We start from the raw sequence: 144,179 nt of genomic DNA, 5'->3' as shown, positions 1-144,179 counted from the left end.
TTGCACAGCATGCTTACCAACGTATACACCATCGATGTGTCTCACACCTAAGAGGACTCACATGTGGCAGCCTCACGCCCCTGTTCAAACACATCCCGACATGACGTTATGAAAACACATGTGCAACCTGCACACTACTGGCACACCACCACACACACAACGTCCAATCAGTATGTATGTACACTTACCGCTCGACTCCAGACGGGTCTGCCTCTCAAGGACCTGGACGTGGAGCGCTGGGCATATGTGTTCCAGGACCCTCATTTGGTGGTCGGACAGGTGACCCCGGCGCCCCTTGGCATCCGCTGCCTTCAAGAGGCGCCGGGCCTTGTTGAGGGTCCCGGACCTGAAGTCCTCCCAGCGCTTCTTGACATGTTGTAAATCGTGGACTGCCACCCCCTCCGTGTTGATGGCAGTCACAATGTCCATCCAGATTCTGGTCCGTCCTTCATTGTCGGTGCGCGAACTTCCAAAGAGGGCATCATACTGCCCCAGGACTTGCTCCACCAGGACACCAACTTCCCTGGCACTGAAGCTGGTGGCCCTCTGCCTCTCTGGCGGGGGGTTGCCAGTGGTGCCAGATGGTGTTTTACCCGACATGGCAACCCCAGAGGCAGGAGTGGGTGGGCAACTGGGTCCTGGGGCTGGGCTGTGGAGCGATTGTATCCCAGTCGGGAGTCTTCGGTTCCAGCAGGGGTGGTCACAGCAACTGCACCCCTAGCTGACGTGCAGGCAGCAAATAGCAGGGCATGTGGGCAGCAGGCAGTCACGCAGCAGCAGATGGCAGGTGGGAGTGTGCTCGCGGCTCTGGGGGGCAGTAATTCGGCCTTCTGGGCAGGAGCCTCGTCTTCCGTGCCTTGTTGCGTGGCCAGCTTAATATGGAGTGATTTGGCACATGAAAATCTTGCACGTCAGCGTGTAATTCGAGGAAAGGCCCTTCGCGTGTAAGCACGTCAGCACACGTACGCGGTTTCATTGGACCAAAGGCCCTTAGCGCGTAAGCGCTTCTGTGACGTGACTCGTGCGGGCGTTTCCCTCGTGACATGGGCATAGTGAAAAAACTGCACGTCCGCGTGTGGATGCGTGTAATATGAGGAAAGGGCCTACACGTGTAAGTGACGTGACACGCGCGGGCATTTACATCAACACGGGTGCATGTTCATCGTACACGTCCAAAAACTGCACGTCCGAGTGTCAGCTCGTGTAATTGGAGGAAAGGGCCTTAGCACGTACACGCGTAAGTGACGCTGTACGTGTGGGCCGCTTTAAAAGGTACGTGTAGGACCCCATTCCCTTGTACATTCTTTTCGTGGAGAGCGAGTGCGTGAATTCTGTACTTCTTGTCGGTTCACACGAGATTACTTCACAGCGTTTCAAGTTCGTACTCCCTGTTACCTCTGACAGCGTTCTTTATTGTTTTTGGGCCTGTTTCCTCAAACAGCGTTCACTTCTTCTTTTGTCCTGTCTCCTCAGACAGCGTACAGTTCTTCTTTTGGCAGGGTTGTTGCCTTCGCGCACACGTGCATTTTTTTCACGTTCTTTTTCCAGGCAGACGGTGAGTTGCGCACGCATTTACCAACTGTGCTGCCCCGTGTGTCGCGTACCCCTTCAGAGGTCATTGCAGGCTGTGTGTAACACACATATGCCTGTTTTTGTGTTTCTGGGTGCCACAGTGTAGTGCGGGTTCATTTTTCCACGCACGTGGTCTACGAGGGGTTGCGTGCACGTTACTTTTTGTTTTTGGGGTGCCTGTGCGTTGCGTGACCCGTCATCTTCCCCAGGGGTCACAGACAGCCTTGCTAGAACACTAGGGTATGAATTCCATCTAGTACCCTACCCCTTTCATCCCCAATTGCCCAGGACAATTGTTTACTGCAACTCCCATACAACAACATCAGTGCCATGGTTGGGAGGCAACCAAGCGGTAAGGGAGGCAAAGGTGGCTGACTTCCAAAAGGTGGGTGTGGTGGGTGCGGTAGGGGACGGGGCCATGATTTGCAGGTTGCCCGTAGACCCCCATGTGTGGAAGACCAATCAGGGACACCCATGCACCCCCCCATGGTTGAGGGAAACGTGGCTGACACCATCCCAGCTCAGCCCTTGTTAGACCAGCCCATTGTGGCACCCGAGCCGGCACAGGATGACTCCCAGGCTGACTTCCAGGTCAGCAAGTCTAAGCCACGTGTGCCAGTGCAAGTTGGTGTCAACAGGCCACATGGATCTGGGGCAGCGATGTCATCTGCTGCCCCAAGTAGGCAGGGTGGGGAGGCTGCAGGGGCAGCTGCAGCTCTATCCACCCAAGCTCTGAGTCTCCCAGCCGGGACAGTGTCGGTCCTGGTCCATCAAACTGATGTTTCCCCTGCCAACATCACACTTCAGCCAATGCCTGCACCAAGACCTATGGTCATTGTGCATTCGCACACTCCCAGTACCCAGCCACTTGCGCTTCTGCCCCTACTGACCAGAGCGGCGCAAGCCGCTCAGGCTCTGCTCCACCTTTGAAGAAGAGGAAGAAGGGTGCTCTGGCACTACAGGCTGAGACCCCAGACACAGCTACACAGTCCGGTATGTCAAGGAAGCCTAGCTTTAATGACCCCAAACTTGATGCACTTGTGACCTATGTGTCGGCACATAGCCGCAAAATGTTGGTGACTGCAGGGTGCAAGACCACACCTGGTCAACGTAGGGCACACTGGCAGACCATCGCGGACCGCATAATTGCCCTTGGATTTGTAAGGCACACAGCTGAAGATTGCTACAAGCGGTGGAATGACCTGAAACGCAGAGCAAAGAACAAACTGGCCTCAAATCATGCTGCTACTCTGGTGACTGGCGGCAGGTCTCCACAAGAGGACAACAAACTCACTGAACATGAGTCTGTTGGTGGGACCTTCGTCACAGAGGAACAGATCCAAGGTGTGGGAGATCTACCTGATTACGACGCATTGTCCGGTGAGTGCCCATACGTGTGTGTGTAATCCATGTGTATGTTGTTTGGGTGACGGGTTCTGATTGAGTGCCAGGTGAGGGTGTGTACTCCTGAGTGTTATGGGTCACCCATTTGCTTCCTCCCATAATTTCACGTGCCTTGGATTTGGGTATGACTGTATCCCTTCTGCCCACAGTTGCCAATTAGGCCCACATTAGTGCACTTTACCTTGAACTGTCATCTTGCAACTACATTGTTCAGATTTTGTAAGCGTTCATTCAGGCTGATTGTTTCCACTCTCCCATTTTTACTACGCATTTTTCTGCCCTATTGCAACATATGTGATATGCTTCGGTCATTGTTTACAGCCCACACTGGGCCACTATTTTTACCTGGTTATGTTAATGATTACACCATTCAGGTCGATGGAGTATTGGGCTGCAGACATTTTTTATTAGGGCCAGTTTGCATGTGGAACATGACAGATGTTTCCTGTAATGTTAAAGTGACCAACCATTGATCAGCCCACAATGAATGTATTATTGGACACTGGATGTGTTTCAGTGTGTGGCACATGCATATTTAGCAAGACTATTCAGCATTAATCTTCGCATCTTGTCGATATGACATGGATGTGTGACAGTACTCATTCACTGACATATTGCTGTAGTTTTGTAATTTAACGTGGCTATGCTACATGACATCTGTATGTGTCATGTATGTGTATTGGACATGCCACTCACAGGCTGATGTGTGATGCCAGTGCTACCCAACATGCTGCAAATGTGTTGCTTTTCCATCTTGCTCTCCAAAGTGTCTGGCTTTTTGACTCCACTTTCAACTCTTTGACATTGCATGCATGGCAGGGTTATAGTCATGTGGGACATGTGTAAATCATGAACTGGATCTCTGGCTTGTCACGGCCCATGTGTGTGCTATGGTGCTCATGCCTGTTTCCATTTGTTGTCTTTCATGTTTTTGCAGGTGATGACACACTTGATGCTGTTGAGGTTGAGGAGATGGTGCAGACCCAGGAGGAATCTCAGGCACGACCGGGCACCAGTGGGGGACGTGGTGCGTGGTGTGGTGGTGGGTGAAAACCCAATGTTACTGCAGACCATACTGTCCAGGGGTGTCTCTGGGTGCACCTCCCCAGACCTCTATTCAGGTGCTCAATTGGATGATGAGACTTATATGCACTTGCAGGTAACTGTTTCTGGCAGGGATTCTGTTCTGTCCAGCCCACCTACACCAGGGGTAGAACCCTCTATGGGGATGTCAGTGTTGGTAGGTCCGCCTTTGGTGGTTACGGATGCAGGGTCACACTCCACAGCATCTGATCCTGTTCCTGGGCCAGCGGATCAGAGGGGGAATGCAGTCCTGCAGCCTCAGGCAGTGCCAGCACAGCAAGGTGCAGATCGCCTTGCCCCAAACAGGTGTGGTGCCCGTCGACATGGTGGCTGTGTGCCACCAGGCAATACTGTATGGGAAAACTCCATGTACGGTATGGCAACCCAACAGACAGCATTAGTAGAAATGATAGCTCAGGCAATGGAGAGGGTGGCCACTTCCATTATCCCCCCTAAAAGGCAGATGGAGCAACAACAGCAGGCAACAGACTCCATTTGCCAATCACACAGGGAAGACATGTTGGCGTCCAACAGGGACCGACGGGCGGCACTGGAGACTCTGCGCAAATCCATATCAATAGAGTCCCAGGGCCACAGGGAAGCCCTGAGGGTAGAACTACATAACCTCAGGCAGACTCTGGTTGAACTTGAGGCTTCCAGTAATTTAAGGGCAGAACAGCAGCTGGAGCAGCTCACACGTTCGCTCTCAGCTGAGCTGCATGCAACACGTGAGGAGATACGGGCATCACGCGAGGCCATGCGTGCAGAAATGCAGGCAACCCGTTATGTGCTGCATGGGGATCTCCGCACTTTAATCCTCCATAATCAGACCTTCCAGACCTGCATGCTTGCTGCCATGGAGGACCATGCGTTGGCTCCCATAGTGCCACCACCTCCTGATACAGCAGTAGAGGATGAGCAGAGCGACAGCAGTTCTCCCACAATGGCATAGCCGTGCAGGCCATGAGCCCAAGGAGGTATATTTTTTTTCGCAACATCCATGCAGGTGGGCGTTGCTGTGCACCCTGTCCTCGAACCTCCTGGGTGGCCTCCCCCACCCCCCTATCCCCCACATGGCCATTTTTGATTTTTGATTTTTTTTTTACAGTGTGTTGCCTTGTGTGGCTCCCGTGGGCATCCACTGTATTCTGGCTGGGCACATGCAGTCTTGTCCTGAGTTTGGGTTAGATGCTTGGGTTTGTGAGACACACACCCCTCCTGCTTCCCGTTTCCATGGGCTTGCAAAGGGTGTGACCAAGGGACAGTGAATTACACAGTGACGTTGGGCTCCCATGAGCTGTGTGGGCAGTCTGTAGTCAATACTGTGTAGACATCCCTAGTGGATATTGTTGTTGTATTGCACACTGCATGGTGTATTGATATGTGCTTGCGCATCCATGTCTTCCTCCTAATTTGCAGGTTCCTTCCTCATGTCTTCACAAGGCCGTCTACTTTGCAGTTGCAGTTCATGTTGTATGCAGTACACTGAGATATTTGCGTGGCAGCAACACTCTACAGTTGGAAGGAGTCGATGTGCTGGCGTATTCAGGTTGTAAGACTACCACTTCTTGAACTTAGTACAGTCATGTTTTTGCATTTTTCCATGGTGTGTTGCAGCATTGTGTTGGTGGTAAGCATTTGGTAATGTATGCTGTTAGTTATACATTACTGGGAGCATATTGTGTGTGGGCAGTTTCCATTAGGGACAGTGTACTTTGTGACACTTGTGTCAGGCCTTGAGCATTGCTTTCTTTTCTTTCACATTGCATGACATGCCATGGTGTGTTTGGTGGTGGAGCTGGGGAGGGGTTGGGTGACATGGTGCTGTTCTCATGTTGTATTTAGCAAGGGGGTAATGAATTTAGCAGCATAGATGTATGTCTTTTGATGACACAGCATTGGTGGTGTTTGGGTAGGTAGGGATGCACACAATGTAACACTTCTGGGTGGCCAATCTCAAGCTTGTATAGTTGTGACAGTTGACTGTCCCTTATGTCATCATCATTGATTGTCAGCTGGTATGTGCCAGGGCTGTGTGTACTGCACAGGTGTGTGATTTTATGTGAAGTAATTAGCCACCAGCTGCGTACGGGCTGCCTCACCACATGCCCTTTCCCCTCCCATGTGCAGCGGGCGTGCATGTGGTTGGGGATGTGGGGGCACCACCATGTCCACCTGCAGGCCCCGGCGTGTTGCAACGTTGTGCAGAACACATGTTGCCACTATGATCCTGCACACTACTGGGGGAGCGTATAACAGCTGCCCACCATAACGGTCAAGAGAGCGAAAGCGTGACTTGAGCACTCCGAATGTGTGCTCCACTATGCCCCGGGTTGCAATATGGGCTGTGTTGTATCTTACCTCGGGTAGTGTGGTGGGGTTCCGAATTGGCGTCATCATGTGGGTGCTCAGAGGGTAGGCACTGTCCCCTGGGGAGGTGGTGATGGGTATCATTAGTGGGGTTGTGACATTACTCAGTATCTGACATGCATGCATGTGCAGTGGCATTTATACTCACCAAGCAGCCATGTATCGCCATGCCGCCCAGCTTCTAGGTCCCGGTTTAGGGTTGACATTCTGTAAATGAAACTGTCATGGGTGGACCCTGGATAGTTGGCATATGCTGAGGTGATGATTCCCTTGACATCACATACTACCTGCACGTTGATGGAATGCCAGTGCTTGTGGTTTCTAGAGATGTGCTCAGATGCCCTGGGGGGACGTAGAGCAACATGGGTGCAATCAATGGCACCTAGCACTTTTTGGAATTGTGCCACCCCGTAGAAAACCTGGACGGCAGCCTGCCTTTTTGCAGGTGTTCTGGGCAGGTATATGTGCCTGCGGACTGATGGGCGTGCAGTCATGATGGCCAACACCTGGTGTAGGCAGCGTGACTGTGTGGCCTGTGACACCCCCCCACTATAGCACCTGTCCGCTGAAATGATCCAGTGGCCAAGAAGTGCAGTACATTGAGGACCTTCTCCAGGGGGCTGAGTGCTTGGGAGCACAGGGTGGGTGATGTGAGGTCATCCTCCCACGCACTCACCAGGTCGAATATTATGTGAGGTGGAAACCTGTACCTCCCATACACCTGGTCATCAGGCATCCCAAAAAGGCTGGTTCTGGGTGTAAAAATTCTGGGCCTGACTATCCTCCTTTTCCTCCTGCGGTATCCCACGACCACTGCTGCTAGGAACGGTATGTTCATCTTGGCATCTGAGTTTGTTTGTTGTTTGCGCGCACTTTTATGCTGCGCGGGTCCAAGTATGCATGCTTCCTGCTGGCGTACGTGTTTCCGGATTAGCGCATCTTTTTTGGCGCACGCATTAGCCCCGTTCGATTCCATGAATACGTGTTGTAGACGCGCGTGTGGGCGTTCTGTGCATTTGCCTCCTGTACTTCCCCCGTGACGCCCACATTTTCACGCGTTGTTCCCCATTCCGCGTGTTACGCCCCCTGTTCCGCCTACTTTTGTTGTGTGCGCTGCGCTATGTGCGATTTCGCTGTACGCTTAGCGCATGCTGTTTGGAGATGTGTGCGCCAGCGTGCGCCAGGCAGAATTTTAGCGCACATCCTGGGATTTTCACGCGCACGGACTTCCATGAATCGTTGTGCGCGGGTTTCGCTGCGATTTTCACACTTGCGCTGCGATTCGCACACTTTCGCCTGCTTGCGCCGAAAATTTCAGCGCACATTAATTCCATGAATCTGCCTGTAAATTTCAGTTGAAGGTATGGCAACTTGTGACAGCTGTCATCACTGAAAAAGAGCTTGGAATGCTACACATAGGTATAATCAAAATTAGAACTGAAGAAGTCTGTACAACTCCTAATGATAATTAGGGCTTATGGCCTGCAATGCCTAACAGTGTTCTAAGCAGAGTAGGGGAGATGTTTTGTGATGTCAGAAATTATTTGGAGATTTCCAGATTTGATGGTGGGATTGTAAGAGAAAGGAGAGACTCTAAGCTAGAGACAAAGGCACTCAATACGCCTCTTTTGCATGGCCACCACTATGGGAATGAAAGGCAGTGCGGGATGGACAAAAGTTTGGTTTAAGCAGCATAGTACTGTTACCTATAAGCGATTACTAAGCATGGCACCTTGATACCAGTGAAACTAACTGCCCCTAAATTATCAAAGAGGTGCTACATTTGGCAATTATGAAACCAGCGTTAGCGTCTCCGATAATTGCATCTCCCTTGCACCGACTCAAAACAGGTCAATGTACGAGAATGGGTGCTAAGTACAGCTGGCGCAGAGCGCACAGCGGTGTACCTTTGATAATCTGGCCCCTGATGTCCTCTGCTGTAAAACATATGTCAATGCAGCACCTATCCAAGTACCTAAGTAGTGTTTTAAAAACTATTTCTCCATACACAGTGACTCCCTAGTACCTATAGCACTGCACAATTCCATAGTTGCTGACATGACCCATTCCAATCTGTAGATACTTATCCAGACCTGTTATTTTTAATTTCCATTCTAGACTTTGTAGTTCTGTATGTTACCAACTATGCACATCAATAATGAAAGGTACATCCATTATCAAACTACAGTACAACATATATTGGTCCTTTCTTAAAGAACATGGCATGCCTTCTGTGAGAACTGTAGCAGAGATATTACACAAACTTGTCTTTAACTTCACTTCAAACGCAAGGGGTTTTCTTTGCTACAAAACATGCTCCACTGCAGCACCCAACCCAATAGCCCATGCCATCTCCTACTAATTATACCAAGCAACAATTCCATAACTTAATTATCTACAAATAGTACAACACATATTGCCTCTTTCTTTCAATCAAGCATTGTCAGTACCAACAGTTTCGACTTTTGTGTAGGCATGGAAAAAGGCACTTGTCAAACACTGTCATAGTGGTATTTACTGGCACTTGATAGTCACAGATGCACAATGGTTCAAGTACATGGCCATCTAATATCAGTGCCTAGCAAATGACAAATACTTATATCTAAGCCAAAACTGTTGACTTTGCCACAGCAACAAAGCTTTATTTTGATACCAAGCCATAAAAGTGTATACTTTCATTTTTTTTTTAAATCAGAAACATATAAAATATTTTGCAGTTACAGTATGCACTCAGTTTTTTAAACCATCTATAACATCATATAAAAGGTTAGTTAGTAAGATGCAATTCAGCACAGTTGATTCTGCTATCTTTGCTTCACTCAATTACTCAATGACATGTTTTTCTTAGCATAAAGCCAAACAACCCACCAAAGTACCCCAAAAATCATTGTCACAATATCCATATCAACTTATTGTGCATAACAATGAATACAGAAAGAATTAGATCACAGTGTAAAACAATTAATGTTTCCAGATAGCTTGAAACGTAGGGTCAGGGTTGCATGCTAGGGGTTGCATTACCATAATTTGTGCTAACTCCAAAATGCACGATCTACTGGGGACAATTCCATTACATACAGAACGCACCCATCATGAAATCTTCCTTGTCAGGTGAACTAACTTAAAGTCAGAAAGACATGAATTCATGAGAAAAAACGAATGTCCTTCTGTCCAAAGCTTGTTTTAGAAACACCAGCAGCGATGAGCTCACCAATGGGCTCTCTGCCCAAAGTAAGTATAGCAATGCTGGATGACTTTGCACAAGCTGTCTGTCTCCTAAAACAGGCACCAGTGTCCTTGCTCTAATATCTCTACATGCTGAGCAAAAGAGCAAAAAGTTCAAGAGGTCCTCCTCTACCTCACAGCCAAAAAGACACCCCTTCCCCTCCCTGGCATTTGACCAGCGAGCTGTGGCCATAGTGTACCAAAGGAATTAGTGGAACTATGTTCCTTGCCGGCCTGGACCACTCCCCACAAACCACATTGCCACGCCCCCTCCCTCATGCAATCCAAACCCCCAAGCAAACACACCTGGTGATTAAGGGAATGTTCAGTGAAGTGACTTTTATTTTAAAAGTAAACCATTCCGGAACGGGTTCTTTTTAAAATAAAAGCATAGGAACAATAACACTTTATAAAGAAAAAAAACTAGAGGAGCACCACTCCCACCCACTTCGACCACTGTCAGCGAGACAGCGAGACAGTGTTGTTCTTAACAGGAGGCAATTAAATCTTGATTGGGTAGAAGGATTATTTATGCGGGGTTGTTTGCCCATAGTAAATAGTTTTGAATAGCATCAGACAAAATAATGCTAAAGTTTCGGTTTGGGTCCTTCTGAATTTCGCTGGATTCAAGGCTCGTGATGTACTGGGAATAATCTACAGCCCATTCTTGGGATGTCAGAAGTGGCCTGCATAAATGTATTATATTCCCTGTTAAGGTACAGTGAAAACAATACAGGGGCCATTATGCATCCCTCGCATATGCCAGACTTCACTTGAAAATATAATGTGCAATTCCCCATATTTCCACTCTTCACACAGGCAAGATGATTTCTATGCAAGAAAGTCAACAAATCAACTGTCTCTGTTGGACAGCCTTAGAACCCGAGCAAAGTCCAAAGCTTTTCCCTATTGACCTTATCAAAGGATGTCCATAAAGGCAAGTTATATTGTTTCCTGCCTTATATGAAGTGATTTGGCCACAATTAGGTAAAGATCCAAAATGTGTTAGCTGGTACCCAAGGCTGGACGGAACCCCAGCTGAACCTCCAAGAGAATACTATTAGTATTGACCCAAAGTTCAATTTTGCCCAGCAATGCTCTTCCAAATATTTTGAACAAGGAGTAAAGGAGTGATATCAGCCTGCGAGAGGCCGGGGCATCTCTTGGGGCTTTTTTATAGATTGCTGGATCACTGCATTTTTCCAGAATAAAGGAAATAGTTTTTTCACACACATAGGATTGAAGGAAGCTATAAGTATTGGTGCCTATACGTCTACATCTTCTCTGAATAAGTCAGTTGAGATGCCATCCAGGCTCGGGGAACGATCATGTTTTAGGTGCCTATTTGCCTCATGTACTTCTATGAGGGAACATTACACTGATTGCCCCTCCTGTCTGCAATAAATAACTTTAGAGACCATTGTAATTCTGTGTTACAAAATGAGAAATCTATTTGCCATTAGCGGTGTTAGATTCTAATCTGTGGCCTAATCTTTTATGCTTAGGGCCCACAAACAGTAATTCCCAGAACATCTTACTGTTATTGGTCTCGGCGGCCACCACCAAGTCCTCCCACACTTCCCTATTGAGCTCTTCCGCTTGTCAACTACGTTCTTGTGGTTTGCTCTAACTGTAAAAAAAAGTTTTTATTTGTCTCTGGCCCTTTTCAATGAAAGATTTTCTTGATTTTCTTGCCATCATTCAGTCTTCATCAAACCAGCTGACCTGCTTAGGAGATGCAATGTTAGTTGTCTCCTTCTGACATTCCGAGGAGATCCTACTACACAAAAGGGTAAAATTATTTAAAATATTAGTTTTTGCATGCAATTTAGTTAATTCCTCAATCATAACAATTAGTATAGGTGAACTATTGTTAAACATTTTCTGTAAAAGCTTTTCTTTACTGTCAGGTCACCACCTTATCATTTGCTTGGTGCCTTTGAGGACGTTTTGGTCAATGTGAGGGTTGGCCATATTCCTTTCCACCGTTTTATTAACAAATGCTAGCACTAGTGGGTGGTGGTCACTTAACACATCCTTGATTATGTGAACATCCTTAATCCTACTCCAAAAGCAAATAAACAACAATAATCAATTCTGTTACTGCCCTGAGAGCCTCTAAAGGTTGGTCTCCCAGTTCTATCACCCTTCGGTTGACCATTAGTTAATCTCAGGCCCCATTCATACAGCCAAGTTTTCAGACTAAGCCCATCTCAAAACGTTCTAGGATCTTCAACTCAGGCTTGGGGACACCAAGCAATAGATCCTCTCTATCATCCAACAGGGACATTGCCAAGTTTCACATTGAAATCACCTGCCTAGAGCGCTATGGATGCCCCCAGGTTGATGTTACAGAGGTTATGATCAAACAGTTGTTTCAATGGGCTCAAACAGTTCCCATTATTAGATATATGGGGGCTGTTGTAAAAGTTCACCAAAATAAGTTTGATGTCAGTGTTCATGATGGTCTTCACTACATATAAACACAAGGTATAATCAACAAGCTCCATAGGGCAGCATTCATTTATGGATCTCACAAAAACAACCATCCCCCTAAAGCATCTGCCCTGGGATTTCTCTTGCTCTGGGGATTGAAAGGATTGAAAACCATCAATGATGAGATTATCAGAAGCCCATGTCTTTGGAAAAGAATAAAATCAATTTGCTGCAGCAATATTTCTTATGTCTTGCTGTTCCAATGTGCTCCTTGACCCCGCTATGTTCCAGGAAAACAGCAACACCATCATTACCATCTAGAGCATTGCCCACCAGAGTTATTTTCTGCTCCAAAGGAGAGACAGTGTTAACAAAAAACCCAGCTTCCATAGGTTTATCCTACAATTCCAAAGCTGGCTCTGCCATGCCAGTAATTTAATTAGATCTGAGTCTGTATTTCCCTCAGGATGCTTAAACAATAAAAATGGTTGGTGACATGTACCAGTGGACAATGTGTCAATGAAGCCATAGGAGAGGTCATTGCCAGAGTTAACACCTCTACTCATAAATCACGAGCATCTGAAATAACATGATAACCATCTGTGCCCATTGCTTCTGATACAGCTGTGGGACCTTGGGCGCCCCATGGTTGACGTTGGGGGACATAGACCTCTGGAGGATAGAAATGTTCCAAGGCTAATGTATGCAATGAATATTTTCACATTGGTCTCAGTAAATTGGATTTCAGGTTACAACGAGCTATATTGCAGCTGAAAAATGAGACAACAATGCAATCCCTCTTAAAATGCTTCAGAGACTTCCCCACCCAAGTTCTCCTTCTTGCCATTTTAATTGACTATGGGTTTACAGCGGGTGCAGTCAAATTGGTATGTATCCAGTGAGGCACCTTATTTAGAAGAGAAACTGCTGATTCTGGATATTCTATTTGAGAACAAGGCACATTGAACATTTCCCCAACCAAGGCCAGTACAGCTAAAGGCAGATTCAACACCATCTTAGAATCATCTATCCTCACAATTACCAGAGGTGTACGTGCCTCTGCAGTGGGTACTGATTTGCCTCGGCCAGTCGGGGCATTCGACTTGCAGTGATGAGTATGTATCAAAGCTATGGCATTCTAGGGTGGGGCTATCTTCGCCTCCATAGGTCTTACTCCTTCCATCGTAGTACCAAGCTGAGGCCCTGGGAAGGAGTTTGCAGCAGGCCCTGGGTTCCTAAGCATGTTGCCATGCCAATCAGTTATGTAACTTGGAATTGTGATGTTACACATATCCTTTTTGAACGATCTAATAAGGTCATCCATTATCATCACTGAGTGCATTGGAATTAAAATTACCAATTAGGTTCATCAGTGATTGTACTGTCCCCTGTAAGCCACACATATGAGCCAAGGTCTCCTTCATAATGAAGTCCATCTTGGTGCAAAACATAAGTTCATGGGACTCACTTGAGTCATTTGGGCTATTATTAGGACATGTGGCTATAGAAACTGAAGTCTGTTCGAGATACACATTTATATTACACATTTCTTGAACTTGTGTAAGGCATCCTGTTTGAGGATTAGACGTGAGGCGGGTTAATGTTCCCAATGGAACAGGATTGGCGCTTGATTTAGCAGGGCACCCACCACAGGACCACCTTATGGATCTGATAAGGCCAGCTTCTGGCCTACTGGAACTGAAGGTGCACGGAGAGAGATGGTTTACATGCTTTGAGATTCCTGGGTATCTGTGGGAATATTGTCCATTATGGCTGAACTCGTATCAGATAGGATATGCTCCACTAATAGAATTTGCCCATCCAGTTTAACAGCAACATATTTAAAATAGCTGTCCAGTGACATCACAGCCAAAGATTTCGATGCATCTCTGGGATTATCAGACAACTTCTGGTCCACTGACTTTTTTAGTTTCTTGCCAGGTGTGTCACCTTGTACCCACTAACCGTTTGTTTGGACATACTCACTCAAAAATATAAATGACTGAGAACGGCCACCCAATGGCTGTGGCCTCACTTAAACCCCTGACAAACTGAAAGATATATGAGCTAGTAAACCATATAGGTGCCAGTTGTATATTCCACAAAGGCCCAACAACACCCTCTCAGGTATCTGCTGACTGTTGGCTGTTAGTGAGTAAAATCCACAGTTTTGCAAAGAGCATTGTCACTAGTTAGGTTTCATTACACAAAGTACCCTGTGACAATAGGGAATATGTATGTGGTTCTTTATGTATTACTTAACTTGCTCATAAGTATAGGGAAACAATCCTGGTTACCTCGCAATGTGTTAGTTTGGAAATTCAGTATATGAATGTATTCCCACGCTAAGTGCGGTTGTTTTCATTGAAATTTTTATTACAGTGAAGACTCATAGTCTTGTGGTGGTCGTCCGACACGTGTTTCGACCCAGAGGGGTCGTTATCAAGGCAAGGTTTGTGTTTCTGATGTGGGGTTGATGTGAAATGAATCCACCATTTTGCATCAGTGCCGCCGGGACTGAAACACACTCAAAGGCAATTGGAGGACCCAAGATTGGGACCTGACAGGACTACTCCAACCCCAAGGGGGCTCGAGCTGGGGCAACACCCCCACATCCGAAACACAAACCTTGCCTTGATACACGTGTTGGCTGACCACCACAAGACTATGAGTCTTCACTGTAATAAAAATGTCACTGAATACAAAGGCACTTAGCGTGGGAATCAATTTGTATACTGAATTTCCAAACTAGCACATTGCGAGTTAACCAGGACTGTCTCCCTATACCTATCAAGAGGTGTGGGTTCACCTCTACCATCCTGTGATCTTGCACACAACTTTAAGGGCTACATTACTAACAAATAGAGCTCAGCGCAGGAACGTTCAAAACTAGAGAGCTACATCATCCTATTCTGTTGCTCATGAGTAGTCCAACATTCTGGTAGCAGAGCATTGGTTACCTCACCCCTGCCCTGTGTCCCAATTCACGTATGCAAGTCTTCTAGTTGGAAGGATCTGGTATAGACTGGCCTGGTCATGACCAAATCCCACAGTGGCAGCATTCCGTTTAAGAGTTCACCCCTTTTCCGGCCCATAACCCCCTTTACTCTTCTGCAGGCTCACCTGCTCCCTCAGCGGTGGTGTTCCATGTGGCAATTTCCCCCTTTCTGTACAACGTCCCCTTTAGTCTTCAGCAGGCTCAACTGCTCCCTCATTGGCGGTGTTCCACACGGTAATCCCTCATTTCTCTTTCGTCTCTCTTTGTCGTTATTCGAGTGCCAGGCTTCATTTCCCTTTTCGAATGTCATACTGTTCCGCAGCCGTGTCAATTTTTAAAGAAAAAGACTGAACAAACCCATTAACCCAACTCTGGACCTGGTCTCACACCTGTCAGTCCTTCATTCTCGTAACTGTCTCGCACACCCTGATTAACTTCTTACTTCCCTGCATGATGCAGACTGTGTCCCCTCGGTTTTCACTGTCACTTCTTCACAGGCGTTCAGTTAGAGCTTACCTCTGCTCAACCCTGCACATGTCCACTGTACACTGTACCCTTCAATCTCTGGTAGTTGATGAAAGGTAATGACAATCCCCACACTGTGCAGCCTTGCCAGGCAAGAGTTTGTAGCAATTGTCTGCCAACAAGGACTTGAGAGATCAGGGAAAGCTACAAGACCCAGTAGCCCCCTTGCCCATCTGCCACCAGTCTCCAGTAGTTTCCATCAGGAAGAATTACATTCTAGAAATAACAAGCAAGGACAGCAAAGGATGACCAAAGGCGAATGACCAGTCAGAGAGCCTTCAGGAACTAGCGACAAGCCAGGCAACAGCAGGGCAACAGCCCGCCCACCAGCTACTCCACCGCACTACGCTGCGCTTGTGCTGCAGTTTCAGTTATCAGATGTCCAGAGCTAAGCTTTGTCAGCACTATCAGTCCTGACACGGTCAACAGCACGCCCACAGCAATTCCACTGCACAACGCTGTGCTTGGGCTGCAGGGTGGCTTATCAGATGTCCAGAGCCCAGCTTCAACAGCACTCTCAGTCCTGACACAGGCAACAGCTCGCCACCAGCAACTCCGCTGAAGGATAAAACGAGGCAACAAATGTGTTTCAGTGAATGAAACACACAGTTCTTATAAATGAAGTGTCTAAAGGTAGACTTGGTTTACAGCACCAATTAAGTCATTAACTCTCAAGAATAGGCTCTGAAAAAACAGTAGCAGCCACTTGAGACAAAACTTTGGTGGTAATGCTTGATTAAAGCAAGCTGGAAGAGTTCCCATGGGGAGGTGTTTTGGGCAGTTAGGGACAGTACGTGTGTGTGTGAATGACTGTAAGGATTAGCATGGCCATACACAGTCAATGGGTGGGCAAATAGCTAAACATCACGTAGAATCTCGGTGTCCCACTTCATATACCATTTCTCCCTATGTGTACTCTAATGCAATAGTTGTGGCTTATACGTAGCTTGGCCCAAACTAAAAGTAACCATCCTTCTGTCAAAACTATACCAAACCTTCCTATGCCACTATATTATAAATCCTCCCTTTCACATATTACACTGCCGAGCCATCACACTACTTTATTTAGTGTTTTTATAATGACTTCTGCTTCCATAATAAATGCTACTAATACCAATACACAATTATCACATGTACCAACTAACTTTCTTTTACAAAAGAAGGTTGTGGTGCAGGCATTCACTTGGTCTCAAGGCGATATTCCTGTTATATAGTTGTTTCGTCGCTTGCCTATAACTGCAACTTCTGTGTTTGCCTCAAAGTTTTAAATAATCCAAAATATGTGTAGTTATTTTATGGCAATGCACCTGTTAGACAACATTACAAATGATGTGTATGACTGGCAATATATCCACAACAAATTAGAAAAAAGATCTCTTTTGTTTTTCAAGAATGTGTTTTATCTAAATTAATTTCTTCTATGCAAATCAATACCTTTTCAATTTTTGTGAAGTTAATTGTTCTTCAAACAAACATAAATATCTTGTGGATTCAGAGTCTCCCAAAATTCTTCATGATTCAAGGAACATATTATTTTTTCTTGACATATGAAATGTTCAGTTAGCTCTTGAGTTCACCTATATGTCCTTTTTAAGTTTTGACTCTTTTTAAGTCCACCTCTAATTCCTGACATCTCTACACATGTCTCTACACATGTTTCCCCTTCCTTTGGTGGATCATCATGAGGATGTATAATCAAATGTATAAGATTATCGTTCTACATATGTTGGCATAAACAATATCAAAAAGAAAAGAAATAATACTCATATGGGATAAATGGATCACCCCTTGTTGTACTAACAAGATAATTTCTTCTCACCGCTCTTAAACATTTTCAGTGTTGGATTGTGCTGTAACTTACCCAGACTTATCCACATCCTTATTTTCAACAATGTGTGAATGGATCTATATTTGGCTTGCAATTTAGCAAAATTCCTAGAAACAAATAAACAATACAATCTAAAATGAATGTGTCTTGATAGAGTTTATCTTCATAATGATATATATCTGCTTAATTCATCAGAATAGAATATTTTACCTTGTATTCAGGAGGATGGATGCGATAGTCCACCTAATCTAGTCCCTCGCTGCAAAAACCGGCTTTTCAAGATGCCGTCTGTTATTCATATGTGCACGATGTTGTTATTGCGCATGCCATTCTGGGGGATGATGTAATGCATTTTATATTTGGTGGCCATCTTGTAAGCGTGATCATCTTTTTTTAAAGAATGTATCAAACATTCTTAAATGGACCTTTTGACCATAAGCCATTGACATGTTGTAAACAAAACATTGGGATCCAGCTAATCTTAAATGGACCCTGCTAAATAAAAGAATGATTGAGAGATTTTCCAGATATCTACATACATTTTGAAACCATATATCTAATACTACATAGAGAAAAAATGCTTGCCTATGTCAATGCATATGGCAGGATGATATTTACTGCCATATGTTTTAACTATATTTGCAGACATGTTTAGACAAGTAAGATTTTTTGATCACACAAAAAATGATATAATAGTCATGTTTTTGAAGCTCAACATATATTCATCTTACTTTTAAGATTGAAATTAATATTTTTTATCAAAACTGTTACTCCTTTTGAGCTTCACTTTGTTCTTGTGGTCACAGAAAGGACCAGTACGTGTTGTTCTGGTTCAATCCATTATGAAACGTATTCAGGAATGTAATGCTTTTTGATTCTTTGTGCCTTAGTTTGAGTTCTCTATTTTCCCCTCTCATTGGCAATTCAGCTATTGGCAAACCCATAAACCGTAAATCTTCAGTTTTGTTTCTCTGGATGTTCCTTTTGGTGGTAAATTGCCATTGGATGTTTCGGATCCCCATTTTTGATGCCTCTTATATGTTCCACTGTTTTGATTTTCCTTATTTTGCTCATGATATACCATTTTTTACAATGGTATTTGATGCTATTTACAGCAAATGTAGTGTTGCAGTTGACGAGATTGTAGATTTTTCTGTATCAATTCCACATTTTCCATCATTTGTGGACACATCTTACAAGTCCCACATTTGTGGTTACCTTTTATAAATGGACATTTCCATAATGAAAGTATAGTTCCTGATGATTGTGTCATCTCTGGTCCCAAGAAACTTGGACTTGTGAGGGTCTTGATTGTCGCTGCTCTTCTCTATGTGATCTTTGAATGGCTGCCCAAGTATTTTGATGTTCTTGTGTCCAAGTGCAAGATGTGCCAGTGTTTGCTTAACATTTTTCTGATTTGATAATGATCTGTGTTATAGGTGGTAATTAATCTTGTTTTTCTCTCTGCATTGGACAGTTCTGTTGGTTTGGCTTTGTCCAGTAAGAGTTCCACTCTGTCCTTGGATGCAGCTCTTCTTTGCACATCTCTAATTGTATGATCCCGATAGCCTCTGGCTTTGAATTTTGAAATGCTTGTGTTGAGATTTTTTTTAATGTTCTGTGTTGCTGCTGAAATTTTCTTAAATCTCAAGAATTCCCCATATAGAATGTTTTTGATTATATGTGATGGATGATTGATTTCAGCATGTAATGTGCTATTACCTGCTGTCGATTTGTTGAAAAGAGTTGTCCAAATTGTAATGTCTTCTATACAGATCTACAGGTACAGGACATTTCTCTTTTCTGTACTTTGTTGCATTGTTAATTTTATGTTGTAATCATTATTGTTTAGATAGTTGGTATACGCCATTAACACATTTAGTTCTCCATTCCAGATGATAAAAATATTGATAACATTACCCCAGTAGACAATGATAACATTTTCAGTAAATGCTGTATGTGTCCAAGCATGTTCTAATTTGAAATGACCCATAGAAATATTGGCATAGTAGGTGCATACTTAGCACCCATTGCTGTGCCTTGTTCTTGTTGGTAAATTTGATTGTTGAAACAAAATATATTATTTGTAAGTGCAAACTTCAACATTTCAACTATGATTTTTTATTCTGTTCTAGATAGGAAACTGATCTTGATTTCAAGAAGTGTTCTGTAGCATTGATTTCTGTATGCTGTTTTATGTAGGTATACGGTGCAGTCACATCCATTGTTACCAATCTGTAGTTTTCCTGCCACCTGATTGATTCTATCTGTTGTATTATGTGTTTGGTGTCTCTTATGTAAGATGCCAGATTCTGTACCAAGGACTTGAGTTGAGTATATATGTACTCCGGGATTCTTCTGTTATTGATCCACTTCCATTTATGATTTGTCTAAATGTCAGAAATCTGATGTATTTCTTATGAATTTTTGGCAAGAATTTTATTGTTGCCATTATTGGATATTGTATGTTAATATAGCGTGTTCATCGTCATTTAAAAGCCAGTTTGATGCCATTGTTTGCTTAATGTTTGCCAATCCTCTTTAATTGTGGTTATTGGATTGGAGACTAGTTTTCTGTCGCATTTTTGATTATTTAATTCTTTGTTGGCTTCTCTAATGTAGTCATCGCTTTTGATTAATACAATCTTGCTACGCTTGTCTGCAGGTTTAATAATAATTTGTTGTTTGCTCTTAGTTCTTTCAGTGTCTTTCTTCAACATTTAAATTTGGTTTCCTGCTACCTTTGATGCCATTCATATATAGGTTTCTAAGGTCTTAAGTTACTGCCTCGTTTAAACAATGGATTGGATTATCTGCTGCCAATTGTGGTGTAAATTATGATTTTGGCTTTAATTTAGTTTCTTCAATTAGAAAGGTGTCAAGGTCCTGTTAAGAAATCAATTGTTCAAAAGTGAATTCATCATCAATTCCCTCTATAATCATCAAGGCGATGTTTTTTTTCTGCCAAATCTAATGTTAATCTTGATGGTATAGATGGTGATTCTTACCTGGTTTCCATGTCTACTTGTGTCTCAAAAAACATGTTTAGTTTGAGGCATCTGCTGCATTTGTAGATATCTACATTGGTTTCTAAATAGTCATACATGTTACATTGGGCTGTATAGAATGCCTTTGTTTAAAGCAGAAACAGGTTCCCTAGAGAGTTCCATGCTTGAAAGGTTGAGAACTAGGTCTTCTTATTGTATGTCTTGTTCTTGTGTGATGTTGTCATTATGCCTGTTTGGTCTTCTGCTATGTAGTTTGGCGGCCCTTTTCCCCTTTCTGTATGTCGCGATGAAATAGAAGTATTTGCTTTTTTTTCTGATGTTCCTATTGCAGTTGTTGGGTACATCTGAAAGGTCTGTGGTCTTGTGCCTGACTTGTACCTTTTTAGTTCTTCTAAAACAGGGCAGTCTTATATATTTTCTATTGATCCATGTCCTTCATTGGATTCCATGTCACTGCTGCTGGCAGATGATTCCACTTCTAAAGATGGGCAACATAAATCTTTCTGCTGCATAGCTGATTCTGGTTTCTTCTCGGAACTCATATTTTTTTTTTGTCATATCATTTTTGAAATGTGTAGATTCTCTTATTTTTGTAATCTTGTTTGTCTCTCAAAAATGTCTTCTGTTTCTTTATTTTGATTTCTGATATAAAGTCTTTGTAGATATTAATCTTAAATTTGGCAATTTATTTAAGTGGTTTCTGGTAGATTTAATGCTTTTATTTCATATTTACAATTTTCAATTTCTACAAGTGTGCATTCTTGAATTTTAACAGTTTGTTGTATGACTCATTCAATAATGTGTTGCAGTGCGCATGTTAACATTTGTTACCATTCATTTAAAGCTTTTTTTCATCATCGTCAAACGTTGGAAACATACATATCTTCATTCCTCTAGGAATACATCCAACTTGCAAGTATATCTTTAGCGTTTTCATTCCCTCCATTTGGATAGTTCCTTGTCTGATACATATTCTAATTTTTCAAAAATATTTTCAAGGATGGAGTTTGTTTATCATGTTTAACTTCATCTTTCACTTGAGTTGGTTGTAAGAATAGTTATTCCGCTTCCAAGTCCCTTTCATCAAAATGAAGGAGGTTAACATTATAAAGTATTTTATAAATGTTAAGAATGTGAACTTAAAAAGAGGTGAACTTAAAAAAGAACATTCAAGTGAACTAAAGAGCTAATTGAACACTACATATGTCAAGAATAAATTATATTTTCTGTGAATCATGAAGAATTTTGATTTGCATAAAAGAAATTGATTTATGAATTACAAATTCTTGAAAGATAAAAGAAATCTTTTTTCTACTTGTTTGAGGATATATTGTGCGTCATCAACATATCTGCAATTTTTTTCTAATATGCGCTTTACCATAAGATAACTATACATATAATTTTCATAACTTTCTTTTACATTTACAGAAACACGAATACCAAAGAAGTCTACAGAAGAAAGAGCACTCTTCCATGTCTACAAAGTAAGTATATTAATGTTCCATGTATGTTACAAACATTATAATAACATAGCTCTACTGTGGATTATGCTAAACTATCCTTTCATACTATACTCTATCCTATTACACACTTCCCCATTCCATTCCGGCAATAACACTCTGTTCCATTACAGGATAACATTCCTCCTTATTAAAAATCTCCATCACTTCCATATTCAATAACACCACTACTCTGTAACCCATACCACTACCTCCCATTATCTACACATTCTTATTTCACATCATACTATCCAACTATAATCTATATTATTACTCCAGCGCCGCTCTTCCTCATCCCAGTATCTAACATACCTGTATCTTTACATTTACAACACTTTCCCTCATGGAACTTAACTAACACTAATGCATTCCTTCCTTCATGTCCACCTTCCTCATACCATTACTGAAATAAAATGGTCATCCATTACCCCCACATCCCTCTTCCTCATACCACTACACCAAAGGTCTACAACCTCTACAAGTATTTCACTCCACAGCTCCCATTATCTATGCATTTCTCTTCCACATCCTAATGTATACTTCTACTCTATATCATTAATCCAAAACCTCTTTTTGCATCCCAGTACCCAATATTAATCCACATCATTATCCATATACCTCTCTTCCTCATCCCTGTACAATAACACCTACAGAACCCTTCTACAACATTGTAATTGTAACTGTTTATTTGTAAAACACTTATATATAAGTGAAGTGCTTCAAAGCACCTCAGGGCGGGAATGGCACAAGGGAATACAGTAGTCATTCTTAGGCCTTGAGGTTTCCAATGATCTAACAGAAATACCTAGCATACTAGGCCTGAGGTATTTCTACTAGTGCAAGTACATGACAGGAGGGAAGGAGAGAAAGGGAGAGGAGAAGGAAAGAGCATACAATCAATAAACTACTGTACTAGGCCTAACGACTTTTCAGATAGTGCAAGGGCATGACAAAGAGTGGGGAGAGAAGGAGGGGGAGAGGTTGGGAAAAGGACAAACTGATGAATACACTACCGTGCTAGGCCTGGCAACATTCAGATTGATTGATGATTGTTCATCTCTAAGGCGCCTATGCACAAGTGTTTCAGGCACAACCAAGCTAAGGGGGGGGACAAAGGGAGGACAGGACAAGCGATCTTGCTAGGCCTAGTGCATTCAAGGTCATGCAAGCGCGCAGACAGGACATGTGAGGGAGGGGGATGGGGAACAAGTGTGCCCAATTCAGAAGGGGCCTGGGATAAGTGCAGAGAGGTTGCCCCTCTCATGGAATGTATTCTGAGTGCAGTAGTGCCAAGCCACATGGATCCAGTGGAGTGATTTCAGCTCCGGACAGATGCGGTCCCTTGGCTTGAGGACAAGGATAAGTCTCACAGTTCTGTTAGGTTCTGGATAAGTACACACTTAATGTTTTCTACCAGATAGAAAGCAATGCCTACTAAAACTCAGCTCCATTGAAAATAAATAAAAAATCAAGCAGATTAAAAGAAAGGAAAGTCATATACTCACCCTCCACTAAATAAATGTATAGAAAGCACACAAACAAGAGAACAAGTAACTGGGACTCATTACAAGTTTGCTGGTCCGGTAACAATGGTGCTGGTAAGCGAGCGGGAGCCTTTCTGCCCACCAGGTATGACCTTGCAGGCGGACGGGCACCCGCGAGCAGACTTCGACTGATGCACCGGCACCATACATGAATGAATGTGTCCCCATTGCTGGGTGCCAGTAAATTTATGACTCCGGCGACAGCCGTGCTGGTATGTACCGGCACGGCTACCACCAGGGTCATAATGGCCCCCACTGTCCTCTTGTAAAGTGCAACACTCACCGCTAACAAAACTATTGCTCCTGCTTCAAAAAAAGAAAAGTAAGCAAATATGTATTCAAATAATTATAACTCAAAATGAACCTCAAACTAATGGGGTAATTCATGGAATAATTGTGCGGCAAAATTTGTGCCACAAGCGTGAAAAAGCTAGCGCACACGTGCAAATCGCACGCGTCCAATTTATGGAAGGGCCTGCGTGTGTTTTTCCCGGGATGTGTGCCAAATCTGCGCTTACCTTACATGTCACTGCAACTTTCCAAACGTGTGCGCGACAGGAATGGGGAAAGTGCACAACTTCTCGGGCACACACCTAAAAAGGGGGTGGAACAGGGGGAATGGGGACCAACGCATGAAGATGTAGGTGTAATGTGGAAAGTACTGCTGGGAAACACACACAACGCCCACACGCTAGTGAACAACACGTATTCATGGAATTGAATAGGGAAAACCTGCACATGTCAAAACACACGCACATGCATAAATACGTCCGACACACGAAAGCAGGCGGATGCGCCCCCGCGCAGCATAAAAGTGCACAAAAAAAACAAACTAGCATATACAGCTACGATGAATGTCCCATTCCTCACAGCAGTGATCGTGGGACACTGCAGGAGGAGGAGAATAGCCAGGCCCTGCATTTTATGCCCAGAACCAGCCTTTTTGGGATGCCTGATGACGAGGTCTATGGAAGGTATAGGTTTCCACCTCATATCATCCTGGACCTGGTCACTGAGAGGGAGGATGGACTCACATCACCCACCCTGTGCTCCCAAGCATTGAGTCCCTTGGAGAAAGTGCTCAATGTCCTGCAATTTTTGGCCACTGGGTCATTTCAGCGGACAACTGCCATAGTGGGGGGCCTCTCACAGCCCACACAGTCATGTTGCCTACACCAGGTGTTGCCAATCATCACTGCGCACCCCTCCGTCCGCAGGCACATATACATGCCCAGAACACGCGCAGAAAGGCAGGCTGTGGTCCAGGACTTCTACAGGATGGCACACTTCCCTAAAGTGCTTGGTGCCATAGATTGCACCTAAGTGGCCCTACATCCACCTAGGGCCACTAAGCACATTGACCGCAACCGCAAGCACTTGCATTCCATCAACGTACAGGTTGTATGTGCTGCCAAGGGAATCATAACCTCTGTCTATGCAAACTATCCAGGGTCCCCCTGTGTGTTAAACCACACCAATCCCCTGACACCTCAAAAGCAAACCCAACATAGGATCAGCCATTGACCAGCAGAACATATCATGTACAGAGTACCCCACATCGACAATGGCAGACAGTGAGCAATCACTGATTGATTGATTGTAAATCCGTATACGGCCTACACACAAAGTGCCTCAAAGTGCCTCAAGGAGGGAGGGAACAAGGGAGAATAACAGTACATTCCTACAAGTCCTTCATACAGCCCAGAATATGAAAAATAACAAACAAATTAAAGTAGATAGTACAAGTGCTTGTAACAATACCGGAGACTCTAGGGAGGGAATGTGGGAAAACAAAACTAGGATCAACATTGCTATGCCTGACGGCAATAATTGCAGTGCAAGAGTCACATAAGGAGGGGGGGTGAGGGAAGAGGAGGGAAGAGGTCAGGAGAGTAAAAAAACAAGTGACAAACAATGGAAGGTTGATGAATAATCAAGCTAGTGCTGGGGAGGGGGAGTAGAAACACAGAAGAGAAAGTGGGAACAGACAAGCTGTAATCAGTGGTGGAGGGACTGATGTTAAAAGTAAGTGCCAAAATAAAACTCAAAAAGGTAAAGGTGGGGGGTGGATGGACGGCGGCAGAGGGGGATGTGTCTGTAAAGAACAATTGGCTATGTATCACCATGCCTGACAGCAATTGGGGTAGTGTCGGAAAAAGACAGACATAGGAGAAGAAGGAGGGCAAAGGGTGGTGGAAAGGGAGAGGGAGAAGAGAAGGGAGGAAGGGGCCAAGGTGTAAAGGCAGGAAAGGGGGGGTAAGAAAGCACGCACAGGGGGCAGCGGGAAAGAAGAGGGTGCAGAAGGGGAGGGGGTGTGACAGTGAACGGGGGAGACAGAGGGAGACTGGTAGGAGACAGAGGGAGACTGGCAGGGGGCAGGTGGAGACTGGCAGGGGAACGTGGAGACAGGGGGAGACTGGCATGAGGCAGGTGGAGACAGGGGGAGACTGGCAGGGGCAGGGGAGACAGGGGGACAATCAAGGGTCCCAGAAGGGTGAGGTACTGTGGTGAACAGGGGTAGAAATGGCCTCCGTTGTGGGCCATTGGTAGTGGTGGCTGGCTCCAGCCTCCTGGTTGTCCTGATTGTCTCAAGGGCCAAGTGCAACCAATGGGAGGGGAGAGCAGGGCCAGGCCACAAACAGGACAGTCAAGTCAAAAGAAATGCAGCCATATTTCAAATGGCACAAGAAAACACCAGGCGGGGCTGCAAGAGGGCCAAAGCAGGGGAAGCAAGGAATTGGTGGTCGAAGAACGATGTGGTCAGAAGGATAACTCAGCATGCAGCATTGATGTGGCATATCAAAATCAATGTAGGCCAAGTGTCCCAATGCAACATATCCAGCACATGGACCCCTCCCATCATCAGTGTGTGTTACACAGCCAAAGGGTGCATGGTACCGCCTACAGCAGGAAGTGCATGAAATAGACAGTCAAGTCATAAAAAAATCACAAGCAACATGATGAAATGCACAGTCAACAGAATACTCACCAAAATGAAGTGCAGACAGGCATTGGAGAAGCCATCCAGAATACCCACCGGGGGTGTACGCACAAGTAGGACTGCAGGCTGGCCACAGATATGACGGAAGCCCAATGCCCCTGTGTAAGATGCTGTCACATCAAGCCATCTTTCCGAGCCCATGGAAAGGGGAAGCAGGAGTAGCATATGTGTCAGGACCCCAAGCAAAGCACATACACAAGACTAGCCTGAATGGGACCTGCTGGAACACACAGTGGATGTCTTCAAATGCCACAAAGCACCACACTGTCACATGAATTCACAATAGACAAAAAAATGTTTTAAATAATTGCAGGAAAAAAATAAAATGACCACATATGACCCGGGGGGTGAGGGAGGCAACCAGGAGAGGGGAGGTAGAGGGCACACCTCAACACCCACATGTGTAGATGTTGAGATAAAAAAAACTCAATGGGCTCAGCGCCTGCACGGCCCGACCTACGTGGGAGATAGGTTGTCGTTGTCACCCTCTGGATGGAAATCAGGCAGCCAGTTGCCTGACCATGCATATCCGCAGCTTGCCCCTCAGTGGCAGCAAGCATGCAGGTCTGGTTAAGCCAGGTCCTGCATGGCAATGACACGTAGGTCTGCATGCATTACCTCACGTGTCACACAAGCTTCCTCCTGCAAGGACTCACGTGTAAGACGGAGTCAGAGTTCTGCATACATGGCCTCACATGGCAAACAGAGCACCTCCTAGCGTGCATGGAGTTCAGCTGAGATGGTTCTTTCAAGCCGCTCCATCCTGTCTTCTTCCCGCCTACTCTGGCCCATCATGAGCGCACCCAGAGTAGATCGGAGGGATTGGTATTCCTCCCTCAGGGCCTCGCGGTGGGCCGCTGCCTGAGCAGCAAGTGCTTGACGCAGAGCCACCATTTCAGCTCAGCGCGCCCTTTCAGAGGCCGCCATGCCCAGTCTGAGTGAGCAGCATGTGGACCGCATAGCCTGCAGCCGGAACTCCACCTGCCTTTCAGGGGGGAGGATGGAGCGGGCCACACTTTCCATACCTTGAGCCATCTTCTCAACTGCTCCCCCCTGTTGCTATGCCATGGTACAGATGGCATGCTCCCACTCATTTGACCCCGGTTGTGCACTGCCACCGGGTTGCCGGACAATACACCTGCTGGGCCCAATGAGCCGTGGTCCTTTCTGGGTTAGTGCCGCCTGCGGCTACAGGACTGCATCCCTCCATCGACCTGATGCCCCAGGAACATGGCCAACTGGTGTGGAGTGTGACCCTGCACCCATAACCACCACAGGTGGACATTCCTACCCCACCTGGCTCCCTACTGCAGGTGTCGTGGACAGAAGATCATCCAATGCAGGATAATTTACCGGCGACGACACGTCATGATGCAGATCTGGCTCAACATAGTGGTCAGAGGATCCATCAGAGCCTGACTCAGAGTCACCTCTGGACACGATGGCCTGGAGCACCAGTGGGTTCTCATGGGCTGCCACCCTACGACCACCTCTGGTGCTTGGTTGGTGATGTGATCTGACCATCGTTTCTGGGATGACATCTTCATCCTCTGCCACCAGTGCATTATCTCCTGCAACACAAACAAAAGAAACATGAACACGCAGGTCAGTAGCACATACAACACACATACAGATCACAACATTGACAGCCAACACATGAAGCAGACATGTCACACACAACTCAAACCTCAACATGCATCCAGTGGCATTGCAATGCAAGGGTATCCCGAAAGCAGAAAAGGATGTGTGCAAAATGTGAAGCCAACACATGTAGTGCATGTTGCACATCACCTGCATCGCACACAACCCCTAGCAGGGACATATCCAAGGCAGAAATGAGAGATGGCAACAAAGAGATGCCACATGGCATAAGCATGGGGGAACACACAAATAGCCACGGCTTGCAATCAAACCAAACACACCATGACACATGTAACATGCATTTCCACGTGCAGCACTCAACAACCATCGACTATGCAGAGTACATGTGTCACAGGAGGTACCTACGCTAGTGCGTTTCTATACAGTGAAAGGAGGGACATGGGTACATACATGGCAGGTCACTATCACACAGCAGCATTGTGTTGGCATGTTGAAGGGCAGAACTTGGCACAGGAGTGGGTGTGTGCGGTGCAGTGCATGTGTACCCCCTCAACTTCCAACATCAACACGTACGCAGTGATGTAAATCTCCAAACATGACGGCAGTCTAAGGGCAATTGCAGCCATCATGTGCAAATGGCATGCACTATGTAGCATGGATACCGTGAAACCCCCACTCTCTGGTGAATAGCAGGGATGCACTGCATGGCAATGAAAGGTACATCACAGAACTGTGCATTGGCAGACAGTGGGCTTCATTCCAAGTTCGGCGGTAAGGGATACTGGGCACCAGTAATGAGAATGGTGCCGGTAATCCCTTACTGCCCTACTACAAGGTCCCTTAGCGGCTCCCTCCTTTAACACCTGGTCTGACCTGGCGTTATGGACATGAGCCATTAAGGGACCAGGACGCAAATAACAGGATTGACATACGCCAGCCCGTTATTTGCACCCTCCCCATTCCCATTGAGCCCTATGGGGGCTCAAATGGGGAATGGTTTGGTGAATGGGGACTTACCGGTCCCGCCAAGGTCGGAGTAGACCGGTAAGTCCCCATTGCACCGATCCGGACATGGTACCATTATTGGTGGCAGTCATGGCGCAAATAGCGTCATGACTACCACCAAACTCGGAATGAGGGCCAGCGTTTGCATGCGTCTATTGCATCTCGTCAGTTAAATGTCACCACAGCCGATGAGAAGTGGACATGATGCTGGACAGATGAGGAACCATCAGTAGTACACCCATGCATGCAGAAGACACAACACCAGTTGAACAGAGGCAGGGGGCCTGTAACAGGGGGAGCCATGTGCACGACACAGATGTGGACACCCTAAAGTCGTGTGTGATGACACACAGACCCACAGTGAGCATGAAATGGCTGTCCAAGTAACATGAAACCTGGATCATCCTGGAGACGTACTACAATGAGCAGGCGGTCAAGGACACCTAGGGGCATACATGGAATGCACATGGACCATGATTGGGCACACATGTACATGGGGAGACACTGCCATCATCACAGTCAGAGTGCGACGCACTGCACCAAGGACAAAGGATGTATATGAAATGATATGACATCTCATCAAGATTGCCCTCATACACAAGTGGCTCAGAGTAAAAACCAAGCAAAGGGAGGGGAACAAGGGAGAAAAGAAAATGAAAACAACAATCTTACTAGGTACAGTGACATTGAGAACATGCAAGTGCAGACTCACTCTGCATTAAGCTGGCCACACGGCAACACACGGAAGACCACGCTCCTGCCCAGAAGGCCATTTTCCTGCCCCCCAGATCCCGGGGGAGCCTCCTACGAGCCATCTGCTGCTGTCTGCCTGCCTGCTGCCAACAGTGCCCTGCCATTTGGTGCCTGCACATCAGCCAACGCCAGGGGTCCAGTTGCTGTGAACACCCCTGCTGGAAAAGAAGACTCCCGACTGGTGTTCCATCGCTCCACAGCACAGCGTCAGGACCCAGTTGCCCACCCACACCTGCCTTGGGGGTTGCCATGTCCGACGCAACACCATCCGGCACCAGTGGCAACCCCCCAACAGAGAGGCAGAGGGCTGCCAGCTTCACTGCCAATGGAGTTGGCATCCTGGTGGAGCAAGTCCTGGGGCATTATGATGCCCTCAGCGTGCGCCAACAAAGAAGGATGGAGGAGGATCTGGACGGACATAGTGGGTGCCTCAACGTGGAGGGGCTGGCACACGGCGACATAAAACACGTCCCGAAGCGCTGGGAGGACTATAAATCCAGGACCCTCAAGAAGGCCCGGTGCCTCTTGGACGCCGCGGATGCAGTGGGGTGCCGGGGCCAACTTACAACTTAGCAGATGAGGGTCCTGGAGCGCATTCGCCCAGTGCTTTACCACCAGATTCTCAGGATGCAGGCCCGTCTGGAGTCGAGCGGTAAGTGCCCATGCATTCCCGTTAAAAAGAGTGCATGTTGCAGTGTGGGTAGTTTGCAACTTGGCGGTATGTGTGACATGGGTTATGTATGGATGTGTGTGTGCAGGGACATGACTGCTGCACGTGAATCCAGTCAGGCATGTCCCGCATGGATGGTGTATGTGTTGCAATGATTCATGTGCAGCAGCATGCAGAATGCACACATGTATGCATGCCTGTGTCTGTACTTGGACATGTTTGGGTTGTGAGACATGGGTGCTGCTGTCATGGACATGCATGGTGTACATATGCATGTGTCTGAGTAGTGTGTGTACAACTGGGAAACTCCATGGATGCATGACACATGTCTGTGAAGATGTGTTGATTCACTGATACAGCCTAGTCCTCCTTGAATCCACTGTGTCTGGGGGTATACGGGGCCAGATGCATGACCCTCCTGTGATGTGTGTGCATGTGATCAGCATGTCCCATGATGCATGTGAGTTTGAGCTCCCCATTGGATGTTTCTACGGTGCCTTGGACATGGATGCAAATGTATGTTGCATTTGCCATGCCTGTTCCTGCATGTGTGTGTTTGATTGCACTGACCCATGTGTTGTTGAGGGACATGATGGAAGTGACATTTGACAGTGCCAATCATGTGCTATTGCTTTGTGTCTAAGGGACTATTGTACAGTACCCTGATGCTTGTGTTCAATGTCTCCCTTTACACAGTGGCGAGTGAAGAAAAGGGCGGAGACAGCGCTGTGGAGGAAAGCAGCGGGGATGCCTCCATCGGCCGGCGACGCAAGGCCCAGTCACCCTCCCAGGTAATTCTATCATCCAGCATCGAGGGGACTGGTGCCGCGTTCGCCACTATGGTTGCAGCAGAAGGGGTGGGTGAGCCCCCACAGGGGCTGGTGATGGCCGAAGACGGTGAAGAGCCATTCATGTTGGTGGTGTGTACGGAGGATCAGGAGGCCGCCTCAAAACCGCACATGGGGCCTCGTGGCGGTGGTTCCACTGGATTAAGTGGTGCAGTCCAGGGGAAGGAGGCAGCACAGGTCGGCGCAGAGTGGCCTGTGCATGTCACTGTCCCTGACACTCTGACTGCATCACCATGCACCAGCAGGGATGCCCTGTCCCAGGCCCGTCCGCAGGCAGTGGGGAGGCCAACGTCATCAGGCACTCCTCTACCTGCGGACGTGTTGATCCATGACAGGGTTGAGCCCGTCTTGATTGGTGTTGCGTTGCGCACATGTGACATTCGTAATGACGTGCGTGCTTCCTGGGGGGACCACGCACGTCATCACAAACAGATGTGTGCCAACGTGACCCAGCTGGGAGGGCTCATGGTCAGGGGTTTCCTCCACTTGTTGCACTCTCTTGCAGCCCTCTCCTCCTCTGTGCATACTATACGCCAGTCATTCTCCGTGCTGTCTTCCGGCCCAGATGCCACCAGGGCCCCCTGTGGACCTACCCCAACCAACGCGGCCAGGCTGGTGAGATCCCATCCCTGCCACAGTCGGGAGTCAGAGCTCCAGCACAGGTGGTCACCCCAGCAACTGGACCCCTGGCACCTGCACGACGGCCCAGGGTGTTGCCATCTACCTGGAGGCGGTCGTGCTGGCGGCGGCAGGCAGCAGAAAGGCGGCAGCAGGCTCGGCGTATGAAGCATGAGGCCTCGGGGCCCTCTACATCATCGGGCAGGCTTCGGCCAATGGGGAGGAGGACCCATGTATCTGTGTGTCTTCCGTGTGGCAGCGGTTGAGCCAGCAAATAGATGCAGAGCAGTGGCAGGCAGAGAGGGCACGGCTCACGATGGTCAGGGCGGAGAACTCCATGCACCGGGCATTGAGGTGGGCTGCCTTCCTCAAGGTGACTCGCAGGGAGTTGGAGGAGACCACGGCAGCGTCCCTGCGAGCCCTCGAGGAGAGTGCCCAGGCCCGCCTCCGGGACTTCAACGTGGAGTTTGATGATGCCCTGGCGAGGGACATTAACAACGGAAGTGAGCCGTAGGACTAGCCTGCCGCCATTGTACATAGTTTCTTAATGTTAGGTTTCCTTTGTTTTATATTTTATTTTGAGTCAACGAACAATGCTCATCTTTTTAAACATAGTTCTTGTTTTTTAGGTTTTGGATAAGTTTAATTTTTTTGGGATCATGGACCCTTGACAATTCCTTGTAAATAGTTCTGAATATTGGATTTTGCATTTCTTTTTTTTTCTTTTTTTTTTACCCATGCTGCAATGTTTTTTTTTCTTTACCCTTTGGATTTTAATTTACACACTTTGGAAATGGACCACTTTTTGGATTTTTTCTTTCCGGATCTTCATTTCTCTCTTTTGGATTTGGCTTTTCAGTTCTCATTATTTAATTTATTGTTCTCGTGTTTGATATTCCTTTGTTCATTTTGTTATTTAATAATACCTTTTCATTGTGCAATTAATTTGTGTTGTGTGCTCTCATTGGTTGGCGCATGTGTCAGTCGTCATTGCCTCAGTCATGTGTCACTGCTGTGTGGCGATGTTTCGCATGTGTTTGGGAGCATTCATGTGTGCTTCCGTGATTGACATGCCATGGGGCCTGTACTGGGATGTGGGGGAAATGGATGGGTGTGGTCTTGCACTGTGGGGGGGGCAGCTTGGGGTGGCATTTTGGTGGACATTTGGTACATGTTTACATGTTGTGATGATGTGTTGGTTGTGTGCACCTGAGTCGGGGCCGGCTGGCAGGTTGCCGTCACTGGTGCGGGTGGAGGGACATGAGTCGGGACCTGCTGGCAGGTTGCCGTCACTGAGGCGGGTGGGGGGACAGGAGTTGGGGCCTGCTGGCAGGTTGCAGTCACTGGTGCGGTTGGGGGGACATGAGTCAGGACCTGCTGGCAGGTTGCCGTCACTGGTGCGGGTGGGGGGACCTGAGTCGGGGCCTGCTGGCATGTTGCCGTCACTGGTGCGGGTGGGGGGACATGAGTCGGGGCCTTCTCGCAGGTTGCCATCACTGGTGCTGGTGGGGGGACCTGAGTTGGGGCCTGCTGGCAGGTTGCCGTCACTGGTGCGGGTGAGGGACATGAGTCGGGGCCTGCTGGAAGGTTGCCGTCACTGGTGCGGGGACATGAGTCGGTGCCTGTTGCCGTCACTGGTTCGGGTGGGGGGACCTGAGTCGGGGCCTGCTGGCAGGTTGCCATCACTGGTGCAGGTGGGGGGACATGAGTCGGGGCACAATGGCTGGTTGCTGTCATTGAGGGTCTCCTTGGTGGTGAGGGCTGCCTGCTGGTATGCTCACGGGTGATGGGGGCTCCCTAGTGGTGGGGGCTGGGTGATGGGGGCTCCCTGGTGGTGAGGGCTGCCTACTGGCATGCTCACGGGTGATGGGGGCTCCCTGGTGGTGAGGGCTGCTTGCTGGCATGCTCACAGGGTTTGGGGGGCTCCCTGGTGGTGTGGGCTGCTTGTGAGGTGCGTCCGCGGGTGTTCAGAGACGTGCGTGAGAAGTTTTACACACGTTTTCGCTGCCACGAGCGGGGTATGTGTATTCCGAGGGGTGCGCAATAAGTTTACATGCGTTTTCAACTTCACAAGCTGGGTACGTGTATTCCGAGGGGTGCGCAAGGGGTTTTACATGCGTTTTCGCTGCCGCAAGCAGGGTACGTGTATTCCGAGGGGTGCGCAAGGGGTTTTACACACATTTTCGCTGGCGCAGGGGGAGGGATTTCTCTTTTTTGGGGAATTTAGGTAGTTGGGGTGGCTGTATGCTGGTCCACTGGCCTTTGCGCCATGTTGGAGATTGTGCGCTGTTATTTTTGGCACAAGGGGAGGGGTTGGGGTGTAACTGGCAGAGCTGGATGGTCGCCTCGCCACCTCTCGATATGGATGTTGTAATCCATGAATACGCGGTGCGTGGAAATGGGATTTTGCACACATGGCTGGCGCACGGTGGCGCACGCTCCCTCTCTGTGCCAGCCGCGTGTGCTACTTTTGCGCAGAAATCTATGAATTACCCCGAAAATCTAGCAATGTCAAAGAAGCCACTGTAAAACATTGGAAAAAAAATGTTTTCAAAAAATGTTCTGATGTATTTCTTAGCAATCTCATAAAAACATTTGAAAAGTCACATACCCCACTTAAAAATTATCAGGGAGGGGCAGCACTGGAGGGAGGAAAAGGGTGAGGGTGGGTGAGGGTATAAAGGTTGTGTTTTACTGCATTGAAAAACTCAATAAAACATGGTTAAAAACATGTCAAGGGAAAAATTACACTTGAAGGTCTGAGGACAGAACATTCAAACTATATAGAACATTATTTATATTACGTTTAAACAGAATTAAACAACAAAATAAATTAACAAACTGCAAAAACAACTTCTAAATATGCACACTGTGAACATATATAACATGTCTAACTTCTTTACTGGTGAAGGGTTTCAGACTAGAAGCACAGAACCATATTTCAATGAAGAAGCATATCAACAACAAACACACCTAATTGCCATAGACACTTATGGAAGAGGTTAGAAAATAATAGCAGAAACAATTATTGCAAACGAAACCTTAATAGAAAAATCTTCCCCCGACCAACTGTCAACCAACTGTTACTTATGTCTACACAAGTCACCCAGTGTACAAATGGGCGTGCTGCACAATATGCAATGTGCACCAACAGTTATTCAAATGTTTCGGACAATTCCTCAATCACTATATTAAAATAAAAGACAAAAGTTGAATGAACATTGTACAAATCATAGACTCCTGCCCAGTGAGCATCCACACTGGACTATGAGGACAATCATTAGCCTTAATTTCAAGAACTGCTTGTAAAAGCACATTCCATAAATATCACCATGTTAGCAACACATCATTCTACAATGCAAAACCTTGTGGAAAGTTTGAACAATGAAAAAAGTATTGCTCTAGAACTACAAAAACGGAATCACAATCTCCTAGATGGAACAGCCGAACAACTCCTAAGATAAAAATAACACATAGGGCCTCATTACAAGATGTGCGAAATGGGTTTAACGGCGCCGGTAATGGTGCCGGCGCCGTTACACCCACTCCGCACTATTACGAAGTTCCCTCACGGGACCCGATGTGGTATTCTGGTTTATCCAGACGTCCATAGCGGGTCCCGCGAGGGAACCAGGGAGCTAACAACGGGCCCATTATGAGTGAGCCCGTTGTTAGCTCCCTCCCCATTCCCATTGAGCCCTATGGGAGCTCAAATGGGAATGGGGAAGGAATGGGCCCGGGTTCCCTGAAGGAGGAATTACCAGGCCCTCCATAGTCAGAATGGCCCGGTAATTCCCCATTGGGAACCCGGACCCGGACACGGTTTTGGAGGCAGCCATGGCGCCACTAGCACCATGGCTACCTCCAAATTCGTAATGAAGCCCATAGAAAGTAAATACTTTGGAAATGAACTAGGATTAGAAAACACAGTTAGCTTACAAAACATAAACCAGAAGTTGCCTAACACCAACCGCCTTACAAACAAATACAGAAAAGAAATAGAAGTTTGAAAACATGTCTGCTGAAATTCCAAACAAAGTATGTGTCTGTTGTGGCAGAAGAACTGTATATAAGAAAAGTACAAAAATAGTAGATATGTCTAAAAAAAATAGAAGACAATGAGGAATAAGAATGGTTCCAATCTGCTTTACATTTAACAGCAGAACATAATACAAAATAACTGATCCCTTTATACTTTGCACATACTGCAATAATATGCTTGTTAATGACCAAATGATATCGCAAGCTATCAATAATAACTTACAAATATTTCCACTTCCAAAAGCTCTCCAACAAATTATTCTGCATGAGAGTGTCATAATTCAAACAGTACACCCATTTCAAGCTATAATATGTCTCCAACTCAAAACTGGCAAATTGTCTCCATCAGAATGACTTAAAGGCATTTGTGTCAAAGTAAAATACTTAACATTAGATAGAAAAAGTAGGTCAGGTGTGCACTCTAGTTCCCAGTCATTTAATCTATGCAAGTAATAACAGGGTGAAATCCCAACAATGTTAAAAAAATAACAGAGTTGAATCCCAGATGCAAGTAATAACAGGGTTAAGTCCCAACAATGTTAAAAAAATACCAGGGTTAAATCCCAACTGATGCAGTTCAAATGTACAATAGTTCTACTCCTCCAAGTACTTTCCTTCAGCGGCAGCATCACCAGGGTTGTTATGCCTCCACTTTGGAGAGCCATAGTCATGGTTTTCCCCCTTCCCCCAATCTTGGGTAAGAGTTGTGTGTTTGGTGGGGAGTAGGTTCCTGGTCTCCTGAATGAAAGAAACAATTGTGCCATCACTACAATAACCAGAATCCCTTAAGACTGACATTGAAAACGTAATTAGCAACACTTTAAAAGGAACACAGCCTCCCTGAGAAAGTACTTGGAGGAGTAGAACTATTGTGCATTTGAACTGCAACAGTTGGGATTTAACCCTGGTATTTTTTGAAAATTGTTGGGACTTAACCCTCTTACTACTTGCATCTGGGATTCAACCCTGTTATTTTTTTAACATTGTTGGGATTTAACCCTGTTATTACTTGCATCAAGATTAAATGACTGGGAACTAAAGTGCGTGCCTGACCTTCTTTTTCTACTTAATGTTGCAGGAGACCCAGGCTCCAGAGGCAGTAGCCCCGGGGTTATTATGCCCTCACTTTGGAGAGCCATAGTCATGGTTTTTCCCCCTCCCCCAATTCTAGGTAAGATTTGTGTTTTTGGAGGGGAGTTGGTTCCTGGTCTCCTGAATTAATCAATTGTGCCATCACTACAGTAACCAGAATCCCTTGAGACTGAAATTGAAAAGGTAATTAGCAACCCCTGAAAAGGAACACAGCCTCCCTGAAGAGAGTTTGAGACTTGAAAGTACTTGGAGGAGTAGAACTATTGTGCATTTGAACTGCAGCAGTTGGGATTCAACCCTGTTATTTTTTTAACGTTGTTGGGATTTAACCCTGTTATTACTTGCATCAGGATTAAATGACTGGGAACTAGAGTGTGCACCTGGCCTTCTTTTTCTACTTAACATTAGACCTTAATGAAAATGTAAAAACACTAGGAGTTGGATGACCAGTTTCACAATCTTTGCTTGTACTAGTTAATGGTCGGTCAATAAAAGACAAAATAATTTGGCAACAACTAGTTGAATTAAACATAGTTAAAGACACCTTACAGTATATTAAGCAACACAGTGAAAACTACAAAGATACAAACATAGAAGAAAACTTAAATGAAACAGCCCAAATGTATGAAGATGCACCACAAACTGGTCAATTTGAATGTCTTGGTCCTATCACCATGGACAACATTGTTGGCAGTGTACAATTCACCCACTACATTCCAGAGACACTATGGAAGATGCATTAGAAACAAATCAAATGTGTCAAGCCTGTAATGATCACCAGCAAAGACAACCCAAACACTCCCCATAGTGGTGCATGCTGGTGTCCAGTTAAAGTATCGATTGTAAAAGGATCAAATGCAAAAGGATCGACGCAATAGGGCCGAAAACAAAAGGATCGTACTTTTTTTTTAAATTATATATTTCTTTTGGTTTTGGTATAAGTAAAAAAAAGTGGTTTTTACCACAAAAACAGGGTTTGCGGGGGAACCCCTCCAAAAAAAAAAAAGTACATAAAAAACAAAAAACAAAATGTGATCCTTTTGTTTTCGGTCCTTTTGAATCGATCCTTTGACCATTCGATCCTTTTTAGTCGATCCTTTGAGCTATAACCGTGCATGCTTTAGTCAGAATGGGGAAGGCTGGACTGCACTAATGCGCTACTGGCACTCATTTCAAGCCAAACTATTGCTATTATGAGGTGCGCATACACTCAAAACATCAGTATTCCCAAAGAGCTATTTTCTAACAGTGTTTGCCTACAATTCTTTCACACCCAACCTCTCCCAACATTACCGACGTGTTGGCCTACAAGTCTTTTACACCCAGCATGATCCACAGTCAAACAATAAAGGACACACTCCGGTGTAGAGGGTGGGGCTGCCTATATAAACCACGCCCATGCCCTTCTTCTTTGCTTTGCGTTATTCTGCTCTTGCAGCTTAACGCTTGCCAACCTGCTCTCCGACACCACAGATTCCATATCCAGGTGCAGGTCACTCCGGCGGCAACGAACAGCATCTGCAAGGACAAAGACAATGTTAGTAAGTGCCTCCGCGATCACAGTAATCCACCGTCAGCACCTTAGATCTTCTCTGCAGTACTTATACTTAAAGCACCTCTCTTGCAGATGCCGGGTCCCATCCTAGCAGCCAGAGAACACATAGAATGATAGATGAAAGAGGAGAAATTAAGGCAAAAGCAAGAGAGAGACTGAAAGCAAGAATCAACAGGAGCAAAAGCAAGAGACTGGAAAGCAAAAAGACTACAGCACATCTGGCGAGCTACAGTTGGTCTGAGCAAGCGACTAGCTTGTGAAGTAACTAGCAACGGATGTGTTCAGGAACCAGAATTCCACGTGCAGCATCCAACAGGTGAGTTCAGCCTTCTCTGGGGGTATGCTCGGCAAAGAGACAGGGATGAGGGAAACACAACTGACACCTATGTTTTGGTACTAGGTACCAACCTTCCAGCATGACATTAGTCCATCCCTGGGGTTGCAGCACTCAACATTCTCACTCATCTCACCTTAAAGCCGGAAGTGTTTTGTAATACAATACAATACACCGTTTGGTGTATTGTATTACACACTACTCACCGGGTGGTGAGTAGTGTGGAACACTCATCAGAGGATCCAGGTGCTCCCGCATAGTACTAAGGTAAGCATTACATGCCATAGGGTCTCTAATGAGCATATGGGAAAAACGTTTAGAGGCACCTTGTTTTTCACTATTTTCCAAAAGGAAAAGTAGGAAGCCACGATGAAAGACCAATACAAATCAGTGCATTAGAATATTATTCTCTACAAATGTATTCTGCAGATCCAAGATACTGGGCAAATGTTGAATACATTTTCCATCTCTTGTTTGAAAGTGAACTGGTAACTCTATGTTATCGAGGTGTGCACACGCTAAAAACATGCAACCTTTTTCTAAACATGTTAGCTATTGAACTTCAAAAGATAAAAGATGAAGATGGAGTGTTGCATTCAAATATCACAAATCTCTTGGCAAATATACATGGTACAAAGCGATGCTGATTCTGACATCATGCAGATGTACATTGTATGTTAAGGAACCTAAGTCCCCACCCATGTTTTGATACTTTAAGTCATGCAGAATAAGCAAGGGATGGTTTGCATCACTTTCTAAGCACAGCAAACCAAGGAAAGAAGAAATAGACATAAAAGGTTCATGTGAACTCTGTTCTATTGATCCTGTCAATGTTCCAAGATACTTTCACCATCGTTTCATTGACATGCTACTCTTAATCTGTAGGAAAAAAAACTGTCCTCCGCTCTGAGAAATAAAACATTTCTTTCGGAGGAAAGAATATCAATCCAAAGTGGCACCACACAACGAGAGGAATCCTACAGACTCCTCACTACACGCCTGCTTTAAGTCTCCTCCCTGGTGGCCAGGGAAAGGCAGAAGCTTCCTCATCCTGACCTTGGGGGTGGTGTTCTGTGGGAGGATCACCTGGGAGGAAAAGAGGCCCAGGCAAGTGAGAGGACTCCATGGGATGAGATGCAGTATTTGTCTAACTATAGGAAGAATGTCTCCTTAATGCCAACATGTATAATAGCTTGTTGTAATAATCATCCCTTTGTTCCACAAGACATATATATACATAGGAGTGAACACATTCACAAACCCCTAAGCCTTGGAAGTAATAAAAAGCTGTCTAAAATCCTAGAGACTTCTAAAGCTAACACCCAAAGTTATAGTGAAAGGAAATCTATGAATAATAATGGGCAAAAAGAACTGCCTTCCCTTTTTTAATCAGACCTGGTAATTAATCCTTATGATATTCCTTTCAAGTATAGTGTAAAGAACAGACTCTTGCTTAAAAGTAAAAATCTTACTCAACTTTGTCATTAGGGACTTCAAGTCTCATAATTTCCTCAGTACTGGAATGAGGAAGAGAGCTAAAAGGTACAATTTGGCAGGTGAGCAGAACATATCACAAGGGCAACGCGCTGGTCTTGTAAACAAAACCACACAGAGCAACAGATGTTCAAATCCCGGATCCGCGCTTAGAAACCAAACTCAGGTATGGTATTAGGCACGTTATAAAAAAACAATTAAATACATTAAATACAATGTTCAGATCATCAATTCAAATGACCCACACCTAAGGGAGACAGAGAAGCTTAAAAGGACCCCTCCAGTGCAGGCCATTTAGAAGCAGAGTATCAGAGAAAGCAAGCAGCAGAAGCAGCGTGGTTCATGCAGGCAGCCCAGACAGAAGCTAGAAGAGAAGAAGGTCCTGGGACAACTGTGCGGCAGAAAGCGACTGCCAGTCCTGAGATGGTCCTTGTCTCTCAAATCCTGAATTGCAGAGGGTGCACAGTGGGAAGTGAAGACGAGGGGTGCTTTTTTCCAGGAGGCTGTCTCAGGTTGATGGCATGCACCCGCAAGCCTTGAGTCTGTCTCTGGTGGCTGGTGTGCATCCGAGAGCTGCAGGAACAAACAGAGCTCCAGATGCAGGTGGTTGTAACGCTCACCTGGCTCCCACGAGGCGCTGACCTGGTCTGGATTGCTGTGACCTCTTCAAGCGTGATGCGCAGGATTCAAAACACCGACTGAACTGGACCCCCAAATCTGGCTTGTCTGGCCCGCAGAAAAATCTTTCTGTAGGTGGAGAAAGGGGATTAACTGTCTGCAGAGTATTGTGATTGCTTCCCACCTCCCCTTTGCTCTTCTCTGACCACCTCCGAAATCCCCAATCAATGCTCACCTTAATGTTTGAATGGATGAGCTCCCCATCCTGCTTCTGGTGCAGGGGCGCGTATTTGACCAGTTACTTCACTGGTTTCGGAAGGCGAAATGCCGTAAGTATGCAGTTTAAAAAGTTCCAGAGTAGAGTCTTCTCTTTGTTTGCTTTTCTTAACCTGCGATCTGTCCTTATTTTCAGGTGCAGAGTGGAAGTGATGCTTCGAGGGATATTGCCGGAGATAAACTCAGGTGAGTTGGTGATAAAATGATCCCTTTAAATGTCTTTGAATCCCTCTAGTAATGTCTTTCTTTTTTCCCCTTAGGGGCCGGGGTGCGGTACCAGGCCAAGAAGTGGCGCTGACCCGAAATGAGGAGTGGTTCCGTCAAATATGGCCAGGTAAGTCTTGTGACGGAAAATCAGGCTTTCCTCATTTGTTCCTCCTGCTCACCTTTTGTCTCTTCTTCTCCCCTGCAGGTGCAGAGATGTGGCGGAATGCCCAGAAGGTCGCGGTGGATAGTGAAGAGCCCACGAGGCAGGTGAGTGATGCGCGGCGCTGCAACAAGTAGCGCTATGCTTTTTAAAGAATGTCTATCTTCAGGATCGCTGGCGTGATGGTTCCGGACACAGGTAGGAAGTTAGATTAAGTTCTTGGTTTTCACCCTTTTCTCTTCCCTTCCTTCCTTTCAGGTATCCCAAGATCAAGGCGGGCGTGGCTGGAGGCAAGATGCAGGAGCAGGCACGGTGAGCGTTCAGCTGCTAGATGCAGAGCAACGCTAAGCACGTGTGGCAGTCCGGGCGTGGTTTAAATAGCCTTGGAAGAAGTTCCAGGTAAGTATTCTTCCACGGTCCCCACCCAAGTAAAATAGTTCCTTTGATAAAATAGTCCCTCCTAAACCTCATTTGGCTTGAGGCTTCATGCAGCATGGTCTGCGTCAGGTAAGTGCACCAAACACCTTCTTTTATGAGCCTGGCGCTATGGCGCCAGGACTGATGTCCAACAAGAGCCCCTATTAGGGGCCGCTGGGCTTTTACCCGAGGGCATGATGCCTGCTCCCGGGGGTGCTGGGCCTGTCCTGGTGCTCCGGCGGTAGGCATCATGACAGTGGTGTGGGCAAAGGCAGACTACACAAAGCAGTTTGCTGGGTTGCGAGGAGCTGCAGAAGCCAAAGTTGTGTGAACCGCTCTGGGACCGGAGGTGCATGTCTTACCCTGTGAATTCACATGCTGGTAGTGTACTCGGAGCGCTCTGCAACCATTTGCATGTCCAAGGAAGGCATTCTGCAAGAGAGCAACACTTGTGGGTGAGTGAAAGCAGCTCTGAAAGTAATTTTGTATGCTGAAATATTGGAAAGCCGTGAAGAAAGCACTCGCGTTTCAGTGAAAGTGGGTTTCAAAGCAATTTTGAATACCGTACGATTAGGCCACAGCGAAAGTCATATATAACAAAACCGAATGACTGTAACTTTAAACGTGTGGATTTATGGGAACATCAACAACCTGATGTGGTGAAAGTGTTGAGAATGAATACCTACAATTATTATCTCAACCAAAAGCAACCAGAAGCAAGGCAAACAGAATCTAACAGATCACATGTAACTACATCATGTGATTCTGGGAAAATCATAATATCTGGAAAAAATAAGAGTACCTAAAAGTGATTTAATGCACCGGTTCACTATATAAAAAACATAATCAAGACAAAATTTAGAGGGTATGAAACAATGTTGATGCATGCTACCCTGGTAAGGTAGGGGGTTACCTATTATAAACAAAATTAATCAAATCTGAGATGATGATGAAGTGAAGATGGTAATATGTTACAAATGATTGTATTGTGAAAACATCTTTCTGGAAGGACAACTGCATGAGTGTATAAACAAAATGAATCTTCTAAAATTAAAAATAGAGGAAGAACTGAATCTCAGGGGGCTAATTAAGGAAGAAGAGATAAGAGAAGCAAGGAAGTAGCAAACAAGTGGTAAGTCCTGGGAACAGATGGCATGTATTGGTAAATCTAACACTACAAAATAACTCAATAACCCTTAAATTAATTACATATTCAATCAAGTAACATACCATGAAGACAAGTATATGTCACATAAACCAGCAAACATCATATAACATTAACTCTGACAAGAGTGAAGGACCCACAGCTATGCAAAACAAACAGATCAACCTCACTGATCAATGCAGATTACACCCTATTTACTAAACTGTTAGAAGGGTGATTGTGTGAGCATGTGAACTTGTTAATTTGATGAGATCAACAGGTGTTCATATCTAATAGGCACCTCACAACACTATACCATATGATTGGTTTTGACAATGTACCTGCAGTGGAAGACACATTACCATTATCAATGATTTGATGCTGATAAAGAATTTGAAAGCAGATGCTTGAAGTCTGTTCTACAAAACGTGTCTACTGCTGGAATTGGGGACAGATTCATGCAGCATAGCAATGTAAGAGATGATGGTCAAAGGGCATAAGTGGTTGTACATGGCAACATGCCAAAAGTGTTTGCTATAGAAAGTGGAAAAGGACAGGGACGCCCACTATCTCTCCTGCTTTTGGCCATGATAATTGAACCACATGTGTCAGTAATAAGACAAGATTACCCCAACAGGTGAACATAAATGCAGGCAGATCAAAGTGTGGTTACATGAAGATAAGTATATTCTAAACTCTTCATCAGAACTCTTACAAAGTGCACCCACATTTTGTCTGCCTGTAATAGCAACCCTAAATGCAGGATACATTCTGAGAAATCAAACATAACACAGTGGCACTTAGAGGTGAACCGCATGTCGAACAAATCCCAATGCAAATAGCTAGAAGAAAAAGAACTAATGATTTAGAAAACCTGGAAAATAGATCCTCAGTTAAATCATTGCTATGAAAAACATTCTGAAGGAATAGGAAACTGTTTCAATGAAACTGATTAGAAGGATTAAATCAATCCAATCAAAATGTTTCCAGCAAGATTTAATATATTTGAGCACTCACTACATAATCATTTTGGACAGAAGGATGTAAGAGTATTGAGGGGTTTTGTCTAAATCCCAACCTCTGGAGAGAAAGCGGACCTAAAACACAGATGCAGCATTCATGAAAACAGATTATAGTACATCCATCCTCAAAGGTTCTTAGTGAGCGACAGTGGGAAACCAATAATAGTGCATTTGAAAATTCATCTATTAACTAAATTCTGGTCAGATTAAAAGGAACCATAAATGAAAAAGCACTGTGAGAAATGGGGACAAGACAGACAACAGAAAAAGCAACACACGTTTTCAAATGTTACTTCAGATCATTAATTCTATTATAAAACTAGAAAGATATTGACATGTTGCATAATAGTATACTATATAGATTATAGTACAGCCCAAACATCAACATAATGAAAAAGTGCCCAGATCAAATGTAGACATGGCATCACTGTGACATAGGATCGTCTTTTGTAGGAACTAACTGTGGTTATAGGTTAATTTAAGAGTTGAAATACAAAGGATTCTCTGGAGAGAAGAAACAATCAACTCTGTCTTGGTGGTTACATTGATTGTAGAGGGGGATTTGTAGACGTGATAAGAAAACATCTATTCCACATGATATTAGTTGCAAGCATGGGTGAATGTATCAATAAATATATGCCCGGTAAAGATATTTCTAGTTCGAAATAAACCAAGTGTTCAAATGACAGATAGAAAGAAACCTCAGGGAAATACAAGGTGATGATACAACAATAGTTTCTGGTCTCCAGTGGAAGTTATATTTATGAAGACTCATAAGGCTCAGAGTGTTCCTGTGAGGTGTTGTCTCCATTTTCTTGGTTCTTTTACTTTCTTGGTATCTAATTGTTGGTGTTCCTATTGAAGATGTATTTTTTCTTCTTCCAGACCTCCTCATCTGCAAATGCATGTAGCAAAGGTAAAATGTGAAGAGCAGTTGAAACTTGAAAAATTAATTCACATTGAGAGAAGAGAGATACGTTTCTCTGTCGGCCTCATCACGAGTTGGTGGGTCTCATAGCGCTACCGCCAACTGGTCTGGCGGTATTACCGCCAGATCACAGGTTCAGTGGTAGTGATAACCCCCCATTCAGCATTGGGTCCATTGGACCCCATGGGGCATTTTGGTGCAGTTACCGCACGCTAATACCGCTGGTGGTAATTGTGCCAAAAATTGACATTTTTTCTGCATATTTACCCCAGCTCATTGCTGTGGGTAACGCTGCCAGACTTTTGATAGGACCAGCCCTTAACTGCAGCAGTAATACCGTTACCACCACATTTAAGGGCTGCCACCAAACTTGTGATGAGGCCCTGTGTCTTCTTTTCTTTTTCCAGTTACCAATGATTATTACAGAGTTTAGAAATAAGCAGACGTGAAGTACAAAGGGTGATCACTTTGTATTCCAGGTAGTTGGCAATGGTAAGGAAACATAGATGTATTTAAATGTATTCAATCCTCTTTGTGGTCCTCAGCTCACCTGTCTCCAGAATTATAGCATGCACTTCACACTGACAGCATCATTAAGGGCTCACCACAGTGAAATGAAGTAATAGGCACTGGGCACTCGTAGCCCATAGTATATAAACGTCACACTCCAATGGATTCAAAGGTGATTCCCAGCACAATATTTGCACTGAGGCAGACGTCTCATGAAATGTTCTTGTCATCTTTGTGACTAAAGGGACACGTGCACTTCAAAGAATCGGACATCTAACAACACATACTGTCAATGATATTTTGTGATGCCCAAGTCTTTCCGTTTTGGGCCCCTCACACTTCAATACAGTTCATCGCTCTTGCTCTTCTATTCCCTCAAACACTTGACCCAATTCACAAAAGAGGTTTCCAAACTCAGTGAGCGCACTGTCTGTGCAGGTTGGAAAAATTACACATTGTGACCACATCTGTTTGCTATAGCGATGTTTTAACCCACTTTGACATACTTTGGAGGTTATTTAGAGTGTGGTGGTAAGTGTATTTCTGCCACATAGCCACTGAAAAACTGTGAGAAAAGTGGTGGAAGCGAAATCACCATGTTTCAGCCAATCATGAGCAGAGAGGATCTGGTGTAATTTACGACAATGTAACAAACATCAATCCGCCATTCGCGCTGCCAAAACTCCGACGGAACAATGGCGGTCCGCTGTCAAAAGGTCCCTGCCCCGGCGTACATGAAGCAACGAATAATGAGCTTCCAGTATGTGGGAAATTCGTCGTAAACATAACATGGCGAAAATGTCATAAAATGTCAGCAAGTCCTGCCTAGCCACGAGAGCAGGATGGCGATTGCAGAGGCACAAATAGCTCTAGTGGCCATCCATTGGAACACACAGACACGACAGCAAGCAAGAGGCCGAATGCCCGCACAGGACAGCAAGCATTCTGAAGATGGGGCTGAACCAGATGACAATGCAGCACAAAATATACAGTGAGTGGACAATGCGCCCGGAAGGACATGGAAACAGGAATACTGCATGCAACCTAGCAGGGCAGTCGAACATGTCAACAACAATACACCCATCAGACCAGTGACTGCTTGGCCAGCATTCCATTCTACCCAGTGGAAATGGAACACATGGGGTGTGCCTGGAAAGTATGAAATTCACAGAAACAGGCACACCAGTAAATCAAAATTGACATCCAACATTGTGCACCCTATAGGGCACATCACAGATGGCAGCAAATACAACATATGCATCTGCCAAAGGCATGCCTCCAGGTGAGGTAAGCATAGCACACACTCATCACCTACATATTCGACTAAAAGACCATCATGGACCTGACAGATAGTATAGATGCTGACTTACAGGCAAAGAAAAACATTGTCATATCCATTCCTCTAATTCTGAAGGTGATGAGTGCCTTGCATTTCTGTGCCAGCAAATCTTTCCAGACCTCTGCGGGATGTGGAGCTGGCATCTCATAGCTGACATTCAGTGGCATCCTCACCCAGGTGCTGGACGCCATTATTGCAAGCATGTGGGGAGCACATCATATTCTCAACAGATGCCCCCACCATCAATTCTACGCAGACTGAGCACTCAACTTCATACGCCCTAAGGCGCATGAGCACATGTATCAGAATCAAAAAGGTGTCCATAGCATCAGCATCCAGCATCAGCATCAGCATCCAGGTGCACAATGCAAATGTGATAGTCACTCATATTTGTGCCAAGTTCCCGGAATCCACACATGACGCCATGGCAATGCAGAACAGTAGAGTGCCACGAATGATGCATAGCATAATCAACATGTGGACATGGCTGATGGGTAACTCTTGAAATACAAACAGAGCATAACTGTACAGTAATGTCAATGAACATGCCACATATCTTGCATAACCATAGTCAGCATCCGAATGTATCCACAGGTGATGCTGCCTATCAATGCAGACCATGGCTACTGACACCTGTGTGCAATCCACAAACAGCAGCAGACCAACGCTACAATTGAGCACACACGTGGACATGCAGTGTGATAGAATGTGCCTTTGCAGTGCTGAAGAACCAATAGCCCTGCCTGGACTGTATTAGAGGCACACTCATTTATGCCCCTGGAAATGTGTGCAGCATCATCCATGTGCAATGTATCTTACATAACATTGCAATGTGCGGGGGGTGTTCCATTGCCCGTAGATGCAGACAGTGAGGATGAAGGAGATTACAGAGGAGACCCAGCAGAGGAGGGTTCACCACCACACAAGGACAAATACACAGCGAAGAATCAGGACTGATTAGTGATTACTTCCAGGGGTATGTATAGTGGCACAGAATGCAGCACACACCTGAAACCTTTCCATCCCATAAATGAGTCACATTCATCAATAACTGCCTAGGGAAATATGGCATAGCACACATGCGTGCATCGTCATACTACCACCATTCATGTGTACTACTCAACACTGTGGATATTGTCATCCCATCCCTGGGATCCTACCCAGTAGGTTTGAATGTGTGCTGAAATGTATTCCATGTGCCCATTGGTTGCGACATAGGCAGACAATCTGAAGTACACTGAACATTTGCACAAGGTATCAAAACTTACCTCTTGTGCTTGAATGTTCCCCTTCAGGAATGACATCTATGTCACCCCATATGGTATAGTGAGTTTAGTGGTACCCCATGCACATTGCATCATGTGCCACATCCTGGCATTGTGTCATTCTGGCCCAACTGGTGCTATGCGTCCATGCAGCAGACATGTAGCATCACATGGCACATCATGGCCTTGGAGCACACATGTTCCCTCACATGTGTGCTCAATGCTAATGCCTCTTTGAATGGTACAGAGCAGCCTTATGAATAATGATGTGGTCAGTTCACATACTCTGTCTTTTCTTTGCAGGTGGTTCCTAGCCGGTAGTGTAGGAGTGGAGCAGTTGCGTGTGCAAGATGGGCTTGCCTCCTGGGATGTCATGTTGAACAAATTAGATGTGAATGACTGCCCCTGCTGCAGCTGTAGAAGGATCTGCTGCAGTGATTGTTCCTGTCGGACAAGCAAATTTGTCAGACACTCCTGCACCCTGCTGATGGCCTGCATACCGCAAACCATATTGAGATGCAAGGCATGCTGCACGATGCCAATTGCTGATACAGCACGATTGGATCCCCAATTTGATGCTGCCAGCCCAGCATTGCTTCACTCCAGCCTCCTCCTGCTTTTTGTGGACTGTACTTTCTCCACCCTTGTATTTTCATGTAGGCCCATTATGGCCGATGTGTGCATGCCGAGGCATTCCTCAAGGGATGCCTGGATCCCATTCTGGCATGTGAGGAGCTGGTTGTGCTGCTCAAGCTTTTGCAGCATACTCTTCTGGATGTGCAGCTGTTGTTCTGCTGAATTAGACTGCCGTTTGCCCTCATGGCCTAAGTTATGTTGGCCCGCAACCAACTGGGCTATCTGATCATATGTTTCAACATCATCATGCGCAGTGGGCATGTGCTGTGAGGTAGATGTCTGAGGTGGAGTGATGGGCCATTCGTCAGCCTGATTGCTTGAATATTCTTGCATTCCTCAATGCAGATCTTCATCCTCTCCCGCCTGTATGGACACATGGCCCACAAGGTCAGCAAGTGGCACCTCCGCCTCCTGGTCAACTGTTCCCACCTATGACATGGGTAATGCAATGTGGGTTGTGGCTTCTGGGGTTGGCTGGGTGGTACCAGTACTGCTACCATAATCTACTGTGGCTTCCGGGCTTCCACTGCTGTTACTGGCATGTGTGGTGTCTGCAGAGGTGTTGGCGATCTGTCTTGATGTTGCAACATAATAATTTGTGCCACTCTTTCTCTATCGTTTGGCATATGCAGCTGCATGGCCACTGGACTGCTGTGATAGGTTGCCTGCATGGGTCAAAGGATACATACATGGCATCAGGTTGTGCTCAGACAGTATGTTTGTATCTCTGTTGCATTTTAGATGCATGTCTTATTGGTGTTGCAGGAAGGTGAGTGGTTGTGCTCAGGGTATGGGGCAAATGTTGGTTGACACATGTACATGTTGCACCTGTATATATACATATTTGTCGATGTGCATATATGCGAGTGCATGGTCTAATGTTGTATGCCACAATGTGTTCTTCTCCAAAAGTCTGTATCTTGTTTTTCCTCTAGGCCTGTTACACTGTTGACTTCATCATTTCTTTACACTAGGATTATAGTGTTTGTCTATAATGATATACTTTTGACATTGAACAACCACACTAACTGCACCAAGAGAAGTTCGATAAATATGATTTGTGTTCCATGATTTATATAGGTATGACAACTAGGAACGTGGCCACTCAAATTTGCGATCATCGATCTAGAATTCAGAATCCCTTAGTACAACACTATGTGGCACACAATCATTCAGATACTGATCTGAAATTGATCATTCTTGATGTAATTGGTCCAGATAGGCATAGATTTTGAACCTTTGATCATCTGCATCGACTGGAGCAACAATGAATACATCAACTTAAAACCGACGAAAACGTTTTCAATGATGAAATCAGTCCTCATGAGCTCCTGAAAACCTTTAATTGGAGTTCCTTCTTGGGACCCCTTCAGTAATGCCTGGATGCCTCCAGTAAAATGGGTTGCTTGTTAAGAGTACTCTGACCCATCTGCTGCAGTCACATCGTTTTAAATTAATGTCTGGTCAGCGTCTTTGCTTTTTCAAAGTTCCACATGAAGTAACACCTTGGTTAGACCCCTTATGTTACATTAGTCACTAAGCAGAGCCCCTCAACTAGCTTTTTCTATTAACTTTTGTTTAGTTATTTTCAGTTAAATGTGCTTTTTGCAAACATCAACATAATCCTTTTGGATTATTCAAGTTCTGGCATGTTTTGCCAGTTGCTGTACTTTGATTAGAAAACCTAATATGTACACCAACGTGGTCGCACGTTGTCCCCTTGCTAACAATGGTAGCATTGCCGTTCCAGTGTTTTTACACTGCACACTAACGGGTGTGGCTTTCCGTCAAGCTCCAAGATGGCCACCAACTGTGGTTACTATAATGTGTAATATGTCAGGGCGATTTTCCTGCAGCTCGGAGACACAACTTTGGCATGTTCGCAAGTGGTTTATTGGCGAAAACTTGAGGAAACATTTATGAACACCAGGTGAGGTTCATAGGACTAGATGATAGTCACGGTATCTTACCGACATAGGTGGTGCAGCCACTTGCATTTACAGGCATCGAACAGTAGGAGTTTTATGTAATTCAGGTCCATCTCTTATCCCCGATTGCAGTGTATTTTCTTCATACCCTACGGGCAAGAAAGACATCTACTGCAATCATGCACACAAATGAGAAGGTAGAGACAGATGAAAATGTTTAGCATTCCTTGAAATTCTAACTTTCAAGGCTTTAAGTTTGTGAAACAAGAATTAATGGGAATTCAGATGAATTAGCATCATTGGATTTTCTCCTTTCAGACTTGGCTGGCCCGGTGTGTTGGATGAGGCAGTGGCGTAGCTATCTGGTTCAACTTAATATCAAACAAATATCTTACGAAATAACCTTTGGCCCTTAAAACACACATGTGTTTTTTTCCTTTGTAATAAAATTCCTACTCTTTTTTTGTTGGAATATTAGTGAGTTTTGGAATAGGAGATTTGTAAATATGGGTTTGATCTTTATGTCTTACAACTATGTAGACGTTTCTTTGGAGATATTCATTTAGTCGCTTCAATGAATGATGGTATGTCCTGAAGAAGGCCCACACCGCCGAAACTTGAGTTGGCATGAAAATATTAAGACATGTACCAGCAATATTACATCTTCGGATTGATGTGAATTAAGTGCATAATCAGATGGTTTGTAAACAATATGACACATGTTAGACTAAGTATGTCAGGTGTACATTAATATGTAGCCCAGATTTTTAGCACTGCAACAGCAGGTTGAGTAATTTGAAGTACAACCTAGGATTTTGTTTATGTATTTTATTGTGCATTGTTATTTTTCCACAATTTATGTTTGGTTGTTATTGTGTTTTATTCTGAACGGTGGGACTTGTGTTAGGATGTCCATGACGTACATAGGACAAGGGTCATTTCCAACATGGATTACATATATGTGTTAATGAGATTGCATATTTGAAAATATGAATCAAGTCGTGACTTTGCCTGAACATTAAATTTGAGTAACAAATGATATATTGTGTACCAAATTCTCAATGTACTAATTGAACAACATGTTTCTTTTAGAAAAGAGATAGGGAACCCATTTTAATTGTGTTTGGCACTGTCCACTTCAATCAACGGAGCACCTTTTGCTCACAGGCAGTCCTAGATATTGCCTCAGGTCCCCCCTCCCCAATGCTGTCCTTGGCTTTCTGGACCTTAGATATTTTCTTGCACATTGCATGCTTGAGGTCAGGCCACCTCTTTTGTAGGCCTTCCTTCTCTCATGGCACAGTGGGCACAGCATTGACTGCATTGACCAGTGCCATTCACATGTTCCTGCTCTCACTGCCACTTGAGATGGGCATCTCTGAACCAAGGATTTGTTCCTCTACTGGCATCATGCTGTCCACCAGCTTCAGCAATTCTGTGTCAGTGAAAGGTGGTATCATTCCACTAGCCAATACTGATGTGTGGGGATGTGTCTGGATGGCCACTGTCACTCTCTTCTCCTTCAGGCACTTTGCTGGGGACCTGTTGCTGTGGTTGTGGCGGCGTGGTTTCCGCTGGTGGTCTGACCGCTGTCCCAAAGGGTTTGATGTCACTTCCACCAGCAATCTGACTGCAATCAGAAAGGCTATGACGATATTTCCGCTGCCAATCTGACTGCCGGCAGAAAGCGTTTCACGCCACTTCCTTTGGCAGTCTGACAATGCATGTTCCATCAGCGGTGGCACAATTACACTGTTTGCGACGGTGTGTCTGCTGTCAGAAACAGCTCTGCCATTGATGTTTACGCTATGAAACGACCATGCTAATGCAAAGGTCATGATATGGCGGTACACTGTCAACCAATGCTGGCGGATGGCGGAAGTCTACATCAGCAGAACGTTGGGGGTTTTTACACCACACTCTGAAGTAGCTCCTTAGACAAGCTTTGTCTGCACTTGGTCTGATCATGTATATCTTATGGACAGGTAAAGTGCAAGTTAAAAGAGGGTCTTCACAGACCTACTACTGTCTTAATGTGGCTTCAACAATTCCACGCATTCAAATCATGCAAATGTTCAATTCGTTTTAAATGTCCAACCAAAAATTATCTGGAGTGATTTCTGGTGATGGCATTTGAATTGCGCTCCCAGGACGCATGTGGTATTGATGGTGAATGGAATGTTAATGTCATTAGTACCCCCCTCCCCACCGTCTTCCCATGTGGATTCTAGGATAATAGGATATTTTAGTGTGCGGTTGCACATGGCACTCACATGTGAAGGGTGTCCTTGGCAGCAACGCACATGCACTAGTTGCCTGTCGACCCTACAGTACACATATCATTGCCATGCCTCAAGCATGATGATGGATGCTCTGCTATTCAAAGGATGAGCAGGGTCAGTGAATCTGGTGCATACGTCTTCTTCATACTTTCTGGATCCTACAATGTTGGCCTATAATGTTATCTTCTGAATCAGGGGCCAATAGTTAGGCCTATGTCAGTCGTATGCAACCTGTACCTCGCCGGCTATTTCGGCCTAGAGCGTCCGTTGGTCCAAGCCAGCATGGATAATGGGACGGTAGCAGAGGAGTCATAGTTCCAAAAATCTGGAGAGCTGCAGCTTGCAGACCCCTGGTGTGTGTTTTAAACTGTATTTAATAGGTAACGAGATCCATAACAACATGCTATAATACCACGCGCAGGACACTTTTGAGTGATTCAAGATCACCTTTGAGTGATTGGAATGTGCACAGTGGATCAGGATCATCCCTTACAGGCTTTAATGTACAGTAGCACCGCGTGCTTTGAAATGGAAAGAAAAGGCTCATGGTGAGAGTTGACTGTTCCAAGTGTAATCGAAAGATGATTATATTTCGTTTCAATGAACCAAACTCATGACAGGGCAATTACTCATTTCCAGTCAGCAGGACAGATCGACCTTTAGTCGGAATTCTGAAGCTACTGTACCACGAGAAACGCTCTTATAGTTATACAGTTCAAATATACATTCTTTAAGATTTTCAAATGAAAGTTATATTCTGTTATAAAGGGAAAAATGAGATTGCATCAGTTCAGATTTAAGCATAGGAACTCGTTTTGCGTAACTATTTCATTTTATTCTGCTATTAAATGCAGACCAAATGACAAATGGATACAGGGCTAATGTTTTCTTTTTTATCAACAACAAAAAAGAAATATATACTTGTAGGGACATTTACAAAACGTGTCAAAAGATGTGCTTGTAAAGTTTGGGAAAATACTTAAATGGATTGTTCTCTTTGTTTAAAGCGAGCATTGGCAAAGCCAACAGTGTTGTCGTTTACAACTGTTCTTTGCATTTTGCATTTATAGGGACCAGAGTGCAGGAAGGAGAGGGCACATTTTCGAAGGAGGATGCAATAAAGGGCAAAGGTGTGCAAGAGAATGAGGAGGAAGGAGAATAGAGCAAGAAACAAAATGATGGAGTGTGGGTTCCATCGATGATGAGCAAGAGGAAATAGAAATGAGAAAGGTTGAAGTGAGAGAGTAAGAAATACTGTAAAGGTGATAGGATGGATGAGAGAGAGTATAGTGTGGGGATGGGGTGGGTGGGTTGTAGAGTGAGTTTGGTGGGTGAGGTAGAGAGAGTGGGGTTAGGGTGGGTGGGGGGAGAGAGAGTGGTGGTTGGGTGGGTCAGGGTAGAGAGTCGGGGTAGGGTGGATGGGGGTAGAGAGTGGTGGTACGGTTGGTGGGTGGTTGTAGAGAGTGGAGGTAGGGTGGCTAGATGGGGTAGAGTAGAGGTAGAGTGGGCAGGTGGCAGTAACGAGAGAGTGTAGTTATGGTGGGTTGGAGGGGGAAGAGAGAGTGGAGGCAGGGTGGGCAGGGGTAGAGAGAGTGGGGGTAGGGTGGGTGGGATAGAGAACAATGGGGTACAGTGTGTGGGGATAGAGAGAGTGGTGGTGCAGTGGGTTAGTGGGATTGGAGAAAGTGGTGTTAAGAAGGTTGGGTCGGGATAGAGTGGAGGTAGGATGGGTGGGGGTAGAGAGTGTGGAGGTAGGGTGGGTTGGTGGGGGTAGAGAGAGTACAGGTAGGGTGGGTGGGTGGTTGCAGTAGAGAGAATGCATGTAGGGTGGGTGGGTGTGGAAGAGAGAATAGATGTAGTATGGGTGGGTGAGGTTAGAAAGAGTGGAGGTAGGATGTGCGGGGGTAGAGAGAGTGAGGTAGGGTGGGTGGATGTAAAGAGTCTGTGGGTGGGGATAGAGACAACGGGGGTCAATGGGGTAGAGAGAATGGGGGTAGGGTGGGTGTTAGTAGAGAGAATGGGGGAAGGGTGGGTGGGTTCCAGTATAGACCATGGGGTTAGGGTGAGTGGGTGGGGGTAGTGCGAGTGGAGATAGGGTGAGTGGGTGGGATAGTGTCAGTGGATATACGGTGGGTGTTTTGGTGTAGAGTGACTGGGGTAGAGAGAATTGAGGTAAGTGGTGGAAGAGAGAATGGGGGTTTGGCGGGCGGGCCAGGGTAAACACAGTGGGGCTAGGGTGGGTGGGTGAAGGTAGAGGCATTGGGGTACGGTGGGGGGTGGGGTAGAGAGATGGAAGGAAATGAGAGATTGGGTGGATAGGAGTAGAAGCAGTGTGGGAGGGGTAAGTCGGTGGGAGTAGAGAGCATGGTGGAAATGAGAGATTTGGTGGGTGAGAGTAGAGGCAGTGGGGGTGGGGTGGGTGGGGGTAGAGAGAATGGAGGTAGGGTGAGTGGGTGGGACTAATGTGAGTGGGGGTAGGTGTGGTGTACAGGGGTAGTAAGAGTAAGGGCTGGGTGGGTGGGTTAGCCGGAATGGCTGTGGATGCGTAATTGGGGTTAGAGAGAGTGGTGGTACGGCAGGTTGGGGATCGAGAGAGTGTTGGTAGAGTAGGTGGCTGAGGGTAGAGAGAGTGGAGCTAGTGTGTGTGGGGTAGAGAGAGTGGTGGTTACAGTAGGTAGAGTGAAGGTAAGATGGGTGGGTGGGGTAGAGAGAGTGGAGGTAGGGTGTATGTATAGGAGTATAGAGAGTAGTGAGGGTGATTGGGTGGGTGTAGAGAGATTGGAGGCATTGTGGATGGGGTAGAGCGAGTAAAGGGTGTGGTGGGTAGGTGATTGTAGAGAGAGTGGGATAGGATGGGAAGGGGTAGAGTGAGATGGGGTAGGATGCGTTGGGATAGAGAGAGTCAGGGTACGGTGGGTGGGGTCAGAGAGAGTGAGGTATGGTGGGTGAAAGGGTGGTTGTGCTGTGAGAGGGTGAGGTAGAGTGGATGGGGTGAGAGAATGGGGGTAGGGTGGAGGGAAAGAATGTGGGTTTTCAGTAGAGAGAATGGAGGCAGGGTGGGTGGAGGTAGAGTGAGTCAGGTTATCCGCCTGATGCTGGATAAACTGCCGTTCGGCCCGAGGGATCCTGCTGGAGATGCTTTCTGGCATTCCTCCAAATCTTCGAAGAAGGTCCTCTGGGGCTAGAGAGAGTGGGGGTAGGGTGGGTAGGGGTTTTAGATAGTGTAGGGGTAGTGTTTGTGGGTAGAGAGATTGGGGTATGGGTGGGTGTGGCAGAGAGAGTGGGGTTAGGGTAGCATGTGGTTAGAGATAGTGGGGGTAGGGTGGGTGGGTGCCGATGGAGAGTGTAGGGTAGGGTGGGTGAGTGTAGAAAGAGTGGGGGGTTGAGGCTAGAGAGAGTGTGGGTCGGGTTGTTGGGGGTAGAGAGAGTGGAGGTAGGGTGGGTGAGTGGCATTAGAGAGGATGGGGTAGGGTTGGTGTGTGACGTGAGAGTTGAGGTAGGGTGGGTGGCAGTAAAAAATTACCCAATATGAAATCACTGCTCAGCTCAGAAATGGAAAGCCTTGCACATAATGGCTTCTTACAGGGCTGCTGATTGGAGCTCATGTTGTTAGGGAACTTCTCAATGGGTCGGAGATCGCAGGATAGAAGGTAAGTCGGATGGGGTGGGAGGTGGGAGGAGGGAGGAAGAAAAAAAATTCCTACCTGGTCCACGGCGGGGGACGAAGGAAACCTCCAGCCATGGGGAGGCTCGGAGCGGGGATTGCCTAGTTTCGAGCCTCCTCATTGGCTGAGGGGCTGCCACGCCCCTCGCCGGGAACAGAGTAGCCGGCACTCACAGCGTAAAAGGGAATACCGTGTGGTATGGCTCGCAAATGAGCCAATCACCACACAGTATTACTGATGCGCCGCGCGTGCCAGGTGCTAATGGGTAGTATGGCAGAGGAGTTTGGAAAAAGAGATTTCAATGATTTGACAGTTTCATGCCATGGAATTGGCCGTTGTTTTGCCAACCAGATATTCTTAGTTCTGAACCCCATTCCCTCTCTCTCTCTTTCTTTTGCAAAAATGGTTTCGGCAATTTGATGGTGCAAGGGCCACAAATATTCGTCAAAACCAAAAAAAGACAACGTTTTGGGGCGATCACAAAGGTGCAGCACAGTTAAAATTGCACAAAGAAACTGTGTAACACAGTTGCTGTGAATACGCAAGAGAGATTTTGGAAATGGTTTAATCCATGCAACAGAGCAGAGTTAGAGTTGCCAGGAGGGAGCAGTCGTGCAAATACCTCATGGATGTAAACCACTTCTCAATTATTTTGCACAGAAAATGAGCAAAAAGTGAGCAAAGTGTAACAAGGCCTGCCACATCCTTTCTTTTCGTCCATTATGGATGATGCTACATATTATCAGGAGGCGCAGCAAGAGGAGGAGAAAAAGGATTGTTAGGATGAGCGTGTAATTCCTTCAGCTGGTTGACAATGAGGTGTGCTTGGGGTAAGGCTTCTTCCTAATGTATCGCTGCAAATGATGGCACAGTGGGAGGGAGGCGTTTCTGAAAAGGCCCTACATTTCATTTGTTGGTTGGTTCTGTTGGAGGACAGTGGCAACACAGTAGGGGCATCACATGCCCTGTCAAAGGGACTCAATGTAAACTCATCATCTACTGTTCCACACATCGCACTGCCCATAACATCCGTTTAAGGGCATGAACTATTTAAACATTGTTGAAAATATCTTGTCAGGTGAGTGACAAAATTGATCGCATTCACGGAGAGCTCATGCCACTTTTGTCCAAAGATCATCTCTTCCTCAACATGAAATACTGACATTTGGTCAACCTTCAAATGGTGCATGATGAGAGCATCATTATCCTGAAGGCCAACTTCAACTTTTATGAAACCACTCAAGAGATCATGGGCCTGATTTACAAACACGTTTTACAATGGTGCAATCCCATTGAAAGACGCTGTGTAAATCAGGCCCCATACATATATATATATACACACACACACACACACACACTCTCTCTCCCTCTCTCTATACCTTCCCCTCTCTCTCTCGCTCTCTCTCTCTCTCTCTCTCTCTCTCTCTCTCTCTCTCTCTCTCTCTCTCTCTCTCTCTCTCTTTTTCTAATTTGAGGGCTACTGGTTTAGTCCTATTTTGTTTTTGGTAAGCGAAACGTATTCAGAATTGGCATAACCATCCCCTCTCTTTCCTAGCAAATGGGTTGCATACAGCCCCATTTCCCATCAGGCGATTGTGACCAGATCCTGAATCGTATTGAATGGATGCTTGTAAGCCTTGTGTCCATGCTTTGCTACTCAGGCCATTCATACTGCTGTATAACACTGTCACATTGTGAAAAATGACAGTGGTCTGGGGAGCAAGTGTGCAAGGTTTCCCTGAGGCAGAACCACGAAATCCACGTCAGCTGTGACTTGCCCATGTATAAAGGGTGAACTTGTAGGACGTTACTTCATCTATGTTCACATGCATGTGATGTGTTGTTATTGTACCTGAATAATTAGAGTGCCTGATGTTCCAAGTGCTTGACACATAGATGCTATATTTAAGCAATATGACCCGAGTGGCGTGGGCATTACCCACTCAGGTAATGCCCCGGGGCCCATAGTTATTGCTTATTGTTTGTATTTATACCCGTGCTGTTTTCACATACATACTGTTAGTTTTGTGTTTATAATTTCTTGTTTTTAATGACTCGCTGATGCATTTCTGCTTTTACCATTGGTGGACTAGATGTCCCAGAATTCAGGAGGAAATTTGGTATGACGAAAAATAATTGGTTGATTAATTTTCTTATCACGTGCACTGGGCTTGGGTTTAGTCTGATGATGTTATGTTTGCTATGCCTGCTGCATTTGCCTGGATCTGGGGCCACACCCGAAATGCCGCGGAGAAGGGTACATTAATTAAAGAAGGACCAAGGGCAACTTCGCACATGCAGTGTTTTTCAGATGTTTTTTCCATGTTTTATTTATCAATCGGTGCTCGTGCATTACATATTTACAAATGAGTTATACCAGCTGACAAGCTCGGCCTGTGCTGATAACTGGATATATTTACAATTTGTACAATGAATCAGCAACATTAAAGGACAGAACAGCCAACGCATGTTTCGACCAAGGGAGGGTATTTGTCAAGGCAGAGGTGTGTGGCTTACGAGGTCCGCTGGTTGTACTGATCCCAGGGTTAGAGGACCACTTGTAATGTAAATCAATAATGCATACAATGGTCTCAAAGACTTTAGTGGCTTGGGTCTTAGGGTGTTTGAAACATTGGAGTAAATACTGGAGGCTGCTGCAGGTACACCAAACTTTTCTTATATCACCAGTTGGTTATGCATTATTTGATAATCCAAGCCCATCTGTGTGTTAGGCAGACGTGAAATCTTTGGATTCCCATGTGGGGCCAGTATCGGCAAAGGAGCTGGTACTCCACGACTTGCAGGCAGATTGGTATTCACTGTATGGGTCTTCAGTACTTTTTTCATCTCATTACAGCTCTTCAAATAAGAAGTGTCTTGTTCAAGCTTTGTTGGCATCAGAAGGGTTTCATACATTCGGTGGAAGAGATGTTAAAACAGATTAGGAATTTTAAGGGTTTCAGAAAGAATGAGGCTTGAAACATTGACAGTTGTTCACTATCAAATCAGCTTTTAAATAATGGACACACAATCATCTTCAGAAGAAGAGTATTCAGATCATTGCAATTGATATTTCTTAAATCAGGCAAGACATTGTCCTAAAGACATCTCAAACGGTTTGTGGTCTTCGTGGATTATAATGTTGTTGTCAATTTGCTTATTTATTTATTTATTGAACTTATAGAGCGCATCGTTCACTCAAAGACATCTTTGTGCTCCACAATTCCACAATTTAGCTGTCACCGCAGAGAAGGCTGAACCGCCTCTACGCACCAAATTAACACGATGGACCACCCCCTGGCAAGCATGGGCCGAATGAAATTGCCCAGGTCAGTATGTAGCAACATAATTTCTGCCTGAGTTATTCAGCACCATTCTCATAGAAGGCATGATGAACCAGGCAGATGAACTTAAAGGAAAGCCGTTCGAAGACTGAAAGCCAATGCAAACGGCAAAGGATGGGGTTTGCATGAGTATAGCGGGGGGCTAGAATGTCAGCCTCTTGGCTGAAGAGTTCTGAAGGACCTGTAGCCGGTGAACAAGTTTAGCGAGCTGGCCTAAGTAAAGTGCATTGCAGAAATCAAGGGCAGATAATACCAAAAAGGCAACCTCATAATCCCTGAGTTGTGAAGGTAAGAAAGCAAGAACCTTTCTGAGAATGTTTAGCCGATAGTGGCCTTGTGTGCTGCTGCGTTACCCTTGTTCTTCAGATTGCTTGCACGTCTCATTCCTGGAAATGTCATCAGGCAACTGCACCTCTATTCTACTCAGTGGAATTTCGACCACCACACATCCTAGGCAGGGTTATTACCCTGTTTTAGGTGGCTTTCTTGCATGTTGGATATGCATTCCCTTGATAGAGCCAATAACTGGTTCCTTCTCCCGGGTCACAGTGGCTAACCAGGGGTTAGGACGCTAATCTATATGACCGACTGCTTAAGACAAGGGAAACAGAGAAGTGAGTTGTTAATACTAACAGAACTGGGCCTTGCCCATGTTTAAGTTGCTGTAATTGCAATAACGTCACATAAAATAACATACTGTTACACCCTAGCAGTGGTGAGAAAATTGTTTTGAAAGATTATGCAATGTGTTATTCGAAAAATGTTATTTATGCTATAAAATGCCTTGTGGGATGTACTATGATAGGTAAACCACTCGAAAAGTCGATGGAATGAACAATGTTCCTATATAAGAACTAAGAATAATCCATTTTCCTCAGTAGCTGGACACTTTACCACCAATGGACATCACATCTCACAAATTAGATTCCAGATATTTGAGGTCATTGATGATAAGAACTTGAGTGTGCAGATTGGTAAATAATTGCAGCAGAGAGAGGCATTTCGAATTGATAGATTGCGGAATGTGGAATGAACACAGAGATCAATTTGGCTTTCTATCTGTGAACTAATGTTCCTGTTTACAAGCGTGGCATGAGACTGTATGATTTTGAACATGTATATTACCATATAGTTCATGTATAATTCCATTTTGTAGTTTGGATTATCTGATATTTGGATTTTTTGAAGTATGTATTTGAATAACATTGTTACCGCCGCATTGAAGGGTCTACCCAATCTGGAGTCTGGCGTGTTTAAAAACGCTGGAAAAATGCCAAATTTTGGCGAAATTACCGCTGGCTGAATTAATGCACATTGATTGCGGCGAAAATTCCCCATTGGTTCCAATAGTCCCATTAGGGAATGGGGAGTAATGGTTAGCACCCAACCCGTGATCCAGTGGCAGTACTGCCGGACAGTTGGCCCAGCCGGGATACCGGCCAACTCGTGATCCGGGCCACTTACTGCCCGGCTCATGATTGGGCCAATCCTTAAATCCGGCGATAATAGCGTAATCGCCGCCATTTAAGGGCTAATGCCCAAATCATGATGAGGCCCACATTGACAAATCACAGGGTTTTATACTGTATTGGGCTATGGTATTGTATGTTGAGTTATTCCCATTACAGCCATAGCGCTTTCCATTACAAGTTTCAGATTCATTTTCTATTGACATTAGTAGGGTATGACACAAAACTCTTGAAGAGGAGCAGCTGCATGACTCTGCAGGAAACCCTGCCCCCCTGTAGTGATACACAAAATTGCAAATTTGCCAATCAGGGCTTTAGATGACAGCATTAGCCGCTGAAAGCCAATAGTTTATTCAAAGTATGTGCCAAAAATGCTGACAGTAGTCTGTTGTAGCACTTCCATTACGCAGTAGTGAGCTACAAGGAATATGCAGGCCTAGTAGGAATGGTAGGTCACATTATGCATTGTAGATAGACAGGCAGGGCGAAGGCCCCAGCTCTGTAGCTAATAGACATTATTGGAGTGTTTGGAACATTATGGCACCTATATAGCGCTTAGATAGCCAATCTTAAGCGCTATGAACACTAAGCTATGAGTGCATGCCTTTTAGAGCTTGCTCATATGGGGTTAATTCATCTCAGCTTCTCTTAGAATATTCTGCCTTTCTAACGGTAGCCCTGCATGGCTTCGTAAACAAATCCTCTTTCTCTGAGAAGGCACTGATAAGACATTCTTGAGCTTTCGCGCAGATGGGCTCCAAGTAGGGAGGGGCACAGAAAAGGAGCACAGTGGAAATTCACAGAGTTGGGTTTTTCCATGAGCAAGCCTATATTTTGCACAGGGAAAGTTCTGGAACTGTGCGTCATGGACTGACAGCACGAGATTATAAAAATGCATGCCCACATGACTCAGGTGGGAGATCGATCTGTGGACTTGGTTCGAGCAAGATCAAGTGTGCGGAATCTGTGGCTCTTTCGGCACCCTGTAGCGCTGTCCTCTGAGCGGGGCTTGTTACAGCTATCTTATGAGGGCCAGGGTCTCCCAGTGCTGATTGAAGGGGTGTAAGACTGTGTTTCTCTATGTTTCTCTAAGTTCTATGTTTCTCTATATTTTGCATTTCTCTAAGTTTTGTGCTTTGTAATCTTCTCTAACTTGAATCCCAAAATGTTGCTGAAATTCACTGTTTAGAATAAATACTAAAACTTTTTGAAGGTGTCATTTGTCACTAGCATGAGTTCACTGCTCGGCACAATAGAACCTGTATTTTGGGCTGAATTGGGTAATTTTTGCTCTAAGGGCTGGTCCCGAGGAAGATTTTGCCAATATCAAGACACCCCCCTACCTCCCATATGTTGTAGACCTGAGATTGTGCCATGTTTGACTCCAGCAGTTGTGCCAATACTGTAGTGTGTGGTCAAAAGAAGATACTCATTGAGACAACCCTAACGAATATATCCCTGAAGCGTTGACAACCTAAGGGAGGAACTCCCTGAAGGAATATGAAAAAGAGCAAAGAAAGGAGCTAGTGATGTCACAAGAGACATATACGACATCCTGAGATACTGGCTGAAGAGGATGTATGGATCCTACAGAAACTAATGACAAAGTAAAGAATCAAGAGAACATTTAAATAATAAAAAGATTAAACATGCAAAAAGTGCTGCACCGAATCAACTGTTCAATAATTGTACAGACGCTGAAACGCAAGTAGATTAAGTCATCATACAAGCTGGCTCTACGTAGTGAATAGAATGCAGCCATTGTATAGAAGCTGGACATCGGTATCATGAATTTAGTAAGCCAGGACTCATGAAGAGGAAAGGGAAAATTATGTTGCGGCAAGAATACGCTGAATCGTGGAGCCGCATGGTGAGGTTGTCTGGCCTGGAGTCAAGACCAAATCAGCAAAGGTCATCTATCTATTCCGGAAAGGAGCAAATGTGTGAGGAATGAATCATCCCTTGTTAAGATGCAAAGAAAGAACACCAGGAGTGCCAAGTTTAACTCATTTAAGGCATTTAAAACCTGCAGAATGGACCAATTTGTGGTTTCCTGTCACGTGAGCCAAGGATGAAAATAGAGTTCAGACGTGGAGTCCCAGAGCACAAAAGTGAGTGCTACCATGCCCATGTATTTTGAAGACAAGGATACTTTTGTAAGACCAAGTTCAAAGACAATCTTCATGGTAGAAGGCATGGGTGATGAAAGGTGCTGGGCTAATTGGGTGGGGAGGTAGTGTCATGACCCATCTCCTTGCACCTAGGTCAGGGCTTACGTGCTGCTAAGTGAATCGAATGTTCCAGATATGGCACACGTGTGCCAACCAATTGTAGTGGTTCACATAACGATGGGCCTTATAGATTGAAAACCAATGAGAAACTATGTATCTAACGTTTCTGAAGATTACATGTTTTAGAGGTGGGCATATATTGTCCACCTGACAGTGGGCAGCCAATCACAATCCTAGTTCCCATAGATAATATACTTAGATGTTCCCCTTAAGCCAATCCCGATGGTTAGTAGGTTTTTCATTATTTGCCGTGTAGTATGACATCCCCACCGACATATTTTTGACATATAAACTATGTTTTGTGAAAAGGTCATTGAGAGAACCTGAGTGTACGTCCGTTGATGTTCGTTGTAAACACCCTGTTTTAGATAATTGCTAATAAAACAGTACTTTGCCATCTTCCTGAGTTGTTTCGGTTATTTGGACTCAGAGTTATTTTTTGTGATCCCATCCATTACATGCACATTCCTAAAGGGCCCTAAACTCACTCTTTTTTTCTTTGTAGTTGTAGGAGACCAATACTTTAACACAATATGTATTTGTTTTTCTTTAGTGCCAAAACCTCTGCCATTGCTGGATATCACCCTGGAACAGCCACTAACACTGAATAGAACCACTGTGCATGAGAAAGGTCTGGAACCCAATTGACCAGCCTGTAATGACACCATAGAGTGCAAAAAGGAGCAGGGGGCAGAACCTGAAAGTGATCTTCACAATGGGGTGGAGGTGCAAAGAGTGGATCATGCTCCTGAGGCTGGTGGCCTTTCAGGGGGCCCTAAAAAAACTGGCACTTGGATGCAGCTCATTTACTCATAACAATGCCCTTAGAGGCAGAATTTGAAACTCCTAATTGACAATATATGCCTGCTAAGGAAAGGAGCATGTGGCAACAATAGACTGAGAATATAAACTGTTCAATCACCTGGTTTATTCGAACAGTATCAAGAATGGTATAAGACAGCCAACATATAACATAGCTGCCAAAGGAGTCAGTTGACTTTGGGCCTGATTACGAGTTTGGAGGTAGCCATGCCGCTATTTGCGGCATGGCTGCCTCCAAACTCGGGTCTGGGTTCCTTGAATGAGGAATTACCGGGCCAATCCAACCTTGGAGGACCAGGTAATTCCTCATTCAAAATACCCATTCCCATTCCAATTTGAGCCCCCATAGGGCTCAATGGGAATGGGGAGGGAGCTAATAACGGCCCGTTAATAACAGCCCCTTTATGAGCTCCCTGGTCCTTTAGCAGCTCCCACTAAGGGCGCCTAGTAAAACCAGCCATCCTTGGCGGGACCCGCTAAAGGACCTTATAATGCGCTGGTAAGGGGTTAACAGCACCGGCACCCTTACTGGCGCCGTTAACCCCTTACCGCCAGGGTCGGAATGAGGCCCAATGTTAGTAAGATCACCACAGTCTGTGGGACACACTCTTATGCAAAGCACCTGTATGAAATGTTCAGCCCAGGTTGTGGGACTTAATTCACTGTCACACCTAACAAGGAGGGAACATTGAAGAAATCTTATCTACATTCATGGTGTGAGTAAAGATATTCATCAAACAATGCTCTCTCATTTCTACCCATGTTTCAGAGATTACAATGTTGCAATTTCCCAGAGATACCAATATTCTAAAGGGAGAAAAAAAAACAGTTTCTTTCACTTACCAGAGGCTTCCTTTAGTCAGGAATCACGACACATGGAAGGTTGACAGCACTCCAGAGCACAGGGGAGGAGAACACCTATATCTACAGTGCCAGTAAGAAATGCAGAATGGTGGCAGGACCAGATATACCCAGATATACCCACATTACCTGCCCCTCTCAACCCACATGACCTTCAGCACATGTCCCACTAACAGTGTAATCTAATTCTTACTCCATAGGTATGTCATGTTCCACTGTATCGCCAACAGGCGGAGGGACCACCTTTTAAAAAGCAGCCAGTCTCGTCATCCCTGTCAACTGTTGAGAGAGGTGGTAGCAGAGCCTCTGCAAGCCTGGGCAACTCCAGCCATTGGGCATAGTGAAGGAGCATGGAATTGAAAGAAGGGAAAGTTCTTGGAGGGAGGAAGGGTTTTGTGATTAGATCAGGGAAACCCATGCAACTAATCGGGTGGTGTAAGGGAATGGATCCTATTTGGCTGGAACGGAGGGATATAATAATGAAGGGGTAGATTTGTATCTGCTAGAGGGAAGAGCGAATGATTTGGAGAAGAGGACTAGAGAATCCACCTGGCAGAGGAAAATTAGTAGTACTATCCAGGAAAAGGAGAAGATATATATCATGCGCAGGGAGAAATAACAATGGGGACAGGAACGAGGTTGAAATTGGGCAAGAGAAAGCCACTACTTTGGAGAAGCAAGAGAGATATCTTGTTAGAGAGGGAGGAGGTACATACCATCTTGATGAACGAGGAGAGAGGAAGGAAAGAGACATCATCTTAGAGAGGAAGGAGTGCAATATCAGTTCATAGAGAAAGTTCGAGACAATGTAAGAGAGAGGTAGGTTGTAGATATCATCTGGGTGAACGATGAGATATTGAATGACTGTGAAAGAATGAAGGATGACTTCAACTTAAAGGGGACACAGAAGAACAAGTACAGATTTAACATATGTTTTCGGGAGAAGGAAATGAGTGAAGAGTTGGGAGGAGACAATTATTGTGAATAGGAAAAGGGAGTAGACTTTCAGGAAAGGTGATACAGAGGGATACCGCCAAGGAGTGAATGTTGTTGGCCATAGAAGACACAGATGGGGGAATAGACTCAGCCAGTGGAGAGGGACATAGAGTCAGACCATCTTGGACATGAGAGTGAAGGAGAGATCACCACCGCAGGCAATATAAATAGTGTGGTTCAGGGGGACCACTTTGCTCCTGGAGATAGTGTAGGGGCAGGAAGAGATTTAAGATGACATGTACTATTATGTCAGAGAGCGGTGAGGAGCGTAGGGCTATTTGGGACAGAAAAAGGCCCAGGGGGGTTAAGAGTGGCGGCATGTTTCCCCTTAAACCCTACCAGGATGCACCAAAGCATTCCCCAAGTATCAACCTTACATCCAGACTGGCAAGAGCCGGAAGGAGGAGACCAAGGTGGCACAGTCTGAATGAGTCCCAAAAACACTATCCGCATGGGAGCTGTGGATCCACAGCCCAAGGAAGACTGGTGTCCAGAGAAGAGGGTGGAGAACACAACACCCACTTACCTACACACCCCTCGATGGAGAGAGACCACCCTTTCTTTGGACTTTCTTTTGGGTGGAGTCATGGAAACAATTTCTGGATGTTTACTTTTGTGTTGGCATATTGGAAGGGTTTGGAAGGGTTTGCACATGCCACCTGACTTTGGATATGTCAAACTTTGGAACACTGAGAAATTTAATGAAAAACTCATTTGGAACTAGAAGGGGAGTACATTTTCTTTTTGACATTGTATTGAGCACCTCAGGAGCTCCCTCCCTTGTGTTCCTACCTAACATTTGAAACAAGCATCTTGACAAAACAAACTCCCCTCATCCCTGGCTGGACCTGCCCGGAGATGAATGTTGACTTGTTAGTGCATGTATTGTATGCATATGGATGTAAGGTGCACCTTAATTTAGTATATATATATATATATATATATATATATATATATATATATATATATATATATATGTATTCTCATAATTAGTATACTTGTTTATTTTATTTTATTAATATCTGCAATGAATCTATATCTGTGCATGGCAATTTACTTCAGTGATGGGAGAGGCCTGCATGGAAATAAAACAAATTCACATCAATTGAAATCAATAAACTGGGTATGTGAAATGAAAGATTTATTTATACACAGTACAGTAGTGTAATTCAAGTATGAGTGTTGCAAGGTTGCAGAAGTCTGACACAGAGGTGGCATATTTGTTGGCAAAGACTTTTATTTAAGATAAATTAAAGGAAAACCCTATCTAGCCCTATCTAGGATGTCCAAAAACATACAATGTCACTGTCCTGTGTCCAAACCTATTTCCGTCACTTACACACTAAATTAACTTAGGAAAACGGTATCTATCTGTATCCAGAAGAAGGTTTCTCTTGTTTTGGAGTCTAGCTAAAATTTCTATTCTTAATGTTCTGTTCTTGGCAAGAAAGCACAATTCCAAAGTATCAAGGGGAAGTCCCTTCCTCTCTTCTTCTTTCACTGCACAAATATCTTTCTGAATTCTGGTTCACTATCCTCCCAGACTTGATTTGCAAGTCCTCTTGTTTCAGACAGTTACACTGCCACAAAAATTACCACACACCAAATATGGTTCACTCTCCTGCCAGGTTTGACTGTGGTTCTTCTTCTCTTCACTTGAAGCTGCGTTCCACAAGAAAAACAATAATTAAAAAGCAAGGCACACAAATGTAGCATCAAGCCTGGTTTACTATCCGGCCAGCAAGTCTGGTTTACTATCCTGCCAGGCTTGACTGTAGCTCAGCTGTGTTTCAAAAACAATCACCAAAAAGCAATGTTCCCAAGTGAATCACCAGGACTTATTTACTATTCTACCAGACTTGATTGTAGCTTTTGTTGTCCCAGACAAGTTATACTTTCAAAAGGATTACCATACATGAAAGCTGGTTCACTATCCTGTCAGACTTGACTTTAGCTCACTTTGTTCCAGAAATTATGTTTATAAATGGGCCCCCGCAACTTTAGCTCTAATTAATTTTTCTCATGTTTGTATGGGTCCCAGACCACCCTGGGATGCCTCTGTGTCTTCCCAATTGGATCTGTGTCTTCTCTCTGATTCAAGTGTTTCTGCGACCCCTTTAAGTTTTTCCAGGGGTTCCCCGACTTCTTATATGGGTCTCAGATCCCTCAGAAATACCTTGGGGTCTCCCAGACCCACTTTGTAACTTTTCTCTCTTTTTTGTGGGTCCCCGACCGCTTTATGCCTTCCCGGTGATTTCCTGACCACCGTGGATCTCAGCACCTTGTTTACACGCTTCCTTAAACTGAAATGGGTACTTGGCCCTTCTCTACTGTTCTTGTGGGGCTTCCCCAGTTTCATATTGGTTCTAGACCCATCTCTCAGGTTTGCTGTAACTCTTAGCCAGGCCTGGTTCACTATTTGCCAGGCACTGTTTCTCGTATGTCTACTTTGTACTTTTTCCCCCAGGCACTGGGATAAGGGAGAAGGGGTGCCTTGACTTTCCCTGACTGCCTCCTCCAGTCTCCCTTATCCCTGCCACCTGCTACGTTAACCCAGGTATCTTTCATGGCATTACTGTCTGGTTTGGCTGACTTCTCAGGACCACCTCTGCTTGGCTTGCAGTGGGCTTCCGTGCACCTTCCTGCTCTCTCAGCACCTCTTCAGTGTGCTTCCAGGCCTGGTCCCTCTCAGCTCTAGTCTCTTACTCCAGTTACATGGTCCAGCTCCTGGTTGCTCCCGGACCTCCAATTCTCCAGCCAGAACAGATCTGAACACGCCAGTGTTCAGCAAGGCTCCTCCATCATCCCATGTTCTATGCAGCTAGCTGCCCGCCAGGGAGGATCTGCCCCAGCATGCAGCCCTTCTTCCCTTATTAAGATTGAGATGGAGTTTGATTGACTATACTGCGTATGTTGGTTCCATATCGGGATTTTTCCTCTTTGCCCAATCCTATTCCTGTCAGTTGTAAGAAGGACTCCATCTGGGTAGTTCTTACTCTTCCTCATCGCAGTATGGTCAAAGTGGATCGGATCTCCTACCGTACAACAATATATAAACTTGTGGGGAATTATAGAGAGTGGAGTGGGGTGAGAGGAGTGAGGGGACAGAAAATGAGTGTATGCATACAATGTTCTCCCAGGATATTCATCACTGGTCCCATGGAGGGTTTCCCTCCCCATGAGACCCAGCTGCTGTGTACCAAATCCAGGGGCACTAGGTGGTAGCGGCATCACCTCACCGGCCTCATGGGAAGGGGATCCCCCAATGGCAGCAGTGACAATACCCTAGGTTTCATCACAGTGTTCTGTACACTCGTTATAGCCTGCTAAAAACTGCAATGCATTAATTGCCATTAGGACTCACAAATGCATCTTTCATTCTGATTAGAAATTAATTACCCACTGAAAATATACACATGCAATAATGTGCCAAGCACAAAGGGGCTCATATTGGAGTTTCCAATAATTTTGTGGCAGGTACCAGTTACATTTACACTGTAGAGTAGGTAGGTCAATTTTGCATGACCGTGCACACAGAGTAAATGCCACCAGCCATGCGTGCATGGCAGACAGCATTTAACATACATTCCCATCAAGTCCTCCTGCTTTCTGCTAGTGCAAACATCTGGCAGACTCCATAGGAATCTCAGCATTTGCACCGGCATGAAAAACCACGCAAACACAAATGCTTGAGTATTTGTATGGTAGGGAGGAAGGGAGTGGAGTAAACATAAGGTACATACCACTCCTGCTCTACGCGCTACAAATGAAAGAAAATGTTGCATACGTAAATGAAATGCGTAAAAAGCCTGTGGTAAGGGAGTTGCTTTGACCAATAACACAACCCAAAATTCAAATGAAAGACATTACAAAAGACATTCAAACTGTTTGTGGAGGTGTGTTAGGCAGAATCATATGCACTACCCTTTGGGAACACCACACACAATTAAGACTACAAGTTTAAGTACAAATTCACCTTTGGTACAAGCCTGTATTACACAGTAAAGTGGTAGTGATGGCTGAGCAGCCAGACTTATGTCAAGAGTAAAGTGAGCAGTATCAGAAGTTACACAAAGGACAGAAATTACTATGGTTCAAACAAACACTGACTCAATGTTTCTCAGTAAAAGAATATACATTTATTTACACCATCAGTTGTAAAACAGTTCACTAATATAAAGCAGCAGAACATCATAATCTCAATACACTACATACCACCCAATTAATTCTGGACAAGTTAAGCTCAAATGGAAGTGTGAGCAAAATGGCACTCCAGCAATTTAAAAAGGGAGGGAAAGACAAGGTTATTCAAAATCAAGCAGCAGCAACAAGTAAGCAGGCAGGGCAATATAGAAAAGGCTTACTACATCTAGGATTCAAATCAATCGGCCTGGGCCAATGCTAATGGTTCAGAGTCTTTGCAGAGGATCACACAGTTCAGAATAGTTTGCGGTTAAGTCTTTGCCAATAGTTGGAAACGAAGTTGATTTCTAACACTTTAACTGCCGTCGGACCCAACGAACAACCGGATTTGAACAGTACCTTAGTAGAAGAAGAATGCTGTAGCTGAGGCAGAAGTTCCTGGCAAGTCCTGCAGGCTCATGGTTCCTAAAGCGACTGTCAGAATGACAAGAAGGAGGAAGACTGGAGGGTCCGGCACTGCCCAGGAAGAAACCAGCAGCAGAGCAAAGCGCTCCTTAAAACCCAAACAGGGTCCGATTCTCCTGGCTATCCGGTTCACTGCAGTGATGCACAGCAAATTCGACCAGGCGAGGGAGGCCTTGCTTGGTGTTTGGCAAACTGGTTGATCCCACCAGTTCAAGGGAAGAAGATTCCTTGCAGATCTTCTCTGTCATCGAATTTTAGGAGATTCGGACACGCAGCAGGGCTTCATCGTGAGGTTCAGTAGTTGCAGTAGTCCTCTTCCTTCAGCTTCTCTTCGGTTCTCTGATCCAGTGGCGACTCTGCCTTTCAAGTCCAAGACACCGGCTTTTTATGCAGTTTTCCCCCATTCACACAGACTGGCTGTCAATCACACAGCAGGGTGGCTGTCCTGGCAGGACAGTCACTTAGCCAATCAAACAAGAGTGTGACTTGGGTCTCCAAGGAGACCCTGAGCAGAGGGTCTAAAACCACTCCCTCACATCCTGTCCACCCAGACTCTCAGGCGCCGAAGGAGGGCTTCTGTGCAGAAGCCTATCAAAGGACGGCGAACAAAGGAACCAAACCTGGTTTGGCACGCAGAGTAAAACACGAGAAAGACCTTTACCAAAAGAAATGGCAAATAAACCCAGCCAGAACAAAATAAAATTAAAAGGTGTCCAGCGGATTTCAATTTGAGGCTACCACCATAGCCTTTGGCAGTACCCGGGCTATTTTCATAACTCGGGGTAAAATAAAAATGGTAGATATCACAGCCACCAGCCTAATCTTAAAGAAACAAAATAATGTTCCATGAGAAACAGACAACTATTAACCGTTTCCAGGATTTTAAGTGGGAAGCCTGAAATTAAAAGTGCTGTGTGTAACACAGTAAAAAGTAAAAAGATGATGCCTATGGAGAAGGTGAGGCTCCACAGTCTATGAACACAAAAATGTAAAACACACAGCAAAACACATGTAAGAGTGGGAAAAAAGGCTCACACTCTTAACAGATGAAAAAAGAAATCCTAGAAATCCAGCAAAGCTGCTGAGGGACTCAGTAGGTAAGGGAAATTAGACATTCTGGAGAATTCTCCCTAACAAGTTGGAATGGCACAGTCTCAGGTTTCAATGTTACTAATCATTTTATGAAAAACAAAAATGTCATTTGTTGGCTTGCAGTGCTGAATCCTGTACCACCACACAGACCACCAGTAAAGCTCTTGATTGAATCAGTCAGCCAATAAGCTGTAAGGTTAAATCCTGGTCCAACTGTACAGAAGCTTCAACCACATTTTGTCTATCCCTTTTACAAAGCAAACCAAATCTGTGGATGTAGTTTTAACAATGATTTCTCCTGATTTCCCCTCATTCTGCTGAGACAAGTGCCCCAGTCAGTTTATTTCAAATGCCATAAGCATGAAGGGCACAGGAGTGTAGATACCCCCCATATGTCACACTGTGTTTGAGTCAGTCAAACCCTTGCACTTAAGCAGCAGGATTTGTAACTTTGACAGAGCATGCATTGAGTGGAGAGATGCTGTTAGCTTCTCATTAGCTCTATTCACAGTGGCAAATAGAAATGAGTCAACTCAATGTCCCTTGCTAAGACAGAGGGTCTAGTACAAGGTCAACACTTTTATCCTGTGTCTGCCAAATGTTTCAAATCTCTATATGACAACAACAGTAGACAAATATTTACTTCACAGTGGAGTTTATGTCCCAAAATACATCTCCCTTTCCTCGTGGTTCTTCCTCAGCTTTTCAGTGAGTGAAGTTATTATTGGAGGCTCACACTCTATGTTTTCACATTGTTAACGTTATTCAAGTCTCGTTCTGTGGTATGATGGATTACGTATTCCAAATGCCTTCATTTGTCTTTCTCATCACATCTTGACTAGGCTTCAAATTCACCAGCATCATACTGATTTAAGATGCTACTTCTCTGCAATGGACTACATGTCCCAAGATGCATATGTTATATTCTCTCTCTATGTTTCTTGACATGGCCTCAACTTCAACAGCAACGCAATAATTTAAATTTCTTTCGACAGGAGAATTGAATTCTGTCCTGGGATAAATCAATCTCTTTAAATGACTCTTGACTTGGCCCAGGCTTCACCAGAAATACAAAAATTAAAGTCTTTAGCCCTAAGACTAACATGCATCTGTTTCTCTCACTCGCACAACTTGTTCTACTGAAGTGCTTCCTGGACTCATGGCCCACTCTATATACTTCCCCCTTATGTGTTTTTTTCTTCATAGAACAAGGCTCTCCCGCAGATGTATGAGCTGTGTCTCCTCCCAGAACCTTGGAGTGCTCCTCATTCCTCAGCAGCCTCAAAGTGCAAAGAACTCTGGGTTGATTTCCTGCTACTGCTCCAGTTTTTTAATGCCCGACCCTCACCCACATCCATGAAACATTCTGTATTTGAGCCTGCTTGGAGTTCTCTGGCGATTGAACTGACACATCTTCTCACCTTGATGTTTGTCTCTGACCCCTAGGTGCACCAACTCTGTATTCACAGTGGTCAGCATTGCTTGGCTATGCATGTTTTGTTTTCACTTCCCTATATAGCATTTGTGACTTGTCATTGTGAGTGTTGCTTCAGAGCGCCTTTCCTTGTTGCGATGCCTTCACTTGTCACTCTTCTTGCACATTTATTCCTTGTTAGATGCAGTGTTATCCTTCTCTGGTGATGCAAATATATTCCAGTTATTAAGTGATGTTGGGATTGATGTTGTCAATTAGACAGAGAGGAATTGCTATTTCTTGATACGCCAGTATATACATTGGGCCTCATTATACGGATGGCGGTAAGGGTTAACGGTCACCGTTAATGGTACCGGTGACCGTTAACCCTTACCGCCTTACTACAAGGTCCCTTTGCGGGTTGGAGACTTTAACGCCATCTTTTTAGCATGCGTTAAAAACCAACCCGCAAAGGGACCAGGGTGCTAATTACAGTATCGCAATTAGCACCTTCCCCATTCCCATTATGCCCTATGGGGCAAAAATGGGAATGGGGAAAGGCAATGGGGAAAATGGGAATTACCGCCCCGCCAACCTTGGAATAGGGTGGTAATTCCCCTTTCCTCCAAGGCGGTGCCGGTATTTTACTGGCATGGAGGAAAGGGGCTAATAGCACCTTGGTCCACCGCCTACTGTGTAATGAGGCCTTTGTTTTAGTTAAAGCAGTAAATTTGAGAACCAAAGTGGTGTGATTTGGGTCAAATTCTGACAGTTTAAATGGTGGCAATCTGAAGTACTGTGCATTTTTCATAATTGTGGTTTTGAGCACATCGAAGAGTTGGAATGGATGATTAACACAGAAGACGTTCAGAGATTTTACAGTGAAGGAAGTGATCAAAAGTTACAGGGTTCAACTCACAAAATAGGCAGTCCCATATTCAGTGATTACATAGACCACGGTTAGTTTGCGACTTTTTAGTTTGTGTCTTGTATATTGACTTTTAATTTAATTTTGTAACATATATATGTGTGTGAGTCAGTGTGCTTATAGGTAGAATAGAGCAGGAGGCCAGAGGGTGCTGTATGAACAGTGGTAGGGGGTAAGAGTGGATCCCCATTAACAAAATTAACAAACTTGACTAAAAAGAGTCGAACTACAAGACCACAAACTAGGTGGGTTTGTTGTAATCACATAGAACAAGGAACACTTCCTCCATAAGGTAAACAAAAAGACACAGCGAATCATGCAATGTCAGTGACTTGATAGTCTGGGGAACTGTAGGAAATTATAAACAGCCATAGATGGAGTCCTTTAGAAGGAACCACCTCACAACAGTGGGGGGCCTCATTACACGGACGGCGGTAACCATGGAGCTATTAGCGCCATGATTGCCGCCGGTATTTTACTGATTCTGCCTTGGTGAATGGGGGAATTGCCGCCCCATTCCAAGGTTGGCGGGGCGGTAATTCCCCATTCACCAAGGCCCTTCCCCATTCCCATTTGAGCCCCCATAGGGCTCAATGGGAATGGGGAAGGAGCAAATAACGGTACTGCTATTAGCGGTACCGTTATTTGCCCTGAAGTCCCTCAGCGGGTCCCTTCCTTAACGTGTGGTCTCGCCACACGTTAAGGACGGGACCCGCTGAGGGACCTCGTAGTATGGCGCTAAGGGATTACCGGCACCGGTGCCCTTAACGGTGCCAGAAATCCCTTAGCGCCATCCGTGTAAAGAGGCCCACTGTCTTGACCATATTCTGGTACATGCTTTAGGAGTAGATATTTGCATACTTAGCCAGTGTGGTGGTCTGACCATTATCTTTGATCATTTACCATCAAGCAAGATTTTAAAAGTCAATATAGATAGCCCTTAATGACATAGTGCAAGCCCAATGATCTTCTGTCAAAACCTGGTTTCCATCTGAGGGAAACTCTGGATTCTATCAATGGTCTGGAACACTGTGGGGACATTTTTTCCAAAGGGGTTGCAGCTATGAAATCTATATGTTCAGAGTACGCACTCTCGGGCACAACGAGCAATCTAATTCATCGTACTCATTGGAACTAGGTATACCAAAGAAAATATTCTGGTAGCAGGAAACTCTGGAGGAAGTCGAGAACTCAGACACAGCCTTAAATGTTAAGCTGGACCTTAAAAAAACTAGAAGGTAGCTATTTTTAAAGCAAAATCATAGTTGTATGCCCAAGAAAATTCAAAATGCAGACAACAGACCCAGAGAACCTTTTTCCTCCATTGCAAACTTTTCTCAACCTAAATGTACTTTGATTGAAATGGAGCCATAAGTACCGTAAGCCAGTGCCTTTAACAGCTTTTTCACTTAAAAGATCAAATCTATTTAAGATAACACTGATCAGATACTGACACAGAAGGCAACATCTGGTGATTTTGGGACAAGTACACATAAGGTTGCCCCTCATTCGGAGGTGCCGTAATTGGATTTGAGCAATGAATCCGGAGACACTGGGCCTCATTACGAGTTTGGAGGTAGCCATGCCGTTCTTAGCGGTACGGCTGCCTCCAAACTCGGGTCTGGGTCCCGAGAAAAGGGAATTACCAGGCCATTCCGACTTTTGCAGGCCCGATAATTCCCTTTTCTCAGGACGCGGACCCGGTACATCCCCAGTCCCATTCGAGCCCCAATAGGGCTCACTGAGAATGGGGAGGATGCTAACAACGGACCTGTTAATGACGGGTCCGTTGTTAGCATCCAAGTCTGCTGGCGGGTGGCAGTATGCACGTCTGGTCTTGCCCAGACGTGCATACTGCCACCCGTGATCAAACTCATAATGGCGGCCCGGAATGAACGGTGCCAGTCCCTTACCGGAGCAGTTCATTCCGCAGCCGCCAGCCTCGTAATGAGGCCCACTGTCACTAAACTGACACAGAAATTAAAACCTACTAACAATGATTTATTTGTGATCCGGCATTACTCGCTCAGGCTAGAGCAGGGTACAATGGTCAGTTTATGACTTTATGTATTAAATAATATTTCAATGAAGGTTGCATCCCAGTAGAGTTGAAAAGACATGGCACAGAGACAGCATTAACAGCAGTCTGGGATGAGCTACTGAGACAAACCGGAGTCGGCAAATTTTCCATCTTGTATCTATCGGCAGCTTTTGACGCAGTGAATCACTAAATATTGGTGGAGTGTCAGGAGTAGCCATCAATTGGTTCAAGTCATTTTTAGACACCCAATGTCAAAAAGTAAAAGTTGGAAAGTTCCTGTTGGATACGATACCTCAGATTTGCATCGGCCCACAAGGTTCGTCCTTGTTGCTACTTTTATTTAACATCTATATGCAACCATTGATGGTAAATCTGAGAAGGCATGATGTTGGTTTTCAATCCTAGGCCGATGATACCCAAATATATTTAAGACTGGGTAATTTCTAGGAATCTCTGCTCAAAGTAGGGCAATTCCTGGAGGAAGTGAGAAATTGAATGAAACTCAACTGGCTTCAACTCAATCCAAGCAAGACATAGGTGGCATCATTTTCCATGGTGCCATAGGTGGCATCAACTTCGAGCCCAAGACACATGGGGGTCTTCCGCCCCCATGTGTCTTGGGCTCGAAGTTGAATTATGCACCCAAGATTACAAACTTGGGTTGCATATGACAATCTAATTTAGGGTGCAACAGACAGGTAGGGGCTAAACTGCATTCAGTTTTTTACATTTTACACCTTCTATGCCAGGTACTGCCATATATCCCTACCCAAGACCATGCTGCGGTAGTAGGGACTTTACTTCATTCCAGATTGGACTATGCTAACAGCATGTTAGCCAGAATTCCCAAGGGTCAACTAAGCAAGCTGCAAAATGTCCAAATTGCCGGCCTCAGACTTATAAGTCCCAAAAGCCAACCCCCTCTCAGAGCTGCATAAATCTCTGCACTGGCTCCTGGTTAAACTGAGAATCTACTTTAAAATTATGTACATGGTTCACAAATGCCTGCATAGCCTCGCTCCCACCTATTTAGCAGATAAGATTAAATGGTATAAGCCAACTCAATGGGCCTCATTACGGGTCGGGCGGTCCGGAATTAACAGTGGCGGTAAACCCGCTGCCACTGTTATTTCCAGACCGCCCGATCCCGAATCCTGCAGGCGGGAGGTGATCTTCCCGCCAGGTCTGACCTGGCAGGTTGAACACCTCCCGCATGCAGGCGGACGTGGAAACACCAGCACCATCACAAGATGGTGCTGGTGTTTCCACTTCCCCATTCCCATTGAGTCCTATAGGACTCAATGGGAATGGGGATCAACACCATTCCGCCTCCGTGACTTCCGGGACACCGGGGCTGTAATGCCCTGGTAATTCCGGGAGTCACAGAGGCAGAATGGTAATACGAGTCTGGCGGTAACCAGGTGGTTTTACCTCCGTGGTTACCGCCGGACTCGTAATGAGGCCCAATGTCTTTGTTCTTCAGACAAGATGCTGCTTGTCATTCCACTTTCGCGCTGTACCACAGGAGGGGGCAGACGCTTCTCAGTATATGGACCAAAACTCTGGCATTCCATTCCTGAGAGCATAAGGAACTTGAATGACTTGTCACAGTTCTGGAAAACACCCGAAGACCCATTTGTTCTCTCTATGCTAGGACACCCCATTTCAATAAAGACTAACATAGAAGCTTATTTGGTAATGTTGACGGTTAAATACAATTGGTGCCCAGATGCTTTTTTGTTTGCCAACTGCAACACAGTCAAGAAATTTAAGGACAGACATCTTGCAATTTCAAATATGCTTTGACTGAAGTACTTTCCTCCATCTTTATGGGGGGGGTGTAGGAATGTGCAGAACAAAACTATTGCATGGTGAGCTGATTCACAAAGAAATAAATTCCCCAATCACACCCCCACACTGTTCGTTGGACCCACTATTTCGTGCAGTAATGACCACGCTAAACAGGCAAAGCCAGGGAGTGAGTGGTACTATCATAGATAGCACTACACAAGTGAAAGCAGCAACCAAGTTGTTACCACCATGCCTCATGAAATAACCCACCCCATCAGGGCAATGACGCATGTCATTAACACTTTTATCACCAGTGTCTCACTACACAAATATGAAGCAAGCCTTACAGAGGGACAGACAGGCTTGAGTGACCCAACATACATGACAAGTAACTGAAAGTCTAACACAAACAACAAACAACTGAAGCATTACTTTCCATAGCTGGAGGCATACCAAGCAGGAACACACACAACATGCTTGTGGCAGCTGCCATAACCACATCCCACCATCCCACTCTGTAGGATGTTGCTCTTGATTGAATGTATGCTTGCTGATTCGTCTTGCATGGTGAGTGTCTTGAAAGTTGTCCAGAAAGTGGATTATGTGCAAAATGCGATGTGTGTTGAAGTGTTAGTTGTGGTGTCATTGAATTTGTGCTGGCACTTTCTGATGACCTTTATCAAAATGCAGATAGCATGGTGTGCAATTCGTTCTTGGAGAATGGTGTGGGCATTTGGAGAATGTCATGATGTTAATCATGATGGCCTTGACCAGGGCTCTGACTGACCTCTTGTGCTTGGCTCTGTTGTTTAGACAGTATCCGGCCTTGCTAAGGGTAATCAATCTTCTGTGGGTATTGCACGTTTCTCAGAGCTGTATGAGCATTGATGTTGTGTGGGATACTTCACAAGTCATACCAGGTTTTTTGATGTGTACCTTGTAGAAAGAGACCTCTAAGGTGTACCGTGGTGTGCAAGGTTAAGGTGGAAGGGTACATTTTATCACATGGACACAGCAATTGATTTTGCTTGCAAGGGTGTACTTAACATTTTGTAGGAGCAAGTCTCATTCCTGTTGTGTTTCATTGATATTGGTCCATGTGTGGGTCATGTTGCACAGGATTTACATGACATTTTACATTGGGAAGGTCTGGAATCATCAGAACGCCTGTTTGCTGCCATTCTATTGGGTATGCTTGACTGGGCCGTGTGACTAATGTCAAAGGGAATAGTCAGCTAGTCCAACATGTTGACTGTGATTAGAGAGTCATGATGGAAATGTGTGCAAGGGGTTGATGATGCCCAAGAGGATACAACCTTTGCTGCCTTTTCTGTCTATTGTATACTTTGTTAGTGTCAGTGTGTTGAGAAGCCAGTAGACATCATCTTTCAGGAACATGGGTCTTGCTTTCCCAGGAAAGTTTAGGTTATGGCGGAAAATGTCATTGGTGTGAGTGATACCCATTGTGGCAAACATGTATTTGAAGTGAGTAATAGTAGAGTAGTTGTGCTTGTGTGGTCTTTAGGTGATGTTGATTATCATTGTGACCTTTTACTGAGAGCCGGAAGTGGCAGGAGAGTAATGTGAATGAACATATGGTGGGGACGTACAGTCGGGTGCATGTCCATGAAGCACTATGAATGGTAGGTTGGACTCTGGCCATCATTGTGAGCTGTCTATCAATAGAATGCTGTAGCCATTTGGGGATTATGGCACCATGAATGTGGGTGGTCTCATTCATTACGGTAGTGATCAATGTATGTGTCATGTTCATGTCAGCAATCTATGCTGTGTGGTTGTTTACTGAGTAAATGTCTGGGAACATCCCTCCACAAGTACTGATGGATGATGCAGTGCCCATGTGGTTAATGGTTATGTGTGTGAAGTAGCATCAATGCCATTCCCATGAAGTTGACTGTGAGCAGTGTTATTGGCAATGAGTGGAGATGGTGTGAATGGCCTGGAGGAAGACAGAGGTGTTGGCAAATAATTACATGGAGCTCACATGATGCTCGAAGGCATTGAGTTTTGGTTGTGGGCCCTCCTGGGTCAAATCATTACATGCAGGAGTTGGCTTTTACCATGTCTGTCCTTCCCTTGGGAGGCCTGGCTAAGAGGTGCACCATGATCAAACATTGAAGAAAGAAAACAAGGGGCAGAGCCAAGCAGGTGGCTGTGGCAGCAGTCCCGGGACCAGTAGCAACTGGCACTAGCTTACCACCTGTGCAAAGAACCTTTGGTCTAACAACCATGGTTGCTGTGCCCAAGGTGCTTTGCACAGGTTGTAAGCTGCATGCTCTGCTTCAATGAGCATAACGCAACAAGCGAAAATAATACATTGTAACAACTTTGAGCTAGAACTATCAAGTCCTTCATCACTTCAAAATACATCAGATATGTGGTCAAAGCCTTGTCCAACTCCCACCTGGATGGTTGCAATGTCCACCTAGAAGGGCTTCCACAAACGTACCTGGGAATCCTGAAATGTGTCCTACTTGCTGCAGCATTGTATTTTAAAGGAGAATGCCATACAGGCGAAATCAGCACCAATCTTATTGTACTCCTTCAACTCCTACATAAAATATCATTTGCCTTCAAATCCCGCCGCAGCATCTACATGGCTGTCTTGCTCAAAGCCCCACAAGACTTGTGTATAACATCTGCATCCCTAGAGGACTATATTGCACCAGAACAAAGGAAATGTGCTGGCTTTAGCTCTGCTGGGCCAGGAAGTAAAGAGTAATAACAGTGTCCTTCTCTGTCTATGCAGCCAGATACCGGAACATCCTCCCTCTCAACATATAACTCACCAAAACACTTCTGTTTCTTTGGAATGCCAACAAGACTCTCATCTTCCAGGAATAACTCCTCTCCAAAACCTCATTCCACACACCGTCCAGTCCTGACCCAAGGTCTGGTTGGGCCAGCCCATATCCACATTCCATCCCATGGTTGCTTGTACATCAGTTGCTGCAACATTTACGGCACACCTCCATCATCAATTAACCACTCAGACACCCATTCAACTGTATGCTAACACATTTCCAACATGATACAATAACAACACAACCGCATGGATTTGGATGATAACAGCAACCATATAATAAAGGTGCAGAGTATTACAGAACACTCACTGCAATATTCGTCTGAAAGAAACATGACACAAACAAAACCAAACCAGCAAACAAACAAAAAATAAGGCCACAAATGCTGGCTTCCCTCTAAATGTTCAGCTGCTCTTGTTCCAGCCTTCTTTGATCCTCTATCACCTGTTCTTCCTGGATTGATTCATCGATGATTAGAGCCTGAGCATGTGCCATGCCTTCACTGCCTTAGCCGTGGCCCTTACCTTGTTTCTCCTCCTCCTGCTCCCTCATATATGCACATACAGCTAGTACCTCTGTGCAAACCCTCTGCTGCTCCTCCTGCCTTTGCCTTCTGATGGCCCAAAGCTGTTGAACAACCCTGTCTCGCCTGACAAGGGATGTTGGTCCTTCTCTGATGTGACCACTCCTGCTGCCTAACAATTCTCATTGAAGCTGACTGTCCCTTTGCAAAGAGGATTGTCTGTGGATAGAGGAACTCATTATGGCACAGATCTAAATACTCTGCTGGGTCACCAATGGCTGCACTACACTGGGCACCATGCAAGTCAAGAGCCCTATACCACCACCTGCACAGCATCCATGGATGCCACCTTATCTGCCTCTGTATGTACCTCAATATCAACCAGGAATTAAGGCACTTCCAATGTGGACAATGACGGGACAGCAACAGAGGATGTCAGGCATTGAGGCCCCGCCTGAGTCACAGATCTTGGTGTGCATTAGGGGGGCATTGAATTAGCCTGCCCAAAGAAACCACCCCTGCCTATAAGTTCCACCAGCTGGGTGAAGAGCATGACCACCTTACTGTGATGCTCTACAGGCTGCTGTTGAGTCTTAAGTACAGCCTTACAGAGCACATTTGTCCTATGACATCCACCCACCAGCAACGGCAGCACTATGGGCTGGATGGTGACCACAGGAAAATAAGTATATGTTGTTTGGGTGGAGGAAACAGAGAAGAAATGTAGGACAGCCGCGGACGAGCCTTCAGCAGCAGGCTGCAGTGCCACCTCCACTGTGCCATTAACACCCTCGGCTTTAATGCCATTCAAGGAGTCCACAGCCCCAGCCACTGATCGCTCCGTGGAGTTTGATGATCTGAAGAGTGCCTGCGGTTTATGGTGCAGTCTGGAGGCATTGTTGCTGGCATGAAGCTCCTCCCAAGACAATGCTGCCTTTTCATCTGCACGAGACACTGCAAAATAAGAATAAATCAGCATCTTTGCAAGAACTTGCATTCACATGCCTGTGCACAACTATGGCAAGTGCCCATCCTGACATTATTGCAATCGACATCTGTTAATTATCATATTCTATAACTTGTTTAATTCCTTTGATATCCCCTTTTGCTGTTCAGGATGTGTTTACGGGGTTTACAAAGTTTGCAACAAATTACATCATTGTTATGCCTTTTGCTCTTTGGGATGTATTCACATAACTTTTCAATTCAATCAGCTCCCTCAGTGCCCCCATCACTGTTCAGACCTTTTCCCTACCTTTAGGAAGTCTTGAGCGGATCTGGTCTCTTCTGGAGGTAGAGCAGAGCCTTCATGTTGGTGCCACGCTCAGCGTTTTGTTTATTATGGCTCCACAGCTCCAGACTCTCACTCACATCTTGGGCTGCTTGTGTACTTGTTCATGGTCTACTTTTGCCGGTCAGGCTTATTTTGTTTCTGCCACTGGTCAGATCTGCCTTGCAAGGACCTTGCGGAAAGTAACATCTCTCCTCTTGTCGGTTTCCAGCCTTCGGGTCCCCTGCCACGCAACAAGTGTCTTCTTCCCTGCTCCTCCGGGGCTGGCTTGATGCTCCATTCAGTCCTTCTTCTCTTTTTATGATGAAGGCTGCCTCTTGAAAACTGTACCGTGTATGTTAGTTCTGTGGTGAGCGACCACTGGCAATCAGTTGTATGAGGGTAGGTTGATGGCCATGTGCTCTTACTGCCTTGCATCTGGCCCCCTAGAATGTGAGCAGAAGCATGACCTATGTACTCAACTGAGTGTGGTTGTTTACCACCCTGAGTCTATTCAGGGCGGAGTATGGGCATTGATGCCACATGATTCCTAGTCATTTCATCGAAAAAAAGAATCGAAATGCCACACCATCGAAAAAAAGCATTGTTTACCAAAGCATCGACAGGCTATCTTTTGCATGTAAAAATGCCTTTCCATCGATACCAGTCCATCGAAAATATAAATGGACTGGTTTCCATGGAAATGCACTTTTATATGTAAAAGATAGCATTTCCATGCATTTATTTGTAACATTAAAACGCAACATGGAGCTGCCCAGTTCTGAAATGTCGGCACTGGCCAGCTCCTTGTAACATTTGAATATTTTTTGGATATTAGGGGGGGTCCTCCCCAACCCCCACTAACCCCCACACCTAACACCCCAACCCTAACCCTAAACCTAACCCTAATCTAACCCTTAATCTAACCCTAACCCAAAATGAATTTCGATAACACCATCGAATTATAGTCAATGAAAAGGTAGTGCTGTTCGTTGAATATAATTCGATGGTGTGGCATTAGCTTAAACTATTTTCGATGAAATAACTAGATACCATGCCACATGCATGCTATCACATGGAAAACTCAGTCACAGCTAATTCTCTCCATGACAGGGGGAATGGCCGTCAGTACATGTTCATCATTCCTTCTGTTTGGACACACATTGGACAGGGGCCGCGGTGGTGTTCAGAATCAAGTAGTCGTCCAAGGAAGTAGCCCAATGCACATGGGCATGCTGTGATCATCACCCTGTCACCTGAGCAAGCCTGGAGTAATTGGAGGGAGAAGGTTTTATAGGTAAATCTGCAAACACTGATTTTAGAATACTTTCATCTAAAGGGGCCATTAGGGGTTAGTTATGAAAATACTACCCTCTCCTCCACGGTGACCATCACGGTTTTTCATTTGTTAGAGGCTTACATGGGGAGATGTGCATCTTTTGAGGCATGAGCATGGCCAGATAATGTGATGCAGACTAGGACTGTATAGAGTGACAAGGTGGACACGAGGAGTAATGTGTGCTCTGGCTGAGGGATTATTGGCAGTGTCATTGACATGTGATTTAGATGTGTCATAGGAGGAGTTTCGGTCTCCCACCATATGTCTACTGAATTAAGGAGGTATGGCGCCATCAAATCAGCTTGCACAAAATGCAGAGTCAAAGGGCCTCATTACACGGTAGGAGGTAACCATGCCTCCCTTACCGCATACCGGCTCCAGGTAGGTGGTATGGGGATTTACTGGGTCATTCTGACCCTGGAGGACCAGGTAAGTGTGACTTGTAAAGTACCCTTGGCTTTTCTTCCCCTGTGCACACACTCTCCTCGCCTGAGTGTTCCGAGTCGATGGTCTCTTGAAGGCCTCGACGTGCCAGGTAGTCTCTCTCCTTTTTAAGGTGCGTGTGCTTGTCACGGAGTGAAGCCACAGTGACCGCTGGGTAAGAAACAGTGGCACCGGGACCTTCCTTCCGGAATCAAGCCAGAAATGCAGGGAAACACCCGTAAGGGAAAAAAACCCTGATCAGAGGTGCCAAGACACTTGACAGGTGGCCGGTGGTTCAATAGGTGGTAAAGCAATAGGGGATCTCCAACACTGAGGTAGTAGCCCTCAATACGTCCAAGTCCAATGGTAACACCAGGAAGTACGAGCTGACAGAGAAGGCAGCAACAGGAGGCTGCGGAAGTAGCAAACTCTTCCGAAAGGGTCTTCAGGGAAGCACGGAAGTATGTCCACAAACTGTCTGGCCCAGTAGAACGAGGAAAAATGAAGGTAAGTGGAAGAGAGCGAGAGAATAAGAGTGAAGGAGCAAGAGGGAGAAGGAGAGAGAGAGAGAGAGAGCGAGAGAGCGAGAGAGAGAGAGAGAGAGAGAGAGAAAGAGAGAGAGAGAGACAGCTGGAGGAAAAAAGGCACAGCAAGCGCCGCTCAGGTAAGCGGCGGAGAAAATGAATAGACGAAAGAGCCGTGTTCCGAGGACGGGAACACCCAAAAGTGAACACGAAGAAAAACTCCTCTGGAAATCTAAGGTGGGGAGTAGAGGACTAGTGAGGGACCCAAAGTCGAGAGATAAACAAACAGTGGGGGTTACAACGCAACGTCCTGCCGGGAGGCGGGGTCTTAAATACTCCCGGCAGCGTTGATTACCGTGCTTGGAGCAGGCGGCAGTGAACACAGAGAAGGGACTAAAGCACCCTTCCTCTGTGGCTCCTCAAACTCCAACGCGGAAGTAATCGCCAGTCACGGCGATGTGCGTGACTGCGAATGACAGTAAGTCCCCATGCCAAATACCATTCCCCATTCCCATTCGAGCCCCCATAGGGTTCAATGGGATTGGGGAAGGAGCTAATAACGGTACCTCAATTTGCGATACCGTTATTAGCTCTGAAGTCCCTTAGTGGGTCCCGTCCTTAGCACCTGGTCAGACCAGGCGTTAAGGACGGGACCCGCTGAGGGACCTCGTGGTAGGGTGCTAAGGGATTACCGGCACCGGTGACCTTACCGGTACCGGTAATCCCTTAGCGCCTACCGTGTAATGAGGCCCAACGTATGTTTAATGCATTTATAGAGATTGCATGTACTTTTGTGTGGTGAGTGCTATGTTCAAGCAGCTGTTACCATGTCACACAGCCATCTGTGATTGTGTGATTTTGTTTTGCCTGGAGGATGCTTGACATGTAGCATGTTTGTTTGCTTTTGTGACATGTGATATGTTCTGTGAGAAGATAATGTGGGATGAGCATAGGGATCCATTAGCCTGTTTGGAACATGTGGTGCTGCATACTTGAGGTAGCTTGAAGATGCAGTGTATCCTAAGTGCCTACATGGATAGTTTGATCTTTCCCAGAAGAGGAACGGACTGCACCATCAACTAGCACAGGCCAGCAAACTGTCCTCAATGTTTCTAGGCAATACTGAGAAGGCCTGATGACTCTTCCTCCTCAAAGGAAGTTGCTACTGATATGGATGAAACAGAATACTCTTGACACAATCGTTTTGGGTCATTAATTAGGAAAAAAAGTATTATACTAATGTCTTATCCATGATGGTTTTTAATATAATTCCATTAATGAAGGTATTACTCCCCAAAACCACAACTGTTCCAGCTCACAACATCATAAGTAGTACAGCCAAATTGTTTTTCAACCCCGCCTGGGTCTTTTTCAAGGCCGTTGTATTTGTGTTATCCAAGATAAATCATTATAGATAGTGTGTATCTCCTGAAATGGGAGTCCCAGAAAGATCACAGATCCCAAATGTTGACAACGCCAAAATAATAGATAAATGTTCCATGTAATTCATACATGAATATCGATGCAACAAACAATTAATGGTTTTTCCTAAAAAAATGATTTGGGTAGGGTTATCAGCATGAATACATAAAATGGGGAAACATATCTTTTAATATATAATGGGGTGGGGAACAAGGGAAGGAAGAAGAAACATATAGTTAATGATCAGAGATAGGTACAATATGGGCCTGTTAGGACCCCTTTAGTGTGAACGTTAGAAGGCATTCACCATGAATGAGAGTCATCTTACCTCGTTGTTTAGCTTCATCTACTAGAATCTAGTAATTTAAGTTAATAATGCTGTGTAACTAATCAGCAATAGTTGTCACCACAGTGCTGAATAATAATTGTTCGATCTGGAAAAGTTCCAAGTTTAATGTAAAGAGTAGAAAATAGAGCAAAAGATCCATTACTATAATGTTACTTGTAAAGAAGAAGAATGGGTGTGGTTCCCTCCAGTTGTGGGAAGGAACAAGTGGATAGATACCTGAAGATCTTAGTAGCAATCGCAAAGCAGAATATGTTCTATTCCACAATTGGTGTGCTAGTCCATACAATTCCGTGAGACAAATACTGTTATGGCTGTTAATGGGGAACCAGCCTATATAAATGGCGTCCCTCTAGATGAGGGATGCGCCGACAATCACCTTCCCAAAATCACATGAGTATATGAACAAGGCGTCTCCTACCTGGTCTTCGGAGGGTATTCGGAGGAAGGGAGTGATTCACCTGACACCCTCTCTCGGCGCTGATCAATCGGCGCAGAGTGAAGACGCCAGGGAAACCCTCAAGGGGGAGAAAACCCTCGCTGGTGGAGTCCAACGGAGGAGAAGCTGGACGGGACAGGATACAGATGCGTATCTCCGTAGAGTAGGTTTGCCATTTTATTCCTTTGTGTTGAATTCAACGTCTCCTTCCCTCAGCTGTCCGTGTTGGCTGAAAATGAGAGGGGAGAGGTTATACCTGATAGAAAGGTAAGTGAGAAAGGAAAATAGTAGGTTCAAGCAAGTGGAACCTACCCTTGGAGTGAGACTGTACGGAGATGCGGAGAGATTGGATCCCACGTGCAGGACGAAGGTAAATATCTATGTGAAAACAGACACGTTGGTAAATGAATGCAGTTTCAAAGAGAGAAAGTATTGCGATGACGGAAGTCTACCTTCCTTCCCGTACCGTAATCCCGACTGGGTGTTGGAACTAGTATCTGAGGGCCAGGACTTGGTGCGGTCCGTGTGCGTGCAAGATGTGGGTTGAGCTGTGCAGAGAAAACAGAGGAGAGGGTTAACAAGCTCTAGTGGAGGGAGTATATTATGGAAGACTGATGAGGAATGCTGCCTACTTAAAGTGGAAGGGTCCCGGAGGTTTCCGTGTTGTGTTGAGCTACGAAAGGGCTGGCTCAGGAGTTCTGGGGGTGGATGTGAGGGTTCCTAACGGAAGGGAGTAAAGAATAAAGGCAGTGAGATAAAGTCCTCTTGATATTCGGCGTCCGAGAAATCTAGAAGCGATACTCACGAAGCGTGACTTCTGTGTACAGTAGCAACGCCATGCTGTGATGGATCCGGGACCGGAAATACGTTCCTGTGATGAATGGGAGGAGCTTGGTCTGCGGTCTCCCGAAACACTGCACTGTCCACCGGTAAAACCCCGGCCATCTTGGATTGGGGAGTTTGTATATTCGAGATACGCCGCCAACGGCGCCAGAATGACCATCGGCCAAGAACACTATGATTGTTCGTAACAGTATGCCCCCTCTTATACGCGACAAAGCCAGATTAACCTGGATGGAAGCGATAAAATGATCACACCAGTCGAGGGGCGTGAACTGCAGAAGCCGGTTCCCAAGATCGTTCGGCCAGGGAATATCCCTTCCAGTCCACTAAAAAATGCAACCTCCCTCTACTGTAGCGGGAATCACAGATTCCGGACACCTCATATTCAGGGCCGGTGTCCGTAAGCAATGGAAGAGGATTTTTAGTGGTTTGTAAATGGAATTCATTCCGTATGTCTGGTTTCAACTGAGAAACATGAAATGTGGGATGTATGCGTTTCCAGGAGTATGGAAGTTTCAATTGAAAGGCTGCCTGACCTTTTTGTCTGACAACTATAAAAGAGCCAAAATACTTAGGGGATAACTTAGAGGTGACCAGTCTCTTAGGGAGAAATTTATTCGATAGCCACACTTTGTCTCCCACTTGTATCGGGGGTCTGGAGTTCGATGCTTATCTACTTGTATCTTGTCTTTGAGTTGTGCCTCTATCCAGGCTTCCCTTGCCTCTTTCTGTCCTTTCTGAATGATGTCTATCATCCCGTTGATGTCCGGAAAGGATGACGGAGAATAGGAAAGCGGTGTGAATACCGAAGGGTGAAATCCGTAGGTACAAAAAAACGGGCTGAGACGTATTGCTGAATGTGGGGCATTGTTATAAGCGAATTCAGCCAGGGGTAATAGAGTCTTCCAATTATCTTGTGCGGCTGAAATGTAACATCTGAGATAGGCTTCCAGGGTTTGGTTGAGTCTTTCTGTCTGTCCATTTGTCTGGGGATGGTACCCAGAGCTTAGAGCTCTGGAGATTCCGAGGATATGACATAACTGTTTCCAGTATTTGGATGTGTACTGAGAGCCTCGATCGGATATGATGACTTCTGGAAGTCCATGCAGAGAGAATATACGATCCAAGAATACCCTAGCCATCACAGCAGCGGATGGAATATTTTGGAGTGGAATAAAATGAGCCATCTTTGTAAGGGAGTCTACTGTCACCATGATGGTATTACATCCTTCCGAGATCTGGAGGTCCACTCTAAAATCAGTGGATATGATCTGCCAAGGTTTGGAAGGTATCTGCATTTGGACCTGTTCTCCCAAGGGATGTCCTCTAGGGCTCTTGGTTTGGAGACAGATAGGACATGATGCTATGTATTCCCGGACGTCCTCTTTGACTTTTGGCCACCAGAACTGTCTTTGTATAAGATCTAACGTGCCTGAACAGCCTTGATGACCTGCCGAGTTAGAATCGTGACAGAGACGTAATACTTCTAGATGCAAATCTCTGCGAGGGATGAAGATTCTTTGATCTTTGAGGAACAGTCCTTGGCTGGGAATCAAGTGGTATCTCCCAATTAAGTCTAGCTGTGAGGCTTCCCATTCTCTTGACGCATCTTTGATCTTTTGAAGGAAGTCTCGGACCACTGTTACCCTCATGGGTTTAGGGAACATAGGTTCGGACCTGAATGGAGTCTCCTCCACCGGGTCTCTCCGAGACAATGCATCTGCCTTCAGATTTGTTGAACCTGGGATAAAAGTAAACTTGATGCGGAAGGGAGAAAAAAATTTGCCCACCGGGCTTGGCGACTGTTACAAGTTTGGGCATACTGTAATATGCGGAGATTGTGGTGATCCGTTCTCACCTCAACTGGGAATCGGGCTCCCAACAACAGATGTCGCCATTCCTCAAAGGCACGTTTGATGGCCAGTAATTCTTTTTCCAGGACGGTATAATTAAGTTCAGTTGGAGTAAGAGTCTTCGATAGATAGGCTATGGGCTGTTCCACGTTATTAGTCCCTGGTTGGAGGAGGACTGCTCCCAGAGCCTGGTGTGATGCATCTGATTCCACAATAAACCTCTTCTGTTGGTCAGACATGGATAGTATTGGTGCTTTGGTAAAAAGTTCTTTCAGTTCCCTGAATGAGAGTTGTACTTCTGATGACCAATGGAAGGGCACCCCTTTCTTTAGGAGATGTGTCAAAGGATGTGTAAGAGAGGAAAAGTGGGGAATGAAACGCCTATAAAAATTGGCGAATCCCAGGAATCTTTGGATGTCTTTGACTGATTTCGGAATTGGCCATTCTGTGATTGCTGAGATTTTGGAAGGGTCCATTGCAATGCCTTCCCCTGAAAGTATGTATCCTAGATAAGCGACAGAGGGTTTATGGAACTCGCACTTCTCTATTTTACAAAAAAGGTGGTTTTGTTGTCAGCGGGAGAGAACTTCCTGTACGTGGTGGATATGTTCAGATAATGAGGGGGAAAAGACCAGGATGTCGTCTAAATAGATTATTACTTAGTGTAGGGAAATATCTGCAAATAGGTGATCCATAAACCGGTGAAATACGGCTGGGGCGTTGGATAAACCAAAGGGCATATCTCGTATTGGTAATGGCCAAATGGAGTGCAGAAGGCTGTTTTCCATTCGTCCCCTGGCTTAATTCGGATAAGGTGATAAGTCCCCCGCAGATCGAGTTTGGTGTAAACGCGTGCGCCCCTTACGGCCTCCAATATGTCTGGGATGAGTGGCATTGGATACTTGTCTGGCACCTTAATCTTGTTTAAGCCGCGATAGTCAATGCAAGGGCGGAGCTCTGAGGTGTTCTTTTTTGGTATAAAAAAGAGGGAAGCTGCCGCCGGGGAAGTTGATTCCATGATTAGACCATTTTGGATATGGGTTCGTAAATACTCCTTCAGCACCTCCTTCTCTTTGGCTGAGAGTATATACATGAGTCTGAATGGGAGAGGACTGTTGGGTACTAAATCTATGGCACAGTCACCTCTTCGGTGAGGAGGTAATTCTGTGTATTCAGAGTGGGTAAAGACAGGTTGGAATTGCTGGTATTCTGGAGGTATAATGGAGATTTGGTTTAGGAGTGTTCCAGGAGGTTTCAAGTTTCCTGCCTCACAGGTTCCAGAATAGTTCTTCCTTCCCGTAAGGCATTGCTGGACACACCTCTCGGAACCCAAAAATAAAGTTCCTGCTACCCAATTAATGTACGGGTTATGTCTTTTTAACCACGGAATTCCCAATATGATGGGATAGTGAGCTGTCCGTATGATGTTTAACACAATTGGTTCTTGGTGTGTCGCAATTGTCAAGACCAGGGAACTCGTATGATCTTTAATGGGGCCAGAAATGAGGGGACTACCGTCTACACTCTCTACAGGGATGGATATAGTTTTTGCGGTTCTTGGAATGTTATGCATTTGAGCCCAGGAATCATCTATAAAATTACCCGCGGCTCCACTATCTACCAGAGCAAGAATGTTTTCCAGTCGGATGTTTTCCCAGGCGATGGATACTCCTAAAACCACCATACCGTTTTCGGGATTTGGGCTCTGGGGATCAGAAAAAGCACTAAAGAGGGAACTATTTGAAGGGAATGGGCCCTGTACCGTCGTTCCCCTTACGGCCGGGCACTGGCGTTTCCCGTCTTTTTGGTGGGGATTAGGAGGCATTCTTTGACTGTATGAGTGTTTGCCCCGCAATACATGCAGAGCCCAAGAGACTTTCTTCTAAATCGTTCTTCAGGGGTAAGTGGTCCACGTGAGGCACCCAACTGCATGGGTTCTTCTGTGGAAATGGATTTATGTGGCATAACGCTTCCCTCCAAGTGAGGTCTACTGCTTCTTCCCTTTCTTTTCTCTCTGTTTCTCTCTTGGAGTCTATAGTCCAACTGCATTACCAGGGCTATGAATTCACTCATGTTGTAGGGTCGAGGCACCCTTGAGACCTCATCCTTTAATTCCTCTGAGAGACCTCTACGGAATAATGTTATTAGGGCATCATCTGCCCAGGCCGTATCCGCCGCCATCTGCTTGAAACGGGTGATATACGTCAGGATATCTTGAGAGCCTTGTTTTAGGTCCAAAAGACGTTCTTGAGAGGCTATAGTCACCTCTTGTCTGCCAAACATGTTCTTTACGCTATTGCAAAAGGCTGTGTAAGAATCCAAAATAGGATTGTTATTGGTCACTAACGGAGTGGCCCAGGCTAAGGCTGCTCCGGTCATTTGAGAAATCATATGTCCTACCTTACCACGGTCTGTTGGGAAAAAGGCTGCCTTGAAGGCAAATTGAACAGTGCATGATTCTAGGAACTCTTTCACAAGATGAGGGTTTCCATCGAACCTGCCAGAGGAAAGTGGACCTGGGGGTACCTCTGAGCTTTGAGCCGATCTACCCACTTGACTCTTTAAAGAGGCATTTTCCTGTTTGAGATTCTGTACCTCTGTGGACAAGGCCTGCATGGCTGCCGCTAGTTGTTGGATCTGTTGATCCATGGTTCTAAGAGATTTCCTGTCCGGATACTCGTAGGGAAGATGATTGAGTAGAATACTCTCTTTTTGGGCGTTGCTAGCTGTTATGGCTGTTAATGGGGAACCAGCCTATATAAATGGCGTCCCTCAATATGAGGGATGCGCCGACAATCACCTTCCCAAAATCACATGAGTATATGAACAAGGTGTCTCCTACTTGGTCTTCGGAGGGTATTCGGAGGAAGGGAGTGATTCACCTGACACCCTCTCTCGGCGCTGATCAATCGGCGCAGAGTGAAGATGCCAGGGAAACCCTCAAGGGGGAGAAAACCCTCGCTGATGGAGTCCAACGGAGGAGAAGCTAGACGGGACAGGATACAGATGCGTATCTCCGTAGAGTAGGTTTGGCATTTTATTCCTTTGTGTTGAATTCAACGTCTCCTTCCCTCAGCTGTCCGTGTTGGCTGAAAATGAGAGGGGAGAGGTTATACCTGATAGAAAGGTAAGTGAGAAAGGAAAGTAGGTTCAAGCAAGTGGAACCTACCCTTGGAGTGAGACTGTACAGAGATGCGGAGAGATTTGATCCCACGTGCAGGACGAAGGTAAATATCTATGTGAAAACAGACACGTTGGTAAATTAATGCAGTTTCAAAGAGAGAAAGTATTGCGATGACGGAAGTCTACCTTCCTTCCCGTACCGTAATCCCGACTGGGTGTTGGAACTAGTATCTGAGGGCCAGGACTTGGTGTGGTCCGTGTGCGTGCAAGATGTGGGTTGAGCTGTGCAGAAAAAACAGAGGAGAGGGTTAACAAGCGCTAGTGGAGGGAGTATATTATGGAAGACTGATGAGGAATGCTGCCTACTTAAAGTGGAAGGGTCCCGGAGGTTTCCGTGTCATGTTGAGCTACGAAAGGGCTGGCTCAGGAGTTCCGAGGGGTGGATGTGAGGGTTCCTAACGGAAGGGAGTAAAGAATAAAGGCAGTGAGATAAAGTCCTCTTGATATTCGGCGTTCGAGAAATCTAGAAGCGATACTCACGAAGCGTGACTTCTGTGTACAGTAGCAACGCGATGCTGTGATGGATCCGGGACCGGAAATACGTTCCTGTGATGAATGGGAGGAGCTTGGTCTGCGGTCTCCCGAAACACTGCACTGTCCACCGGTAAAACCCCGGCCATCTTGGATTGGGGAGTTTGTATATTCGAGATACGCCGCCAACGGCGCCAGAATGACCATCGGCCAAGAACACTATGATTGTTCGTAACAAATACAGGTGAATGATCATTGAGGAAAAGTCCTGAAATACAGCATAGCAAGGAAGAGAAATCAATAGGTCAAGTATCTCTTACCTTGTAACGGGACAAGAAAGCGTATCAAAGTTAATGGTTCTTGGACATTAAACCCTAGTCATTTAGTAATACAAGAATCTGTGTTCACAACTGCCCTACATGTTTCTGGCCCAATCCTGTCACCAAATACTAGACATTCCTCAGGGTCTGAAATATTAATAGGCATATATTCCTTCTCATTCACTCGAACTGTCACATCTACCTTCTGTAAAAGTAAAAACAGAGGGACACTGACTTAGTCCCAATCCGTATAACTCTCAATCTAAATTTCGTAAAACCTATTGCTAGACCCCTAATTGCAAGCATTTAGAAATTACCTGGTAAATAGTTAATGGTACCACAATGTGATCTCAGTTCACTCAACATCTTCAAAGTAAATGTGGATTAATTCAACCAATGACAGTCACTTGGCTTTTGTGCAAACCAAAGCCATCTCAAGGTGCACTTTAATTTAATACAATGCATAAGTAAATCTGGATTACTCGCATCTCAAATATCCAAACCAATGCAATAAAACATGCACCTACACATTTCTTGAGGGACCACAAATAAGAACATCACTTAGTCACAATGTCCAGCCCACTGATATAATATATTCCCTCGAATTATGTTGTAGCAAAGGATGCGGTTCAAACAGGGGAATGTGCCTGTTTACAGAGCTTGTAATAATGTTTGTCTTACATCATTTGTGCTGATTTCAGCCCAAATTAACTTGTCTTTCTGATTTTGTTGTCGCTTGTATGCAATTTTGGGAAATTCCTTGCAAATCTTACTTGCCAGGACACACCAGTATGTACCACACTTCATGCTAATGGAACATAACTGAAGGCACGGCACCCACACATATGCATCATACACTACTCTAAGACAAATTGCACAACACCTCTGCGTAAGAATGTAGCTATTCCCCATGACAAAGATGTGTTCTAGCTGCACACATAATGAGCCTCCTGCTCTTGCATACTCTCAAGAATACCTCACAGCACCCATCCACATTCCAGCTCGACATGGATAGCTAGCTTGGACTTGGGTCACCACTACCTACCCTCGTGTTGGCTAAAATGCACTTTTTGCATCATCCATAGAGAGGTGAAAAAATTGTCTTAAGGAATTATGTGACCCGTATTTCAGAATACCTTGTATACATGTGGCAAATTGTACATTGGGTAAACTACATGAATGACAAAAGAAAGGATTGGTGAACACAAATGTGACAACAAAAATAAGAATTTACAATAACCAGTTGCAAAACATTTTGCAGAAATGGCCCAAAAAGTTGCTTAACTTAAATTTCAAGTTACGGAACTATACCAAGGCACCCTCGAGGTGGAGTGGACAGCATTAAAAAAGACTTCTGCAGCATGATGCCTTTTGGATTCACAAATTACAAAAAATGTAGCCTGTTGGGATGAGTGGTCAATTGAGGTTTTCCTGTCAGATTCAAGAGATCACGCATTAACCATTCATTATCTGCTTGAAAATAGCACTCTATTTAGGTCCTTATTATGAGTTTGGTGGTATCTGGGCAGTAAATCCGTCCAGGTAGCGCCAAACAGAATTAACATTACCGCCACTTTGTCCGGACGAATTACTGCTGTATTACAAGTGGCGGTGACAGATTTAATCCCCATTTTATAGAGCCCATTGCACTCTTTTGGTGGAATTACCACTGGAGGAATTACTGCTGCAGTAATTCTGCCAATTTTGCTTATCTTCAGTGGAAAACAGGAAATTTACCTCTGGCAGGATGCTGGAGGTAAATCCCCCACTCCAGGGCCATACTCGTAGTGTGGCGGTGCAGGAAAAGTGGTGGTAATTCTGTTACCATATAACAAAGCAGTGTCCTAATAGTGAAATTCTTTGTGCACAGTGTGTGTATTCATTTGGCCAGAGTTCACAGTGAATGTCTCTTAATTCCCAACTCAGCAACAAAAAAAGAATACTCATTTTAGCCTTTGTAAATGCAGATTTGAGGGGGTTTCACTATTTGCCCACCTCTTGCATTCTCTTTATTCAATATTTTCATAGTTTCTCAAATGTGAGAGGCATCATTTTCCCTCAACATTTGCATACAATTAGTAACAACAAACATATTGAAAGAGACAGCACAGAAGTATTTTGCTCCTCTATACAATCATATATTTGATAAACCAAAACCAGTGAGTTCAGAAAAATATCCTGAGCTATACAAGGCACATATAGCAAATGATTACACAGATAGACATTTGCATAAGAACGTGTTCAGTGTGTGCAAAACAACATGAACCAAGAAAATGATACATCACATGTGTGCATTAGTAACCCTTATCATGTAATGGGGTCCATGTGTCCATACTGTGAATGGCACTATTTATACTCATTCATATGGATCTATCATCCTAATGTGTTACTTCCATCCAAAATTACAGGTTGGGGTGTATGTTTCTAATTCATATTTAGTGTGGCGGTTACCTGACCCATTCTTCGTCGACGTCACTAATTGTTCGTAACGGCAAGAATAGGATAAGTGGCTGTTTTTCTGTCCTTCCCAAAGAATGATTTTTAAAGCCTTCTTTTGGATCATTATACTGGTGTACCCCTGGAATAGGAACACCAAACACTGTAATTACTAATACCATGGTTACTGATGAAACATAGAACAAGTGTAAATACATAAAAGTTAGAAACATTGGGAGTATAGTTACTACGATACCGATATGAGCGCTGACATAGTGGGTGTGGTTCAGAGAACCATATACAACTGGCTTGCCGGAGGTGCACGAGGCTTGTGATGTCGCTCTGGTTGGAGTCAACACCCTGATAGAGGGAATCTGCAAGGTAAGATATACAGGGCATATGTAGGTGCCTCTTGAGAGGCGGGTGCCGTCTGCCATGAATATATTGGAAATTGGTATAAACAGGTATAAAACCCTTGAGTACGCAGGATACAAATTCCTGGAGTGGCTCCCCTGCTACAAGAGGGGTTATCTGTATGTAATGGCTAGCACGTTGGTCTCTGCAAAGAAAGAAATGAGGGACCATGTGTGTTCCAGACTGTGATAACTAGATACACATTTAAGATGTGCCACGGGATAAAGAAAGGCATCGGGTGAACAGCACTGTGCTGTGTTTGTAAGGTATAGCATTTGTGTGCAAAGGTCTTGCTAACGATACGCTGGCTGTAATAACAGAGGGGGGATTGCGTCAGCCTTGGCATCAACATTGATGAAGAAAAGTTGGAAAATGCTCACTGCAACATAGGGTGGAATATCTGTGCCGCGGGGGTCTGTCAAGTCTCGTGGTGCAAGCACGGTCCGATGCGGACAGTTGCTATGGCACCTGAGGTGGAAGTCGGAGATGCGTTGTCTTTATTAAGGGCAGGTGAAGAGAAGGCAGGAATTGCCTGAAACTTATCAATATATGCCGCATGGTGGCCTCAACATTAGTAGATGTAACAGATCATACAACTCGAAACATGGCAAAGTGTTTGATTTGAAAGCACCGTGGTGCATAAATCTGCCCCGTCTAGTGGTGAGTTATTTGCAAAGAATATCAGAACACTGAAAGAGACGTTAGTGCCCCTTCCTAAACCCATGCCTGCTGATGTGCAGAGTACATGTTCTGCCCATGTTGTTCTGGAGCCTGTGGTTTGAAGTCCCATTGTGTGCAAAGGCAATGGCAGAGTAAAGACTTGCCCACCTGTATGCACAGTGCTGCTGTGGGGAAATGGCCACTAGAGAACAGGTGGTAATAGTAATTCCGTTACTGGCAATTTCTTCCTGCACCGCCATACTTGTAAAGAGGCCAAATATCTTTAGTACTTGTCACCAACAGCATTTGGGAGTTTGATAGGGTGTGTCTATCAATATTACATTTATTTTATTTTGTTTTCACATCATCCAGTCATTTGATAATGTGACCACACATTACTAATGTGGGGATAGCATCTCCCCATCCTGCATTCATCACAGGTGATTTATTTGGGATACTTTTTCAGTGAGGTTGAATGTAGCTTATCATTGTAGATGTATTTGGGACACCGTTTTTAGTTTGATTTCATGTTCTTCACTATTTGTATTTGGCGTCTCTTACGCTTTATTGTTACAGGTGGGGAGACATTGAATATATGATGGCACTCCATGTGGTCCCTATGTTGTGCATGGGAATAATTGGAATGTGGCATGTGGTCTGTGTCTCCTGTGTTTGTTTTGGGTAAGTTAGTGGCAGGTAGAGGCAGATGAGCTTGCAGTTTTTATTTCCGGGTGTAATGTTAGGCAGAAGGGTATTTACCTGTCATCAATTGAAAGCCCTTGAACAAGGGTGGTTAGGAGTGTGTTCACAATACAGGGTGTGTTTCATGAAAAAAGGTATGGACCACAAGGTTGTGCGTTGCTTCTCCCTGCTCCCTTTGCACTGCTAGGTGTAATGGTGGCGCATGTAAATTTAGGCTCAATCCCTCCTGTATCGCCACAGGTTGTCCATGTTGTGCTGCAATGCTCTGCAACACACAACACATCAGTATGATCTTGCATCCCACTGGTGTTGTGTGTAGCAAGACACTGCCTGTGTGATCTAGGTAGTGGAAGTTTGTTTTGAGCACCCCAAAAGTGTGCTCAATTGTGTCTATTGTGGCAATGTGTACTGCATTTTATCTGGTCTTACCCAGAGAAGATTCCTGAATGGTGTGAGGAGGAATTAAAAAATGGGGTATGCTGAGTCCCTGTCGAATAAAAACCTATGGAAAATTGTTTAGCTTCCTTCCTGTGGTAAGTGCATGGTTTGCATGTGCTTGTTTGTTTGTGTAATAAGATGTGTTACGTTATTCAGCATTTGTATAGCGCCTTTACCATTGGTATGATCTTATTGCACAGTGGAATGAAAGCCCTCTGGGACCGTAGTCCAGGTCAGTGAAAAGAGTAGGGTAGTAAATAGTGCTTGGGTGTACTCAGTATGTGTGCAGCTAGAGTGGTTTACATGGTATGTAGCTGCATTATAATGATAGGCATGGTGTGGTGGTTGTATGAGATCAGTACAATGTGTGCAGAGAGGCCGACTGACCCGGGTAGCAGCTAGGACGATATTTTGTGGGGGACAGCTGCGTTCTAACGATTGTTGAGGTATTCATGGAGGTGTATAAGTATGTGTACACGTAGGTCAAATTAATTGAAGGATATAGCTGCATTTTTTTGTTTGTTGGTGTAGAGGAGATAGTTAGCATAATGTAATGTGTGAGTATCTTTGCAATTTGGAGGGAGTACCCTGTTCTGATTACCTTCCAGTGTCTGCCATGATGACCAAATCTCCATAGTTTAGAGGTTCTGTAAGCGACTTCAATTCAACACTACAGCTAAGTCAATGCCTAGTCTGGGATGCTGAGGGAAACCCTTTTTGATATATTTGAATGTCCAGTTCGTTTACTCTGGATGACTACCCTTATATAACGCCCCTCTCTTAGAATCCCCCTGACCCCACTGAGCCAAGAAGTAGGTTTGTTTTGCAAATTAAAAGGTTTATTTGAAAATTAAACAATATATATCTATCACACTTTTATAGTAAATTAATATTTAATAGCACACTTGTGAGGATGATAGTGATCAACAATGGATAATGTTACAGTGGTACACTCTTGTTGATGGCTTAGAAGTGAGATAGAGAGGATGAAGTAGCTGAGAATGCTTTTATGGCTTCAAGGACAATGCAATGATGAATGAAAATGCAGTACAGAAAATAAACTTGATATGACTTCAACAAAAGACAATGTAATCACTTTTCTTTGACAATTCACCCCCCCTTTATGCAAGGTAAAGAGATGGAAGGAAAGTACACAGTTCTCAGGAGATGCAATCAAATATAATTCAGTTCCCCCCTAGCAAGCTTAGAGGAAAACAGGTATGAGTTTTAAACACAGGCAATATACTTTGATGTGGTATGCAAAGAAGTGAAAAATATGCGAAAAATGCTTTTAATTCCCTATAGGAGGTTCAGGGTAGGTGATAGCTACTTTGTATTAGTTCAGGATCACTTTAGCAATGCTCTATGAATGATTGTCAGGTTGCAAACGGATTTCAGCAACGGAAAGCAAGGACAAATCTTTTTACACGTGGCTGAAATTAAGCAAAATGTCAAATCGTGGCAAATTTAGTTGCGTGCGTCGAGCGCAATTACGGAGGCACTATAAGGAGTAGGTTCGTTGGAAAGCTTAGGACTTAAAACTCGCTTCTAGCACAAATGGTTCCGGAGATACGGCCGATTTAGTAAAGGTAGTTTTTCGGATTTGAAATTTTAAAGCTCACAATGACAGATGACAGTTTTCAGTTTTAAAGATGACAGAATGACATGATTCTAGGAGGAAGTTCTAATAGGCTAAAATAGTTTGGATTAGATTATTTTAAACTAAGAGATTGGTTTTGGCACAGTGCTAGCTGGGTACTCACACTAGATTTTGGACAGGAATGCGACTTCGTCACCGATCCGGTCAGGATTGGCTGGACTTCTGCTAGCAGTTCTTCACAGCGATCTGGTCTCTTGTTCTCTCTGGTTCCGGATACAGCACTGCTTTCTGGATACTGCTACAGGTTCTTGCAAAAGTTCTTGACAAAGAATTCAAACAGCTCGCCCGGCTGTTATAGTTTGGTTGGTTTTGAGGCCTGCTGAAGAGGATTCAGCTTGTGGATTCAGGCCTCTCTGCTACAAATTCTGGAGTTCATTTCTGGTCTCTGGAGATTGATGGATTTGAAGTCTGGATCTCTGGATGTGAAGTCTGAAGTCTCCCGGCAAAGCGTCCCGCAAGAAAGTGGAAAGTGAATGTCTCTACCTGGGTTTCAATGTTCCTTTTATGTGTTTTGAAAATGGGTGTGTGCCTGGGCCTAGCTAAGCCTGCCCCTCTCACTTATCATTGACCAAGCTTTCCTCTCTCCTTGATTGGGGGAAAGAAATGGAGTGTCAGAGTGATGCTGTAGGTTTTATGGTCAGAGGAACCTCCCCTTGTCAAATTGCACACAAATCTATTTCTGACCCAAATACATATTTATCTATGTACCATTTTTCTAATATTATAGGTCCAGTTAACATATTTTCTGTAGCACCAAACCATCCGATCCTTGTCTTTGTACGATGTCATGTCCACTGATGACAGAATTCTCCCCTTGTCATCCAGATAACAACCTCTAAACCTTTCCAGATTTTACACAAATGTGCACCAGGGATATGGGTTTCAGATGATAAAGTGTCACATTTTTAACATGCATACATTTGGAGTAACAACCTTTTTTTTCCGCTACTATCCCCAAGAACATCCCACAGGGTCCTAACACCTCTTAAAATGTGCACAGAAAAATCACAAGAATGATAATGTTATTTATATAATTTTGACAAGTCCGCAGAGTGAATTATCCATCTTTTTAAAATCATGTTCTGGGCCCAAAGGTGTGTGGTTTTCCAAAGCACATGGTGGAATTTCTGATTTATCCACTTCCCCCAAGCTCAGCTGGCTCTCACAGGCACTGCCCCTCCCAGTTTCTCATAAGAGGAAGCCATTTTACGACCCCCCCAATATAACATTTGCCTGAATCCAGGACAGGGCTTTGTTCAACTTCCTGCAGTCTGCAGGTACCACTCCCCTAATTCAATCAGAGAGGTGTCACCTCCTTTTGGTGGGGGCAGCAGGATGCAGCCAGGCCTGGGAAGAGTTGTTGAGCCAGTTCAACTCCTGTCGGTGGTAGTTGTCAGGCAGAATTCAGCTAAATGTCACTTTAGTTCCCAGTTTTCTACATTCAAATCCAACTTACAATTTTTGCACATGCAGCTATAATGCTGATTCTAAGTTCAAAACTATGACATTTAAACAATTGCAACCTATGTGACACTCACAAGTAGGTCACTCATTTATTCTAAACATTTCGATTTTAGTGGCTTTAAACCCAAATTCACTTAAGCTGCTGACATCCCCAGCAATTTTTTATATATACATTAAATAATTACTTCCTTCAAGTCATTTCAGAATATAGTTTTATATTGTATCCACCTCTTAGCAAGTCTTTCCTTGGCCTGGTTTGGGTTCATTTGTTCAGTTTTACACAAAAGTCTGATGGTTTTAAAACGCCGGCTTTCTGATAGTGGTGAGCACCAGTATTGCATCCATTTTGACATTAAGAAAATGAATTCCCCACATTTCTGGGTTGCTTTTGGCAATCAGCATTGCCATTCTCAATGGTTTCAGGCTACTGTGTGTGTAGTCCAATGGTGGTTTTAGGCAGTGCCCTCCTGTGCTCAAAACATAGGCAAAAATGGGTGGCAGCCTATTCTTCATATTTTCCCTGTGCACTCTCTGGGGAGTTCTGGCCATCATGATGTTTTCAATGCCAGTAATGCACAGTTTTATGGTAGGGCTTGGATGCATGGGTAAAAACATCCCACAGTTCAGAGCTTTAGTTCTCCGAGCAACATTCTCTGCCTAGTGTGGAGTTAGTTTTGTTTACCAAGCTTGAGCGTGTCATCCCTGCTTTACAGTGTTATTGATATTGAGTTGCTCAATTCTAAAACCTTTACTGGGATAGGCAATTTCAGTTCTGTGGTCATCCCTGTGTCTTGTTGAGTCTGCAATTGCTTATTGGATAACACCTTCTCAGGGTGCAGTTAAATCCAGTTCTGTTCGATCAGACTTATGAGTAAATTCTTGATATAATGACTGGTAATCAGTGAACATGAAGGTCCAGCATCAGACCAGGTCATGTTTTTGGTGCTGTGTCTGACTGACATTATTGCATGCAGCAGAGGTTTGAGTGTTCCTGGTCTAGTGTGTGGTTTGAGTATTGATACCAGATGACAGCACATCATTGTCACTTGAAAGAGATTTCCTTGCCTGATTCCTCACCTGATTTAAGAGCGTGTTCCCTTGAAGGTGTAACAAGGCAGTCCATTTCTACTGTTACTGCATAACTGCTAGAGGGCCCATATTTCCAGGTCCCAAGTATTATTTAGAGCGGGCAGTTTGGGGCTCCAGTCCAAGATTATGGTGTGAATTGTGAAAATTGCACTGCATCATTGTCCCTTGTGAGAGCTGACTGTGCTACAGGGCTCAACTGATAGGAGAACTTAGTGTATATTTGCACGCGACAAAGAGTAAAGAGCAAGCCGAATAAAAGCTTAAGAACATATTTGATACTGGCTTCCAGGTAAAGGATTTCAGGGCATTAATTCCCAGATAGATCAGGGTAAGCATCACCTGATCAGGGAGCACATTGCATACCTGCTGGAGGACAAGAAGAGGCCCAATCAAATCATTTAAACATAAGTTCTAATAGGCCCTGGTATTATGGTTCTCCACACTTATTTCCAGATAAGTAAAGATTAACAGAGATAGACCTCTCCTGGACTGTGCATATATGGAGGAAGAGAATGATCAAGCCCAGTCATGGTATAAAAACATAAGTGCTGCTAGGGCTCGGGTTTGGAGTCCTGCGCATTTGTTTCCAGATAAATAGAGAAATAAATTTCCTGGTCGGAGGACTTAGTGTTTACTCAGTGGGAGACAATGAACAGCCCAGTCATAGCATAAGAACATAAGTGCTGCTATGTCTCAGGTTGGGATTTCTGAGTATTTATTTCTGGACTAGTTTAGGGTAACAAAGTCAACGTGCTGGTGCATGAGAGTGACTAGGCTTTCTTAACCACATCCCTTCCTTGCAGCAAAGTAAATACAATGCTGAGTGACAATACTGCTCTTCGCCATTTGATGTCACCAACAGTTATGCAATCAGTTATGTTTATAATTACAACATAAGTTAAATACATTATGTAAGTAGTGCCTAGGAATCACAGATTTCTTTCTAATGATCTATGGGATTGCATGGTGCAGTAACGTATTTTGTTTTTAAGTTTTATTTTGTGTATGAATATATATAACTTGCTCAGTATTTTATAAGCCCATTTATTATATTTAATAGATATTTTTAAGTCGAGTATGAAACCTCAATTAGATCAATCTTAATTACATAGGCCGGAGCTCTGTTAAAGGCTTTCAGATTTGAGGATGGGTGAGAACTTTTTTAGACCTCACCACCAGAAATGTGCGTCACTGTGTGCTGTAGCCCCCCCCCCCCCAGATGATTTCCTATCCCACTTAAAGCACTGGATAAGATATTGTGAGAAAGAGAGATGAGCCCATGAAATCTTGTATTTCAAATATCCTATTATTTCATCTGATATCTGGACACTTTGCCTGTGGAACCACCAAAGAGGACACCTACAGTTTGTTTAGCATGGGGTATAATGGCGTTACAGTTACATCTGCATTTCCAAGTGTTTTACCAAGAAGGCCAGGCTGATGTCCGTGCGTAACAATTTCAGCTCCCGCTTGACCCCATTACCAACCGTTCTAGGCTTCATCTGAAACAAACCAACATTTAAAACATCAAGGGCCTAAATCACAGAAGCATTTTATAAAGGCAAAACCACTTTGGAAAAGACTCTGTGAATGAGGCCATAGGTGAGTGTACTTTGCAAACAATGTTGTGGCCTTACATTTATCATTAGCTTGACAAGGTGTCTCAGAGTATTTCAAGTCCAGTTATGCTTGGTGTACATTTCCCATTCCAGCTAGACATGTTTCTTTTTAGTTTGAGCTATTAGGTGGCGCTGAACGCAGCACCTTTCAGATGAAACTATTGTCATTAAAATAAGAGCTTTAACATGAGAGCTTCAAATATGGGCTTGGAATGAGGGTCTGTAAGGCTTTTCCAATGGAGATGACATTTGTGGAGGGATACACAGTTGTTAGGTTAATGAATCCCTCCCATTCCCTGCACTAAAACATGCTAATCACTATGGCTAATCCCACCCATGCCTACCCATCTCAGAACTCATTGGGCTCATCCATGGAGGCAGCCATCTTGGATGACTGTCTCTAAGGAAGCTTTCTGGAAACAAGCCGAAACTAGCATCCATCTTTGAATAGGAAAGGTACCATACATCTTCCAAATAAAATAAATGAGGCATTTAATCATGTGAGTATAATCTTTTTTTAAAATATCTAAAGTCATTTAAACTACTTTCAACAGAAGTAATAATTCAGTCCTTTCCGCATTTCATTTCCTTGGATTTTTTAATATAGCCAGGGCTGTTGCTCGTGCTTTTTAAATCAGTTTTAATATGTATCAATGTCTTGTAACACAAGTGCAAGCAATGTCCTCTATGTGTTCATGTGGTGATGCCGGCACCGGTGAGCTAGAAATCCGAAGTGCAAGCAAAATCCTGTAAACACACAGAGGATAGTGCTCACAGATTTTGAGCTCTGTCCACTGTGTGTTCACGGGATTATGTACACAAATCGCATTACAAATTGAAATGACAAATATATATATATTTATGAAAACCATAAATAGTATGACAGTAACTTTGTTTTACCTATTTGGAATGGATGAATAGAAGTATATGAATGCAAAGGTATGTCAGCATAAAAAAATCTTCTGTGTGTTATGCAGCTTTTCAGTCAAGTCATTAACACACACAAAAACAAATCTGTGTGGCAATGATATCTGTTAGTAAACATTGTGGGCCTGATTTGAAGAAAAAAAAATCAATGGGAAAATCAATGTTAATGCTTCCAGAATAAATGAACTGCTTGTAGAAGTGACTTCTTACCACTTGGGACCTGTCATTTAAACATTCCACCTGCTTGAGAAATTTTAAGCAAGCATTTCTGTTGGTTTAGGGCAGTTTTGACCTTGCTGGTTGGCTCTCCTTTTCTCAGCAAGCGAGTCTGTCGGCAATGGCAGTTGTTCACCTGTCCTGAAATGCAAAGGTCACATAACAAAATGCAAGGTCCGGCTGGCGAGTATTGCAGGTAGGGCAGGGCATCCCCCAGGACATGTTTGCAAGTTACATTTGATTTTGTGTATCATTAATTAGCCACCTCCTTGATTGAGACATAATAGAGTTTAAATGTTCATCTTCTCCCTGCCACCTGGTGAGCAAGGTATGCCCCCCACATGACTCTGAGAACCCAACGGAGACATGAAGCTGTACTCTTGTTCTGTCTTCACCTGAAGACACAGGAGACTCTAACTCTCCTCCAATACCCTCCACGGGACTGTAGAACAGAATGGCAGTAAGTGTGCATGCTCAGCACCCAGAAAGTATTTCCAGGTCAACCAAAGGTGTTTACGTTGCCGTTATGTGATGAAGCTAGGCTTTATGCCAGTTACCTGCACTAAGAAACTGTGGTGAGACTTGGGTGTCTCCCAAAGCGCCCGCCCCCAAGATTATTGGCTTGCTTGTGCGGTGTAGCGCTTTCTTGGAAGGGACACTATTAAAGCAGGCACTACATGCATCTTGTTTTCTCCTTGGCAGGGAAACACTCAGGATCTCAGGGTTGCTTTTGTTCCAGTCTGCATGCATTGCTGGCCAATCTAGAGACTTGCTAGTGTTTTAGGCACATGTCCAGCCCACTTAACACAAGGACAGGAAAGCCCTACACTATCACTGCACCTACGCTGCTGCTCCAAGGCTGCACCCCGATAAGTGGACATATATAGATTAAGGACAACCAACATTGGACATTTTAAAGTGCAGGTAGTCAGTACGGCCAGCTGCACTTAGGATGTGACAACAATAGGTGGCGTGCTATAGTGGAGGCATAGGAAGTGAGGGACAGACGGAGGTTAGAGGTGGGGAAAAATTATAGCTTTGCTAGCTAGGATAGATGGCTGGGTTGAGCGAATGCCGCTGACAGAGCACAGAATGCAATCTTTAGCTGAAATGTTTGAATCCCATTGAAGTTGTATCAGGATTTCAACCATCTGTGATTGAACAGAATTAAGACAATCCTGATTCGAGATATTGTTTTTCTTTTTAGTAGGACAGAGCTGAAACCTATGTTTTTCTTACAGGCGCAGCAGCAAATGCACTTTGGGTTGCTCCCTTATCTTGCAGCCAAGCAGAGCCCAGAACTGATTACTTGAAGTTGCGGGCGCTTCCTTATTGGTGCATTTTGTTGCATCCCTTCGGAATGTGTGAGTGCCGTATATTGGAGATGACACAAAGTAGGAGTTTGGTTATTTGCCCACCCATTGATTGACCAAGTGTATAAAGTATTAGACATTTCGCAGGCACTGCTAATAGATGCACTCAAAATCCCAAACTGTTGGCATTGCAGTGCTTGCTTCTTATGGGATGTTCCACGTTAATCCACTAAATGTGTGCACCACTGCATCTTAGGCAATTTCCGGCTGTTTGTAACAGGTGCCACAAGTAATTTCTACTACTTAGCAACCTACTTAGTCATCTTAGCAACCGTAAAGTGATTGACCAAACCATGCCTGGGTGACTTTTTAGCGCACAGTGTTCTGCTCACTTTCTTCACTGAACTGCTCTGAGTACTGCTTCAATGTATGTGAGTTTTTCAACAGAGTTCCCAGTCACTGTGATATTTTGCGTTCCTCATAGAAATCCACATGTTTACTCTTCAACATCAATAAACGGGCAAGAAGGCCTTTGCTTGTTGCATCATTGCAGTACATAATCAAAGGGGACTGACAAAATAAACGATGCAAAAATGCCTGAAGTTATACAGTCAATGCAGAGCAGGGAGGAAGACAAGAAAATGCAAACAGTGCTAATCGGTGGTCATCATCATGCCAGCTTGAATGGGGACATAATGCAGTCATAATAACGAAGGCCACTTGTGACAGATTGAGAATGTTTTTTTTTTAAATGAATGTCATAGTTTTAATCCCCATAGCTGTTGTCCTGTGCGTACAGATATTGAGGAGATATAATAGCAATTTGGCATGTGCAGGTATAACGTCTCCATTCCTTTAGGGGCTATACAATAAAACATGGGCCTCATTATAACTTGTGCGGAATGGGTTTAACGGCGCCGGTAATGGTGCTGGCGCGTTAAACCCACTCCGCACTATTACGAGGTCCCCTCACGGGACCCGCTCTGGACGTCTGGTTTTTCCAGACTTCCATAGCGGGTGCCGCGAGGGGACCAGGGAGCTAACAACGTGCCCGTTCGTAATGGGACCGTTGTTAGCTCCCTCCCCATTCCCATTTAGCCCTATGAGGGCTCGAATGGAAATGGGGAAGGACCGTGCCCGGGTTCCCTGAAGGAGGAAATACAGGGCCCTCCATACTTGGAATGGCCCAGTATTTCCCCATTCAGGGAACCCGGACACGATTTGGGAGGCAGCCATGCCCTTATTAAGGGCATGGCTGCCTGCAAAGTCGTAATGAGGCCAAAATAACATTTGTCAAGTCTTGGACTTAATCGATTTTACGTTCACATGTTTAAAATAAAAATAAAAATAAAAAAGAGGTGATAATTGGTGGGAGACAGAATAACCGCTCTTATTAATTCATAAATAAAGGTCACTTTGACAGATTTAGACTTTATTAAGCAGAAGAATACAGCCAGGGCTTTGCGACCTTTCAGAAACGAAAGCCCTGGAGATGTTTACATTCATAATTCAGGGAAAGAGTTAGCACTAAACAGAATTCGTGAGTGTTAATGGCTCACAAGTTCATGGTTGACGGTATAGAGTTCCACAAATTGCTAAACGAACTGCAAGCATCTACACATTTAATTGTGATCGGAGAAGGATGCAAACACGGACGAGGGAGTCCTAATTAGGGTAGATGTGGAGAAAATCTGAAAGCCTGAGTTTGGAGGTATACATAAGTATACATAAATTAAAGTTAAGTTAAAATCCAGGCACAATTACCTTAAATTGGAACATGCAATAGTCCATTGACAAAATGTTTCAGCTGCGCGATAAGCAAGAAAGTTACACCTGTACAGCAAGGCAGAACAGTGGGCCTCATTACATTCATTCTTGCAACACTTGTGTACAGGCGCGTTATAAATGCCATATCATATCATATCATTACGAGTGTGGGGGTCTGGAAACAAGGTGCTGGTAAGCTTACCGGCACCCTTGTTTCTGGGTTGCCACTCTCCAAGTCTGCCTGAAGGGGCTGTTGCGCCTGGCAGGTCTTACCCTGCCAGGCGCAACGCCCCCCGCAGGCAAGGCAGAGTTGTCATGGAAGCACCGGCACCATTAGCAACAGTGCCGATGCTTCTGAGTCCCCCTACCCATTGAGTAATATGTGACTCCACAGTAATGGGGACTAACAAAACCCGACGCCTGACTTCCCGTGCCGCCAGGACTTGTAATTTCCCGGTGGCACCGAGAAGTCAGGCGGTGGAAACAGTGTTTCGGTGTCAGCGACAACCGGTCGGGTTACCGCTGACCTTGTAATGAGGCCCAGTGGCTGGCAACCTCTTCTACAATGAGGCAGTGCATTAAAAAAACACAAAAATAAGCATTGCTGGTATGTATTTGTTTACTGATTGATTGAGCTGTATAGCAACACATGCAAATCTCAATCCCTTCAGGGCAGGGGTACAGTGTGAACCAAAAGAGGTTGCGTCCTCGTAGTTGGTCTCTTCCTCATCCCAGTTTTGAGGTGGTGGTTCTGGGTGACATTTTGACAATCGTATATGCAGGATTAGCTGCACAAAGAAGAGTTTAAACAACAGGGGTCTCGATGTGGCAATGCCTAGATGGCCCTGTAGACCATCTTGTATAACTCCTATAGTTCTGTGCTACACGCTGAAACGTTTGAGATCTCACCGTCTGAAGGGACACAGTTGTAGAAGATGCACTCTAGGTCCCTATTTTACTTTCCCTCCTTGCAACCATCCTTTCTGTTTCCGTGTCCTTCGCTTCCTGTGCAGACTGCTTCCAGGTCAGCTGAATGTTTCTTCATTACGCCATGATGCATCCTACCTCAGTGCCTGTCTTTGTTCCTTTTAAACGTTAAACCTGAACTAAAGTCCCCTTTCTTTCATTTGGTGAGATAAACACATATCAGCCTTATATTGTTAATGCAGATGCATATCAGTCAAGGACCAAGATGAGGAGGAGGCAACACTGAGTTTTGCACACTTCCTTTAATTCAAACCTCCCCCAACACCACTCTAGTGCTGAGGCAAAGAAGAGGGCTATGGAGGGATGCAGGTGGAGTAACCAAGCATGTCCACCTAATGGATTTCATCAAGGTAGGCAATTGAACTTATTGACCCACACCTGTGGTCATTTAACAATCCCAATAAGTATAAGAAGGCTGATCACACAGGAAGAAGAAAGGAGAAAGCAGGCTGGAGAGAAGCAAAGCAGGCTGGAGAGAAAGAAACAGACTGGAGAGACAAGACCAGGAGACAGGGGTGCTGGTAGCCATGTCGAGCAGGAGAGAGGGATGCTGAGGCTGGTTGTGAGAGGGTCTGGAAGTCCTGCAAAACCTCCTTGTTGGGTGCACGCAGCAGGAGCCGTGGAGCACCAAAGCACTCCAGTTGCTACAAGACTCCAGGAGAGAACGAGTGGTGCTCTCTATGTCCTCCACGAGTGAAGGGCAGAGTTACTGAAACCCGGAGAAGATGAAGGGAGCTGCTGCATACAACCGGTGAGTGAAAACAGGAACACACTCATAACAGTGCCCTCCGGGAACCTGAAACAATTGCTTTTAGAATAGCAAATGAACTGAATGTTGTAATGAGCACTTTTGAATGCTGAAACAAGTAATCTTGAATACCGAACGAATTGAAAGAAATTTTAAGCACTTTTGAATGCCGTACAAAAAAAAAGCAACTTATGAGTACATGTGAATGGAATGAAAGTAAGGTGGTGCAAGCAGCAAATAACACGAAATACTTTGTTTGAGATACAAGTATTGGCAAAGCCAAGAGAATACCCAGAAGGGTATGAAGTTAGAAACCATGAATTCATCAAAGCTAAAGAGTTCAAGGAACTACAGGTTAAGAGGAAACCTGTATTGGCAAAAGTCAGAAGAATACAGAAAGTGTACAAAAGTGCATGGTGGCTAACCAAACCATGGGAAAGTGTTGGAACAGTGTAACACTGATGAAAAAACAAGCCTCATTGTCAAAGGAAAGGCAAAGTTTGACGGAAAACATAAGAATGGGTATCGGTTGTGTGACCCGCAATGGGTGGACAGTGTGGTCCGACAACAGCACCTAGACAGAGTGACCCTCTTTAGGGGAAAAGCCAATGAAAGTATCTTTGAAGAAGCTTGTGTTTTGCAACAGCCGCTTATGTGATTTTGAAGTCAAGAAACAGATTTACCTATGTGAATCTGTGAAAAGTACTAATGATAAAAGAGCGGGAAGTATCCAATGGAATTGTGCTGTTTTAAAAAGCTGCAAGATTTGAACACTTGGGAAGGGAACCCTGATATCTTTTTAAATGATTTGAACTTGGGGAAGTACAAGCTGATTACAACCCAGGGGCTGTAAGAAGCTCAGATCTCTATTTTGAACACTATTCATTTGATGCTGACACCCCTACACATCATATACAATTAGTTATGAGGGCAAGCATAGGTTTTAGACACAGACCGACTATTGATTTGGACTTCCTGACAGGCTATCCTGAGGTTTTATTCAGGTTCTTAAATCACACCTTAGCATAGGGCAAGTTAGACCTTATTCCATCCTAACATTTAAGTTAAATAAAGCTTTTGAGATCCGATTTTGAATCTGTTTCTGTCTCTACTTGATGCTTTCACAGTTGCTGGATTGACAAACGGACTGTTCCACAACACCCTAACTGGTAACTGCATTATCCTTGTGATTGAGCGTGTTGCTAAGTTGAACTGAGTGCTTTTCACTCTGCCATTGGGTGGGACCATTGTTGGTGTCCAGATCATGTGGGCAGTTAGCATTGCTTGACTGGCGTATTGAGTCATTCTGCAGTCTGTGGCTCTCTTTCTGTTTTCCTACCAGTAGGACAGCTCTCTTGCTCTTCCACTGCTGGGTCTTTTGGGAACTTTAGTTTTCTAGGGGAAACAGATTGGATTTCATTGTGCAGTAAAAGTATGGGGCAAGACAAATCGGTACTAATTTCAGGAATACAGGCAGAAAAAAAAGGACATGGACTGGGGCCCTCCCAACTTCCACACTGCTGGACTGTACTGGCTCTGGGAATCCCCATGGTAGGCGTCCCACCTCAGGCTGTGATCGGTTCCCAATTCATTTGACAGGATCTGGTCCCTGACCATATCATGCTGGTTAAACATTCTACCCCCTCATGCTTATGAAGCAGTATTATACCTTCTCTCTGTGTTAATTACACAATAGGACAAAATGAATTGTCTCCAACACTGTATCTTAGTAGTGGGAATAAATATGAACATTTACAAAACATATACAACAATGAGTCAGCTTCGGACCGGTAGCGACGGCACACATATTTTCGCAGTGAACATCACTTTATAATGGTGGGGCTTGATGATTTCCTGAGAGCCATCCTCTGCCTCTGCCTTGTCCCCACTTCAAGTCCAAGTCCACCTCCTCCAAACTAGCCCAAACATGTTATCCCACTGAGTGGTGGGGAACAGGTGCCCAAAATCCACAGTCCATTCCACAAATGTGTGGGGTTTAATCGAAGGCCCAAGCAAAAATAACTCAAAGTGCCACTGGCAAAATGACATGCCATCCTTCAAAAAAACTTCCACACATAAAATGGGCCTATTCATGTAGACTATGTGTGCTTCTGCAAGTAACACAAGGAAGATCTATGTGAATTGTAAAGCATTGAAAATCAAAAGACTTATGTTGCATTGCAAAAGGAAAGGTCGAACCGAAAAGCAGTCTTTAAGTTGTATGTGCAGAAGAAAGTCAAAGGCCCCTTTTACATGAAAAGCAGGATGTTCAAACACTGAAACTAAGGCTTTGCATGTGCCTTTTGCAGTTTTTAAGGCAAGACATGAAGAACATGTTCTTCTGCTAAAATAAAGATATCAGCAAAAAGACTTGGTGTTTGTTGTCAGGATGCAAAGTATTAAGTATATATTATGCTTCACATGCAAAATACTGGCAACAATTGAAAAGAAAAGTCCCCTTTGTTTCCATAGGTCACATGTAAATTTTATTGAGGCCCGATCCAGACCCTTTTGTTTTTTGCTGGGCAAAATTTACAAAGAACTCTCCACTGCAGGCCTGTTGGCATCCTGAGCTGGAAAGAAGATGTCTTTGAAGCTCATGCATCCCAGCTATTTACAACTGCAATAAAGTGACTATCAGCCCTTGGTGGGGAAAAATACAAAATAATAGAAGGTTTTGAGATCAACATTGTGGTCATCTTCAGATAACAGGACAAAGTACCAGATGTCTGCATGGCATAATGGCATCACAGGGCAGAGGTGAACTGTCTGCTGTCTGATAAAGATCCCCTCAGACCACCACATTCAAGCAACAAAGAGGTTAATGTCTTTTACTCCAGCCTTAAAGAAAAGATCAGTCAAGGAGGCTCTGCTCACATGCTTTCCAAGGAATTAAACTGGCCTGGCTAATTAGAACTACGATTTGCATACATGTAAAGATTGCCCATTAGTTTAAATGGATTATCATAACTAGTGATGTTTTGCGTTCATTCAAAGGTCAATTGAAAGCTAGTAACATGCCTGAATTATGTTTCTTGCTGCCCCAAAAATATTCAGAATATGAGAATTATGGGGTGCTGATGAAGAGTACAATTATGTATCATGAGAGTAAATTGCATGTTAATAACTAAATACTGTTTATATAAACAGTGAAAAATTGCAATACGCCTGTGCTACATGGTGCGAGTATGGCTGTTGTTTTATCAAATTCCCCATGACTAGCTGAAGTGGAATATATTGCATGGCCAGCGGTAGTGGCCCTGTAGTTATGGTTAAGTGGCTCAACCAATACAAAGAGCATTTTTTGGGAGGCTTATTATTTCCCCCCCCCCCGGACAAATCCTCAAAAAACTTTGCAAAAAAGGTATGTGGTGAGGTTTTGTGCTAGGGGGGAAAGTTATAGGGGAGTCCTAAAACTTGTGGTTTTTCCGATAGACACAACGGAATTGAAATTTTGCTCACGCCTACAGCCCAAACTGCTGGATGGATTTTCACCATATTTGCAGCATGAGCTGCAGTCCCAAAAGAGTGCTTTTGTAAATTTGGTGTAAATCCTCCAATCGTTTTATTAAAATTGTCAAAAAGTAGGTAAAAGCAAATTGTAATATCTGGGTTTGGTCCGCGGATTCACTTCCCTGTTCGGTCCATGGACAGACCTTCAATTGGTCCAGAGGGCAGCATGATGTCCATGGACATCGGACACGCCCGCTGATTGAATGGTGAAAGGCGTGAGCTGCGTCTTATTTTTGGAAACGCCCACCATGTTACTTTCGCGGTCAGCCATCATTGTCCACAAACACTGCGGTGAAAACATATTAAACACAACATTGCACTTGTCAAACTAATGAAACAATCTCTGGGTAGGGGAGGGGAGATGAGGATGGGTTAGGATATGGCCATAAACACCCCAAAAAGGTGCTTTTTTTAACTCCGACATCCGCGAACAATCCGGAAGTCCATGCCAGTCCTGTGATGTTCGCGAACATCTCAGATGTTTGGGTACCTCTATGCCTATTTCTTTATTATTGGGTTGGGAAAAGCAGTTTTCGGATGGCTTATAACTTTGGCGCCACTCGATGAAACTGTATGAAACTTTGGAATGTCATTCTAGACCTGACTCTGAATGTTTCTGCAAGGTGTGGTGCTGTTTTGCCAAGAGGGAACAAAATTAGAGGGCGGTCCTAAAATATTTTAAAGGCCATTTGACGACTCACACATAGTTCTGCAGAAGGATTTTAGACCTAGATATGAATATTTTGCAAAGTTTGGTGGGATTTTGTCAAGAGGGGATAACATTAATGGGGGGGTCGCCAGCATATTAAGATGGCTTATAACCTTGTTGCCATTTGAAAAATGTGGACAACGGTTTTTAGAGAGATTATAGACCCAAGCTTGAATGTTGATGCAAAGTCTGAATGGATTTTGTCAAGGGGGGGGCTAGGTTATATGACCATTTTACATACATACATTTTGACAAGCATGGCTTTGCAAGTGTGTCCATGTTTTGTTTTTTGAAAAGTGTCATAATGTATGTACAAAGAATAGTGATATACCTTTGGTGACTGAGGTATAGCCTGTGGCCATGGGCAGAGACCAGAAACAATCTGGCTACTGGCCATGACGAGGGACCAGCAAAGGGGTTAAAGTGGCATAGCCACCAGGGACCGGATATGTGCTAAAGACTTTCAAAATTGGGATAGGTTTGAATGGAAAGAAATGTGCTTGTGGGTACAGGTTGTAGTGCTGGATGGGATTGCAGCAAATATGCACGAGGAGGGTCAGCAAGAACTTGAAAGCATGGTTTTGCAAATATATCCTGTGTTTTTTGAAAGTGGGAAAATGTAAGTACACAACACAGTGATATATCATTGGTGTCTGGACAACGGACCTAGCCGTCAGCAAGTAGAAATGTGTACTGTAATTTGCTTATTGGCGTAGGCATCATGGCCGAAGTGGTAGGTTTGAATTTTAATGCTAAAACATATTCTGCTTGCGGTTAAAGCCTGAGGTGGTGGACTACATTACAACTCAATTGGTCAACAAGCATTTGCAAGGACCTGAAAGCATGTTTTAGGAAATATGTCTTGTGTTTAATTTTTCCAACATGTAAGAATGTAGGTAGAAAAACTAGTGATATACATTTGGTGTCTGGGTTGTGGGCCTGACCCCCGCAAACGCAAAGGTGAACTCTGATTTTCTCATTAGGGAATGCAGCATGGCCAAAGCCCATGCCCCATGGATTTGGCCATTGGTTACATTATTAGGGTATAGTGGACACTGAGCTAGGATGCAGAGTAGGTGCAGTGAATGATAGGGGTGGGTTGGTTCAGCTGGGATCATGGTTGAGCCTTATGCCTGAAGGGACACTAGGGACACTGAGGGCATTGACATTAGTGGAAGGGTGTTCATCTAGAAAATAAAAACTTTAGAAATGGACATCGCATGCAATAAATGGAAATACACATTCTCGCAGTAAGCACATGTTTTAAAATGCTAAGAGTTCAGGGTAACATTTCATCTGTCTCGTTTGCACTATGTACACGAATACTAACATGAATTAATCGATTAACAACCCTTTGCAATAATTTGTAACCCGTCATTAACAAATCAGTGCAAAATGGGATCAGATGAGATGTCAAAAGTGAGGTGCTTCTCTACAATGGGGAGGAATCGTTGAAATATTTTACTGGCTGTGTGATTTCACAGCATGGCACAAATCAAGGCTGAAATATGCACTGTTAAAAAAGCACAGGAAACAATTGTTGCAGATTTATTTTCAAAATGAGCATTCAAGGGCAAAAATACTGAGGCAGCTCGGATGATGGGTGCACGTCAGAAAGGGAGGCATGTCCTGTTAATTGACAGGGATAGCATTTCAATTCAAGGCAGAGAGGGGGTGTAGTCAGATGAGTAGGAGACTGGCAAGAGACTGGCAGAGGAGAGCTGCAGAAATACCAGGAGACAGCAGGAGACTGGGAAAGCAGCTACCCTGTCATATAAGTGGTGTCATTCTTGTGGGCTGCTGGAGTGTGCAGAGGTCGCAATATTTCATTTGCTGCCAAACCAACACAGAGGGGTGTCCCAGAGATTACAGAGCAAGGATCTCAGCCGTGTACAAGGTGGATATACCAGTCAATAAGTGAGGGCATGCTTGAATGGATGTGTTTTTTTTTTTAGTCAGCCAGAGGGGAGGCACATTTCACGTGTAATGTTTCAATATCAAAAGTGAATGCTTTTTAAAGTCACAAGGTTTTTTTTTTAATTAAAAGTAACTTCTGCCAAGTCCCACAATTCAAGGTCGGGGGTGAGCTGATTACAGTTCATTCAATTATCGTGTTGTGCTTTTAGAAATCGTTTTTTGTCTTTCTTCTTGCTTCTCCACATTTGCACTGACAAATGTATTTTAGAGATATTGTCTGGGGGAGGTACACCTAATCTTGTGGTATCATGTTATTGTGGTAAAATGGCGGTATATATAGTGATAATGCTCCCCTCAGAAAATACCCTAAAACCTGCATTTCATCCCAGATCCTCCCTAAGTGAAAGTTACCAGACTTATTACACTTGGATTTTGACAGTGTCACTTGTTTTTCCCAGCAACTTGCATACAAGGCTGGGCTACTGCCTTTATGGCAGATCTGTTCAGCTGTAAACATGCAAAAATGAAATAGTGCACAGTCACACACTTTCTAGCTACGGAGCCCACAATAGATCATTCTTATGAAAACCTTTACCATTAAACGCTTTCCTGTGTGAGCAGATTAAATATAATGACCCAAATGCCATAAAATGTATCAGACCACAAAATTATTTTTGTAATGTGTTTTTTATCTTGACAAATAAATTACCAATTGTACACTGAAACCATTATATATGGTTTGTCAATGCAAATGTGGAGATGCAAGAAGAAAGAAAAAAAACATTTTCAAAAAGCACAAGATAATAGAATGAACTGTAATCAGCTCAACCTCGACCTTGAATCATGCTCACCTATAACAAAAAACCTCTCAAACATGACAAGCCATAGACAAACTTGTGTCGGAAAATGATTTGGTAATATATTGGAGAAAAATCTGAGGCCATTTAAAGATGCCAAGTGAGGACATGGAGGGGAATGGCAAGGCAGATCAGTTGTCCAAAATTTGAGCTGTAATGGGGGAGTTGTTTCCTATTGAAAACCTACTTGGTGAAATGCAGGTAGAAGCGATAGCACGCTCCCAATCTCCAAAAGTAGTTCAACAGCCTGTGGTGCAATGGAGTTTTGATCAGGGTCTGTCTGGGACAAGAAATAGGCCTGGTCAGCCAAAATAAAGTGGACCATCCCTCGCCTCAAAAAAGTGGCCCACCCCTCACCTCACAACCCTTGACCTCTGATGACATCACTGGAAGTGATGTTTTTTGACCCCACCCCAAAGTGACATCCCGGGCAGCGACGACACACAACCTTTCACCCCTTGAAAAAACAGCAAGTGGAATTTAATAGCATTCCTCCTAAGTACACTAAATTACTGTGAATCCAAGCAGACGTCCAAGGCCAAATCATATGTTATTGTATAGCACTTACGCGTAAGCTCTTTTCTATAGAACAAATATGCATACAATATCAGCCAACCTGTGTTGGTACTCATTTATCGACCTAAGAAGGATGAAAGGTTTTTTTTTTTTTTTTAAATGTGGGAAAAAAAAACATTTCTACATTTTTTTCTTCAAACCGGCCCAGTCATGGCCAGAAACTGTTCCCCGCTCCCCAGGGCCGAGGGGCCAATCCGACCCTGGTTTTGATACCCCAGATCAGGACCTGATTAAAGTGCAAAAGGAAGACCCAATTTTAGGGATATCCTATAACCACTTGTTAGATGCAGAACAAAATCCTCTGACTGAAAAAGATTGTAAAGGGAAAGAGGAATTGAGGGTATTGCAGAAAACAAAAATAGATTTAAGTTACAAGATGGATTGATGATTAGGGAATCCATGACAGGTCAAATCCAATGGGTGGTGCCCTTGTCATTTCGGGGACTGATGTTACATCATGCACATGATGCAATAACTGTAGGACACAGAGGTTCCCAGAAAATGTTGTACATTTTAAAAGATTATGCCTATTGGCCACACATGTCCCAAGATGTTGAACTATATACTACAGTGTGTCTAGTATGTGCACAATGTCAACCTGCATAGAGCACCATTAATGAAAAGAGGTTTGACCCTTCAATGGTCTTAATTGCAAATTGACAAAATGTCGGGTCTGTAAAAAGATCAACCAGAGGAAACAAATATTTGTTAATGGTAGTTTGTTTGATGTCCAAATGGGTGGAGTGCATTCCGGCACCGGACGGTAGTGCACAAACGGCACCCACGTTACTGGTGAATCATATTTCATTGAGATTAGGGTTACCCCAAAGGATAGAGTTAGACCGGGGAAGTCATTTCACTAGTGCATTAATGACAAAAGTGTGGCAGATATTGGGTGTGAATAGAAAACGAGACATTTCATACTGGCCATCTTCTTCAGGTGGGGTGAAGATAAACAACAGGTCAAATGTGGATGTATTGAAGAAATTTGGGGCTGAAGCAGGTTCTACTTGGGATCTTCGGCTGCCTTCTTCTTCAGGTGGGGTGGAGAGGAGCAACAGGTCAATTGTGGATGTGTTGAAGAAATTTATGGCTGAAGCAGGTTCTAATTGGGATCTTCGGCTGCCTTTAGTATTGATGGCCATTAGATCGACTCTGGCTAAATCAACAAATCTCAGCGCTCATGAAATACTGACAAAAAGAAAAATGGTGGTGCCACAGCATTTACTTTACAAGAACCATGAGCAGAAACTTGTAAATGCTGCCACAATTCACCAATATGTGGAAGAGTTGAGGAAGCACTTACAACATGCATTTGCATGTGTGCAGCGGAATCTGGAAAAGGCTGCTGACAGTGCAAAAACATAGTATGATAGGAAGATATCTGTTAAGCAATCCAAGGTAGGAGATCAGGTTTACAATTTTAATTTTGGAAAGAGTAAACATAAAATCTCTAAACTTCTTGCAGCATGGCAAGAGCCACACAGAATAATAGACAAGATTTACCCTGTGGTGTACAGGATAGTTAAAAAGGAGTGTGAGGTGACAGTGGAACAATTTGTCCATGTAAATCAAATAAAGCCTTTCAACCTGAAACAGAGGTGAAAAGGCTTGAGCAAGTTGAGACTAGTTAAAAAGAAAATAATGAGTGCAGAGTGAAAGGTTGGTCTAACCAGGGAATGAAGGTAAATCTTGATGATACCTGGAAAATGCTATGGGGTTCCGGTATGAACATCTATAATGTGGTGAGATGTATATTTCTGAAATAGTTTTGGTTGCATAATATATTTTTGTTTTGATGTGTATAATGGTAATCTTATTTTCAGGGGTTTCAGCATGCTGGGCCGGTACCCATGGCGGAAATATAATGATAATCCAATTTCATTTTTAGGTGTGGCAGTGGAAGAAGGATGAAAAATGTATTGTGCAAGAAAACTAATTGATTGTCCCGGCAGCGCTGGATTCTTGCAGCACTGGGCCCCTGGAGGATGCCACGGGATCGGAGGCCCCAGGAGACCCCCCTGGACCGAAGAGGAGGGGTAAAGATGAAGTCTTCAGAGACCATAAAGATGATGACCAGACATGAGGGCAGGTTATTTCTGGTACTATTACTGCTTAGTGTGTCAAGTAATAGTGTCGCAAAAGTACAGGTTGTGATAGAGCCCGGACCGGCATCCAGGATTGCGGTAGAGGGATATGTTTATCAGTCTAAACCCTGACGTTATCATTGAAAGATGTTTAAATGAAATGAAACAGAAATTGCATTGGGTCAGGTGAAAGAATAGGTGCAGCCGCGCAAGGAGGAAGCTTAGACAACAATCAGAGAAATAGTAATGCAGTTAGAAAAGACTTTTGTGAGTTCATCCGGAATAAAGAGAAGAAGAGGGAAGCGGGTGGCAGGTTTACTAGTGGCCTCTATTGTGATGACTATAAGTGGTGCGATGGTGGGCACCATGATGTCCACAGCCAGTGCCGTGTTTGTGGGTACTTTAAGTGTTAAGGCACAGGAGCTAACACATGATTTGAGCACATTAAAACAAGTGTTAGATGGAATTAGAGGTGGACAAAATGAGCAGCTCAAATATGTGAATGAATCAATTTTAATTTTAAATGAACAAGCCAAAATTGTGGAGTATAGTACTAATGTCATTGCTAAACATGATAAATTGCTGCATGATCTTGTAAATGTGGTAAACCCAATTGAGAAATTAATGGGGAAGTATTTGTGGGAAGTTCAAAATGCCATATCCCAGTTAATTCAAGGACATGTACCTGTGTACTTTGTGTTGTCTGATAGCATCCGTCAAATGATAGCATGGATCACACAAAGGGAAGTGAAAATGATGTAGGAGAAGATTGCTTTTGAGATGGGGAGTGCAATGCTGCTATACATAAACATGGAAAGGATGGAAATAGGGTTTTTATTATGTATTCCATGCATTTCTCCTGAGTTAATTTATCAAACCAAATTGGTACATAATGTAGGCTTTTGGCCAGGTGGAAAATACATTCAGATAAAAACACTGGAGTTGATAGAATTTCAATCCTGGGAACCTGATGTTTACCTGATTCCAAATTTTGATACTTGTGTGAAATTCAAAGAACAGAATTATATATGTCCGGGCAAGCCATTTGTTCCTGATACAGCAGATGCTATTTGTGGGTTGAAATCAGATCCTGTGGTATCTGGGGGATGTGAAGTGGTCATTAGTAATCCCGGGATTGAGGAACTGCCCCACGCTAAATTAATGAAGGATATGTGGCTGGCGAGCACATCCACAAAGAATTATACAATTACTCATCTTAACCATGGGTCTTATATTGTGAAACAGTTGAAACATAGTGTGTTCTACATGTCTGTTACAAAAGATACAGTAGTTTCGGTAGATGGGTTAACTCTGTTTCATGCTGATTGTGATCTATGGGAGGGGAAGGTAGAAAAAAACTTAGTTTTTTCAGTAAAATACGTTTCCCATTGATCCAGATGAGGAGGTCTCATTGAATCATAAGAAGGTGCATCTATAAAAAGATAACATTACTGTGAACAGTTTAGGTTTGATGGAGGGGAATACATTCAATTGGGGAACATTGGTTGAGGGCAGTTCCGATCATACTAATTGTGGGATGGCTAATTGTTTTCACTATTAAAATGAGGATGTTGATTCTGGTTTTGATGACAATGGGGAAGACAAGATTTCCTATGATGCATACATTTTAAAAGGGTTTGTTTGTTTTCTCCTGCAGTGATGACCCGGAGATCTCAGTAGTAGAAAAAAGGAGGGATATGTAGGGACACAAGGGACACTGAGGGCAATGACATTAGTGGTAGTTGGTTCATGTAGAAAATACAAACATTAGAAATGGACAGCGTTTGCACCAAATGGAAATGGACATTCTTGCAATGAGCACATCTTTTTAATTGCTAATAGTTCAGGGTAACATTTCATCTGTCCCATTTGCACTATGTACAAGAATACTAACATTAACTAATTGATTAACAACCCTTCCCAATAATTTGTAACCTGTCATTAACAAATCAGTGCAAAATGGGATCAGATGAGATGACAAAATTGAGGTACTTCTCTACAATGGAGAGGAAATGTGCAACTATTTAACTGGCTGTGTGATTTCACAGAATGGCATGAATCAAGGCTGAAATATGCACTGGCGAAAAAAGCACCATTGTATGCACAGGAAGAAATTGATGCAGATATATTTGCAATACTATCATTCAAGGGGAACAATAGTGAGGCAGCTCGGAGGATGGGTGCACGTCAGAAAGGGAGGCAGGTCCTGTTGATTGACAGGAATAGTATTTAAATTCAAAGCAGAGAGGGGGTGTAGTCAAACGGGCAGGAGACTGGCAAGAGACTGGCAGAGCAGACCTGCAGAAATATCAGGAGACAGCAGGAGACTGGGTAAACAGCTATCGTGGCATAGAAGTAGTGAAATTCCTGTGGGCTGTTGAAGTGTACGCAGGTCACGATACTTCGATTTCTGCCAAACCAACACATAGAGGTGTCAGAGAGATAAAAGAGCAACAATATTGCCTGCGTGCAAGGTGAGTATGCCAGTCAATAGGTGAGGGCATGCTTGATGGATGCATTTTTTTTTTAGTTAGCCAGAGGGGAGGCTCATTTCATGTGTAATGTTTCAGTATCAAAAGTGAATGCATTCTAAAGTCACAAGGTTTGTTTTAATTAAGCGTAATGTCTGCCAAGTCCCACAATTCGAGGTCGAGGTTGATCTCATTACAGTTCATTCTATAATCGGGTTGTGCTTCTCCACATTCACACTGACAAATGTATTTCATATATAATGGTTGCAGTGTACAATTGGTAAGTTATTTGTCAAGATAAAAACACATTACAAAAATAATTTCTTGTTCTGATATATTTTATGGCATTTGTTTCATTATATTCAATATGCTCACACAGGAAAGTGTGTAATGGTGAAGGTTTTAATAAGAATTATCTATTGTGGGCTCCCTAGCTAGAAAAAGTGCGTGAGTGTGCAGTATTTCATTTTAGCATGTTTACAGCTGAACAGACATGCCATAAAGGCAGTAGCCCATCATTGTATATAAGTTGCTGAGAATAAACAAGCAACACTGTCAAAATCCAAGTGTAATAAGTCTCGTAACTTTCACTTAGGCAGGACCCGGGATGAAATACAGGTTTCAGGGCATATTCTGAGTGGAGCATTATCACTATATATACCACCATTTTACCGCAATAACAGTACATCACCATTTTAGCACAATAACACCATACCGCAAGAGATCTAATGATGATTTGCATCCCCAGCATACGCTGCTGACAACAACAGACATTAGTATGTGCTGCAAAAAAGATGTTTCCTAAAGGAGATTCATAGTTCTTTCATATATATGAAAAGAGAAATTATTAATAACTAATATACAGTTATGTAACACCATCAAACACTTTCACTTGTAAAAAAATGATTAAATTGACAGAAAAAATGTTGTTAAAGAGATGTTACGGTTAAGATGCATCACACCTTTGGGACTCCTCTGCTCCAGAAGTTAGCCAGTGGCGTCCCACCGTGGCATCCCTTGTCATTTACCTCCTGGGTTCTCATGAGCACTTGCCCATTCATACTGCCCCTTCTATTTATGCTCTTCTCTCACTGCACAAGGCATATGCACATTTATAAGAGCACTGTGTAGAATGATTTTGTATAAGTAAGGGAGATGCAGATGCAGGGCTCAAGTCAGGGGTACACGTGGGGGGACGCAGTCCACCCATTTTATTCATAGGGTGGACTCAGTCCCCCCAGCTAAAAGAGATGACATCACATTTTTGGGCCACTTGTTTTTGTTAATTGACGAGATTAGGCTAGTTTTTTGTTTTTCCTGAATTTCCAAAATTTAAAAGGTGCTATATATCTACACATTAACTTTTTTATATTATCTTAAAGAACTTTCCTTTGAGCTCATAATGCACATAGATGGGGCAATAAGCACGCCTCAAACACACAATTAATTTCTGTACATAATGATTAACTCTAATAATATTGTCATTTTTTGCTGCTGTTGTTTCTTCCTTACTTTAGTTTCCCTGTACATGCCTCCAATTTGTATCCACTCTACGTGCTTACATGTATTTTTTCTACTAACACAAGTGTGTGGGAAGTTTAAAATTGCTACCTATTTATTCCAAGTTTAACATTACTCAAAACTCTCATAAGGTAGAATGTAATATTTTACTATCGGAAATTACCAGATTAAAAATATTGTACTTCTATGGTGCATGCTGCAACCATAGCCTATATGTATGTGTAATTAGGTTCCTCTATTAACACCAACACTAGACTATAATGATTTGTTTGCATGAGAACATTCTTTAATACACTATGTAGTTCATGATAGGTCTCCCTATCACCCTTAAAATCTTTTTTCCAACATTATAGCCTCAACCCCTTGTAAGGACTGTTTATTACAATTAATTTAATATGTAATGCCATCAGTGATGTCATCAATAGGCATTTGTGATGTCATTTTTCATGTCCTGGGTGTTAGTCTTAGCAGTGCATGGTGGTGGTGTGAATTATGGTTGCTTAGCTTACCATAACTGGTGAATTTCTGGGGATTTTTTGGATTTACTAATAACCATAACTTCCCTTTAACAACGTTTTTTTCATTGAATCGCGTGGGTTTTTACCAGTGTACACTAATTTCCTACAACTTACTAATATCATACTTAGCCCAATATAGCAAAATGTTTGTCCAATTTACAAAGTTTCACTTTAAAACTCTGCCATTTTTCACCTTCTAGCATCATTTTTAACACTTCTATACACTTTTTGTGTTTGTCGATGTCTGACATCATGGTGGACTTTTCGGACAGTGTCACATGACCACGCGCACGTGCGCTGCATGATGACGTGTTTGAGAACGTGTCTGCATTTCGCAAATGGTTGCCTGCTTTGGGAACAGTTTTGGAATTCCATTTTCAGCTGATCTAGGAACTTTCAAGCTCAAAATGTACCCTTGCACAGCTCCTGCACCTATTCTTACTCATTATCCATTAACAATCTAGCACACAGCACATACTTGGAAGAATATTAGCAAAATTGCTATGTATCTTAATAACGGCATCAGCTATTGCCATCCCTCCTCCACAAGAACCACCACCAACAACACCACCAGTTGGAGGACCTACACAACAAATAAAAGCGCAGTACTTCAAAAACAAGAGGACCAAGAAAATGAGGTAGAGGAAGGGCCTACCTCTAGCACCCAGAGAGAATCATGGGTGTGGTAGTTCCTTACCACTGTTGGGAATGCACCAAAAGCTAAATCTACCAAAGTGAAATGCGCTGAGTGCAACGTTGTATCCAGTCGCAGACTACCTGGACAGTACTCCTATGGGACCACCTCCATTCGTCGCCACACCAAATCCAACCACTGCAATGCTCTCAGAAAGGTTGTTCCTTTCTAGCAAGTAGTAGCCTGTCTTCCTCCACCTCATCTTCCTCAACCAATACAGTAAACACACAACCTACATCTGTGGGACACAAAATCCCAACAGATACCTTGCAAGCGATAAAAGAAGCTGTTGATCTTTATCTTTTGAAGATAACAGTACTCTGTATATACTGCAACACACCACTCTGCAGGGGGGAGTAATAACAAAGTGCTTTTCAAGCTGTAATCAAGGAGCATGAGAAACACTGCCCCTTACCTTAGATGTAACACACACGCAATATCTTCCCCTGTCCACCTGCCCCTCATATGTGTAGTTGGTGCTTCTTCCCTCATTTCCCTCCCCACTTTACTTTCTGACCTCTAAAATATAACAGCAAAAAAGGTTCCTAGGTTCATATAGGAATCACATTAAAAATAGAACAAAAAAAAATAATCTTATAGACTCCATCTACTTGACACTTCTCAGTAAAGTAGATACACTGAAGAAGATTCTCCAACATTTCCATTAGCATTTTGTGTTATGCTAAAAGGAATAATGGACAATTGTATACTAGAGAACAATGTAAAAGGACAGAAACAATTTTCTGTCCCAAATTGTTTTCTCTAGCATATAATAAGGACCATAATCAATGGACCTTTACAAATATTTGCGGTCTCCACTCTCCTTTACCCGGCCATGCCTCATTAAAAGACCCAGATGGTATAATCACACAATTGTATATTTGTAACACTACCTCAATGCCTGCTTTCAAACAGTCACACATCCATCCACCAATCACTTCCAAAAATGGTACATATAGCCCTACAACCATAATAAGCTTCCACACACCAACTGCCACTTAACAATCTTCTACAAATACTTTGCATCTGCACAGGTGTCAAGTCCTAAACATTAAAGCGGGGGGACTCATCAACAAATGCAATGGTATGTGACATCACCAGAAATGTGCATATTAAGGTGAAATATGCACATTTCATTAAATTGACTTTGTATAGCCACCCAAACTGAACAGCACAAGCAGGACAAATGTCATTTGCCTTTCATAAAATCAGCATACACACACAACCAAGAGAGGATATTTTCTTCTGAAAGCAAAGCAAGAACTGGAAACAATGGACTGGATTAAAACAGGACTGGAAATGAGGCGGGTAAAACCGAAGAATAGCTTCTTAGTAGTGGAAAAAAAATTGGGAGATTTGCCCAAATATCTGCTAAAACATCCCAGCAGTGAATCAAGATACGTTTTTCCCAGGGCCTGCCTAAACCTAATTCATACAGGCGAGATTCTAACCATTATAGGGCAAAGCCAGAATATCATATCATTTTGTAAAATCTTTGCAATTCAAAATAAGTAAAATCTGCATCACTTACTTGTAGAATGTAAAGGAACTTGGGAGTCTAGAGTCCTCTATTTTGGGAAATGTGTGCATAAAATGGACTGTCTGCACTCAGAGAACCTTTGGAATCGCTTGATCTCGGGGCACAACACCGCCCTGACGATTGCAGTGGGTCAAGTCCTTCTAAAACTTGGCATGACCCATTCAAGCGTTGGCAGTCTGGGATCACTGCTTCTCCAGTCATTGCGGTTTAACATAGCATTAGAAACCAATAATGTAGAATAGGGTGCAGGTTTTTGGGGAAATGAAGGTTTTTCGTTTTTCTTTTTAGTCTTTTATCTTTTTTTGATTTATCTTTTATAGGCTTGTCTTCTATTTTTGTTGAAATGTTTTGTAAGATACTTGTATTTTTATTGTGGTAAATTGGCATAATGTTGTTTTTTTTAATCAAAACAAATAAAAATAATTGAAAAAAATGTTGTCTAATAGTGTTTTTCAAACCATTAAAAGGTGTGAATGTTTTAAACACCAAGAGCCAATACAAATGTTTTGCCTGGGACTTGCAGTGCATAAATTGAATATTTCACCTTTAGTTGTTTGTTATTTTTCATCGTGTTATATAGTGCAGTGGTGAAGTGGCCGGCCTACACACCTAACAACTGCAGTTTGCTCCTTTAGGTTGGCTTTAATTCATAAATTCAAAAATTCATAAATTCATGTGGTGCACCATGTCATCTTGCTTCTGAGGTGAGCATGTTGCTAATTTCATTCAATATTGTCATGTTGTGCTAAAATGCATGTGGGACTGACTCCCTGTACTGCACGTGGGTGTAGGGGTTGTACTGGCTGTGTGTGGGCACATGCAGGAATATGCAGTATGTTCTCAGGTATCTGTGTCCATTTTTAGTTGGCTTTACAGCCAGGGACATGGGATATGGTTCATGGGACATGTAGATTCCTCACATGTGATCTCATGACTGTCTCCATGTGGGTTTATGGTCATAAGACCGAAAAAATAAATCTCGAAAAAATAAATCTCGAAAAAAAAGACCGAAAAAAAAAGTCAAATTATTTTTTATGACGTTTTTTATTCGAAATGGGGGCGGGGGTTCCCGCCACAAACCCCCTTTTTTTTTTTTTTTTTTACCATTTTTTTTAATCCCGGACCCCAAAATAAATATATAATTAAAAAAAGAGAAATTTGACTTTTTTTCGGTCTTTTTTTTTCGACCTTATTGTTAGTCGAGATTTTTTTTTTTCGAGATTTTGACCAACCACCCTCCATGTGTGCCTCTGTTCTGCATCATCATCATCAGATGTCTTGCTTACCCAAGAGCCAGGTTTACTGTTTTTGGTGTGTGTCCATAGGGAGGGAGAGTGATGTTGCAAAGGTCCATGCAAGCATGTGAGGAACCTGGGAATTATGTGCAGCAGTGGCTGATGGTTAGATGTGCACCATAGGCCATGTGGATGTTATGGAATGTACTCCTTGCGATTCCTATTTGCAGGATTCGCTGTCTGTGTGGGCACCAACGCCACATGAGTGAAGTCAAGTGCTGCGATGATATTAGGGAAATGGACGATGGCATAGAATCTTGCCTTTGCTGCATGCACCTCAGCTGGGTGGTGGGCAGCAAGATATGTTGATGGGCATGCCTCATGAGCACCTCCAACACTTGTGCAAGCTCTTTTAAGAATGTTGGCTGGGACATGCCTTGCAGCATCCACACAGTCTATTGGAATGCATTTGTGGCACAGGAATGGAGAACAGACACCAGCTAATGCAGTGTTGGAATGTCTGTTCTGATATGTATGGTACTCCAGAGATGTGCCTCTATGAGGGTCTGCAGCTCTCCTATGGTGTTCCTGTCCAAGTGATACAGCAAGACCAATTGGCCATTAGTCTGAGCCTAAAGGGATGGACAGACACATGGTATGGGCGGCCTCCACAACACACGTCTCCTCCGTCTTTGTGCAGCCTGTTTTCTTCGATGTGGTTGCCCTGCATACTGATGGAGCTCAATGAACAACAGCAGGTTGTGGATGCTGTAACTCACTTATTGTTGTTGCTGCATGTTGCTTGGAAGTGTGTTTGGGGAGGGTGTGGGACTGAAATACACTTTAGGAGGGACATACAGACACCTGTGCTTGATTCCCATCACATGTATGCTTTTACCTCCACCTATTGGGTGGCAGTAACTGCACTGCATTTTTGGCAGAATTACAGCCAATTTTCAGCAGTATCTTGGCAGTAAGTTTACCTGTAATTTGGCAGAATTTGCATTTGTGTTTCTGGCAGTAATTCTGCCGGGGCTAATCCCACCATTGGAATTAAAACCCATGTTTAGTGTCCTGTAATTCAGCAGAGTTGTAAAAGAGGCAGCAGCAGATTTACTGCCAATGCTAATGTATTTACCGTATATAATGTGTTACCTTTCCACCCTTACATGTAAAGAATGTACATGATGTAATTACTGTATACAATTTATGTTACCAACAACCTGTAATATGCAACCTGTAACCAAGTTCTAAGCATTCGTGTTATTCTGTGCGCTAAGCTACCCAAGGGTTTTTGGGCGCCCTATAAATAAACAAACAAACAAACTACTTACTGTCAAACTCGTAATGAGGGCCTTGTTACAGACCTGAGCATACCATTTTCATCAACATCTCAGACCCATACAGAAAAATGTAAGAACCCAGAACATTGCAGTCTATTGTTGATTCCTCATTCCTGTGTGGAGTGTTAGGTCATAGCTGACCCCCTTATGACATCAAAATATATTGGACTAAAAGAAGCCAGAAGAAGGGCACTAGGAGGTGTGGAAAATGAACAGAAGCTGCCACAGGTTCGGGCAAATTGAAAAATGCTTGATCTAATGATTTTACACAGTGGAGTTTTCTGGTTATTTAAACTTAAACACGGAGGTAGGAGGTGGGCATTTGAGAGAGCAGAAAAGCAAGAGAAGCTGTCTGAAAGATGAATAGCTGATTGGGATTCCAGCTGTAAGGAGCTAATGAGGAATCTTCTTGAGGGGGTCATTCCCAGAAGGGACTGAATGTACAGGCATCTCTCAAGACAGAAACATATTTCCTGAAAACGGTTCTGGGAGCAGGTGGACAGGCTGAAAGAAAGAGCTTATCAGATGCACTGCTAGAAGCAGTTTGATGTCCCTTTCTGTCCTGAGCCTTTGAAAGGCAAGCCAAAAGTGAGTATAATGATCCCAGATTATTTAGACAAATGCTCGAAGAAATAATTGAATTCTAGATAGCCATTAAACATATTTTGAGGGAACTCTGTTTACACGCTTCGTCAATGAAATTGGAAATATAATACATGTCATTTGGGCATTGTGATTGATAATTAAAATTGAAACCCTAAAAAGCGTCAACATAATTAGGCTTTTATCTCCTGCAATTGTGGATGAAATGTGGAATGACAAACCCTTGTGATTGGTATATGCCATAGTAACAAATGTAATTTAAATCTATTCCTCAAAGAACACACAGAACTGGGATATTGTGAGTGTGAGCCTGATCCTCTGAGAATAGCAAGATATGAAGGTGTCACACTTCCCACATTCTAAAAAGAATTTGAATTGCTAAATCCAAGACAATAAAATAATTACAACCATCTCAAAACCTCCAAAAACATATGCAATTGTATATATGTACAACCGAGGAACCAATAGTTTGTCACAGATAGGGTCCAATAGTTTGGACAAGAATTAGCTTAGGAATCATAGAACAATGTGTTAGAGCAACATCACATTTCTCCTTTGCCAATACATGTCAATGGTTTCAGAGAATAATAAGAGAATTGGTTTGTTTAAAACTATATTCTGAGAACTGCTTTCCTTTTTGAATCAAACAATCAATGTCAGTGTCTACCTGTAAAGAACATTATACATATGCACTTATTCTCCTGGATAGTAATTAATCAGTCTGTGTTTTCCTTTCTGTGAAAAGCTGTTTATATTTAATTAAAGACTATGAGTGACTTTCCCACAAATAAAAAGTAAGAGAACAACATTTAATGTTTTGATTTATTATTCTAAATAAAATGAAATATTTTGATTAATGCAGCCTTTTTCTTATAAAGGATTGTGAGTTGGGATTATTGCACTGGGGGGATATTAAATGAGTGTCATTCTTCGATCGAAAAATGAATATCTTGCATAGATAGATGTCAGAACAGGCAGAATTTACTGAAATGCATCAAACCTAGAAATAGTTACATTTGTCATGATTTAAGGCTACATTTTTGTCACATGATATGCCTTAAAACTGACACTGGCAAAAAGTGGCTATGAGGGCAATGCAAAGTAATGGAGACTCATTACACCTGGAGCAGGTTTATGGGGCCATGATCGAGATGCCCGTTTGAACAGTGAGAAGCTCTAAACAAAACCTCTGAAGACAATCTTGATGTTGTCAAATTGGCCAGTAATCGGATGGGCTATTTGGAAACCAAGGTGGTAGAAATGAAACCTGTATTATCATCAGATTCTTTGAAGTTTTGGTTCACATTTTGGGCCAACCCATCTGTCACTCCAACCCACAAGATATTAGAGGATCTCAGAAGCTGAAGATAAATAGTGAAGTCCCATAGCTAAATTATACAACCACATTTCTAAAATGAGTGGTTTCTATTGATTTCACATGGGATATAGTGTGACCCAGCAGATGAAATTCTGCTTCAATGATTTTATGAAATGTGAATAACGGCATGAATGAGGAAATGTTTAGCAGGTTTTAGCCATTGAAATCTGTTGTGACGTATCTTCCTCTGAAAATAGAACATGGCTGTGAGATTTACTTCAGTTAATTCATAATTGCTAATTTCAGAAGATAAATAATGAATGTGCAATTCAGACTGCACAATAATAGTGTCCAGACAGCTTAAGTGGCATCCTGCAACCCTGCATCTACCCAGCAAACAGCTGAACAGACAAAAGCGGGTTCTGTTTTGCCCCACTAGAGCCTGGTACGTCCTAAGGATATCATTCGGCACTATGACCTCGTGCAGCCAGTTTCCCATCAATGCAGAGCAACTATGTGAGTCACACTTCCTAAATCTACGCAATCACTGTAATGATGTTCTACTAATGCATTTACCAACTTCAAATTGTAAGTTGAACTTGTTTGATGCCTAGGAGATTATTATTTCAGAAATGCAAATTCTTGATCACCTTGGAGTCTGGGAGGTCATACATTTAATTTATTGGTTGCCTAGGACGCTGTGATTTCTTAAATTGCACTCATGTTCACGTGGTTCCTTTTGTATTTTTTATGAATCCTCTACGGAAGTAAGTTGTATACCTTTTTAGACTTTTTAAATTCAGTGTTTGGCACATTTTGCTCTATTCTTGGGCATTTCTATGTCTTTTTAAGATGAACTGTGGATGAAATTTGGATGACATCTTGTTGAAATTAGTTATTTTATGTATTGTACGCTATAAGTTTTGTCTTATGTTTCATGTTCTATATGTTTGATGAGTTAGGTATACTTACATATGTAATATCGATGATTGAGTAACTGTATATGATGTATTAATTAGTACCATTATGAATTTGTAGTATTGTGTTAAGTTACATTTTGTGCAAAGTTCAATTTGAACTAAATCACAATAAAGACATTATTAATGTTGTTATTAAATAGCTTTTTTTGATCACTTAAGGCCATGATTTTTCTACATTTGCATTTCTTGATCACCTAGGACCCTGATATTTCTTAACTTGTGTTTCTTGTTTGCCTAGGATCCTTAGATATCTCAAATCATATTTCTTGATCACATAAGACAATGGGATTTCTTAAATTACTTTCTGTGGTAGCCTAGGACCCTGTAATTTTGTGTTTTGCTTTCCATTCTCACATCGAACTGTGGTATTTCCTAAATGCAATTGCCTGGTCTCCTAGGACTCTGATATTTCTTAAATGGCTTTTCTTGTTTATGTAGGATACTGGAATTTCATAAATTCCATTTTCTGGTGGCCAGGACCCCGTGATTTTTTAAATCACATGTCTTGGTAGCTTAAGACCGTGTCATCCCTCTTACACCCTTCTTAACACTCTTTGCTTAACATGCTCCTGTCGATCCTGCTGCTCCTCTCTCACAGACCTCCACCCACCAACTCACATCCCTCCACTCAGATGACTCCTCTTCTTTGCTAACCCATCAGCATTATTCACTCACCTCCCAAACTCCAGTCAGGCTACTCCTTTCTGTCAAATTCGACCCACTCCAGCCTCTTCTACATTAACAGCTCCCCTTTATCTATTGCAGAAATTACCTCCTCTTCCTCTGCTCCACCTACTCACCATAGGTCTTCAGAATGCCCAATCCTTCTTCAAATAATCTCCTTTCTCACAAATGATTTAAATTTCCATCACCCCCAACTCCCTGTGATCGCTATCACTGAAACTTGGATCCCCCATCATGACACCCCCACCCACAGAGCTGTTCACAGCGACTTTACTTCTTTCTGTCACTCGAATCATATCTCCAAAAAAGGTGTAGGTGTTGGTCTCATGATCAGGAAGGATACACCATTGGCACCCCTTACCCTCTCTGATTTTATTTTCTCCTCCTTCAAGCATATCTTGATCCAACTTCTCACTTTCAGTGCTCTTACTGTCCTCTCCACCAAACATTCACATGGCACATTCAATCTCTTCTTTCCGTCTTCCCTGATATTGACCTCTTGAAATGCTCACAGCTGCTGTCCCTGTCATCACAATGGGTGACCTCGATTTCCCCATTATGACTAAGACCTAACATCTTAAAGTTGACACTACTATCTCACTAGGCATGCTTTATACACTTCTAAACCCACACCCAAGGCAACTCTATCAATCTCATATTCCTATGTTTCATCCGGCTCTGCTCTTCTTGCAGAATTGGTCCATACACACCTGACCAATGTTTCCTCTAATTATTTTGGGCAGTGTGCGCCAAAGAATAGTTGTGTGTGGGCTGTTTTTCAGTCATGTGCACAACTGAGTGGTGCGCTGTCAGACCGGGGGAGATCGGCAGCGGCGCCGGCACGGCACCCCACCAGTGAGCAAGGCTTAATGATCAGATTCCACAGTGTGCAAGCGAGGAATGCGAATTTGCGACACAACAAGCTCTCCTTCAAGGGACATTTGGGTGCTCCATTCTCCTCCCAATACTTTAGCTCATCTCAGATGGTGTCCTTTTACATCTCTAAACATTAGCAAGATCTTTCGTTTTATGAAGGGTTGGTACAAGAACAGAGGGGTTCTTGTAGTGGAACACAGATTCTGCCTCACAAATTAATATTAGCACAGCATTAGTTTCTCCATTCTCAGTTCACTAAATGTATGGAATATAAAGGACATGCTTCCTATTGGTTTAATGAAACAAACAGTACATGAACATGATTGACAAAGACGACTTATTAGAAGGGGGTTATGAATGGACATTGAACTCTGACAGTTAAATAAAAAGCACTGAATCATGTAATCACTAGAATAGTCCCATTAGAATGTGTGAAGAAGTTAGAGGACCCCACACAAGTAAGTTTGCTCTGACCCCACAATCTATGAAGTTGGCACCTGACCTCTCCCACATTTAAAGGGTTAGACCTCCTCCCCCCAACATTTTGTCTTAGGTGCACCCCTGCCTCCTTGTAGATCGCTATATGCAATAATAGCAGGTCCAGATCCATATTGTCAAATTACTGTGAATGCAAGAAGACGTCCAAGGCCAAATGTTATTGTATAGCACTTACGCTTAAACTCTTTTTTATAGAACAAATATGCATACAATATCACCCAACCTGTGTTGGTACTCATTTATCGACCTCAGAAGGATGAAAGGCTGAGATGGCCTTACTGGCATTCGAACCTGAGGATAACACACACATCACAGCAGCGAGCGCCCAACCCACTGAGTTATCCCATCGGCCATAGTAAAATTAGCAATTCGTGGACTGGATACCATTAAACTGGTAACTGAGATTTAACAGCAGGCCAGTTAAGTTAATCTGGGCTTAGTGTGCTTTACAAATGTCACAATAAATAAATAAACCCTGTAATGTAAGCTAGGTTGCACTAATTGCAACATCTGTGAAGTAAGTTTGAAGGTATAATGAAGGAAAGGAGCTGCTGCTCATGCTAGTCAATATGCCATTAGCTCACGCTCGCTCTGAGGCGCAGATGCCATCATGCCAGGGGCGCATTTGTGTCCAACCACCAGGAAGCTCAGCATCTGCACCCACTCTGTGCCTGTGCGCAAACAAACCAACATTATTATTTTAGACAGTTCATGGTCTGTCAACTGTCTAAAATAATGTTGTGGTTTCTCAGTGGACCCTAGAGTGAAAAGAGAAACCTTTACTTGGGGCGTGTAGCGATCGCCAAACGTGTGATATTGCCCAATGCTGAAGTGAAAGTGTATAGTTTGGTGTAGCTAGCTGGGTTTATGCCACTAAGGGTGGGTATGGTCCCAGTCGGTGCTCTGAGATTAAGACCACACAGCACCTTCACCGCCCCCACATCCCAGGTAGTAAGATGTATAATAAAACCGCCTCAGGGGCCGCAGTAGCATCAAGGGAAACTGCACCTTACCTGAGCACTAATAACTATACAAATGGGCAGTGTCCAGCAGTCAGCCCACCACCAGCAGGCCAATCCTATGCGCCACCTCAGGGGGTTAATTTGGGCCACGGTGGGGGATCCGACGTGGGTCCACACCTGGATCGGCAAAAGGAATGATTTCAAAAACATGGAAGAAGGCTGCACCACTCTATGTAGAACACTGCGGGCTGCACAATGTATGAAGTTCCTTGACTTTATATTCAGTAGAAGAGATATTGTTACTATGTCAAGGATTTGCTTATTCCCACCAGCACAGTATTGGGTCGAACCAGCCCAGACTCATGAATGCCTTGTCTTGGAAACCGTCATACAAAACAATCAACAGTATCCTGCCTATGAATGCGGATGAGATGTATAACCAGAGGAAAATGTCAATGATTTTGCTCGACATTCTGTGTAAATGTTGCAGGCAGGAGCAACAATCATTCGTTTCATCCAATACTAAAGACAAGCATCAAACCAAGGGAAACGCTCTCTGGAAAGGCCACTGTGCTGATGCCGTGTATTTTCCCTCAAAAGCGTTCCGGACTGCACATTTCTCGTAGAGGCATTATTGAGTCGGCGCTCCCCAGATATTATTATCCCAGAGCTGTGGAGGTGTTAATGCTTTTTGTAGAAATGCCCGCTCCGCTACCCTCCACAGATGATCCCAAGTGGCACAGTGAAGGATATTTTATATTTTAATATCAGGATGTCACCGCCGGTACTCGGAGCTCACACTCAGACCCCCATTCTTGTTGCTTAGCAGCACCCCCCCCTGTACACCCACTCCCAGAAAGTCCAAATCCAAACTTGGGCCGCCCGCCCGCCACCTATATAACTATTTTTACCTACCTTGGGGTCACACAAGCTGCAGCAGTTGGTTTGGCATTGTCCGTCGTGGCAGCTCGAGTTCCTCAGCCAGTGTCTGCATGCAGGCACGTGGTCTCTCGCACTTGCTACTGGCAGTGCCTACTGAGCAAGGCAAGGAGAGACCCAGCATAAGGGCACGTGCATTTGTGGCAGGGCGGTGGCTAGGCTCCCTGTGCAAGCGCAGAGTGCAGCCCTGTGCCAAGGACAGTCATCAGCACAAGTAACAGCCCAGGAGGCTGCAGCAAAATTTGTGTCACCAACGGTGTGTTTTCTAGTAAATTGCTGCTGCCTTCTGGCCTGCATCTAGTCTATGCCGCCAACCTGCCAGTATTTACATTTTATGTGGCCCGCGAGGCAGATGTTTGTCGGGTACCTTTATCCGACAAACATTGCATAAATGAATAAACTGGGTCTTGGCTGAGGACCAGGTTGTGGCAGAGGACTGTAACTGCAAGGGGTCACAAGAGGCAGTTACAGTCTTCAGCCATGACCCGGTTCATTTATTTATTTAAGAAATGTTTGTCAGATACGTGGACCCGACAGATTTATTTATTTATGCAATGTTTGTCGGGTACCGGTAAATAAATTCACTGGGTCGAGGCTGAGGACCGGGTCGTGGTGGAGGACTGTAACTGCCTCTGGTGACCCGCAACTGTAACTGCCTCTGGTGACCGTAGTCACCAGAGTCAGTTACAGTCCTCCACCATGACATGGTTCATTAAATCATTTATGAAAGGTTTGTCAGATACGTGGACCCGACAGATTTATTTATTTATGCAATGTTTGTCGGGTACCGGTAAATAAATTCACTGGGTCGAGGCTGAGGACCGGGTCGTGGTGGAGGACTGTAACTGCCTCTGGTGACCCGCAACTGTAACTGCCTCTGGTGACCGTAGTCACCAGAGTCAGTTACAGTCCTCCACCATGACATGGTTCATTAAATCATTTATGAAAGGTTTGTCAGATACGTGGACCCGACAGATTTATTTATTTATGCAATGTTTGTCGGATACCTGTATCCCACAAACATTGCATGAATAAATACATATACAGGTATCTGACAAACATTGCATGAATACATAAATACCCCTATTAACATCACACACATGCAGCCACCCAACGGCTTTCAGAGGGGAGCTGCAGGAGCTGTGCTGGGTGTGGCTCAAAAGAAAGCGTTGCTTTTGGCAAGCAGAAATCACTCAGTTTGAATAGTACCCAAGGAGGAGTTTATTTTAGTAAAATGGGATGCAAATTGCGCATTTTAAAAAATATTTTCTCAGCAACACTGGTCAAAACCTTTATCTGCATAGTGAAGTAACTCAATTAGGTTCACCTTTGGGTGATCGTGTTTCCACATTTTATCTGTTTAATTGGATTATGCTTCTTTCATTACCACAGAAGTAGTGAATGTGTATTACAGAGATAAGCTGCCATATGAATTGGGCACACTGAACATGCTAAGGCAGCATTGATCATGCTTTGTACAGGACAATGCTGGCCTAAATTGGAAACAGCCAGCATAGACATGTTGCTATAGAGGCATATTTTGGGCACAACCAGCATGGCAATGTGTTACATCAGTGACAGTGCTGCCTTACACTGTGGACAGATTGATCATTGCCATTGACACCAAAAGCTATCTTTGGGACTGCATGGCTATCATTGCCTGTGATACTATTGTGTCAAAGGTCACACACTATCACTTTTTAATATACTGCTTTGGGTGAGGTTGTTGACTTTTGGCTCGTCGGCCCACTGGGTGACAAAAAGTTAATGCTTCGGCCCACATTCAAAAAGGTTGGACAAACCTGTTTTATACCGTATCATTAAATCATGATGTGTGCTCTCTTTTTGAGTTGTATTTGTTGTGTGTTTTAATATGTATGCAATGCCATATGTACTGTACAGTAATACAGTGTTCTTGTTTAAATCAAAAGCAACGTGTATCTTGATTGACTGGTGCACTGTCTCAATAAATGAACTTAAACACAGCATTTCTTCTCCTTCCCTCCATTTTCCAGATGTCCTATATACTTTTATCACTATGACTGGTAATTATGTCTGTAATTTAATTTGCATCACCCTTGACACAGTGCGCGATGCAGAGAACAAGTCCTGGCTGTTTCACAGAAAATAAATGCTTAATGTTACCAATATCTCATGGCCAAGCCCGTAATTGAGCTGATGGCCATGATATTTGAAATTACGAGTTGTACATTGTGTGCATTCAAAATAAGTTCCCACCGTGGCACGAATATTTTCCATCCTCACTAAATATTGTTCTTAATTCAGGGCAAGCAAGAGCCCCGAAATGGGATTAAACTTGCTGCCACGGTTCCTTGCTAGATTCTAATTATATTTTCTCTCAAACTCGATGCGATTTTGGAGCACCTCAAGGTTAACGTGACTGAAATAATCCAGTTATTAGGTAATAATATCGATTCAGTCAGTCATGTGTGCAAAGTACTTACCTTATTTACAGGATTAATCTTGAAATGCAGTAAGTTGTTCATGTACAGATAAGTGGGCTCAGGGAGCGCATATGCCGGCAAAACGTGATGCTAGGCCTCTTAGCCAATAACTGCCACTGGCAGTACATTCCCACGAAGTATATCCCAGAATGCATCACTCTTTTGCCCCCCGATGACCGGCTGCCTTCCACTTAACTATTTGCCAGGCTTTCATTCACATGCAAGCATGGAAGGAGAAAAACCACTGCCGCCCTCCTATCAAACACAAAAGCATCCACACCAGCATAGTGGGGAAACAATTCATACTCGCTAAATCAGAGCAATGGGAAATTAAGAAGTAGGTAAAACCAAGAACCCAGGCAAAAGCAATCACATGTGGAGGGACAGGGCCAGAACCTTACAGCTAATCCCCCCTACAGGGTAGAAGAGCAGGAAGAAGAGAGGGCATAAACACAACAATCACACTGGAGAATTATAATCATCCATGGTGGATAAAGGTTGAATCACTCACAGTCAAACCTCAGTCAGTGAAAAAAAGAAAGAAAAGAAAGAAAACAAACAAGAGATAAAAACAACTAACTTTATAGTATGGGGCACATCAGTTTTATCCAGGCAATGTGGAGGCAAAGAAAGAGAAGAGGAAAACAAGAGCCCGCAACAGTAAGAAGAAAACCCTTACAAAAGTAAGAAAAGGAAAAAAAAAAACGTACATGAAAGTGAAGGTCACCAACACTCAAAGCACAAACGCAAGCTTCTTTCAAACAACCAAGTCCAGATATTTACAGCATATCCCATGCTCTCAGAACAGGCTAACATGAAAAGTACCTGTGGGGAAGGAGTCAGATACTGTATCAGTATCTTGAACATGTAATGAAAGATTAACAATGAGCACAGACAAACCCAGGCATGCACTCTAAAAACATCCCCTATGCTTCCAAAATGTAACTCAGTAAAATCTACAGTAAGTAGCACAAAAAGGATATCAGAAAAAGTGGGAGTTAACACATAATGGTATTAGTAATCATGACAGTAATATGATATAAACATCAAAATAAAGTTAGGTATCATGAAGAATCACCATATGTGTAAGTGATGAACTCATCAGTGAAGTAAATGCAAGTGCTAACAAAACCTAGTGCAAAGCTCCAAAGAATGGCGCAAACTCATCACAGAGAGGAATGCATAACTATGCTGTCAAGATCACAACATGCACTCATCCTAAGTGAGTTCACAAGAATGCACAAGAAAGCCAAAAACATAATAATATTAATAACAGTAGGATATTTGAACTCACCATATGAGCCATTAGAACATGGGGAAAAATGAGAAGGTTAACATGAGTCACGATCTTACGAGAAACCAAGCAACTGCTTAGAGAAGGTCCAGTTAAACCTGTATGAAAGTGGATTATGAAGCATTGACCTCAAATTATAAGATCTTAATGAAACAACATGTGTAAATGTCAGATCACAGCTTTACAGTGTTTTGCCCTGGTCTCTATGGCGATGCTGGACTCTTCGCCATAAACTGTATCCCATTCCAAGATGGCATTTAGGTAAACTCGGACGTCCAATTCCCAGGATGCGCCCAAGCTACGCATGGAGGGGAGACGTAGGCAGGGGCAGTACGGAACTCTGTTACAGAACAAAACAGCACAAACTCTAGTTATTCTTGCTTGCTTCTATTCCTTGTACCATCTTGAATTCTCCTTCTGTATGACTATCTGTATTTCCTTCTAACCCTAGATCCTATGTGCTGCTTTCTGGATCAAAATGCTCTTTCTACCCTTGTGAACCACCGGGGTCTGTTCCTCTGCTGCTTACTGAATTCCATTAAGTATGCTCTTCCATCGCCAAACAGACTGAGTTCTACTGGCCGTGGTCATCTTTAATAATCCTGCTCGAAGGTTTTTTCCTCGTTGAGAGTTTTTTTTTGCCTTGGATCTCCTAACCTGTTGCGTGCTCCACCCTCTCTGTCTACCAGAGTCAGCCATGGCTGCTGTGGGACAGACCATTTCTCTTTGCTTAAAAATGGCAGAAGCTACCACTGGTAAGGTAAGTCGCTGAAAGATTGCGACTCCTTCAGGAGAAAGAAGACATGGATCAGATTGTGAAGCTAGCAGTTGCTATGAAGATTATGACCACAAAGACTCTCAAAAATTAAAATCAATTTCTGTGACAAGCCTTGTTCAACAGCGACACTTTACTGGAGATTCGGCCATAGGCACTTCAGCAATAGAGAAATACCACAGAGACCCAAAAAAGCTAAAGGAATTCCTAGACACCTGCATGGTCTATTTTATCATCAACCAAACTTCCTTCCAAACAGACAGATCAAAGGTGGGATTCCTGGCTACAGATATGACCAGCAGTTTCCTAGCTTGGGCCACCTCTTTGTAATCCACTGATGATCCCCTCCATAATAACTATGTAGGATTTGTGGATACCTTCAAGAGGGTTTTTGGTAGACCAGCTTCAACATATACCTCCCAGGAGAGCATATTGGATTTCCACCGGGGCCAACAAGTTATCATCACGTACACCCAGTGCACCAGATAAGATGTGGAAGTGGGAGTATTTTACTTCCTATTTTTTAAAGTTGGGAGTAAAATAATTTTTTAGGGAGTACAAATACAAGTCAAATTCTCAGTGAGAGCATTTTTATAAGTGAGTAAAAACATGTTTTAACTAGAAAACGGATCTTTAATGTATAATTATTTATTTGCATCCGGTTATTCATGCACTTTAAAAGATCCAGGTTTTCTTCTTCCAATCAGGCAGTTATATAAGTAGTTTCTTCCTGTGATACTATCTGCACTACTGGTTCAAACATATCCATGGAGCTTTGTGGGTGAAAGCAGTTTTATGTGTCTATTTCCTATTTTTTGTTGGGAGCATTTGTACTCCCTGCATTCATTATTTCATAATCAGGACTCAGATAGTCAAGAAGACTGTGATAGGTCAGTATTCATATTGTAAACAATAATAAATTCTTTTTATAATAGATCCATTAAAACATTTTTTCCACAAAATAAAATTTAATTATTACAATAAACCAGTGATAACACTAAAAACATACATGTTTCTCACATATTCCTAAAACCATAATATAACAATATATACACTGTGCAAAGAATGGCAGTTGTATTGTATACAACAGTGACTTAAGAAGATGAAAGTTCCCTTCACCTTGGTCTATAACAGATCTATATATCATCTAATCTCACTGTTGTATATCATGTCATGTCTAGAGACGTATAACCAATACTAATCTAATAGTTAATTATTGAATATAACTGTATACTTAGTTCCAATGTCAAAATCATCTAATTCTATTCAAGAACTGATGTTCGTCTTCTTCGGGACTTGAAAAATTAGTTAATACTTGTAATTTGTATCCGTGATCTAATATTTTCTTAAGTATTTTTCCTTTTGATTCTTTAGCACATCCCGTGATTAGTGTATAAAACAAGTTCTAAAAAAGAGACAAACTTTTAAAACAAACCTTTAAAAATTGACCATTCGCTGCTCCTCCTACCATCAATTGAGTTCCTATAATTCCATTTAAGAAGATCATTTAGAGTGGTTTCTTCTTCCGGGTATAGACCTCAAAAAAATCTCTGCCCATCAGCCAAAAATTTTGCATGATAAATAACAGTTTATCTGCAGAGACATAAAGTTAGAATTGGGGATTAAACCCCTAATTCCAATCAGTGGAGTCAAATCAGAGCCAACATCAAAAGGAACACAACAACAATCACTAACATCTGTCTTTGGACTATCCCTTTCCTCCCACGGGATAACTCTTTTTTGCTGTCTTTGTTCCTTCTTAAGATTGTCTCCTTACATAATGTCCAACATATATCTTCGGTTGGTCGAACGTTGTCTCTTGTCTTTCAATTGATCCAAATATTATATCTTGACGGGATAAATAGTGATTCTTACTCTTCTCTTTTATACTTGACTGTCTGTCCTGACTGGGATGAGTATGAGTGTTCCAGTAATAATTATCACTCTTTTCATACATGCTTGGTTTGTCTTGACTCGGATGAGTATGAGCGTTCCAGTAATGATTCTCACTCTTCTCATATATACATGGCACTTTATCTTGACTGGGACAAGTATGAGCATAATAGTCATGATTCTCTTCAGTCTCCCTCCCGTGTCTCCCGCTTTCCCCATTATATTAATTACTTTGGGATAACATCACTGGGTTCTATGACAGGTTGGGACCTGCTCCTTCGAGTGTCAGGTCAGCCTCTTCTATCTTGACTGCCAATCGTAGAAAAATGTTCTATGACCCGGGTTTGGAGTTTCTGAATCGTACTGCCAATATAAATGAGTTTGCAAGAGCATATGATAGCATATATCACAAACTATGAGTGACAGTTACTTTGTTCTTTGATCTTGATCAGAAAGCCATTAGTATCCTAGACAGAGTTTGTACTTGCGTACTGGCACATAGAACAGGTTTCACCTTTTCTAAATCTAGCATTCGAGGTGTGTAACCATGTCTCAGTTGCTTCTTCTTTGACCTCCAGTAATAAGGATGGACTCAGTCTGGTTGTTAATGTTCTAGTCCGACGGTAAATTATAGAAGGATACTCCTGAATGAACTCCCCTATGTGTGGATCTAGTTTAAGCAGGTGCCAAATCCTTCTGAGAATCTTCCTGATTAATTGGTTATTAGCACAGTACGTCATAATAAAGTTGACTTTGTCCTCTTGTTTGTGCTTAACAGTTTTTGGTGTCAGAGTTTGAAGTCTTGTAGTCCATGATGCTTTATTTCGAGCTGCTTGGATGCATTGGTTTGAATATTGTCTATTGCTGAAACGATGTGATAGTAAGTCACATTCTGCAGCAAAATATGTTGGGTCACCACAGTTGCGTCATGCTCTTATAAATTAACATTTAGGGATGTTTCTAATGAATGGTTCATAATGGCAACTTGTGGCAAACAGGATCGAAATAACTTCAGTCTCTTTGCGAAAATGTTTGGTTTTTAATTGATTGCATGACATGGTTCTTGTAGGCTGTAGTTACATAGATAAAACGTTCTTCAAACATACCCATGACCAAATCTGCCAAAGTAAC

This window comes from Ambystoma mexicanum, chromosome 4q (genome assembly GCF_040938575.1).
Source record: "Ambystoma mexicanum isolate Mex_15411 chromosome 4q, UKY_AmexF1_1, whole genome shotgun sequence".
In the NCBI taxonomy this organism is placed as follows: Eukaryota; Metazoa; Chordata; class Amphibia; order Caudata; family Ambystomatidae; genus Ambystoma; species Ambystoma mexicanum.
This window is presented reverse-complemented; position numbering follows the sequence as displayed.